The sequence below is a fragment of the Peromyscus leucopus genome, chromosome 10 (genome assembly GCF_004664715.2).
Source record: "Peromyscus leucopus breed LL Stock chromosome 10, UCI_PerLeu_2.1, whole genome shotgun sequence".
Taxonomy (NCBI): Eukaryota; Metazoa; Chordata; class Mammalia; order Rodentia; family Cricetidae; genus Peromyscus; species Peromyscus leucopus.
Window position 1 is genome coordinate 92,082,901 of NC_051071.1, and position 131,836 is coordinate 92,214,736.

The 131,836-nt window shown below is 42.5% G+C and overlaps 3 protein-coding genes and 1 non-coding gene across 4 annotated transcripts; 3 read left to right on the forward strand and 1 right to left on the reverse strand.

Annotated features, from left to right (window-relative positions):
• The first annotated feature begins 8,628 nt into the window (after positions 1–8,628).
• Positions 8,629–40,035, forward strand: Ephx4 (epoxide hydrolase 4). The gene is made up of 7 exons (XM_028867372.2): positions 8,629–8,968; positions 11,136–11,221; positions 20,230–20,387; positions 24,311–24,439; positions 28,115–28,218; positions 36,328–36,476; positions 38,909–40,035. The coding sequence occupies exons 1-7, from the start codon at positions 8,744–8,746 to the stop codon at positions 39,135–39,137; spliced, it is 1,080 nt and encodes a 359-aa protein (XP_028723205.1). The 5' UTR covers positions 8,629–8,743; the 3' UTR covers positions 39,138–40,035.
• A 119-nt stretch (positions 40,036–40,154) lies between these two features.
• LOC114691817 (lysophosphatidylcholine acyltransferase 2B) lies at positions 40,155–45,416 on the forward strand. The gene is made up of 2 exons (XM_028867373.2): positions 40,155–41,206; positions 43,650–45,416. The coding sequence occupies exon 2, from the start codon at positions 43,766–43,768 to the stop codon at positions 45,326–45,328; it is 1,563 nt and encodes a 520-aa protein (XP_028723206.1). The 5' UTR covers positions 40,155–41,206; positions 43,650–43,765; the 3' UTR covers positions 45,329–45,416.
• Positions 45,417–48,469: 3,053 nt separating this feature from the next.
• On the forward strand, positions 48,470–120,996 carry Btbd8 (BTB domain containing 8). The gene is made up of 18 exons (XM_028867375.2): positions 48,470–48,679; positions 54,894–55,088; positions 59,397–59,593; positions 65,171–65,288; positions 75,902–75,991; positions 89,833–89,913; positions 90,846–90,942; positions 95,185–95,273; positions 96,261–96,363; positions 104,856–105,038; positions 105,803–105,940; positions 106,771–106,900; positions 109,334–109,395; positions 112,905–113,577; positions 114,297–114,384; positions 114,754–114,893; positions 116,601–118,832; positions 120,127–120,996. Exons 1-18 carry the CDS (start codon positions 48,531–48,533, stop codon positions 120,594–120,596), a joined length of 5,235 nt encoding a protein of 1,744 aa, XP_028723208.1. The 5' UTR covers positions 48,470–48,530; the 3' UTR covers positions 120,597–120,996.
• LOC114691897 lies at positions 92,090–92,190 on the reverse strand. Its single transcript, XR_003734298.1, has one exon. It is a non-coding gene; the product is annotated as a small nucleolar RNA U13 (small nucleolar RNA).
• Positions 120,997–131,836: the final 10,840 nt, after the last annotated feature.

Consider the following 131,836-nt stretch of genomic DNA (forward strand, 5'->3'; position numbering starts at 1 on the left):
ATTAACATTTGACAAATTCAGGCAAAAACTCCATTATATATATATATTAATAATGTCCATTCCAGTAACATCTGAAAAACTCAGACCAAAAAATTTTCATTACTTATCTTATTTAAAACAAGTAGTTCCTTTTTAAAAGTAGATTCCATAATCTCCCTTTTTATCTTATCATATTCATATTCTCTTTTTTCTTTTCATAATACATTCAGTAGTCTACCTTTTGTCATTTTTATATCTTCCCCTTTTTCTTCAGTGTAGATTCAGTGATCTACCTATTTATCCTATTATTTCTTTATCTTTTTTCTCAGAGTAGATTCAATGTCCTATCTCGTATCTTATTTTCTTTTTCTTTTTGCTTTTTAAGGGTGAAGATATCTTTAGGGAATCTTGAAAAGAAAATTTTTGAGTTACTTGTCAAGTCCTGTATCATTTGTCCAGTCACTGTATAATAGGAAAGTTCAGGGCTTGTCACAAGTCCTTGTTCGAGTAGTCTGTCAGGCTGGATCATCTCAGCTAGTCATCTCGAAATTGTCCTGACCAGTTTGTAGTCCAAAGTCGATTTTTCCATGGTGTTAATTGGCTTAATGGCTTTATCATAGTACATGTGGAATCATCATTGTGGGTCCTATCATCCTTTTGAAGATTTCAAAGTTGCTGTTAGGCGTGGTCATGGTTCCCTTTAGAATTTTTTTTTTTTTTGTGCCTCCTCTGTGGTTTGGAGCAATCTCAGTCTGATAAATGTCTGTCTTTTGGAACCATGAACATTCTTCCCTAGAAGAGACAATCTTCACAGCAATTTCTTCCCACCATTTGTCTTGCCAAACTTTTCCAAACTGACCTTTGCTGATGCTTTCTTGTAACACGATGGTCCTGGCAATTCTTCTCTGTAACAGCAGCAGTAAACCCTTCGTCCCAGGTAGCAGCATCACCGCAGTCAACAACACCATGAGAAGGAGCTGGCAACGTGGAGCAGTAGCCACTGCTTCCATGGTCCCACCACTGTTTGTGGCTCAGTCCGGGCCGAAGCTTCTCCCAAGCCTCCTAGGCCGGCCTCAAACTCCGGGATCCTCCTACCGGCAAATGGGCGCCAGATGTAGATGCAACCAACCGTCTTATTAAATAAGAAACACAGAACCAATGTAAAAGAGAAAGCCAAGAGGTCAGAGCTCAGAGCTAAAACCTTACCCTTCCTCCTGCAGTGCTTCTACCTCCCTGAAAGAGAGCTACTTCCTGTGTGTATGTCTTTAAATAGTCTTTCTGTTCTGCCTTCTCATTGGTTGTAAACACAAACACATGACTGCCTCGTCACTGCCTGTAAGTACAGCCCTGCAGGTCTTACAGGTGCGATGGAAGGATTTAGCCACCCATACCTGGCAGTCTCCTGCCCCTATGTTGGCCAGGGTGAGGGGAGCTGTGTGTGTTTATCCTCCAGGTGCTGAAAAGCCCATTTGGCTCCCAGAAAGGTGTATACGCCCAGCAGAAGAGATTGATAAAAATGCATCTGTGGATACTGTGGCTGATGATGATGCCCATGATGATGCCTCAGGGAGAAGCTGAGCCGTTATGGAGTTTAGTAAGAAATCCACCTGTGTTACTGCCTGTGAGTATTGATAGCCCTGTTTTTCCTGCTATATTTTCTTCTAATTGGACAATTGGTACTGCTGCCAGCAATATAAAACTCTAAGACAGCTGGCAAGAGTGATACCAATGATATCTCCTTGAATCTGAAAGGCAGCTTTCATGATTGCCTCGTCCTGAGTAGCAATGGCATGGCTATTAATGGAACTGCTTTTTGGAATGCATCATCTAGTTTTGAAGAATCCATCGATGTTAATTCTACACATGCTTTCCCTATTATTTCCATGCCCTGTGTAAGTGCTCCTTCCCCTTTTTGTTGTTTGGAATGGTGATGTGGGAGGGGAGGGACTACTAAACTGTTCAGTTCTGAATTGTAGCTTGAATAATTGCTGGAGTGCAAATTGGTCCCATGCAGTGATTGTGAGAATACCTGCATTTGCAGTGATGCCTCTGGAGAGTCCTTCTGATCAGTTTCCGCTGCAGCTGAAAAGGACAAGAAGAGACTTTGGCATTGGTGCTGCAATTGTTGCGGCTGTGGCTGCATCTGCTGTTGCTGCTACAGCTGCTGGGCTTGCATTATCTCAGACTGTTCAACAGGCTACAGTTATCAACACATTATCTGAGAGGTTGGCTGGTGCCTTGGACATTCAGCAAACATTGAACAGACAATTACACTTTGGAATTCTGATGCTTAATCAGCAAGCAGCACTGTTACAAGAACAAATAGATATGTTGTGGATACGCCAACATATGTTATGTGCTTATGGAATGTCAGAAGTTTGTATAACCCCTCATGCAGCTTTTAATGCATCAGCCAAAGCTGCAGAATTGAATGGTTATTTGTGAGGGCCTTGGAATGGAACATTTTTGAACTATACAATTCAGTTAGCACATGCTATTGTAAGGATTAATGAAACTAGAGTTGTTCCTGTAAATGAGCAGACCTGATGGTCATTAATGTCTAAAGCTGCTGGGTGGATCACTGGATGGGCAGGGTCTGTTTCCCTCTTATTAATCTGTGCTGGTGGTATGGGAATTGGGTTATTTCTGCTATGCCGATGGCAACGCCAGTTCACTCCACACCGACAGGTAACCAAGCAAGCCCTTCTGGCCATGTCACCCTCTGAATCTGCACAAGTGTGGTTGCAAATGTTGACAGATAGTACCCAGAGATGGGCAACTCCTGTTGTCCTCATGCGACCTAAGGCAGGGGGCATAAGGGCAGCCCAAGTGACGGGTAAGTTTGGAGATTGCAACAGGTGACCTAAGACAGGGGCTATCTGATTTTCCACAGGCTGTTCTAGCCAATGTGTTCCTTTTGAAAGTAAAAAGGGAGGACATGTCGGCAGCAATAAGTTTGCTGCCTTAATTTTAAATGCCCTTTTTTGTCCTGTCCCAGTTAAGTTGTTTGTGTGAAATGTGCAGTTGGGTTCTGGAGGGTGCTGGGGATCAGTTCCCCTGTTGTTTTCCTGTTTGGAAAGCAGTGTCTGGCTTGCCTCTGGATACAGAGTAGCCGTTCCTTGACCCCTGCTGTTGGAGGGGTATATAAGCCCATGTTGGTACGAATAACTGGGTGTCTTGAATGCTGTTTAACCTCGGCATTAACCTCGGCGTCCCTCGCCAGATTTCGTACCCCAGCTGCGCGGGTCACAGCACTTACCATCTGACCTCTTACTGACAATGTGTTAGAAAATTTGCCAACCGTTGATCTGCTGGATATAATTAAAAGATCTAACACATATCTAATGAGAATCCCTGAAAACAACCAGGAATAACAAAAGTCATTTTTTGAGCAAACAACAATTTTGAGTTCCTTAAAATTGAGAAAAAATGAATTCTTGTAGATATCTAGCTGTGTGTGTGTGTGTGTGTGTGTGTGTGTGTGTGTGAAAGAGAGAGAGAGAGAGACAGAGACAGAGAGAGACAGAGAGAGACAGAGAGACAGAGATTTGGTTTTGCTTGTTTTGTACATGTATAGGTGTGTGTGTGTGTGTGTGTGTGTGTGTGTGTGTCTGCAGGACAGAGGTGGGTGTTGGGCATCCTCTATTGTCACTCTTGAGGAAAGGTCGCCCCAATGATTCCACTCCAGACTCATGCAGTGCTAGAATTGGAGGTATGAGCCACCACCATACCTGGCTTTTTGTCTTGGAAGTATAATATTCCAAGAACTGTGAAAAATAAAACCATACCTAAGATATTTTTCAGTGGCCATCATAATACCATAAACAAAATTTGTAAGCATCAAAGAGAATAGCTATTTTAGAGAGATTACTTTAATTTCACCAAATATAAATGAGTTATCAGCAACAAAAATACTAGGGCAGAGGAATTCAAACTTCAAAGCTTTGAAAGAAAAAGGCCTGTGAGCTTGAGATGTGGAGATTTTTGAATGTCTTTCTTTTCAGTACTAAAGTGTGTGCTAATCTTGTGCATTTTCTCATTGCATATCTGAATACAGCTTTTCTCTTTGGGCAGTGTCCTTAGGGGGCAGCTGGTTATCAGTAAGGTGTGTTAATCATGGCTGCTGCTGGTGCCATGTCACATAGTTTCTGTTAGTCCTGTTCTGAACTGTTTGCCACAGGAGGGTGTGCATGGATGGGAGTCTAGGTTGGTGAGATATTAGCTTTTGCATGAGGGAAGGCAAAGCTGTGTGCAGTTCATTGCTGACTGCAGGGTCCTTTCACATTGTAGATCATAGTTCTGTGTGTATAGAAAGGATGACAAGTCTTTGCTGAAAAACAAAACTAGCAGTGTATGTCAGCTTGCAATTCTGAATGCAGTAAAACTATGAATTGGCGCTGGAATGAGGCAGCATTTCCACAATGTCTACCCTCGATCTACACAGTGTGGCCTATTGTTTCTAGTTTCTCCACCTAGACCATGTGGTCTCTGCTGTGGATGGACCACAAGAAAATAGGATCAGATGATCAAATGGAAGGCTTTTGTTTCATTTTGTGTTTTCGCAGAGTTTACATAGTTTTTTTTTTTTTTAAGAGGGGAGAAAGAACTCTGAAGAGTGTGGGGGGATTCAAGGGAGGAATCCCTTGTCTTAGTTACCTTTCAGTTGCTGTAATAAGGCAATTTAGAAGAAAGAGTTTATTGGGGGCTTGCAGTTTCAGAGGCAGCGGGCACGGCACTGGAGCAGTAGCTGAGAGCTTACACCTTGATCCACAAGCAGGAGGCAGAGGGGCTGAGAGGGAATGGTGAGGGCTTTTGAAACCTCAAAGCCCAACCACAGTGATACACCTCCTCCAACAAGGCCACATCTCCTAACGCTTCACAAACAGTTCCACCAGCTGAGAACAAAATATTCAAACACGAACCTATTGGGGTCATTCTCACTCAAACCACATTGTTCATGGAAAGGTTTTTAATGGCCAGTGTGGTGGTATTGTGTTCCCCAAAATATTGTGCACCCTAATAAACTTATCTAGGGTCAGAGACAGAATAGCCACTAGATACAAAGGCTAGAAAATGGTGGCACACACGCCTTTAATCCTAGCATTCTAGAGGTAGAAATCCCTCTGGATCTCTGGAAATTCCAGGCCACATAGGATACAGCCAAGCATGGTGACTCACGCCTTTAATCCCAGGGAGTGATGGCAAAAACAGAAAGATATATAAGGCGTGAAGACCGGAAACTAGAAGCATTTGGCTGGTTAAGCTTTCAGGCTTCTAGCAGCACAGTTCAGCTGAGAGTCATTCAGATATGAGGACACAGAGGCTTCCAGTCTGAGGAAACAAGACCAGCTGAGAAGTTGGCCAGGTAAAGTTAGCTGTGGCTTGTTCTGTCTCTCTGATCTTCCAGCTTCACCCCAGCACTTGGCTCTGGGTTTGTTTTATTAATAAGACTCTCTAAGATTCCTGCTACAGGCCAGACTCGAAAGAGAAATCTTGAACTCACAACTCATTGACCACAATCCAATCTCTTGGTTACACCTGACTGGAAGCCTAGAGAATTGAGAACAACACACAGGCATTGCTAACTCTTGGCCTGATGAGAGTTTAGGAGATGTGTGTGGATACTGAACATTCAGCTTCTTAGTTATTGAGGGAAACAAAACTGAAGCCATATATGATAGTGATCTTAACGCATTATTAGCTAAAATGATATTTTTATCATCATATGTTGGGGAGGATTAATGGGAGCTCACACACCAGCAATCAGACTCAATGCACATAACCGATTTGTAAAATATGCTCTTTCCTAAGAGCCAATAGTTGTATATTCAACTCTCTCTGATAGTCACGTAGCAGTTCCCTCCAAGCATGTGCTGCAAAGGAACCGTTGCAGACTAGGAGATATCAACAAGAACATACAGAACACATACAACAAGGACCATGAAAAGAGAGAGAAAGAAAAGACACAACCCCGATACTTTCGGTCAATGGAATGGCATGGAGTGGAGACCTCAGACATAAAGAGCTGTGGTGAAGATGCAATCCAGTAGACGGGAGCTCACTAGAGACAGGGTAGCTTGCCAACAAGTGCCACTGGAGAATCTAATATACATGAATGTCAAGCAAAACCTCACATCTTATACAAAAACTGCATCATAAGCAACTTAAGACTATAATAAAACTTAAAAATCTTTAGGCTCAGGCTGGAGAGATGGCTCAGTAGTTAAGAGCACTGGCTGCTCTTCCAGAGGTGCTGAGTTCAATTCCCAGCAACCACATGGTGACTCACAACCATCTGTAATGAGATCTGGTGCCCTCTTCTGGCCTGCAAGCATACATGCAGGCAGAACACTGTGTACATAATAAAAATCTGTAAGGCTGTACTGGCTAGGCCAAGAGTTTTTAGACTTGACATTAAAAGGATGAGTAATAAATGGAAAAACTGACAAATTTGACTTCACCAAGATTAAAAAGCTTTTTTTCCTCTGAAAAGACAAATACAAATAAGGAGAAAGACAAACCACATTATGTTTAACAAAGGTTTGTAATAAACTATGAGGAACTCTCAAACTCCTCTGTAAGAAAGCCTAAAAAACAAGAATAAAGGTATTTGTGAGTAAAGCCCAGTACTGGTGCGTGCAGGCCTACCACCCCGATAGGCCCTGGCTCCATCCTGGGGATGGGGATCAACACCACGTAGAAGACTCTATAGCTGCTTTGTCAAAGAAGAGTGTATTTGAGGGACATGTGACCAAACCAGAGAGGATGTTGTAAGATATTTTGTTTGTGTTCTGACAGATAAAGCTTGCCTGGAGATCAGAGGTTGGAGCTAGCCACTAGTTAACCATAGAAGCCAGGCAGTGGCACACACCTTTAATCCCAGCACTTGGGAGGAGAAGCAGGAAGATCAGGAGTTCAAGGTCACCTTGAGATTGAACCAGTCTAAAATAGAAACACAGCCAGAGGTGGTGGTGCCCACCTTTAGTCCCAGCATTAGGGAGGCGGAGACAGGAATGTAAAGCGGGTGCAAACAGGATCTCAACTCCCCTTTTTGGTCAGAGGATTCGTAGGATGTCTCTAGTGGCTGCTGCTCTGTTTCTCTGATCTTTCAACACTACCCTTTATATCTGAGTTTTTATTGTTAAAGACTAATTAGGATCACACTTCAAGAGACCTAATACTATTCACCATTAGAGAAAGAAATTCACATTAAGTTTCACTCTTTTATTGATTATTTAAGTTAGTATACAAAGTAGTAAGTTTTATTATGGCATATTCAGACACATATTTTGTCCTAATTCATCGACCTTCCCAAGCTGCCCTCCTCCATGCTCTGCCCTCTGGCAACTTCCTCCCTTCCTGAAGACAGTTCCTCCTTCTATTTAGAATCCAGCGTTCACTGTGTACCTCTGGAGTGACTGAAATTAAGAAGAGTTCAGTACCTAGTGCTTTCAAGAATGGGACTCAACAATGACTCTCTCAGATTGTTGGTGAGTCCAGTATGGTCACCATTTTTTTGGAGTAGGAATTGAACCCAGGGCCTTTAGAATTCTGGTTTGCATTCTGGGAACCAGTTTGATTCTCTCTGGAAGCCAAAGTTCCATTTACCTGCCTGGCCCTTCAATCTCATTGCTAGGTGAAATGAAAAAATAAAAATGTTTACACACAAAACATTTTATGTAGATGTAATTATAACAGCCCCAAGTTACACAGATGTAAGGAACGGGGCAGAGATGGCTCGGCAATAAGAGCACTTCTTTTTCCATGGACCTGAACTCAGTTCCTAGCAAGAGGAGAGGAGGGCGCAGACTCACAAACACCTGTAACACCCCCTCCAGAGGATCCAACGCCCCCTTCTGGCCTCTGTAGGCACCTGCAGACCACACACACACACACACACACACACACTGCAGGGGAGGGGAGGGAAGCGGAGGGGAGGGGAGCGGAGGGGAGGGGAGGGGAGGTCCTGCTCCATCACTCACCTCTTTCCCTTGAGGCAGTCACACATACATACATACACACACACACACACACACACACACAAATACATACACACACACACACACACACACACACACACACACTGGCAGGGGAGGGGAGAAGGGAGGGGAGGGGAGGGGAGGGGAGGGGAGGGGAGGGGAGAGTGGGAAGAATGAAGAGAGAATGAATATTTCTTAACCGGAGACTTGATAAACTATTGCGGGATCTACACCAATGGGGATCGGAAGAGGGAAGGGGAGGGGAAGATTAAGGAGGAGGAGGGAGGGTGAGGGAGAACACCTTGCTAAAGCCGGGGAACAGACCGACTGGCTGCCTGCGCCTTGGTCTAAAGTGCCTTTTGCTCTGTTGCTGGCTGAGCTGGTAACTTTGAAGAAACGGTGAAGTTGAACAGTTAACATCTGCAAGAGCTTGCCAAGCGTACCTACCTGAAGAAATAATGGACGCAATTTAGTACAAAAGTCCCTCCCGCCCTCCGTGCTTCTCGCATCCAGAAGAAGGCCTGAGGCATTCCCGGTTATCCGGGAGCCAGGGCTTGAACCTGTTCCGAGCAGGACGCTTCGGCAGGACCCCGGAATGGCGCTCCGCGGCGCCTTCCTTTCGCCCGGCACTAGGGAAGTGGCCCGGGCGTAGGACAAGCACCCAGGCCTCGCTCTGCGCGGTCCCCGAGGCCTGGGCGCGCGGCGTGTGCGGGGCCGGGCAGGCGCGCGGGGAGGGCGGCAGGCGCGGGAGGGACGCCGCAGCTCGGCTCCCGCAAGGCCGCCCCATGGCCCCGCCGCGCCCGCCCCGCCTGGTGCCCGCGCTGCGCGCCCTGCTCTACTGGTCCCTGGTGTACGGCTACTGCGGGCTGTGCGCCTCCGTCCACCTGCTCAAACTTTTGTGGAGCATCGGCAGGGCACCCGCGCAGACCTTCCGCCGGGCCGCCCGGGCCAACCCTCCGGCGTGCCTGAACGACCCCTCCTTGGGGACCCACTGCTACGTGCGGATCAAGGTGAAGGCCGGCGCGCGCCTGGAGCGAGGGGAGGGAGCGTGACGCGGGTGGGGGCCGTGGGAGCGGCGGGCGCCGAGGGCGCCGGACGCACTGTGGGCTCCGGGAGGCAGGAGGGACAGGGCTGGGAGCTGGACGGGGGCTCAGTTTATGTCTGTCTGCTTTCTCCTTTTCTCGTCTGTGGGGTGGGGGGAGACTATTTCTATGTGGAATTTCTCTAACCGGATCCTCCTCCTGCCGGAACAACTCTAATAATTCTACCCCCTTTCCTACTGCAAGGAGAGGCCGTCTCCGGTCACCCTTTCTGCCTTTTAGGGCTCGGATCAGCTGCAGAACAATGCTCCTGCTGTCTTAGGCTTTTTGAGATGGAGCGAATGGACAGCTCTTTGGAAAGTCATTTCTGATTTCAGATGACCTAGGCAGCTCTAAACAGTTAAGAAATGGTGTGTGTTTGTGAGGAATGCCCATGTGAGCAGTCAGGGACCAGAGTAATGGAATAAAAAGTAGGTGTCCACTTCTCCCTGATAAAGCTTCCTTTGCTCTGCTTAGAAAAGGTGTCAACCATACAAACAGATGTCCATTGTCAATGCTTGTCCCAACTTCTGTCACAGCCCACAGACATTCTATTTCCTGACGCCAGGTGGTAGAGTGAAACAGTCTCTGTGATACGCCCGCCCTACAGTCTGACTCAGGAGCCTTTCAAAGGCAACATACGAGGAGATATTTATGTTACTGAGCCCTGACTTTCTATCAGCAGCTAAATTCCCCAGCAACTGGGGTTCAGAAAGGCAGGAGAAGTCTGAAAAAGATGTAAGAATTAAGTGCGTTCACGTTTGGAAAAAAAAACAAAACAAAACAAGAAAACAAAACAGAAAAATGAACCTAAGTTCAACAGACTTAGAACTTAGTATAATTCATTATTATAATTATTGACCTGGCATATACCCAGTAAAATAAAGTATTTATTAAATCCAGCCCAGCAGCCATAGCATTTCATTCTACAAGACCACTAAAACAGTTTTTAAAAGGTAACAGCAAGTTCACATTTGTTAGCTGTCTAACTTATGGACAAAATGCAGCCTATGGGTCATTGTGAGGTTCCTCAGAATGCCTTCCTTTTTCCCAGAAACAGAACTAAGATATAGACACAGTGGTGATTCTAGTCCCCTAGTTACTACATTCCTCTCTACTTCTATTGATTTAGTGATGTTGGGACCAGCCCAAGGCCTTGGTCATGCCAGGTAAATGCCACTCCGCCACTGAGCTATAGCCTCGGCCCTCCAGCCCTCCCAACAACCTTTGTGACTTATGTGACTTGTTTGGGCCTCATTTGGGGGAGGGGATTGCTGCACTGGGACCCTAAGCCAGGGTCTCGAAAAGCAAACACTGGGCCGCTGCACCACAGCCTCAGCCCCTGGGCCTCATTTTCTAAACCTGTAACTCGATAGAGTTGAATGAAATGACCTGCCAGACTCTTTCACGTCAAAGCCCAGGGTCCGTGCTCAGCTTTTGACCTCTACTATCGTTCATACTTTTGGGACTTTGCTTTTCTTCTATCCTCTGTTTTCCTGTCTCCTGTATTCTTCTCTTGTTCCCATTCCTTTTCTTTTCCTCGGTCTAGCTTATCTTCCACGTGCACAGTGATGTCTTGGATACTTGGTATATCCCCCTGTTAGAAGCACACACAGGAGGAACAGGAAGCCAGGGGACCATATATGAAACACTCAAGATAATAGTGTGGGAAGGAGATACCTAAAAATAAGAGAAGAGGGTGTGAGTTACATAACTGATGATTCGCTTCTGACGGCCAAGCTGAGCAGAGTACCCGAGACAGACTTAGCAAAACTGAGATTCAGATCAGAATTATTTACATATCCTGAAGGAGATGAAACGTGACCCCTCACAAAGATGAAGACCACGTTGTGATGTTGCTTCAGAAGTTCAAACGCATACATTGACCTGATAGTAGAACAAAGAGGGGTTTTCTAAAGGAAATGCCCCAAAAGGCGAATGGGCCCATTTATCCTATTGATAACTCACGCTGTTAAATTAATATTTATTTCTTAATGCTAAGATAATTTAAGTGAGAGTGTTTTTGGCTAAATGGAAATTCTAAGTGTCATAGTCTGATGGTGCTCATTATCAGGTTATCCGTTCTTCCCACTTTCAGGATTCGGGGCTAAGATTCCACTACGTCGCTGCTGGAGAAAGGGGCAGACCACTCATGCTGCTGCTTCACGGATTTCCAGAATTCTGGTAAACTTACCAACTAACTTTTATCTTTTGCATTAACACTTAACATCCCGGCTTAGTCCATTTGGTGCGGCTGTAAAAGAATATGTTATTTTTTTCTTGGGTCTGGAGGCTGGGAGGTCCAAAATCAAGGCACACGAGCCGGTGGGAGCTGCCGTATGCTGGGTCATCACATGACAGGGGTGGAAAGGGAAGAAAGCAATGGAGGGTAAATCTGTGCTTAACCCGTGAGGTCAGGACCGCTCAAAGTGTCCTAATCATGCCTAACGAGTCCTACTCTTGACGCAGTTAAATGTCCTCGTGAGTTTTGCAAGGGCAAACATTCTAACTGTAGAACCCACTGTAGAATCCCCTGTAAGGACACATCATCTCCCAGACTGATTATTCCTGAATGTTCCTGAAGTTGCAGCAATGGTTTCCCTCCTAATCTAAAAACATTCATACACATGACCATCCTAATTTTTTTGAGACAGTGTGTAGCCCAGGCTAGCCTTAAACTCAACCCCCTTCTCTTTCAGCCTCTCAGCTGCTACGCTTACAGGTGTTCACTGCCACCCCAACTCTGCCTCTCCCTCCAAAGATTAAACACATCTTTTAATGTTTCAAGTTATAAAACATTTTCTGCAGAGTAACTGCTGTGGATAAAATAACATACAACCAGGGCAAAGGAAGGAGATCTGAGCAAACCAGGGCCTCGAAGTACTTGGCAGGAAGCTTTTGGCTTGTTGAGAAGGCAGAGGGAAGATATGGCCACAGTGGCATATGAACGCAGACTCTATTAGAGACCTAAATGTTTTAAAGTAAAAAAAAAAAAAAAAAAAAGCCTATAGCTAAAAATTTATAGTGGTTAGTATTCTAGTCTATTTGTTGATTAAAATAAATATGTGTGTGGTTAGAATAAAATACCAGAACAGAAATTTACTTCCCACAGTTCTAGAGGCCAAGATGTTCAAGCTTAAGTCCTTGGGAGATTCAGTGTCTGGTAGGGGCCCCGTCCCTTTTCCCAAAATGCGGCCTGGTTGCTTTGTCCTAAAGGGACTGATGTCCTCTCCCCATGTGGTGGAAAGAGAGAAGAAAAGGGGAGGGGCCAGTTAATTCCCTCGAGCGCTTTACTGGGTTGAGTTGTTAATATCATATGTGAGGACTTAATCCCTCTCTAAGAGACTTTCTCTTAATACTGTTGTGGTGGTGTGAAAGAAAATGACCCTCAAAGGGAGTGACCTTGTGGGGGAAGTGTGTCCCTGTGGGGCGGGGTCTGAGGTTCCTTCCGCTCAAGCTTCCCTCAGCATGGCTGTCAGCGACTTCCTGTTGCCTGCAAGTCAAGATGTAGCACACTCTCAGCTCTGCACACCACCATGCTCCCCATCATGATGATAATGGATGGAACCTCTGAAACTGTAAGCCAGCCACCCCAATGAAGTGTTTTCTTTCTAAGAGTTGCTGTGGTCATGGTGTCTCTTCGCAGCAATGAAAGCCCAAACTATGACAACTGTCGTTTTGACAAATTGTTTCAGGGTATGAATTCAGTATTTGCATAGGCAATAGCAGTGGTGGAAAGATATTTCCTGTTCTCCAATGATCCCAAAGCACCCAAATAAAAATGCATGAAAATAACAGCCAATTGAAAAAAATTAGCATATTTAAAAGAAATAGAAGAGGCTAGGGTGAGAAGAAAGTCCTTTTTGCCGGCAGAGGGGTATGACCTTCAGATGGTTCATGAGCTAAATAGGTTAGGGAGTGGATAAAAAAGTTGTTCTCTGGGTTGACTCAAAAGTAGAATATTGGCTAACATTTATTTGAAAGGCCAAGATCTCTCTCTCTTAGTGTTTCATGGTTTCTGGAATTCTACCATTGCAAATTCTTCACATTCTTTAGAGCCTTAAAAATTTTGTGTCCTGATTTAAAAGCAGCTCTGAGAGCTTATGCAGAGGTTCTAGCAGGGATGCGCGGCTTCCCACATACTACCGATCAGAGAGAGGTCCTCCTCCATTAGGGAGGTTCAGGATGCTTCACACAGAGCGGTGAGGGAGGAAGCAGATGCCCCACCTAGCCCGACAGATCAGCCACACAGGTGATAATGGGGTGACACAGTATCACAGCCAGATTGCTCTTGAAACCTGACATGCATCTAGCTCTAGGAATATTGCCTTTAGACAATTTAGCCATTATTTTGTGAAAGAAAGGGAGTCTATGGACAAGTGCATTGAGAATGTTAGTGTCCTAGAAAATATTGGCATGGAAGAAAAGAATTCGGGATGGCAAAGTGCTGCCCATCACCTAATTTCTGTCGGTGTCTTCCCGAGGAGACTTTCGTGCTTGAAGATCTCCACTCTGGGTTTAGCTGCATGGATAAACATTGTCATCTGTTCTTCCATCTGGAGACAACCTAAAAAAGAAAGAGAAAAACTCCCAGTACAATTTGAGACATGTATAGGGACTCACCTCCTGGAGCGCATGACATGGCTATTTACTATTATGCATTATTCTGAATGGTTAATCAAATTTGCCCAGAGTAGCAAAGGCTGGGGAGTCCACTTGCGGTCACAGGAATGTCCAGGCTGGGTTTTGTTATCACTCAAAGAGGGAACCTCGAGTGAAGAGTTGTTCAGATCAGACTGGCCTGGGGCATGTCTACGAGAGATTTTCTTGACTGATCATTGAGATAGGAGGTCCCAGCCCACTATGGGCAGCGCCATGGCTAGGCAGATGGGCCTGGACTTGATAAGAAAGCTATCCTGAGTATAAGAGAAGGAGGAGTCTTCCTCCAAGGTTTCTGCTTCAGTTCCTGCCCTGACTTCCCTCAGTGACAGACTGTTACTGAGACTGTAAAGTAAAATAGACCTTTTCCTTCCCAAATTGCCTATAGTCGGAATGTTTTATCATGGTAACAGAAAAGCAAAATAGAACGGGGACCCTAGATATCACTCATAATATTCTTGCAGAGGTGTTGTGAGGATAGAATCAAAGCATGTGAAAACCCCTTCACGTGGCCCCAGCAAATACTCCAAATCTGTTCGTTTGGGGGCTGGGAAGATGGTTGAGTGGGTAAAGCATCTACCACCACGTGTGAGGACCAGGGGATCCAACGTCTGCTTCCGGTCTCTGCAGACACAGATGCACATACACAAAAGTAAAGAAAACACACAGTAGTTATTAAAGTCCATAGTGCCATACAGTCTAATGTACTATCCAGATTTATCGTTGTTTCCGGAGACTGTTGAGAAGGGGCAACCTTTAATGTGTACTATTACACGGGGCGCAACAACAGCCGGATCCCGAATCTGCTTTCTTAAATCCACAGGAAACTAAATAGAGAAGACAGATAGCACATCTGTGGGAGCTTGAGCTAAATCAGCCCAAAATATGGCTGCTTGTCAGAGGAGGATTTTTTTTCTCTTCCCTCTACCTCAATTTGCATCTCTTTTAAAAATATTTTGAGCTGACCCAGGCAGTTTCTGTGAGTCGCCTCCATCGGCAGCTGTCTGGAATGCTGCCATGGCTCACATGCAGAGGCAAGTGCACACGGTGAGGACAGAGAGGATGCGGCACACCTCAACGCGTCTGGCCGGGAAAACCAGGGTCCTGAAATATTATAACAGAAGTAACAGAGGACGAGGTCATCTTGTTGTTGGTTTTCTCTGCTTCTGTCAAACTGTCAGAAAAGTCAGGCATGGTGGCACAGGTCTGTGATCCCAGCGTGGAGAGGCCAAGACAAAGGAGCCTGAGGCCAGCTGGGTCTACACAGTGCTAGTACCAGGCCTGGGCTTCTAACAAGATCCCATTTCAGGAAGACAATCACAAATCCACTATCACACACAAAAAAATTTAAAACCAAGAGTATAAAAATAGTTTTCTTTCAGCATCATCAGGGTTATTGTTTATGCAATGTGTGACATGGGCTTATTTTTGTTTTATTTCTGTGAACAAAAATGCCATCCGTTTGTCACCACGGTGACTTGAGTTTTCATTTATAGCTGAAATGTGAGTCAAATATGTTACTATTTATGAATTCTAGAAAAAGTGTGTTTAAAATTATTCTTTAGGGGCTGGTGGGAGGCTCAGTAGGCCAGGCACTTGCTGTGTGAACGTGAGTCTGAGGTCAAGCCCTAGAATCCGTGTCAAAGAGCCTGGCACCACACTGGAAATCCCAGCGCTGTGGAGGCAGACACAGGAGGCCCCTGTTCACTGCCGTCCAGTCTAGCCTGATCTGCAAGTATCAAGCCAGTGAGAGATTGTCTCAAACAAACCGAGGAGGCTGTACAATGGCTCTCGCAGAGGACCTGAGTTCAGTTCCCAGCACTCATATCAAAGAGTTCATAACCACCTATAACTCCAGCTCTAAGGGGACCTGAAGCCCTCTTCTGGACTTGACAGACACCTGTGAACATATGCACTTACCCCTCTACACACACACACACACACACACACACACACACACACACACACACACACACACCACTTAAGTAAATCTTTAGAATTAAAAACAACAACAATAAAGACTGGCCGGGCAGTGGTGACACATGCCTTTAATCTTAGCACCCAGGAGGATCTCTGTGAGTTTTAGGCTAGCCTGGTTTATGCAGTGAGTTCCAGGACAGCCAGGGTCGCATAGGCATTATATATAGCTATCATTGTCCCTTCTGTCAGGAAGATTTTCTTTGGGGGAGTTTTCTTTGGCTCTAACATTCCAGCATTTTGTTGACAAGGGGTGGTGTACTCTCTTCTGTAACTGCTTCTCAGCTACAATTAGGATGTCATTGGCAGAGCCCAGGAAGTCTGGATTAGTCAAAGGCCAGGAAGGGAGTAGGGCAATGGGGTGTCAGAAGATATCACGCTGACCCAGATGAAGAGACAAGGAGCAAGCACATCAACTGGATTGGTTTACATCAATCTTCAGCAAAGCCAGGGCTTTCTGGTTTTGTAGGACTTACATGCAGCTGGTGTTGTGTAGATCACCTTTGGGGCCGTTTACAGTCCGCAGCTGATCTCTGGATGGTGTCCACCAGAAGTTAAAGGACTTCATGGAAACTATTACATTTGGAGTTCCCCCCTCAGGGAGAGGCAGTAGGCGGGGGAGCTTAGGCCACTGATTAACAGGAGTTCTTATCTGGAGTCCATTTGACCCGTGAGAGATGGATCCGAGTCTTATGACTTTCTTGACTCCCTAAAGCTTACATTATCAGTTTGTGATCTGTACTGAAATCCACATTGTAGAAAGAGCAGCGAACAGGTGTCTGTAAAACAGCTGGAGTAGACGCATGCCTTTGAGTCATAGCAAAAGCTACAGCTTTGGGTTAAAAGGCACGGACATTCTTTTTTTTTCTGCAGGGTTGAATATATTGGATAGAGATGTTTTTAGCATGATGAGAAGCATCTTTAATTCTATGCTTAGTAGATAACCAAAAGAAATTTAAAATCGTGAGCTTGTGACTGATAATAGTAGTCAGCACTTTCCCAGATTATCAGAATTCTATTGATCAGTGTTTAAACTCTGACCTTTTGAAATCTTAGAATAACAATAGCACAGAGGGGGGAAAGAAATCTGAAACATCTCTCTTTTTAAATCATTTTTATGCCAGGCGGTGGTGGCGCACGCCTTTAATCCCAGCACTCCGGAGGCAGAGGCAGGTGGATCTCTGTGAGTTCAAGGCCAGCCTGGTCTACAAAGTGAGTTCCAGGAAAGGCACAAAACTACACAGAGAAACCCTGTCTTGAAAATCCAAAAAAAAAAAAAAAATCATTTTTATATCTGTATAACTTGTACTTATATACCTCAAATTATTTTTTAGACCCTCATAACTAATTAAGGTTTTTATATACTCCAGTGTTTGCAACTTAAATTATTTTTAGACCTTTATAATTTATATAAGCCTTAAATTTTTTATCTAATCATTTACCATGAAACATATATAGGTAGTTGATTACTGAGAGCAGTCGTTGCAAAGCAAGTTCTTTAAATAAAAGAATAGTAAAAGTTAGAGCTAAAACCTGTTTATCCTTTAATAAGAAGCTTGTTAGTAAGACAAACCTTTGTTTTTAGTTACTTGTTTTAGGCTTTACCTTGTAAACACACACACACACACACACACACACACACATTTATAAACATATATCTACACATACACACATATATGACCAAATAAAACTTATTCTTGTACTTTGCACAGCTACAAGTATAGTTCTGAACACAGTAAAGAATTTGATCATTTATAAGGTGACTGACTATTAACTTGTATGTCTTAATTATTTTCAATGGTTTACAGGTTAATAGCTTTTTATACGATTAAGACTGGCACCAGGTGGTGGTGGCATATGCCTTTAATCCCAGGACTCAGGAGGCAGAGGCAGATGGATCTCTGAGTTCAAGGCCATCCTGGTCTACAGAGTGAGTTCCAGGACAGAGAAAAACCCTGTCTGAAATAACAAGAACAAAAAAGAAACAAAAACAAAGATTATGACTGGCAGCTTTCCTTTTCTGGTCCTTTCTTAGCATACCATTACAGAATATTGTGGTTTCTTGTATGAACCAGATTATCAAAATAGCTAAAGCATAATAAAATTAGTAAAGACAAGGAGGCTAGGCATACATTCTTAAGTCTCCTTAGTTAAGGAGAGACATTTTATAGGCCCTTTGCCAGACCGCTTAGGTCATTGTCATGCTGCATCATGAGACAGGAATATTCCAGTTTCTGGTGTTTATAGCTATGGCCCTAACTCTCGTTGGCTGGCAATGACGCTGGGTGTTCAGGATCTCAGTGTAGCCCCTAAGCCTTTCTCAGGGTGAGCTTGTCAACAAAAACCATGCCCAGGGTTGACATACTTCAGTTAACAAGAACCACGAGTCAAAAGCAGAGCCACAGAAGTCAAAGAGCCAAGTTGGTGTGTTTGGAGACTTTTCCAGAACTATGAACTTTGGTGGATTAGGTCTTTGCTTCAGTTTTGTTGGTCATGATATCTACATCTTGAGTTTTACAGCCTGAATGGTGAGATCACCTATGTATAAATTTCTGATTATTAACTTTGTATTATAAGTTTTAAGTCAACCCTTGTCACAGATTATACAGATTTTTAACCACATCCAATAAACTTATAAATCTTGAGGTACAGAAAGTGCACATGATAGACATATAAATCTTGAGATATAGTTTGTATCTTAGCAAAAGTTTTAGGCAGTTAAATTAAACCAATAGTCTAATTTTCAGCCACTCTGACTTATTTTTGTTGTTTTGTTCTGTTTTGTCTTGTCACAAGTCACGTAGCTGACTTGACACAGGACAGAAACTTTCCAATTCCAGAGCCAGCTTTTCAATAAAGCAGAACAGCATAAGACAATATTTCAACATTATCCACGCCAAAAAGACACTTTCAGTAACCAGAAAACTCAGACATCAGAGCAGTTAATTGCCAAATGTCGTGGTACTGGCCAGGTGTAATGATCACAGGGCTTCATCCAAGCCCAGGATGTCCCTGCTGGCCACTCATTCCCCTTTGCACTTCACAAGAGGACCACAGGAAAGGACATCGTAGCCCTTGGAGCTAGAGTTATAGACAGCTGTCAGCTGCCCAGGGTGGGTGCTGGGCACCAAACTGGTCCTCTGTAAAACCAGTTAACTCGCCGGGCGGTGGTGGCGCACGCCTTTAATCCCAGCACTCGGGAGGCAGAGGCAGGTGGATCTCTGTGAGTTCGAGGCCAGCCTGGTCTACCAAGTGAGTTCCAGGAAAGGCGCAAAGCTACACCGAGAAACCCTGTCTCGAAAAACCAAAAAAAAAAAAAAAAAAAACCAGTTAACTCCAAACACTGAGTACATTCTCTAGCCCCCAGACATCACTATTCAGTCATGTTCTTTCAATCTTTGTTCCGATCTTCAGACCCTTTCAACCATAATTCCAACTGCTGAAATTACTAAAAACAAAACACTGAGCCTTTTTCGACTGTGGAGTAAGGTAAGTCAAATCTGCTTTGGAGGGAAATAGATTTTCATACAGTAAGTTTTCAAAATGACGGGCTCCCCTGACTCTGCAGACAAAAGTATTCTGTTTATGTTAACCTGACAAAGCCAGGTTATTTTGACAAAATTCTTAAGGTTATCTTCCTTATTATTATTTTAAAGGGTTACAACATTTTATTCCATCTAGAAATTCAACCTGTAAGATAACTGTTCTCAGTAAGATTAGAAAAATACATATCAGTTTTCATATATAATACTTTGTAGTTTCTCTAAATTCTGACCCCTTGTTATGAATTTCTGGAGAGAGGATGGAGATGAGTGTTCCCAATGATGTTGGTTGGAGGCTCTTTCTCATGTGGCTCTTTTTTTCTGTCATAACATGCAACTATGTAACTTTTTTTAATAAGAGAGGTGGGTTTGTTCTTTTTTGGTAATTTTTGAGACAGAAACTCATGTAACCAGAGCTCACTATGTCGCTGAGAATGACCTTGAATTTCTTTAAAATTTTATTTATTTAATTTTATGTGTGTAGGTATATATTAGTGACACACAAGCTCTCAGTGCCCACAGAAGGCAGTAGAGGGTGTTAGATCCCCAGAACTGTAGTTATGGGTGGTTATGAGCCACCATGTGGGTACTGGGAATAACACTCAGTCTTCTGGAGGAGCAGCTAGTGCTTTTAACACTGAGCCACCTCTCCAGCCCCTACATAGCTTTTTAAAGAGTAATTTCTGACGGTTTTCTACTTAGGAAGGCTTTACTGTTCTGGTTGGTTGGTTGGTTTTGAACAGAGTGTCACTGTGCTGACCAATCGGAATCTCTGCATCAGAGCCTCTCTCCATGCTCATGTCACTCTTGATTTTAGTCAACATTATTTATTTTTGTATGTGTGCATATGGAGGACGTGGCCCATGCCTGGAAAGGAGAGGAAAAAACTATGGGAATGGGTTTCTCCTCCTACCATATACATTCTCGGGGTCAGGCTCAGGGAGTCAGTATTGCTGGGAACTTTACCCACTGTCTCCCCAGGCCAACATTATTACTGTTTCTTTTTCTCTTCAGGTATTCTTGGCGTCATCAGTTGAGAGAATTTAAAAGTGAATACAGAGTCGTCGCACTGGATTTGAGAGGCTATGGAGAGTCAGATGCACCGACTCATCAAGAGAGTTATAAACTGGACTGTCTAATTGCAGACATAAAGGATATTTTAGACTCCTTAGGTAGGTTAGCCCTTTAAAAATTATTTATGTGTGTGTATGTGTTTCTGTGTCTGTGTGGGTGGATGCACACATGTGTGTGCAGGTTCCCACAGAGTCCAGAAGAAAGCGTTGGGTTCTTTGGAAGTTACAGGTATTTGTGAGCCTGCTCTGGGCACTGGGATCCACATTCTAGCCTCCTAATAGAGCAATAAGCACCCTTAACACCTGAGTCAGCTCTCTAAAAAATCATTAATTCTTTTTTAAAGAATTAAATTAAATCTTTTTTAAATTTAAATTATTCCTATTTTTTGTGTTTATGAGTGTTTTGCCTACATATATGATTGTGCGCCATGTGCATGCCTGGTTCCCCAGAAGCCAGAAGAGGGCACTAGATCCTCTGGAACTGAGATCAGTATGGTTGTGAGCCGCTGTGGGTGCTGGGAACAGGAGCCAGGCCTTCTACAAGAACAGCAAGTGCTCTCCATTGCCTGAGCCAGTATCCTCATTAACTCTTCAAAGGAAGTAACATTTAATAAACTGTGAACTGATCACTTCTTTTCTCGGGAGGATGTTTTGTATCTAGCTAAACTGTTACCAAGATCCTGGCTACATAATTCTAAGTATACAGCTCAAACTGTTTGTGTGGGGAACTTAAAATTCTGCATCCTGAGCATCCAGCCAAGAATGGCTTTCAGAACCTGCATTTAAAAACAGAACTTTTGCTGGGTGGTGGTGGCACACACCTTTAATCCCAGCACTTGGGAGGCAGAAGCAGGTGGATCTCAGTGAGTTCCAGGACAGCCAGGACTATTACACAGAGAAACTCTGTCTCCAAAAAACAAACAAACAAAAAGAAAAAAAACCAAAACCAAAAAGCCAACCAAACAAATAAAAACCCCAAAACAAAACAAAATGAAACAGAAACAAAAAACCGAAACCAGAACTTTCTTAGGGCTCCAGCTGTTGTCAGTGATAGGCTGCTTGGCTAGCATGTCCAAGGTGCTGGGTTCCATTTCTGACATATCAAAAATAGTGAACCACAAATAAAGACAAACTTTTCCTCTCTTCTTTTGGTAGAATAAGAGAAGTGGGGGGGTCCCCATCTGACTGGGACAAAATAGACAAAAGGCATACTGTTTATCATTTTAAGAAAATTACACCCAGAAAATTTCTCTCTTCAGAGCCTATACCTAAATATTCATTTTAAAACCAGTTTAAGATACAGAGGCAGCCTGGTCTACCAAGTGAGTTCCAGGAAAGGCGCAAAGCTACACAGAGAAACCCTGTCTCGAAAAACCAAAAAAAAAAAAAAAAAAGATACAGAGGCACTTACATGGTCTCTCTTATGTCTGTCAACTACAACAATGCTGTGTGAGAAATCTCCCCAAACCCAGGGAAAGACAACCATGTTATCTATTCCTATGCTCAGGGTTCTATGGGCATCTACAGGCTGGGTGTAGGCCCACATGGGACCGATCGGCTTCTCTGTAAGAGTTGAGCGGCGGCCCACGCCAAGGAGATGGGTAGGAGCAGGGGGGTCTTCTTGTGACAGCAGAGGTGAGAGGCTGAGCCCAGCCGCACAGTGTATTTCAAGTTTTGGCCAACAGACCACAAGGCAAAGCCAGGCACATGGTCTCCAGAACCACAGGTCAAGTCGTGCAGCCACCAAGGGACCAAAGCCAAGTCTAACACCAAAGAGGCACTGAGCATATTTCTTGTGCGACAATCATCCAATCTACAAACCTCACTTTGACTAAAGAAACAAAACAAAATGACTGTGTCCTGCCGTTGGTGTGTTTATTTATATTTATTTTGGGAGGGGCACATGGCTGTGGAGGTCAGTTCTCCATTGTCTCCTTCCACCAGACGGATTCTGGGGACCAAGCTCAGGTCCTCACTCGTGACAGCAAGTGCCTTTCCTTGCTAAGCCATCCCCTTGGCCCAGCCATCGGTGTGTTAATAAAATAACTCCAGGGTAGGGGAAGAGGAACTTCCCTAAATCAAGACTGTAAGACTATCATAATATGATTAAAGTATAGACCCGGTGAGTAATTTTAGAGGAATAGAAGGTGGGTGGAGCCTGAGTACCATTGGTAGTGTATTTTTTTGTTTAGTTTAGTTTGTATTTTTTTTTCTGAATCTGACATAGTAACAGATTCTGGCATTGATTTCAATTATATATGCTTCATTCAGATTTGCCAATAATTCAGTTAGAATAGGCCTAAATTTGTCATCTCAAAATCTTATAGCCAAATCAATAATAGAAACAAGAAGACTCTGTGTGTGTGCAGTGGGGGAGTGTGTGCAAGTGTGTGTGTATACGTGTGTGTTACTTACGTAATGGTGAGACATGCTAGAAAGACACTGCAGGTGAGTCTTATCCATACGCACAAAGGAAATCCTGTAGGGATCTCTAATAATCGATTTCTTAAATCTAATCCAAAATATCATTATGATTACCCTGAATGAAACTTACACATTCATGTGTCCCTTAATGATAGGACATGTTCTGGGAAATGCATCAGTAAGCAAATCTGTCCTTATGCCAATATTTTCGCAAGGCCAGGCGGCATACATCAGTCACTGAATGCGGCCTCTGTACAATCAAGATAATTAGTAAACATGAGGTGTATGAGGTTCTTGCTGGTATACCACAACATACTGTTTTATAGTAAATGATTTTTATAATTTGAGGAAGGACACTCTAAAATGGCAATAAAAGAATAACATATTAATAATATAAACCATGCACTGTATAACATTCAAACTCTACCCCAAATAATCTTATTTATGACCTACTTATGTACAATTTCTACCACAGCTTCCAGATATAGGTCCATAAGGCAAAACCTGAACTATTTCAGATTTTTTTTAAAGTACTTTTTCTTTATTTCCCCTCCAATTCCCCCGGCCCCTCACATTTCCTCCTTTCATACCCCCTTCATGAATTCTATTTTTTTAAAGTACTAAGTCCAGTTAGTATTGACATTTGCACATGGTGTTGGGGCCCAGCACCTGGAGCATGCGCAATCTAACAGCAGCCGCAGCCCCCAAAGAAAAATGACCCCAGTCCCAGCAGCCAGCCCTGCCCCGGCAGCCAGCCCTGCCCCGGCAGCAGGACCTGCTTCAGCACCCTCGGTTGCCAATAGCTCCTCAGAGCCCCCTGAGCCACTCTGGGTTGCTTGTGAGCGCAGTGGTTGAGGCATCAGGTCTAGGACAGCGCATTCCACAGCGCTGGTCACTGGCCTCCAGCATTCCTGTTCTTACCCCCTCTTCCTTGACCTTTCCTGAGCTTTCGTGGGGATAGGTTGACATAAAAGTCCCATTTAGGACCGAGCCCTCAACAGCCACCTATTCTCAGAGCTTGGACCAGTATCTAATGTACAAACAAGTTTTAGAACTGCTGGACTCAGTAGCTACTTTTTTCTTGAGACAGTACGAAGCAGGCTGCCCTTGGACTCCTGCTTCTGCCATCCAAGTACACTGGGAATATAAGTGTGAGCACACGCGCGCGCACACACGCACACACACACACACACACACACACACACACACACGCACGTTTTTAAAGTGTATAATTTATAGTGGGTAAGACAGTGGTATAATAGTCTCACCTATGGTGGGACACCTCGCGCAGCCGTGGTGCAGGGGGAGGGGCTTGGACCTGCCTCCACTGAGTGTACCAGGCTGTGCCGACTCCCCATGGGGGACCTTGCCTTGGAGGAGGTGGGAAGGGGGGGTTGTGATAGGGGAAGGCTGGGGGCGGGATGAGGGAGGAGAGGCGGGTCTGTGATCTGTGGTTCATATGTTAAATGAATAGAAAATTTCTTAATAATAAAAATTAAAAGAAAGAATAGTTTCAGAAATGTAACTCTTTTGTGTGAGATAATGATGTCACCACCTGTTTCTTTCCAATGATGCCGACCTATTTTTCTTGGTCACAGGGTATAGCAAATGTGTCCTGATTGGCCATGACTGGGGAGGCATGATTGCCTGGTTGATTGCCATCTGCTACCCTGAGGTGATAATGAAGCTCATTGTTATTAACTTCCCACATCCAAGTGTATTTACAGGTGAGTTTAAATTCTTGTTAAACCACTCAGTTCCCTATCACCACTGACATCTTGGATTTAAAAAACAGCAAAATTTGGTTAGCATAATCTTTTAAAAGTCAAATTCGCCTGGGCATGGTGGTGAACAGCTGTAATCTCAGTCCTTGGGAGGCTGAGGCAGGAGGGTGGAGAGTTCAAGGCCAGCTTGAGCTACACAGTGAGATTCTGCCTCGAAGATAGATAGATAACAAATAAATAAGTTGGTAGATAAATAAATAAATAAAGTTAACCCACTAAGCTGAGATGATGCACGATGTCAGATACCTTAATTTGTTTGGTTGTTTTTTCATACAGAGCCTTACACTGTGGCCCAGGCTGACCTGAGCTGTCAATACTCCTGCTTCATCCTCCCAAGAGCTGGGAGTAGAGGTTTTTGCCATCCAGCCCTGCTCTCTCTCTCTCTCTCTCTCTCTCTCTCTCTCTCTCTCTCTCTCTCTCTCTCTCTCTGTGTGTGTGTGTGTGTGTGTGTGTGTGTGTGTGTGTGTGTACATGCGTGTGTGTTGGGGATCAAGCCCAGGACTCTGCAATCGATAGTGAGGTACTCTTCTACTGAGCTACAATGCCAGCCTAATACTTTGGTTTTAAACTTTCCTGAAAACAAATCTAGGAAAATTTAGCTTCTTATTTGATTGTATAATTTCATTCTTTTTTGGACAATATTTCACTAAACTTGGAGAGGGATAAGGGAAGGAATGTGGTAGCATACTTTGAAAGTCATGAATCCTGGCAAAAAGAAATTCTCCTCTTTTCTGAGTACTTTAGCTGTTGAATGCAAAAGTATTTCTAATCCTCAACTGTTTGACCTCAGGACTCTTTATTCTCTTAAAATTATTAAAGAGGAAGAGTCTGTTTATCTGGGTTATATCTAAAGTGGTAACTAATTAGTAAATCAAAACTGGGATGTTTAAAATATATTTATATATCCATTCATTTCAAAATTTTATTACAGGTTTACATAAACACTATATTGTGATAAAAACTAACTGGACTACACTGAACAACTTTTAGTGAAAATTTTACATTCACATTTGAAAGTTTCACATTTTACAAATCTCTTTAATTCTGGCATTAACAGAAGACAGCTGGGCTCTCCTCTCTGCTTCTGCCTCCAATCTGCTGCAATATGCTCGCAGAGCAGAAGTGTGAGAAGAAATCTGGCCTCACACAAATTTGTCATCGGAAAAGGCAGGAGTGTTTGCACATCTCAGTCTGCTCCTTCTTCCACCCGACCATGTCCACTCCCAAATTCATGGCCTCCTCTTCCTTAACCATTTTTTGTTACATATACATGAAAATGAATAAATACATAAAAACGACCACTGAGTCTCTCCAGTGTTGCCTGCATGCGTATGTTTCTAGGGCTGACCACTTGGTATTGGATAACCAACCACAGGGCTCATCCCCGGGGAAGACTAGTTCTCTCTCAGCAGTTATAGCTCTTCATCCAGGGGTGGGGTCCCGAGAGATTTCTCCCAGCTCTATTGGGATGTCAACTGGTGTTGGAATTGTTCAGGTCTTGTCCAGGCAGGTCCCGTGTTGAGATCTCAGGGGGTTCCTTCCCTGTCATCACACCCTCAGAGCAGACCTCCAGGTCCTCCCTCTGCCTCTTAACAACCTTTCTACCCCCTGCTCTCTCTTCCCTGATATCTCTTGAGCCTTTGGTGCAGGAGTTGTGTTGTGTATCTACCACTTGGGCCTGAGGATCCCAAGGTCAGTTGTTCTCTGCATTTTGAGTAGTTGTGGCCTTTTCCCATAGTCTCTGTCAGCTGCAAAAAGCAGCCACTTTGATGAGCAAGAATGTGACTAGTTACATTGAGATCTGTGGCTCACTATAGCACTCTTACCCTCCGAATTATTTGATCATTGTGCATTGCAACATCATTGCTTGTAAAGGCGTACAGATCTTCAACAAGTTGACATGTTTTAAAAATCACATTAACGGGCTGGAGAGATGGCTCAGCAGTTAAGAGCACTGGCTGCTCTTCCAGAGGTCCTGAGTTCAATTCCCAGCATCCACATGGTGGCTCACAACCATCTCTAATGGAATCTGATGCCCTCTTCTGGTATAAATGAAGACAAAGCATTCAAATACATAAAACAAACCAATAAAAATCCTTATTTTTCAATTGGAAACCTGAATTGTATCAATGACAACAGATACTGTGGATGGTTTTTCTTTTAAGTTGCCCATTGTGGTCATTTTCCAGAGAATATTGGGTGGGCCTTGGTGGTCTACACCTTTATTCCCAGCCTTTAGGAGGCAGAGTCAGGAAGAGCTCTGTGAGCTTAAGGCTAGCCTGGTCTACGTAGAGTTCCAGGGCTAACTAATGAGATCCTGTCTCAAGGGAGAGGGAGGACAGGAGGGAGGAAGGAAGAAGAGGGAGAGAGGGAGAGGGAGAGGGAGGGAGAGAGAGAGAGAGAGCAAACATCCATGCTGACTAAGGATAGTAGTACATCTTTCCAGTAAAAATGGTGTTCCATTAAAAAAAATGAAGCTCCCATTCATTAATTCAGCTGCACAGGTGTTTTCCTTTCCTTTTTGTTTTTGAGACACGGTCTCACTACGTAACCCCGACTGTCCTGGAACTCACTATGTAGACGAGGCTGGCCTCAAACTCACAGAGATCCACCTACCTCTGCCTGCCAAGTGTTGGGATCAAAGGCTTTTGCCACCACACCTGGTCACAGTGCTTTTCTTTTTTTTTTTTTCTTTCCTTTTCTTTCTTTTCTTTTCTTTCTTTTTTTCTTTTTTTTTTTTTTTTGAGACAGGGTTTCTCTGTGTAGCTTTGTGCCTTTCCTGGGACTCACTTGGTAGCCCAGGCTGGCCTCGAACTCACAGAGATCCGCCTGGCTCTGCCTCCCGAGTGCTGGGATTAAAGGTGTGCGCCACCACCGCCCGGCTCCACAGTGCTTTTCTTGAGACCAGCTTATATTCAGGCGAGTAGCAGAACCGCGTACTATGTTCTCTATATATGAGCACATGGGCTATTAAAAAGGTACATTCAAAGGTTGAAAATTAATAAGTTAAGATTTTGTTGTTTCACCGTTAAGCGAAACTGACTTTTGATTGGTTAGTGAGCTGTGCCACTGACCTTGGAGTGATCTTGAAAATGTTGCATGCTCTCTCTGCAGAGGACCATCTCTTGGGGCCTTTTCTGTTCATTCACTGATAAACCCCTTTTCAGTTGATTCAAAAACTGTCATTGAATGAATAATTTTCTAGATACATGAATAAATGTGTAGGAAATGGTTCAGTTCCTCTTGAGGGTCAGTGGTAAAGACTTCAATCTGAATCTGTCTATAAGAAAACTCTTTTAAACAATGGGATACTGCATCGCCATAAATTCCTAAGAAAATTGTTAGGTGTGGGATAATGGTCTTAGAGGACCAGCAGAGTAATCTGGGCTTCCTGCTGAGTGAAAGCTTCATAGAGAGGAACTTCCTTTTTGTTTAAAGTGCTATACATTTTCTAAACACTGAAATACCAATCAAAATAAAAGGACAAGGGTATACAAAAGCTTACTTATGGATTCTTCAATGGGATTGCCTAAAAAGTGAAATCAGTGTAAGAAGTTCCCTGAACAGTAACTAATTTACAGCTCTTGGATGATGTCTAACACAGCACTTTAATTTCAGACTACATACTGCGGCACCCTGCCCAGCTGTTCAGATCTAGCTTTTATTACTTCTTCCAAATACCATGGTTCCCAGAATTTATGTTCTCAATTAATGATTTCAAGGTAAGTGAAACAAATACTTTATTATAATTATTATTTATGATGAATATTTCTAATGAAAATCCATCTTTAAGAATGAAAATGTTAAAACTTAATCGTCAGATGTCTTAGTTACTGTTCTATTGCTATGAGGGATCACCATGACCAAGGCAACTTATAAAAGACAGCAATGAATTGGGGACTCTCTTACAGTTCCAGAGACTCAGTCCATGACCATCATGGCAGGGAGCATGGTGGCCGAAAGGCAGGCAGGCAGGTGCCGAGCAGTAGCTGAGAGCTCATATCCGATCCATAAATTGCAGAAAGAGAGAGTGGGCCTGGTGTGGACTTTGAGATCCTAAAACCCATGCCACAGTGATACCTCTTCCAGCAACAAGGCCTTACCTCCTTATTTATTTATTTATTTATTTATTTATTTATTTATTTATTTTATATACCAACCACAGTTCCCTTTCCCAAGGCCACACCTCCTAATCCTTCCAAAATCAGTTCCACCAGCTGAGGACCAAGCATTCAAATATACGAGCCTATGGGGCCTTTCTCATTCAAACCACACAGTAGGTTTAAAGACTTTCCCTCAGGCTTACTTATCTTTATATCTCTACTGATGTGTTTGAAAGCCTGGCTTTTAACTTTGTACAGGGGCTTGTATCTTATTGTTACTCTCTAGGAGTCTCTTAATTGGGTTGTTTCCTCTGCCAGTTAAAGAATTAAAAGGCGGGAAAAATCTTGAACAAGAGGGGTATCAGACACAGCAAAGGGGAGCGGAGAGAACCCGCAGTTGAGAGAGACATTTATTTATTGGGCGCGAGGAAGCACTTGCGATAGGCACACAGAGAAAAACAACAATTCGGGAAACCAAAACTCCAGTCTCTTCTTGAGTGCTGAGGTTTTTTAAGTCTCTGAAAGGCCTTCCTCCCCAGTTTAGGGTTGGCCAGTCTGAAGAAGAAAGACAGGATGGCTGATTGGCCCACAACAGTTGTATAAACTTGTGCAGATCTAGCCTTGAACTTATTGAGACGAGAAGCTGGCTGTCTTGGAAGGTCGCTACTTTTGTTACCTAGCATGGCCCCTCCCGCTATGCGCCTATTAGGGAATCTGCCCAAGTCCTAGCCCTTCATTGGAGGTGGGCATCTCTTTTTAGAACGCTTCTGATGGAGAGGTAGGCACTGTGAGTTCCAAGAGAGAAAGCTAGCCAGCAGCAGAAATGGAAGCCCCAGAAAGGAACCCGTAAACAAAATGGGCACTGAGTATTGCCCCCGGGGGTCAGTGTGCCATACATCCTCACCACGAGCATCTTAGGAGCTTGTGGAATGCTTCTTGGATGCCTCAGAGAGTATTAGCTGTTGGGGGAGGTTTAAAAAAAAGTAATAATAATATTACTGGAAATAATTCCATGTATATCTTTGACAAGTGAAGGCCCTTGGCTGAGGGTGGATGAGGTTCTGGAGAATGAACCCAATTAACTCAAAGCTTTGAAAATGCTAAATACACCCTAACTACTGAGATGCACCCCAGCCAATAAGGGCTTTTCAAGATACATAACTCTAATACCACTATCAACCTAACAAAATAAAGAGCAACTCCTTAATATGTGTTCACATTTCCTTAAAGATTTCAGTTGTCTTGATACACGTCATTTTTCTGAACCAAACAAGGGCCACAGGTATTGTATTTGGTTATTATGTTTATTTGTTTGCTTTTCTTCTCTCCTTTTCTCTCCCCCTGCCCCCTCCCCTTTTCCTTTCTTACAGAGACTCATTGTATTTCCCAGGCTGTTTTTAAAGTTTGGGGCTCAAGAAATCCTCCTGCCTCATCCTTCTGGGTAGCTTGAGACAACAGGATCAGACCAACATACCCAGCTGCTACAACTTTTGAAAATTGTTTCAAGTTCCTTGTTTCTCTTAGCAGGGCTTGGTGGCACATACCTGTCACACATGCTTGTAATCCCAGCACTCGGGAGGCAGAGGGCAGAGGCAGTAAGATCCCCACAAATCTGAGTCCAGCCTGGTCTACACAGGAAGTGCCAGGCCAGCCAGACCCTGGCTTAATAAGCATACTTGAAGTGGAAGCAGTTAGATTGCTTGCTCTGAGGGAGGATGCACAGTTGGGATTTACTAGCTGCCCTGAGGCAGTGCTGTTCAACGTGACCCAATAGCCATGGCTTAATTATACTGGGCTTTAATAATTGGACAAGGGTTTTCAAAAGGCAATACTATACGTTTCCTCTCAGTCCTCTCAGTGAAACCTGATACATTTGGCTGTCTCCATTTTAGTTACATTGTTAACCCAGCCACGCCACAATTTCCTGGCACTGTGCCAAATTTATGTCACTGCTAGTAATATAGTTTTATTATTTCAGTACAGTATGCAAAATGGCGATTTTTCTAATTCTGTCATTCTTTCTGCTTTTATCAAATGGAACTTTTCAAATCTTTTTGGTGGTTTTTAATACAAAATAACAGGATGAATGATCGCGTAATGAGTATGTATTTGATATGCCAGTAAATACTAGTCATTGTTTTTGAGGCCCACATTATTCCATATGAGCCAAGTGGAAGCCCCTGTAGCTGGGCTTCTGCGCCTTTGTTACATAGTCACTTAAAATGATGATAGTTAATATTTAACTCAGGAGCCTGTCACTTCTTGTCCCAGTGTGGAATCATCCATTTATCCAAGAAACTGTTATTCCGCCTAGTGGGAAATGGTATTTAGAGACCACAGTTTGGATGTCAAGGTGATCATTTTTATGGGGTTTCTAGACACTTTTATCAGACAAAACTTGTTTATAGTTTTTAGAAAGAAGAAATGAATCATGAAATCTTGCTTGTATCTCCAAAGCAAACTTACAACAGGATTTTAATTAACTTCTTTGATATATAAAATATTTGTATCATTCCATGTCAGGGCTTAGAGCATTCTTGCTTGTCTGTCTGTCCATCCACCCTGCTCTTGCCCTCTCTCATAGGAGACCATCTTATTTAACTTGTTTATCTGTTTTTGGAAAGTATAACCTAGCCTGAAATGCATACATGTGTTGCTGGAGGGCTTCTCTCCAGGTTCCACCAAGCCCCGCAGTCCCACAATCCACGTATAAAATAATCACTGAGACACTTATATCACTTATAAACTGTGTGGCCGTGGCAGGCTTCTTGCTAACTGTTCTTATATCTTAAATTAACCCATTTTTATAAATCTATACCTTGTCACATGGCTGGTGGCTTACCGGTGTCTTTACATATTGCTTCTCCTGGTGGTGGCTGCAGTGTCTCTCCCCCTTCTTCCTGTTTCCCCAATTCTTCTCTCTCCTTGTCCTGCCTATACTTCCTGTCTGGTCACTGGCCATCAGTGTTTTATTTATATAGAGCGATATTCACAGCATACATGTTTATGTGTAAACAACTGTGAGTGTGAGTGTTGTGTAACATTTAGAGAGGAGATCAAGAAAAGGTAAAGCCACGAGAAAGGATGGAATTCAGGGGAAAGAACGTACCACTTGCAAAGAGGATACAAGTTCATTGTTTTTCTAATTTCAACTAAGTTGTATTTTTCCCTTTTGGGATAACTTACAGTAATTCTCCCATCTTCACTCCAAACCGTCCCGTATGCCTCTCCTCACTCTCCTTGAAATTTATGGCCTCCTTTTCACTACCGTATATGTGCATACGTATATATTGCTAAATATAACCTATTTGTTCCAAATAATATTATTGTCTGTGTGTTTTCAGAGCTGGACATTTGGTACTGACCAACCAATCAGTGTGCTCTTTTCTGGGGAGGAACTGTTCTCTCACCCCAGCTTTCCTCAGTTGCCTGTAGTTCTTTGAGTAGGGTTGAGGCCTCGTGAGTTTTTCTCCGTCCACTTCAGCACGTCCATTGGTGTCGTCCTTGTTCAGCTCCTGTTTTGGCAGTCATGTTGGTAAGACCCATGGGTGTAGCTTCTGATGTCACTAGAAGACACAGTCTCACAGCAAACTCCCTGGTCCTCTGGCTCTTACAATCTTTCTGCCCCCTCTTTGACAATATTGCCTGAGCCTTGGATGTGGAAATATCTTGTAGATGTATCCACTGGGATTGAGCTCCACAACTCTGCATTTTGATTGGATGTGGTTTTTCTGTAGTGGCCACTGTTAGTTGCAAAGAGACGTTTCCTTGACGAAGAGTGAAGACTGTGTACTTATCCGTGGGTATAAGGATGAACACTGTATATCGTTGTTAGGGACTATGCTGGTTTAGTAAATTAGAGGTTGTAGACACTCCTTCAATAACTATTACTTCACTCGCTTAACTGAGTAGTTAACTAGGTTTCCAGGACCAGTCATTGCATCCCTCTGGTTGAACAGGTCTCAAGTCCAATTAGAGAGCTGTTGGTTACCACCAAGGTGTGTGTGCCCCTACTGTATACACCCTTAGTGTTATCTCGTCACACTGGTCCTTGATGTGGTTCGCAGGTGTCATAGCTGGGTAGGACTGTTGGTGGCTTCCCTCCTTTGGAAGCTTGCATGGTGCCTGCTGGTACCATGAAAGCTAGTCCTCAGGGAGGGGGCATTCAGGTCAGTTCCAGCTCAGGGGTCTCTGTGCCTGAGTCTGAAGTACATGGTGTCTTCTGCACTAAGAATTTACCTTCCACCTCTTGGAGGCAACCAAGGGCAACAGCCAAAGCCTGAATAATTTGGGAATCTCTTACACAGCCCTGGGTAATAACTCAAGTTTGGTGTTGGGATTTTTGTGAGGTGGTCTTTGACTCTTGGAGGGAGCACTGCCAATCCAAATCCAAATGTATGTATATATTTACATGTATATAATACATGGGATGACATGTATCATAGGTTTTTATTTTTTAGGTAAATAGTTAATAGTATGAGTCTTTGCAGCTTTTCAGACATCCTTATTGTTATTTTATCCACCTCCCACCGCTTGTGTGTTTACCTCCCTCCCCTCCCCTAAAGAACAACTCCTTCCCATTTTCCTATTAGATCACGTCTACCAGCTATTCCCCCTATTGCTGCCCAACTCCCCTGTCCTGACAGCAGTGCTGTTTACGTCCCTGGTTTCTATAGCTACTGCAGGCCATGTATTCACATCTAGTGATCTGGAGTTAGGAGCCTCCAATAAGAGAGAACATGGGACATTTGTCTTTTTGAGTCTGGGTTACCTCACTCGATGTGATTTTTTTTTCTAGTTCTATTGGTTCTTGTGTGTGTGTGTGTGTGTGTGTGTGTGTGTGTGTGTGTGTGTGTGTGTTTGAAAAGTACATAAAAATTCAGTTGATAGTGGAGGTGTAAAACCTTAGTTGAAGCTCCAGGGCTTCAGAATGTCCATTCTAACTATACAGAAGTTCACCGAAATATAGAATGTTGTTGGTTTGTTTTTGCTCTTTTGCTCTCCCGGGGGTCCTGTCACCCAGCTCCCACACATGGAGGTTTATTCTTATTTATCAATGCCAGGCCTTAGCTTGGCTTGTTTCTTACCAGCTTTTCTTAAATTATCCCATCTACCTTTTGCCTCTGGGCTTTTCCCATTCTCTTACTTCTGTAAATCTTACTCTTACTCGTGGCTTGCTGTGTAGCTGGGTGGCTGGCCCCTGGAGTCATCCTCCTTTTTTGATCTTCTTTCCCAGATTATTTTTTCTATATGTTCTCTGTGCCTGCTAGCTCCACCTGTTTCTCTCTCCTGCCTCGCCAATGGCCATTCAGCTCTTTATTAGACCACCAGGTGTTTTAGACAGGCACAGCAACACAGCTTCACAGAGTTAAACAAATGAAATAAACAAAAGTAACACACCTTAAAATAATATTCTACAACAATATAGACTGGGCAGGTGTTTATTTTTGCAATACCTTAATCTAGCCGAGTGATGCTTTTATTTGTGAGTTTATTACAATAAAGTGATCCTTTACCCTTCTTACACATTGAATAGTGGACAATAGACACTATTTTGTACCCCAGTGTCCTGTTTATTTTGTTCTTTTTTTTTTTTCACTTAGTAATGTAGCCTGGCCATTACTCCAGTGAAACATAGAGGTTCATCTTTACCTGTGGTGTTAAGGGCACTTTGTAAACTATTGTGTGACTGTAGGAGAATTTATTCAACAAGTCTTCAATTGATGGGTATTGACCTTTTTTCTGGTCATTTTCAATTACAAACAATGTAATTAATCACATCATGTATAATACTATCTCACATTTTTGCAAGTGTGTTTTTGTGTAGAAGGACTTACATTAAAAATTGTTCCATTTTTATTATTTGTGTGTGTGGTAGATGTGAAGGTGAGTGAACAGAGTGCATTAGTTAGTTCTTTTCCTACCATGTGGGGCCTGGGATTCAGACCCAGGTTATCAGGAGCCTCCAGGACTCACATTTTAAACAAGCATGACAGTGATTCTGGACAGGTGGTTTAGATCTGTGTGTAGAGAAATAATGGAATAGAGTGGTACTTTTTGAAATGTGGGTGAATCACTATAGCAATTTAATAGTTTGCAGTTAGGATTTTAAAAACCAAGCGTGACAAAACTGACTTGAAAATATCAACAAGTGTGGTAGTAAGACTAAAGGCTATTTCTTTAAACTTTCACTTCATTTATTAATGAAACTGGAGGGAATGAGGGTATAAACTAAGTTGTGATGTAAAGTGTGTTTGTTATTCTGGTTTGAATAACTTTGTAAGAAGGAGCTTCCTGGCCACTAAACAGTAGTTGAAATATTAAGGAAGGCATTTTGGTAGGGATACTACCTGGGAGGGTCTTATAGAATGTGAATAGGCACCAAGATGGAATGCTTTTCACGAGGGGGAAATACACAAAGGGATTGAAAAGGAAGAACAAAAAAAGCTAAGAAAGCAGAAATGTGAAATGAATCTATAAGCAATGAGACCTTGAGATAGAGAAACTACCATACCTCCCCCATCAACTCCTATCCCTCCCCCATCAACTCCCATACCTCCCCACATCAACTCCCATCCCTCCCCCCATCAACTCCCATCCCTCCCCACATCAACTACCATACCTCCCCCATCAACTCCCATACCTCCCCCCACATAAACTCCCATACCTCCCCCCACATCAACTCCTATACCTCCCCCCATCAACTCCTATACCTCCCCCCACATCAACTCCCATACCTCCCCACATAAACTCCCATACCTCCCCCCACATCAACTCCTATACCTCCCCCCATCAACTCCTATACCTCCCCCCACATCAACTCCCATACCTCCCCCCACATCAACTCCCATACCTCCCCATCAACTACCATCCCTCCCCCCATCAACTCCTATACCTCCCCCATCAACTCCCATACCTCCCCCATCAACTCCTATACCTCCCCCCATCAACTCCTATACCTCCCCCACATCAACTCCTATACCTCCCCTCATCAACTACCATCCTCCCCCATCAACTCCCATACCTCCCCCCACATCAACTCCCATCCCTCCCCCACATCAACTCCTATACCTCCCCCATCAACTACCATCCTCCCCCATCAACTCCCATACCTCCCCACATCAACTCCCATCCCTCCCCCCATCAACTCCTATACCTCCCCCCACATCAACTCCCATACCTCCCCCACATCAACTACCATCTCTCCTCCACATCAACTCCCATACCTCCCCCATCAACTCCCATACCTCCCCCATCAACTCCTCTACCTCCCCCATCAACTCCTATACCTCCCCCACATCAACTACCATACCTCCCCCACATCAACTACCATCTCTCCTCCACATCAACTACCATACCTCCCCCCATCAACTACCATACCTCCCCCCATCAACTACCATCTCTCTATATTAACTACTGTACTACCTCCCCCATTTTTTTGAGACTAGGCTTCATATAAGCCAGGGTGGCCTTGACTGACTTGTATGTAGAAAGATGATCTTGACTTCTGATCCCCTTGAATCTACTTCCAAAGGGCAGGGATGACAGACATGTGATACTGTGCTCAGTTTAAGCGGTACTAGGGACAAGCCACATTTTTGTGCACGATAGCCTAGGACTCTATCAACTGAGCTACATTGCCAGCCCCTCAATCCCTTTAAGGTGAGAGATTTAGTTTATTATTAGATAACTGAAATTTAAAAATTATTCTCTTTTTGCTTATATAAGGCTTTGAAACACCTGTTCACCAGCCAGAGCACTGGCATTGGACGGAGAGGGCGTCGGCTGACTACAGACGACCTAGAAGCTTACATTTATGTCTTCTCACAGCCTGGGGCACTAAGTGGTCCAATGAACCATTATCGGAACATTTTCAAGTCAGTATAATTTCTTTGGGGTTAAGTAAAAAATTTCAATCTAAAGAGAAAATATTTTTTTATTTTAATTTAAGTTTACCACTTATTCCCCAGACATACCACATTCTCTCTCTCTCTCTCTCTCTCTCTCTCTGAGTGTGTGTGTGTGTGTGTGTGTGTGCTCATACTATATAGTGCTCATGTGGCAGAGAGAAGACAATGTTGGGTGTCAGTCTTCATCTCTGTCACCTTGTTTGAAGCAGAGTCTCTTGTTTTTCTGCTACATACCCCCAGACTAACTCACCCATGAGCCTCCAGGGACTGTCCATCGGAACACTGAGATTTCAGGTGTTACGTTACTTGTAGATTTGAACCTAGGTTCTCATCCTTGTGTGGCCGGCACTGAGCCATCACCACAGCCCCAAACACAATATTCTGATTCTTTCATAGAAAGTTTAAAACATGGAAAAGTAGAGAATAATATGATAGGTTCTCCCCCGCAACACACACAATGTGGCCATTGCTTGTTTTATCCATAATTCTATCCACTTATTCTTTCCTTTTGAGTAGATTTGTTTTTATTATATTGCAATGACCATGTATTAATTCACTCAAAAAACATTTTAGAGAGCATTTTATGTCCTGGTCTGTCAAGGTACAATATTGAGTAAAATGAGACGAGGACCCTGATCTCAACCTTGTCCCATGTAGATAAATAACCACCATAATGAAGCCATGTAAGTTAAAAAGGCACAGAGAAACTTTGAAAGAAAGAGGTGAGAAGTGAGGAGACAAAGTCTAAACAAAGAAGTCAAGACTGGCCAAGGCGAGGGGACTAGAAAAGGGAACAGCAAGGTCTGAGGCTGTGTGGGAAGTGGAGATGTGGCTGCCGCAGCAGCGTAAGTGGGGCCAGGGGGCCGGAGTACAGGGCTGGAGGGCAGAGGAGCGTGGGAGGAGGGAGAGGGGCGTGGGAGGAGGCAGAGGGGCGTGGGAGGAGGGAGAGTGATAGCAGCCGACTATCTGCGGTGTTTTTAAGCCAGTATCCGTAGGGGTGGACTCCCAGTTCAGAAGAGTCAGGGAAAGAGGAAAAAGAAGAGAGAGAGAGCAATAAAATCAGATAGCCAAAACAATGGCAGCAAATGGGCATGGTGATGTATGGTGTGTGACCCCAGCACTGGAAAGGCTGAGGCAGGAGGATCACAAATTCAAGGCCAGCCTGAGCTACACAGTAAAATCATGTCTAAACAAACAAAAAATCAGTATGTCAGTGTCTTGGTTTCTTTTCTGCTTTGTGACAGAATACTCTGACAAAAGCCATTAAAAGGGAAAGGATTTGTTTCAGTTCACAGTCCCAAGTTATACAGATTATAATCCATCACGACCAAAAGACAAAGGATCAAGAACTCCCCGTAAGAGGAAAAGCATTCTTATCTTTCCGCCCTTTCTTAAGTTCTTTCTTTGTTTTTACTATAACTGCCCACCGGGAAGACCTGCAGGGCCAGGAGGAAGTACCGTTATCTCCAGGAGACAGGAAGCCTGTGGAAGGCAGAAGTCATGGTTTTGTTTGTTTGGGTTGTGTTGTCTCTTTTTCCACTTGTTTTCTTCTCTAGACAGAGTCTCACTGTGTAGCCCTGGTTGGCCTTGCACAAAATTCCGCTTTATAAAAGCTAAGACGATTGGTTCTGTGTGTGAGTGTATGTGTAGGTGTGCGCGTCCTTTGGTGTTGACAACAGCCTGGGTGTCCCCGCTCAGAGCCACACACCTTGTGTTTTGAGCTGGTTCTTACTGGGTAGCTGGGGATTGAGGATGAGACTAGGCTGGCAGGTCAGCAGCCCCCAGAGCACTTCCTGCCTTGGCCTCCGCAGATGATAAGTGCAGGCTGCCCCCTCTGCAGATGGTAAGTGCAGGCTGCCCCCTCTGCAGATGGTAAGTGCAGGCTGGCTGCCCCCTCACTTTACTGACAAGCTTTTATTAGATCTCCTTTTTTGCTTTCCTTGTTTATGTTTAATTTGTTTTGAGATAGAGTCTCAACTTTGGCCAATGTTGTCCTGGAATTCACTATGTAGCCCAGGTTAGCCTTGAACTTGAAGTGATGGGTGTCCTGCCTCTGCCTCTTGAGGACTGAGATAACATTCACCCACACACTCAGCATAATTAGCCAAACTATCAAATGTGGTGCTTTACATCCATTCCTCATTATCACTTCCCAAGGGGGCTTTTTAAAGACATTTCCCCCTCAAATCACCCTGCCCCATGAAAATTTAATATGTTTGTAATCTCTGCATATCTATGTTTTATGAATAAAATGTGAGGCTCTTCTACCGTCCCAAGAACCAATTTTCACCTCTTTAGCAAGAGGTATTTGAGGAATGCACAGTCTCCATGAATGTTATGGAAGAATATTACTCAAACTTTCCCAATGATTCTCAAGCCAAGGCGTTTTGATTTCACAGCTGCCTGCCTCTCAAACATCACATGGTGACGACGCCGACGCTACTCCTGTGGGGAGAGGAAGATGCATTTATGGAGGCTGAGATGGCCGAAGTCACAAAGGTTTATGTTAAAAACTATTTCAGACTCACCATTTTGTCAGAAGGTAGCCACTGGCTTCAGCAGGACCAACCTGACATAGTGAACAGGCTGATATGGGCATTCCTAAGAGAAGAGACAAGAAGAGAATGACTTTATCTCCGATGAGGAGTCTATAGTGGAATCTCGAAAACCTCTTAAAACTTGTTCATCAACTTACATTTTATTAGAAAAAAACCCTGTCTTAATATGCTTGATTATGAATAAATATAGTGAAACATGGTATTGAAAAAACCTATGTAATTTTTTTCACTGTCTATTTCTGCACAGAGAAACATCTGCCTTAAAATAATACTTGTACAAAAAGGTAATTGGGAAAAATGGCTCAGGTTTGGCTTCTTGCTTTATCATATTAACATATGGTGCCTTTTATAAATATACATGAATATGAGCTGTGCTGTAGTATAAAAGGCAGATCTGCAATGGCAAACATTTTAATTTCATTGTTAAAACATTATTTTTTACTTTTTTTTAGCCAATAAAATCCCGTCATCAACTCCTGTGGATTTATAATATATAAAGGAATTTGAATGTAAACTTAGCTAGATGAGTATTTCTGAAAATGGGTCTTAAGTTCTATTTATGATGAATGATTAAACTATTTGAAATTGGTACATACTATAACAACCAAGTAGGAAAACACATTTTTACCCCTTCAATGCAGTTAGAAATGAATACTGTAATTCCTTTGTACACTAGAATCCAAATTTTACAGGACAAGATTTTTAATTTTTTTCAAAGCTGATGTACATTGTCTAGAATCAAGGCCTGCTACATTGTAGACATTCAGATATCTTCTTAGTGAATAAATACAGTCTCAAGACCACAGCTGATGTCAAACTGTAGATGAGCAAACCCTATATGATCAATAACTTCTCCTCTTAATTAAGCCCTCACCATCTACTGTGTCCATAACTCTTTCAGTCTGAGGTGTGATAATCAAACAACATTAATCTCTTTTTCTCTCTCCCATGTTTACAGGGTGTTTTTTTGGTTTTTTTTTTTTTTTTTTGGTTTTTCGAGACAGGGTTTCTCTGTGTAGCTTTGCGCCTTTCCTGGAGCTCACTTGGTAGCCCAGGCTGGCCTCGAACTCACAGAGATCCGCCTCGCTCTGCCTCCCCGAGTGCTGGAATTAAAGGCGTGCACCACCAATACCCGGCTACAGTATTTTTTTTCATTTGTCATGGAAAACATCTCCCTTTTCAATTAGAAGTAGTATTTACATGGCTTCTCTTTGGCATTTTGGGGGCCATTAGTGAGTGAAATTAAGTAACATTGAGCAAAATGCAGATTTTATTTTATATAAGTGCTGCACATCAGAGCAGTTGATCTGAAAGTTGGCTGGATAGATCCACATTCAGCCTGACTATCCCAGACAGAGATAATTTACATCCCCAGAAGGGATGAAGCTGAACAGTAGAGATTTTATCACACCACTCAGACTATTATACAATTTAAAACATTTATGCGTTATTTCTGTGTTCTCACTTAATTTTTTTAAATTTCACTTGATATTTTTAAACCCTGGTGGACCACAGATAACTGAAACCACGAATGAGGGGCCAGGGACTAACTAATGCAATATGTTATAATCAAATATTACACCACACCACATCAGGCACATGGAATATAAAAGAAAGATGGCGTGATAACTTTTTCTAAGAACTATATACAGAATGCAATTAAGGAAAACTGAAAGAGGGGCTGGAGAGATGGCTTAGGGGTTAAGAGCGCTGGCTGCTCTTCCAGAGGACCCGGGTTCAATTCCCAGTGCCCACATGACAGTTCACTGTCTGTAACTCCAGTTCCAGGGCATCTGACACCCTCGCACTAATACACATAAGACAAAAAATTAGTAATTTTTTTTTTTTTAAAAAAGAAGAAAGCTGAAGGTAGAAATGAACATTGTAGTCACAGGAGAGGGGGCAGTGTGACTCAAGTCTGCTGCTGCCCACTGTCTTGGGATGTCTTCTTTGGCAAAGGAGACATTTATGAGCATTTGGCAAGTCACAGCACCCTAGTGACATTTCCTTCATTACAGACAGTCCTGATAGTGACAGGAGAGTGTGGAGTGTCCTCAGAATTCTTACTGTGCCATAGCAACAATAAAAGCTCAGTTTGTTTATGAACATTATGCTGGAGGCTCATAACAAAAGCATAAGGTAGGGAGTATCATCAGCAATGGAAAGATAGGAGAAGAAGTTTGACGTGTAACTTGTCCCCGTGTGTAAATGCTGGCACTGGGAAGTGGCCTTCCAGTGGCTGACACCTTGCTTATCAAGCTTTGGTATCCATAGCACTCTTCCTGTTGTATGGCTAACCTAATGTACATCAACAGATGGAAACTCAGGGGCTTAAATAATCATTTTAGTTCAGGGAAAAGGAATTCAAATTAGAAATTAGCAAACATAGCAGGAATCCTCAATACAGCATTGCCAAAGTCAAGAATGCTACCAGGTCTAGAAGAAAGCCTGGTTCGCACTGACTGGGCTTCCGAAGGAATATGTCCTGGAGACTGTGTTGACATAGTAAAGTAGATCTTATTTTATTCAAAGCCCACTTACTGACAAAGTTGATTTTATAGGTTTTTTTCTCATGTAATATCAGTTTAGAGTGTTGACTGGGTCATATAGGCTGATCTTAACATTATAAACTAGCACAGCCATAGCTGATGGGAATGGCAGACGTCACAAAGCCAGCACAGCTGCTTGACAAAGATCCAGCAATGTTGAGCCGCATGATGGCTGCCATGTCACCTTTGGTTTTCATCTCCACCTGTTGCATACTTGGGGGACTTTTGATATTTGTACAATTGGAGGATATTGGGTCAATGGAAATTTTCTTATGAATCATTTATGCCTTCTCCCAGGAGTATTGCTTCTAAGCCTCCCCAGGAAAGTCCTGAACATAGTACCACTTCCTCTTGTAGGGAGATATCCTTATCTACTTGAAGGTCTTCTTTACACCTTGGAGGTTATAATACACATAAAGAAGCCAGAGGTCTCTTTATGAGGCTATGAGACAGTCTTGAAACATTTGTCCATGTACTTACTCAGGAACAAGGTAATCAAAACAAAGTAAACTTGAAAAGGTCAACATGATTTGGTAGACTAGAGGAGTTGCCCACAGATCAGATTGTAAGTCTCTTCCTACTGTACACTCAGGCAATTATGTGGCATATACAGCAATAAAGTTAGACTAGCTGAAGTTACCTCCACCCTATACAGAAACTTATTAATAAACAAAGAATGATGTAAAAATGATATAAGAATGAGATGTCAGGACCTCCCTTTCTTAGAAAGTCAGCTCATGCAGAGCCACTGTGGTGTCATGTGACCGAGGAACAACAGAATGCCAGGGTTAGACATGTAAACATTTTATGAATATATAAAATGTAAACATTGTATTATGCCAGAATTTGAATAATAACTGCAGTAGCTTTGACTTGAGACTTTTCTTGGGCACTCTGACCACTAAGAGTTAATAATACACTGCTTAGGACATGGCAAAATGCCCAGGGTATCTTGAAGATTTTGTTTTGGTCTAGTGTCCTTGTAGCAACCAGAGCTACAAGACTGAGAACAGGCTGTCATATGCCTCTAGATTCTTAAAAACTGGATTACGGGTTAATGAGTAAAAATGATAACTCTGTTTATTAATGATGCCAAAACTTGAGGGAAAATGATTGGAAATGACAACTCTGTTCTGTCATAATTTATTAATCATGGCTAAAAGTTATGCAAAAGAAAGTGAAACACATGTCCAAAACCAAAAATGATAGGATCTGTGTTTTGGAACTACATGAATGTATCCCTGCTTACTAAATTCTGTATGTATAAAGAAGCACTTTGGCTGCTAGTCAGTCAGGCTGCAAGATTCTCACCACCACCCTGGCCTGGCTCACCTCCTTCCCTCGCCAACTCCTTACATCATCCTCTGGTGGGACCTGTCCACTGCCGGGGATGGCTCCTGGCAATAAATCCCACATGCCATGGTCAATTCTGGCCTATTAGAATTAATGTGCTCTAATTTTTCCTTTTTGAATTATTAATTTTCTAAGTGGTGGGTTTCATTATGGCATTTCACTCACATATGTCATGCTTTTTTCACATTCATCCTCCCCCATCCCCTTTGTCCTCCGCTTCCTACTGGTCCCCTTCCTTTCATACAAAGCCCTCCTACCCTCAGGTCACAGAGTCCATTACTCTCTCTCCCCACCTCTTCCTCTCTTCAAATCTATTCCTCCCTAAATTTCTATGTGTATGGAAAAGTGCTCATGACCCAAGTGTTTAAGGTGCCATTACTTAGCCTTCTTAGCCTAAAGAGATATGACCATCAGCAAAGAAATCATTCTGTAGGGACAATGGATGAATTTCATGAGTTTTCAAAGCAGTCCATAGCAAAACTTACTGGCATTATCACTTAAATTTGAAAGTTGTAATTAATATTTATTCATTCAAATTAGTATCTCCTTAGTAAGTATATATGAATAAGTACCAGACATTGTTAGTGAAAAATTTTAAACTGTACCTGTCAAAACAACACACTGTGGTGTTGTCTTGATGAGATCCTAATTCCCCTGTGATTTTTTTCTGATTTTTAAAGGTAATGCATCATTTCCTATTAACCAATAATTGGCTGTAAGAGTGCTAATTATGTGCAAATGGAAATGGTTCCTGAGTGTGGGGAAAGGGATACTCAAATGCTGAGAAGCAGGCGTCATGGCTCATCTGACCCAGCGCAGACTGACCACAGACACCACCGAGTTGGAGGTGTGGGACAGCGGGATTGCCCGGGAGGTGAACAGGTCCTTATACTCCCCTGCAGTGGCCAACCCCTTCATGCAGCACACTCACCTCAGTGCTTGGCGCTGGGCCTGCACCATCCTCCTGGGGACCGTGCTGGTACCTGTGCGTGTGTCCTGCATCGCCTTCCTCTTCATCTTCCTCTGGCCTATGGCCACACTCACCACCATTAACTTGCCTACTCAACCTACCAAACCCATGAAGAGTTGGCGGAAACATGTGATGAAGCCGGCGCTCCTGTTCCTGTTTCGTATGACGTTCTTTCTTGCTGGGTTCCTGATTAAAGTGAAAGGGAAAAGGGCCACCAGAGAGGAGGCCCCCATCTTTGTCACCGCGCCACACTCCACCTTCTTTGACGCCATCGCCGTCATTGTGGCAGGGCTCCCTTCTGTGGTCTCTGCAAGTCAGAATGTGCAGATTCCATTGGCTGGGAAATGCCTCCTGTCAACTCAGCCTGTGCTTGTGAAACGCGAAGACCCGAATTCTAGAAAGACTACCCGGAATGAAATCCTGACTCGAGTGATATCCAAAATGAAGTGGCCGCAGATTCTGATTTTCCCGGAAGGAGTATGCACCAATCGCTCCTGTCTGGTCACGTTTAAACTAGGAGCCTTCTCCCCAGGCGTCCCTGTGCAACCAGTGCTGCTGAGATACCCCAACACCCTGGACACCGTGACCTGGACCTGGCAGGGGTTCACAGGCTTCCAGGCATGTATGCTAACTCTGAGTCAGCCCTTCACTAGAGTGGAAGTTGAATTTATGCCTGTTTATATCCCGAGTGAAGAAGAAAAGAAAGACCCCGTCCTTTTTGCCAACACAGTCCGAATCAACATGGCAAATGCTTTGAGACTCCCTGTGACGGAACACACTTTCGAAGACTGCAGACTGATGATTTCTGCTGGTGCCCTTCAACTACCCATGGAAGCTGGTTTGGTGGAATTTACGAAAATCAGTCAGAAATTGAAATTAGATTGGGACAATATCCACAAGCACTTGGACAAATATGCTGCAATTGCAGTCTCCTCAAAAGGAGGCAAGATTGGAATTGAAGAGTTTTCAAATCATTTAAAACTCCCAATTTCAGAGCCCTTGAGACAGCTTTTTTCTCTCTTTGACAGGAATCACGATGGCACCATAGACTTCCGAGAGTATGTGATAGGTCTAACTGTCCTGTGCAACCCTTCCAACACGGAGAAGATTCTGCAAATGTCATTTAAACTTTTTGATCTTGATGAGGACGGCTATATAACAGAACAAGAGTTAACAACTATACTCCGTGCAGCTTTTGGAGTGCCAAACCTAGATGTTTCCACACTCTTTCAGCAGATAGCTGGCAAGGATTCAGCGCAAGTGTCATACATGACCTTTAGGAAGTTTGCCCTGAAGCATCCAGCCTATGCTAAATTATTTAATTCATACCTAGACCTCCAGGCAGCCTATGTATATTCATTACCACAAGAAGTAAAAGTGCATTTGTAGCATTAAAAAATGTTCAGGTCATTTTGGAAACAGGGGAAGAACTTTTAGTTGGAAACCATGAACTAAATAAAAAAAAGTATCAATTGTGGAAAAGCTCAGTGGTTTTTACTCTAAGTGGTACAGATACTGTCCTCAAAAAGCAACTTGGGGAAGAAAGTGTTTATTCCCATCACTGAGGGAAGCCAGGGCAAGCATTCAAGCGGGAGCAGAGATGAGAATCATGGAGGGAAGCTGCTTACTGGTTTGCTTCCCCATGGCTCACTCAGCTTCCTTTCTTATACAAGTCAGGACCACTGGCCCAGGGAAGGCACCATTCAGAGTGAGCTGTGACCTCCCACATCAATCAGTAATCCAGAAAATGCACCACAGACTTGTCCACAGACCGGCCTGATGCAGAGAACTCTTCAGTTGAGATTCTCTCTTCCCAAAGGACCCTGTTTGTGTCACGTTGGCAGAAACTAACCAACACAGATATTTAATCATATTTAAAATACACTTGAGGAATTTCAATTAGGTTTTTATAATACCTTTTGTCCCCCTTAAGATAATGTTTGTTGGGCACAATGGCACATGCCTGTAGTGCACAGAAAATAGAGGCAGGAGCACAGCTTTGCAACCTAACAAATAGATAGGTTTATAGCTTGCTTGCCCCCAGGGTTTTCCTTTAAACTGATAATAAATGGCCCTCAAGCTCCTGTTTGTTTTCATTCTTAAATTATTTTAATAAGATTAAGAACCCCAATGAGGGGACCCTGATTTGCCAGGTATCATATAATGTCTCCACTGGGACTCCCTATGATTTCTGGTAACATCTTTCTTGCCTTTTAATTCTTTAATTGACAGAGAAAACATCCCCAGAAGGCATTAAAAGAATTCTATATCCTACCATAGAGATATTTGCTCAACCATGTTTGGTGATGCTTTATTCATAATGTATAAGAAATGGAATCAGTCTACATATAGAATGGATAACAAAAATGTGTATATACACGTGAGGACGTGGGAAAGAAACCACTGAAATGGCCACTCCTTCATCAGGGGGAAGGTGTGTGTGTGTGTGTGTGTGTGTGTGTGTGTATGTGTGTGTGTGTGTGTAAGAGAGAGAGAGAGAACAGCCAGAGGCATCTGGAAGAGCCCAAAGCAGGGAGAAAAATAAAACAGACTGGACACAGCTAGGGTCATCTGCTAGAGAAGAGAGAATAGTGAGGGCAGGTGGAAGAAAACCTTGCTTTTACACAGAGAATGGATAGCTATTTGGGAGAAGCGAAGCCTGGGAGCCACAACAGCCTGGGAGCTAGCATTGTGGAGGAAGAGTGGGTATGTATGAGAAGAGCTGGGAGGCTAGTGTGGATACTGAAATGTATACTGGGTACTTGTAAGGAACTGCAGGGGGCTGGAGGCTAGCATGGGTTTTGAAATGCTGATGGGTGCCATAGGTGTATACCAACAGAGAACATACATTCCTTCTGCAAGAGGCAAGGGAAATGACTCCTTTTGGCACACAAGGAATCTGTTTCACAAATTCCTGAGAAATTCTGTCTTTAATTTAAGCAGCAGAAATCTTTCTACAGTTCATCTTAAGCTGATCCTAGACTCAATTTTGGACCAAGTCAGTGGGCCTGCCCTTTGGGAGTGCTTGGGATACCCTTTGGACCTGACAATACATAATGGAATTTTATTCAGCTGTAAAGAAAAGTGAAATTATGGAAGAGTCCAGAGCACAGATAGACAGTAGACTGAACATGGCCAGCAGACTAGACCTGGCCATGAGAAGCAGGAGCAGAGCAAGAGCGAGAGACAGAGGGAAAAGAAAGGAGTATGGCCAAAGAGCCGGGTTATAAAGAGAACGAGTAGCTGGGGGGAACAGAAGGCCATGAGCTGGAGACATTTAAGGTCTGGGAGGAGCTGAGAAGAGGACGCTAACATGGACTCTGAAATGTGTAACAGGTAATAATGGCACTGACAGAGTGGAGGCCAGCATGCTAACAGACACAAAACAGCCATTTGTCCCTTCCGCCAGCGACAAAGGAGAGGAGAGGAGAACTGGCTTCACAAGTTTCTAAGGAATGCTAACTTTTGTTTAACCACCGTAATTTGGGGGAATGGAGTTTCCTTTGTACCTACACACTGAAAGTTTGCACTAATAAAAGCGGATCCTAGCTTGGGATCTTTAGAGTTGTGTGTTCATCGTAGAATACCATAAAAGCCATACAACTTAAAAAGGACTACTGGTGTGGGGGAGCCTTTAAAGGGGGACAGATAATGTAACAGTGGTGATATGGAAACAAAAATAGGGTAAGGGAGTCAAGCAGGCATGAGCATAAAGAGCCATAAATGGTAGGAGGGTTAACTCTCAAGTTTATCTTAACCCAAAGCATTTATTACTCAAAGCTGAGCTTCAGGAAGGTGTAATGAACATAGTGAGAAATGCCTTTTAGACACGCAAAAGTGGCTTAGTCAGGATCCCCACTACACCCAAGGCTGCACCTGAACCAGAAGCCAGGGACATCACTCACTCAAGATGACCAGACACAGGCCTAGAACCTCAAGAAGCGGTCTGGACAGTATGTAAACAGAGACGGGGACCAAGAGCAATGCTCTGCTCCGCATATCTGCAGAGAACGTCACCGTGGTCTGCCCTGCGGCTGGAGAATCTCCCCCAGGATCCTGAGTCTCGAATCAGAGACTGTTAGAAACTGGACCCGACCTTCACACAGCTTTGGGAAGAGAGGCTGAGGACCGCGGTTAGGAATGTGAAGTTTCTGTGATGACCCTCCGCAAAATAAAACATACACCCAGGCGTATCTGTATCTCCCTTCTTGCTCGCGACCTAAGACTCTACCGGGAAAGTCTGGTGAGCCCGTCCTTCGCAGATAAAGAGGACAGAGGACGCAGCCCTCCATGGAGAACAGAATAGAGAACCTCCTTAAAGAACAGAATAAAGCTCTGGGGACTTCCTCTTCCCGGACACCAGGAGGGCGCCAGGCCGCCGCTGTCAACAGAGCGAGCGCGCCTGCGCGCGGAGCCCGGGTCACGTGACCGCGGACTCCTAGTACCCGGTCCGCCGCCTTTAGGGCCCGGGCTGCACACGCGGCGGGGCGGGCCCTTTGCTCCGGGGGGCGGGCTCGGCGGCGCGGCGGGGCGAGCGGAAACGCCCCCCTCCGGTCGCGCGGGGCCTGGCACGCCGGGCTCCGAGGTCGCCATGGCCCTCTGTGCAGCGGGCGGCGCGGCCCCCGCGGCGCTTGTGAGGTCCCCGGGCCCTGGCAGGAAGGGGCCGCCCAGGAAGGGGCCCGGGGAGCGGCGCCGGCTGAAGGCGGTGGTGTCGGAGCAGCTCAGCCGCGACGTGCTCAGGTAGGAGGCGGGAGCGGCGCGCCTCCCTCCCTCCCTCCCCGCCTCGCTCTGGTGCCCAGGCACCTGTGGGGCGCTCGCCCGGCGCCCCATCTCCCCGAGCGCCTCTGCCCGACCCAAGGGACCAGTCTCAGCGCCGCAGACCCCACACACCGCATTCAGGAGGACAAACATTCAAACTACAGGGATGCGCCGCCGCGCCGCCGGTTCGTGCCCGAAGATTTACACACGGGCAGCGGGCTGTTGTTGAGGTCGAACGGCGTCCAGGCCCTGGAACGTAAACCGTGTCCTTAAAAAGTTGTGAGAAAAGGATGCGATTAGGAAAACGAGTGTTCACTTGGAATGAAGGACAGGACAACATGCCTCTAACAGGGGCCCGCGCAGGGTCACAGCGACCATTAACTCCTAGACTGCCATTAAGGGTCCTCCTCCCCACCCCCATCCCCCCACCCCTCGCTTCCGTCAGGAAAACAATGCCAAGTGGGAAAAATAACCCTGGGTAACAGCTATACTAAAAGAACTCCACTGGTGTATTTAAAATAATTCTGGCAATATCTTTGCTTTGCAAACACCCAGTCTGCCCAAGTGGCCAAACTTGCAGTCTCTTGTCTCTGTTTAAATTGTTCAGAGTGCAACCCCGGGGATTTAAGGATGACAGCGATTGTGAAATGCCTTAGTCTGAGGTGTGTACCCATTAGTAAAATCTGTTCGAGGCCAGCTCTTCCTTGGGCATTAATTAGCCGTAGCCAGACACATGCTAAGGGTGGAGAGTGATTTCTCAGTGGGAAGGCTTATTTCTATAACGATGTGGGTGAAGGGAACCAAACGCAGATCCTCTGCAAAACCAGTATGTACTTCTAACCCCTGAACCATTATTTCTCTGGCCCCTGTTCTACAAATCTCTCTTTTGTTTTTTGGGATCTATATGTTACCAAGAAAACCAACCTTCTCTTCTTTGGATTTATAGTCTCGTTAATAAAATAATTTAAAAACAGACTCATAGGCAAGCTGTAAATCTTGTCAGGTGCCTGGGTCTGAGAAAGCTGTCGGGTTCCCCAGTGGAAGACAAGTACCAAGTGATGTGTGGGGTATTTCCAAAGAAGAGTGAGGAAGTCTGCAGTGTCTAGGCCAGTGTCTAAAAGAAAAAAGGGTAGAAAGGAGGAAAAGTTAATGAATTTGGACTCAGAAAAGCAGGAAAGCTGCTTTCTGCTGTTATGGGGAGCCTGCCCACCAGAGATGACCACTCAGAGTTTATAGCCAATGGAAACTATTACTGTGAACTGGGACTACACTTAGGTATTCAGGGATCTAAGTGTCGTCCTGAGCATTTATAGCAAGGGGCTCTTAAAGGCAAAAACCTGCAGCTGCAGGGGGAGTTCCCCCACAAGCAATCACTGTAACGGAGGTTCGCTGCAGGGGAGGTTTGCACAGTTTAACAGAGGCTATGTTAGCTGGGCTGCCTTGACTTCAGGTTCCTACACTGGAGCTGGGTAACTTTTCATGTGATTTTCTACCCAGGAGATCGAATTCTAGCTAACCCTGAAATGGCTTCAGCAAGGATACGAGATGGAGGAAGCTCTGCCATCATGCTGCCAGTAGCTGCACTGAGGGTGGACTCCTGGGGAGGACACGCGTGTGGTCTCACGACCACTCCTTCCCTGGAGCAGGGAAGGGTGTGCACTCTTGGAGGGCTACCACTTGGTCCCCAGATTATCATAGACTGTCTTGCAGAAGTTACCTTGCTTAAATAACGTATTAAGCTAACGCCTTAGTATGCAGTCCAGTTCAGATGAGATAAAGGTGTTGGGATATATGGCAAAAACCAGGGTCATATAAGTAGACTTGACTGTGTCCTGGCTAGTTTTATGTCAACTTGACACAAGCTAGAGTCATCTGAAAGAAACCTCAACTGAGAAGATGCCTCCATAGGATCCATGCTAGGCATTTTCTTAATTAGAGATTGATGGGGGAGGGCCCAGGCCGTGGTAAGCAGACTGAGCAACACAGAAAGCAGCACCCCTCCATGGCTTCCGCATCAGCTCCTGCCTTCAGGTTCCTGCCCTGTTTGAGTTCCTGTCCTCACTCCCTTCAGTGATGGACGAGGCTGTAGACGTGTAAGCCAAACAAACCCTTCCCTCCCCATGTTGCTTTGGTCATGGTGTTTCATCACAGCAACAGCAACTCTCGCTAAGACAGACTGTGTTATCTGGAAGATGTTTGTGGTCGTGGCAGACAAAACAGCAGCATGTGAGGATAAACAGATAGACTAAAACTGTAGATAATAGCTTTCTTTCTCTACTTAAATGTTTGGGGTGGACTCTGCAGGTAGTTTGTAGAGCTATTGGTGTTTCTAAAAAAAATTCAGAATTAACATCTAGATCTTGACTTTGAGAAAAAGAGAAGTCAGAAACAAGTCAGCTACGAGATTTTGTGGTAGTTGGGGATGCCATACTGACAGTGGGAATGGAGGGTTAACAGGGTTGGTGACTGAACACATGTGGGCCGGCTGAGAAAGAAGACAGTGGGCAGAGGCTCCAAATCTCAGGACAACTGACTATGTAATGAATATTCAGGAAGACAAGTAGAGATGCATCTGAAGAGATGAGTTGACAGAGAAACAGGGCTAGCAACTACAGATAAAGGTCGGCAGCGTCACCGGCATCCAGTTATCCAAACCAGAGATTTTCCACTGTCACTTCTATGTCCAGTCAACTCTGGTTTTATTACCTACGTTTTAAGTTCATCCTCTGCCACCACTGACCTCACCTGGCTTGGGCTCCCGGGGTCATGTTTGTACTGTAAAGGAGTTTTCGTCCTCACTTCAAGTCCCGCTCTGCCCAACTAATGACTGATCACTAAAAGGTGGATTTCAAGCAGTTGACTCTGCTCCAGTAGTGGGGTCTGTTAAGTTCCTCTCCTCTTCTTCTCCTTCATGTCTGCAGCTGCAGAGTGAGACTCCAGGGTGTGTTTGTGCCTTTAAACCCCCTTGCTGTGTACCTTCCCTAAGCACCCTGTGGATCATTTGTACTTACCTTGTAAAGAAGAAAGCCAGAAACGCCCTCCTGCTTTGCTTTCCTGACCAACTCTTACAAAGTCTTTAAAGATCACATTTAATAAAGTACCTCATATACAGTCTTGTGTGGTGTCTTGTCTGGGGTGGATGGGTTGGGGTCGGGGAGTTTGCTTGCTGTTGGATGTATCATGTTCTTTCAATTTCCAGACCTGGTTTTCTCTTCTATACTTAAAACTCCATGGGGTAAGCACTATGTTTTAGTCTTTTAGTTGTCTTCATGTTCTTGTTACACAGTTCATACTTACAAAATGTTTAGTAGTAACTAAACTTTAATAGGAGTCCAAAATGCTTTATATAGGTTATGCTCTGATTTGAATATTTGCCCTCTCCAAAATACAAGTTGAAATTTAACTATCATTGGAGCAGTAGGTCCTTAAATTGTGATTAGGCCTTGAAGGTTCCATTCTTGGGGGTGAAACTGGGTCCCTTACTGAAGAGTGAATTTGGGGCTAGGGAGGTGGCTCAACCACAAAGTGCTTGCGGTTCAAACATGAAGATGAGGAGTTCAGTATCCCAGAACCTACGTAAAAATGCTAGACATGGTGTCATACACTGTAATCTCAGAGTGAGCCAGCCTCTGGTTCAGTGGACCATCTGTCTCAAAGTGTAGAGAACCATCGAGGAAGAGACTTGACGTCAACCTTGACCCGTGTGGATGGGTGCGCCCACGTTGGCCCTCTTTGGTCTCCCTTGCCTTCTTGCCTTCCACCTTGTGATGATGAAGCGTGGAGGACCTCACCAGATATTAGTATCTTGAGATCAGAAGTTGCTAGCCTCTGGAACTATGAGCCAATAAACCTGTTTGTTGTAAATGTCTTGTCTGTGGTATACTGTCACAGCAATATAAAATAGACTGTGGCAGGTCCGATCAGTACATAGCAAAGAGAAAGGTGGAAATAAGCTGGGCATCTGTTCCAGTCTGCTTTTCCTCTAGCTTTTAGTTCTGGGTGAGCCAGTAAGCACTCAGTTTTACTGATGTTGCTTCCTTATTCACATTAGAGGGGGGCTAGGGTCATTAGGGAAGGTGGGAAGGAGAGAGGAACAAATTTAGTGTATAATTTGAGTTTTCACATAAAATTTGAAAAAAACACTTCTGTTGTTAAACTTTGAATAAGTTTGATTGTAATATATTATTGTATGCATTCTATTTTATCAGTAAGTAATATGCCTAATATATAAATCAAACCTTACAGCAGGTATGTATGTCTGGAGAAAATATCCAGGCTTGGTGCTGTGCATTATGGAGTGGGCTTTTAATATATTTGTGAGGATAAGAGGGTTCTTCTGTAAGTTACCTAAATGATCAGACTCTTGATCTCCTGGGAACTTGCCACATGAGAAGACTTGGCTCAGTGTGGGCCTCTAGAGTAGGAAGTCTGTGTATCCATGTGGCCAGCAGTGGGGCTCAGCACAACACACTCTGTATAACTTTAAGTTAGTTACCTTTGAAAATAATCTGTGGAAAAAAAAAAACTGACTAAGCTAAAACATGTTTGTGAAGTTTCCAAAGCGTCTGTGCTCTGAGGCATTTGTTTTCTTTAGTAAAATGGGATCTGTGGACAAGCAAATACTGAGCTCGTTCTGTGGACTAATGACGTGCAGTTCTTGCCCTTTGGGAATTCATTACCTAGTGGGGAGAGATGCATAAAAATAATGATGATGCAATGACAGAAGTGCTGTAATAGAGGCGTGGACCTGGTGTCATGGGATTGGGGAAGGAGCCATTAGCCTGGTCTTAGGGGACCTTGAGTGTCATTGGCTGCTTTCCAAGCTTTCACTGTAATGGATATCTTTACCTAGTCCATGATCCTCCTGTGGTGCGTGGGTGTGATTGCCAATTATATCCTGCAATACAGAAATCCTCTGAGAACCCATACCTTGATGATATCGGTGATTTGGCATAGTAAAACAAAGTATTTTACATAAGTAGAGAGCAGAAATACATAGTAAAAAAATAGGCAGATGAATAGATTATGACATTTTCTGCTATTTTCGGTTTCAGTTTACATATACATGAAATCAGTGGGCTTTGCCATAACTACATATGCACACTAGAGATTCAAGTGGGTTTATCTCCTGAGTAATGATTAGAGCATGATTAATTCTGTGGTGGGGATGGGAAAGGGCATAAATGTCACATTCTTGACATCCAAGGCTGCATTTCAGACTTGGTAATTAACAAAAGTGTAATAGTTTCTAACCTGAATTGTCTATTGTTATGTCTTGTTTCTTGGTACTGACTTTATACATTTTTGGTTCGGTTTAGTATGATTTTTGAACAATTGATTCATTAATAGTCAGAAGCTAAGTTAACTTTCTGCTCTGTGTTTCCATTATAAAACTCAAGAAGGTACATTTTAAAGGAAAGTCAATGTAAGTGTCTGTCTTAGGGTTTTATTACTGCATTGAAACACTATGAAACACAGCAACTTAGGGAGGAAAAGGTTTATTTGGCTTACATTTCCACATTGTAGTCTCACTGAAGGAAGTTAGAACAGGAACTCAAATAAGACAGGAACCTGGAGGCAGGAGCTGATGCAGAGGCCATGGAAGGGTGCTGCTTACTGGCTTGTTCTCCATGGCTTGCTCAGACTGCTTTCTGAAAGAACCCGGACCACCAGCACAGGAATGGATGGCGTCACCCACCATGTGCTGGGCTCTCCCCCATCAATCTCTAATTAAGAAAATGCCTCTCAGATGGATCTTCTCAATTGAGGTTTCTTCTTTTAGATGACTTTAGCTTGTGTCAAGTTGATATAAAACTAGCCAGGACAGTAGCAGGAAATAAGATTTATTAATAGAATTAAGAAAATATTTTTTATCTTTTAGTGAAATCCTCTTTGTTTTGACTATAGGTTTTTAGAAAATCAGAGTCAAAACCAATAATTAAGTGTAGTGTTCTTTAAAATGAACTCAAACAAACTCAGTTTTTCTATAAATTATTTCTGTAAAGTTGGTTTCTCCTACCTTTATGTGGGTTCCAGGAAGTTGAATCACCAGCCTCACATGATCTTTTCCCTCTGAGCCAGCTCGCTTGGCCTCTATTATTCCGTTATTTATGTATTTCTAAGTATGTAGGTTGTTTCAAAACCTGTTACCTATTGTAAGCATCACTAATCCAAGTATAACCCTTTTCCCCAACAGGCTCTTAAAGGAAGAAATCCACACAGACACTGTTCTTTCTGTTGGTGGTTCTTTGTTCAAAGTACACAGGGCAGTCTTGTTAGCCAGAGCTCCTGGCTTTCATTTCCACGTCATTGGACAGACGCCAAGGGGCCTAACAAATGAGCTTGTTCCTGTGGACAATGTTGAAGCTTCAGAACTTAGAGCCTTTTTACAGTAAGTGCCTCATCTACTTTCCTCTTACATCTGAATCTGATAAATAGTTGGCTTTTAAAAAATGTATGTGCATATTTTCCTTATTTCATAATCTAAGAAAAACCTATTCATTTAAATTATTGTATTGCTGGACAGTGGTGGCGCACACCTTTAATCCTAGCGCTTGGGAGGCAGAGCCAGGTGGATCTCTGTGAGTTCAAGGCCAGTCTGGTATACAAAGCGAGTTCCAGGACAGCTAAGACTCACACAGAAAAACCCTGTCTCAAAAAAAAAAAGTTAATATTAGAGACTTAGTATGGCAAAGGCAAACTCAAGACTGATCCACAGCCAGATGTTGTATATGTGCCTGTAATCTCAGCAATAGGGAAATGGAGACATTACATTATTTTTAACCTTTATTTGCCATCATTAAAAGTGATAGGTACGTGGGCTGGAGAGAGAGATGGTTTAGAGCACTTGTTGCTCTTGCAGAAGACCTGGGTTCCATTCCAAGCATCCACATGGCAGCTCACAGCCATCCTAACCCTGGTTCCAGGGTTAACAACACCCTCTTCTGACCTCTGTAGGCACCAGGCACACACATGGGGTTCAGACACACATGCAGGCAAAACATACGCATAAAATACTATAACTCAATATATATATTTGAAGTGATAGGGAAGAGGCAAGCCGTGGTGGCGCTCACTCCTAATCCCCACACTTTAGAAGCAGAGGCAGGTGGGTCTTGTGAGTTTGAGGCAAGCCTGGTCTACATAGGACAGCCAGGGCTACACAGAGAAACCCTGTGTCTAAATTAATAAATAAATAAGTAGTGAACGGCGAGGAAAGACTGGCTCCGTGGCAGCAGGGCAGAGTGAGGAGAGCTCCGCCCTCCGCTGCTGTGCGGTTCCTGTCAGCTTCAGTTTCCTCAGAAGGAGGAAGAGAGGAGCTGGCTTTGTGCTTTCTCCCTTTCATGGGCTCCGTGCTGGACGTTTAACCACACTCTGTTAACGTTGAGTGTCATGGTGTGTCGTGGTCATGTAAACTCCTTGGAGTAGGATTGTCTGACAAACGTCACTTCACAGGTGACCCCTCAGCCGGGGCTTCACATATGGAGAGTACTTACATGTCCCCCCCTCCCCAAATTTTTTTAGCAGATTACATTGAAGTTTGTCATTCATAAAGCATAAAGGGCATATTATAATAGAAACCATTGGCTTAGATTTTCTTTTCTTTCTCTCTCTCTCTTTCTTCTTTCTTTCAACAGGGTCTCACCTTGTAGTCCTGGCTGTCCTGGTGCTAGCTCTGTAGACCAGGCTGGACTTAAACTCACAGAGATCTGTCTGTCTCTGCCTCCTGCATGCTGATATTAAAGACATGTACTACCATGCCTTGTCTGATTTAGACTTTTTTTAAAATAAAACTTTTGATAAAATAGAATTTTGAATTTTTGCTATATGAAATTCAATCGTTTTATATCCTTTCTTCTAATCCATGAAGCCCCTGAAACTCTTTTATGTTGGTACTTACTCTACAGTAAGTAGAGTAGCATGCACTCGAGTTAAGAGTAGAAACAGTTGAAACCATGTGTGACTCAGGTGTCATTTGAAAGCAGTGCTTGTTTTATGACCTCAAGATTACAACTAAGATCATAAAATGCCTTTGATTTTCCAGGAGGTTTTAACCGTGTGTTTATTGTGAAAGTGCATATGCATGTGGAAGAGAAAGAAAGAGGACCTTGGTATTTCCAGTCTAACATCAGTAACAGAACCCGACACAGCACGGCGGTCCCTGCTTCCTCTCTGCTTCCAACAGTGGGAGGGCCAATTCTCCTTGCAGTGTTAGCTGTGCTGTCTGCATTGGGGGGGTGGGGGGGTGTTTAAGCAGGGCTTTGTTCATGGAGGCTCACATTCGCCCCTCAGGTGCGCGCTCCAGCTGTGTATGTATTTTAATTTATCATTTATTTACGTATTGAGAGGCGATCTCACATGCTGCCCAGTCTGTCCTTGAGTTCTTAGGCTCCGGTGATCATCCCTGTCTGAGGTTACAGCAGAGGCCTCTTAGCTATTGCCATGTATCCTTTAAAAACTGTTTCTGAGATTACAACATTTAGCCTGTAGTCTGATGCTCTGGTATCTGGAGTCTCACTGAGTTTCTCACTGCGTCAGAGGAGAGACTGCCCCTTCCAGGGTTAGTTAATTCCTAGAAGCAGCAAATGAGTTACCTGTGAACACACCTTTGCAGACCAGCCAACCACGAGTCCCTGCGCACACCAGCATACCTTCTGTTTCCATCTGGTTCTTACATTTTAACGTCCCCCTCTCCTGCACATCCCAGGCCAGGTAGCAGATGGCAAGAGACCAGCCCTCACTCCTGAGCCTGCCTACGTTATCCAAAGCACCACACCCCAGCCCTGTTCAATTACCACCTCATCTTCCTCCTTCCCTCCCACAGAAGCCACGAACGAGGCTTTTGTCTGCTTTCTCCTACCCGATCAGCTCTTGCTTCCCACACGGCCCTGTGCAGGTGCCTGCACCTGTGCCTTGCCTACTACACCTGTGCCTTGCCTACACCTGTGCCTTGCCTACACCTGTGCCTTGCCTGCACCTGTGCCTCGCCTGCACCTGTGCCTTGCCTACACCTGTGCCTTGCCTGCACCTGTGCCTTGCCTACACCTGTGCCTTGCCTGCACCTGTGCCTTGCCTACACCTGTGCCTTGCCTGCACCTGTGCCTTGCCTGCACCTGTGCCTTGCCTACACCTGTGCCTTGCCTACACCTGTGCCTTGCCTGCACCTGTGCCTTGCCTGCACCTGTGCCTTGCCTACTACACCTGTGCCTTGCCTACACCTGTGCCTTGCCTACACCTGTGCCTTGCCTGCACCTGTGCCTTGCCTGCACCTGTGCCTTGCCTACACCTGTGCCTTGCCTGCACCTGTGCCTTGCCTACTACACCTGTGCCTTGCCTACACCTGTGCCTTGCCTACACCTGTGCCTTGACTACACCTGTGCAGGTGCCTACACCTGTGCCTCGCCTGCACCTGTGCCTCGCCTGCACCTGTGCCTTGCCTACACCTGTGCCTTGCCTGCACCTGTGCCTCGCCTGCACCTGTGCCTTGCCTGCACCTGTGCCTCGCCTGCACCTGTGCCTTGCCTACACCTGTGCCTTGCCTGCACCTGTGCCTCGCCTGCACCTGTGCCTCGCCTGCACCTGTGCCTTGCCTACACCTGTGCCTTGCCCACAGGGCCCAGAGGAAGCAGTGTTTTCCTCTAGCACTCCACTTACTTGAGACAAAGTTTCTTATCAAATCAGAAACTCCCAGGATGCACCTGTCTCCACCCCCAAGGTTGGTTATAGGCGTGTGCAGCCATGCTCAGCTTTTTTAAGTGTGGCCTGAGACTCTGAACTCAGATCTTCATGCGGCAGGTACTCTACCCGCTGAGCTGGCTCCCAGCCCCTCAGGTCCTGTATCTTTTAATGCCTCCAGTCCTCATCATGCCAGCCAGACCTACTTTAAACTCACAACATCAACCTCAAGTAGGTACTTAGTGCCAAGTATCAGCCTTACTATGTGGATTTTGTCCTTTATTCTGTCTACGTAGTGTATAAGTCTGATTTTCTTTTAACTACTCCTGAGTCCCTGCAGTACATCATCCTTGGCTATGTTGTATAATCCTTTTATATGTTGCTACTATTTTGTTGAGGGTGTTTTCTTCTCCTTTCCCTTCTTCTTTTTGAGACAGGGTTTCTCTGTGTAGTCCCAGCTGTCTTGGAGGTTGCTCTGTAGACTAGACCGGCTTTGAACTGACAGAGATGCTCCTGCCTCTGCCTCCCAAGTGCCACCAGGCCCAGCTGAGGATGTTTTTCTTATACTAATAATGAACAGTAGCCTATTTCTTTTTTCCTACAATACTTTTGTCTTCTTTTATACCAGTCATTCTGGCTGTAGAGAATGAGTTGGGACATATTTCTCTTCTACTTTTTGGGGAAAAAATTGTGAAATATTAGTGTTAATCTTTAAGAATTTGGTAAAATTTACCAATGAAGCCATGTAGCCCTGGGTTTGTTTGTTTGTTTGTTTGTTTGTTTGTATGTAGGACCTCAAGCATGTTAGGCAAATGCTGTACTACATCTTCAACACCACATAATCTGGATGTGATGATACATGCCTATCACCCCAGCACATGAATGATCAGAAGTTCAAAGGTCATATGCTACATAGCAAGTTCAAAACCAGCCTGGGATACAAGAGACCCTGTCTCAAACAAAAAGACCAAAAAAAAAAAAAATCACTTTTATTTTGATTAATATTTTATATTTTGCCTTTTAGGATTGTATATTCGTCAAACAAAAGCATAAAAAACTATGAAGAGGAAATTCTTAAAAAAATGAAAGTGGAAAGTGTAATGCCAGAAACAAAGCCTGACGTTAGCTTTCAGGACTGTGGAGATTCGTCCACTTGTTCTTTTGGGAAGTGTGAAATTCCAGAAGATATTACTGGTGGAGGCGGCAGTTTTATTTCCAGTGGTGAGATATTTTGCTTGATTTTTAAAAACTTTATAGCCACAGATTTAATTATATTCTGATGTAGTAGAGAAAAGCATGCTTGTAAAGCTTCTCTCCCAAATTTGGTTGTTGTTTGTTTTAATGAGCATGGAGAAAGGGAAAACACTACTGTGGTCACTTTATCATTTCTCCAAGTCATTGGAGACAAATATATTTACATACAATTCCACATTTTCTTTCCAGCTACTTCAGCCTCAGTGTTAGCGCTTCTCATTCTAGTCTATTCCAATAAGAAGAGAAGTTTTAGCTGAGAGCTAGTTCTAACACAGCATATGTATTCCTTAAACTACCAGGAAACATAAAAGTTGCCATAGCATGAAAACTTTGTCATGAGGCATTTCAAAAAAGATTATGACCTAATAAAAATAGTAGCCTAGTTTTATGTGTTAAGTGGTTAAGAAACATATAAGTAAGTTGTGTGTAATGTTCATTGTACATAAATACTACAGTACATATGGTATTGCATCTTGAAAATGAGTAACTGTTCTTGTGGAAATAGATGTCAGAATTCTTGCAGATTGAGAGTTAACTATTAATTGATGGAGAAAAGAAATTAATTAGATAGGCAAACATTTCAATAGGAAACCTGAGGACTTTGGATCATAGAGTAGACTTTATATTGTTCATAGAGCACCTTAGTGCCAGTTAGCTGCCATCAAATTCATGGGACACTAGAGAGGCCTCATATCACCCTTCCTGTGCAGTGAAATTTCACTATAAAACAACAACAACAACAACAACAACAAATTAAGAAATGCTAAGAATTTAGTGTAAATGAAATGATCATGTAGTATCTTATTACTAGCATTTTGTGAGGAATAACAACTAAACTGATTGACTCTTGGTTAGAATTCTTGCTTATTACATTCACCATACCTAATTATGAATAAATGAATATTCTTGATTTTGAAGGAGGCCCATTTATACTAGACTCTCAGAACCCTAAGAAGTGCTTACAGACCGACTGATAGTGTTGTTTTATACCCAGAGATTGTAAGGGACAAAGGCCACTCAACAGTGGACAAGTTAATGTCTGGTAGCTAGTCATCCTGTTGATAGAGAACTCTGCCAAGGTTCATTCAACCCTCGACCCTTTCTCCATGACACCAGGGAAAATCCTATAGTCCCCTTCTACCTGAGTTAAGAGTCTTGTTGATTACTTGGTATTTTCCCCAAAGAAATGTGCCCTGCCACCTCTGCGTCTTTAGTCTGTCTCTTAATTCCTGAGTTGTCATTCTGGTCGTCTATCACATCTTTTAATTGCGTACCTGCTTTGTGTACTTAAACACACGGAAGTAAAACAGTGTTCCTGCCCTGAGCCGAGTAGGTAGCACCGGTGGAATGAGGTGCAGGTGCTCAGAGAGAACAAATAGAGCATGTGTAACCTGAACTCACACTTCAGAGAAAGGTGCACACTGGGGGGGACGTCTTTCAGTCTGTTTTGTGAGTTTGCACTGCTAGGCAAGTCTAACCCTGAGCTGTATCCCCAGCCTTGTTACGCTTTTTGAGACATGGCTCACTAAGTTGCTTAGGCTATCCTTGAACTCACCCCGAAGTCCATACAGGCCTTATACTTGCTGTCTTCCTGCCTTTAGCAGGAATTCTAGGCCTGTGTGGGCCTGTGCTGTCAGGCCCTGCAGGAGTACCTTTCAGTTGAATCCCAAAGAAGAACACAAACGAATGCAGCAAAGCTGCCTTAAGAGAATAGTCCATCAGAGTGACCATGACTGACTGTGCCTGGGGGCAGAGAAGAGGGACGCGCGTGTATTTGTCTGTAGTGGGAACGGGAAGGGTTAGGATGCAGGGAGAGATTGGAGTTAGGAGAGCTGTATGGAGAGAGAACTCTGTGATTGTCCAAAGTGGAATAGCTAAAGACAGTGAAAGGCTTGCTACTAATGTCTTGTTACTCACAGAGGATTGGTCCCAGGACCTTCTCTCACCCAGGATACCAAAATCTGTGGATGCTTACATGCCCTAAGATATAAAAGGGTGTAGATTTGTGTACAATCTATTTACATCCTCCTGTATGTTCACATTTCTAGATTACTGAGAATTCCTAATACAGTGTAAATTGTTGCCAGAGTTTTTCTGCTTTGCCCACAGTCAGGACAAATCCTTGTCACCCGCCAGTCCCACAGCCGCTCAGACCCAACCAAGCAAACACAGAGACTTATATTGCATACAAACTGTATGGCCGTGGCAGGCTTCTTGCTAACTTTTCTTATATCTTAAAGTAACCCATTTCTAGAAATCTATACCTTGCCACGTGGCTCGTGGCTTACCAGCATCTTCACATGCTTCTTGTGCTGGCGGCATCTGGCAGCCAGTCCTTCTGCCTTCCTGTCCTTTTATTTCTCCTCTCTGTTAGTCCCGCCTATCCTTCCTGCCTAGCCACAGCCAATCAGGTTTTATTTATTGATCAATCAGAACAACTTGACATACAGACCATCCCCCAGCACAGCCAAGTGCAGACCATCTCAGACACCTGCACTCAGGCCCATGGTCCTAATTATCCTCTATGCGGACCTGCTGGGTAACTCCACAAAGAACCCAAGAAGGGCTCCCACAGGACATACAGAACATCCCACAGCACTAAATGGTTATTAAACTGCGTTTTTTAGGGAATACTGACAAGAAAAAAGAGTCAGTCCATGTTTAGCTCACATGTAAATATGCTAGCCTTAACTAAACACTGATGGGAGGTGAAGTCAGCAGTGTGCAGATGAATGCTGGAGATACTGAGGATCCATCTGTGAAATGACTAGAGGCCCCTTCGTTTTGTGGATCCAGGTTGTTGCTTAGTACTTGACAAATCCCCTAACTCTGCCTAACGTTTGACTGTGGGTCTGCATCTGTTTCCATCAGTTGCTGGATGATGCCTCTCTGATGACCATTGGGCGAGGTACCAATCTGACCACAGGTGATGTCCAGTTCAGACTATGTATCTGCTATTGTTAGGAGTCTAAGCTAGGGTCTTCCTTGTAGATTCCTGGGATGCTATGGGATGGTCTGTATTTCAAATTGCTCTGATTGGTCAATAAATAAAACACTGATTGGCCAGTGGCCAGGCAGGAAGTATAGGCGGGACTAACAGGAGAATTGAGAGAACAGGAAAATAGAGAGAGTCACTGCCAGCCGCCGCCATGACAAGCAGCATGTGAAGATGCCAGTAAGCCACAAGCCATGTGGCAAGGTATAGATTTATGGAAATGAATTAATTTAAGCTATAAGAACAGTTAGCAAGAAGCCTACAATGGCCATACAGTTTGTAAACAATGTAAGTCTCTGTGTTTACTTGGTTGGGTCTGAGCGGCTATGGGACTGGCGGGTGACAGAGATTTTGTCCTGACTGTTGGCAAGGCAGGAAAACTCTAGTTACACTGGGAGATTCCCTTGCTCCAGTTTTTAACCTGACCCTGAAATGCACCCCCTTTCTGGTAGTCTCTTTCAGTACTCTCTGCCTTCATCCCCCCTGCCCAACCTGATTGCTCATGTTCCCATTCTGACCTGCCCTTAGTCCACTCATGAAATCTCTATTTTCCCTTCCCAGGGAGATCTGGGTGCCCCCGCCCCCATGAACCTTCTTTGTTACCTAGCCTCTCTAAGGCTGTGGATTGTAACATAGTTATCCTTTATTTTACAGCTAATATCCATTTATGAGTGAGTACATACCATGTTTGTTTTTCTCAGTCTGGGTTACCTCACTTAGGATGATTTTTTTTTCCAGTTCCATCAAATTTCCTGATGTCCTTGTTTTTAACAGCTGAGTAATACTCCATTGTGTAAGTGTACCATATTTTCTTTATCCATTCCTCAGCTGAGGGACATCTAGGTTGTTTCCAAGTTCTGGTGATTACAAATAAAGCTGCTATGGACATAGTTGAGCAAGGTCCCTTTGGTATGACTGAGCATCCTTTGGGTATATGCCCAAGAGCAGTAGAGCTGGGTCTTGTAGTAGGTTGATTCCTAATTTTCTGAGGAACCACCACACTGACTTCCAAAGTGGTTATGCAAGTTTGCACTGCCACCAACAATGGAGGAGTGTTCCCCCTGTTCCACATCTTCTCCAGCATAAGCTGTTGCTTGTGTTTTTTATTTTAGCCATTCTGAAGTGTAAGATGGTATCTCAGAGTCATTTTGGTTTGTATTTCCCTGATGACTAAGAATATTCAACATCTCCTTAAGTGTTTCTTGGCCATTGGAGATTCTTCTGTTGAGAATTCTCTATTTAGATTTGTACCCCATTTTTAAATTTGATTATTTGGTTTGTTGATATCTAGTTTCTTGAGTTCTTTATATAATTTGGAAATGAGCCCTCTGTTGGAGGTGGGGTTGGTGAAGAACTTTTCCTATTCCGTAGGCTGCTGTTTTGTCCTATTAATGGTGTCCTTTGCCTTACAGAAGCTTTTCAGTTTCATGAGGTCCCATTTATTAATTGTCGATCTTAGTGCCTGTGCTATTGGTGTTCTGTGCATTCAAGATTATTTCCCACTTTCTCTTCTATCAGGTTCAGTGTATCTAGATTTATATTGAGGTCTTTGATGCACTTGAACTTGAGTTTTGTGCAGGGTGATAGATATGGATCTATTTACATTCTTCTACGTGCTGACATCCAGTTAGACCAGCTCCATTTGTTGAAGATGCCTCTTTTTTCTATTGTATAATTTTGGTTTCTTTGTTAAAAATCAGGTGTCCATAGGTATGTGGATTTACATCCAGGTCTTCAATTTGATTCCATTGATCCATCTATCTGTTTTTATGCCAATACCAGAAGGTTTTTATTACTGTAGTTCTGTAGTAGAGCTTGAAATCAGGGATGGTGATACCTCTGAAGTTCTTTTATTGTACAGGATTGTTTTAGCTATCCTAGATTTTTTGTTTTTTCTTCTTTCAAGGTCTGTAAAGAATTGTGTTGGGATTTTGATGGGGATTTCATTGAATCTGTAGATTGCTTTTGATAAGATGGACATTTTTTAGTATGTTAATCCTATTGATCCATGATCTGGCCCAGGGCCAGACAGTTTTAACATAGAATTCTAACAACAACATGGGGAAGGGGAAGAGAAGCAAGGGTCTGACACTTGATTTCAGGTGACTTGAGAACCTCTCACTTGTTCCCACCCCGTCAGTGACCACAGTATCTCCATGAGAACCATCCTGTATGCCAGGCCTTTTACAGATGGACCTCTGGAGGCCCGTCTGTGTCCACTCCATAGCTTAGGAAGTCAGGAACTGAGTATGAAAAAATAATATCAGTACTGCAGAAATTGCTCTTGCTAATTCAATTATTCATGAAGTAAATTCGTTTTTGTCATATAGTAAATATATTTTAATCTAACTATATTTTAAGGCTTATATTTAAGGTATGTTTGTATTTAATTAATACATATTTCAAAGTAGGAAATAGAAATGATTTGAAATTTTTTACTTTATTTTGAATTGAGATAATTGTGAAGAAAGCTACTTGCAAGCATTAGAAAATGAAATTTAGTGATGTTTATAGTATTAAAGAAGCTATTTTTGTCTTCTCTTTTAAAGATAATTATGACCTGGAACCTGCATCTGAATTAGGAGAAGATTTATTGAAGCTTTACGTGAAACAGTGTTGTCCCGACATCGATATTTGTGTTGATGGGAAGAGTTTCAGAGCTCACAGGTAAAGACATCGATTGATTGGTGTTGTGGTGTTGGGTCAGAGAAAGTGGTGTCCTTTCCTGCCCAGTGCTTTTCAAGCCACAGTTCCTGCAGACCACAGGGCTCCACAGTAGCTGCTCAGGGTCAGAATCTAGCAGAGGAGAGGTCAGCCATCACACAGGCCTTATGCCTACAGGCTCACACATATGCAAGTTTCAGCCCAAGTAAATCTGCTCAAATCCACATGAAGCTAAGATTTAATCAGAAGAAAATATCCTGCCTAAAATAGGTTTAAAATCTACTGTCACAGAAAATGTATTTAAAAGCAGTTTTTATTTTGTTGGCTTTATAGTAATAGATATAATTTCTACATGAACAGCATATATGAATGCATTTTGGCTCAAGTTCTGTGATTCTAAATGGAGGATGTTCATGAATAGCATTGGGTAGGAGATCTGATGTTTTCTTGTACTTTTGAAAAACTTCGTGTTTTAGACTAGTTTGCTTAGATAGTCCAGGCTTTTTAGGTTTCAAATTAAACTCTGCTCTCTGTTTTGGCCAGGGTTTTTCATTGTTAAGTAGGTAAAATCTGCTAGAAAGAAGAAAAAAATTAACAAGAAAAACAGATTATCTGTTGAGACTGGAGGGAAAGAAACATTGCCAGGTCTCAACTGTGGGCTGGAATCAACCCGAAGCCTGAGAGGCCAGACAGTTCTTCCCTCCATTTCAAACAGGAAGATTGATAAGAAGTTCCTCTGTGTGTTCCTACTGAGGACAAAGCAGACTTTGTAGTGGTGTGTGTGTGTGTGTGTGTGTGTGTGTGTGTGTGTGTGCATGCGCACGCATATGTTTGCACATGTTAGGGTGCACGTGTATGTGTAGGTACTCCACACATGTACACATGCATGTGGAAGCCCACGTTGAGATCACTTTCTACTCTGAGTCGGAGTTTTCTGGCTGAACCTAAAACTTGTCAGGTATAGCTGGTGTCCCGGGACCGCTCTCTCTGCCTCGGAAGTGCTGGCTTTGGAGGCGGCAGCTACGGCTGCCTGGCCTTCCCTTAGTTCTGGGGTTCAGAAACTTTAGTCCTTATACTTGTATGGCAAACACTTTATCCAGTAAGCACCCTCAGCCCAAGAAGCAGTGTTCAAGGCTCAGTAGCCCGTGGCAGTAGTTTTAGAATACAGGAATATCTACCAAACTCAGAAATCCTGTTGACTTGCCAGTTAACTGGCAGCAATGCACTAACTCCAAATCGCCAGTTTGAATGGATTAGTCTACTCGGAATTTTATGTTTCCTGTGGTGATATTTTATTTGTGATCTAACAAATAAAGCTTGCCTGGGGATCAAAGGAAAAAGCCAGCCACTTTATTAAACATAGAGGTCAAGCAGTGATAGCACATGCCTTTAATCCTAGCACTTGGGAGACAGAAATTCATCTAGCTCTCTGTGAGTTCAAGGCCACACTGGGAACAGAGCCAGGTGTGGTGGCACACACTTTTAATCCCAACACTAGTTAACTGTAGAGGTCTGGAGGTCTATACAGACAGACAGGAAGTGATAGAGCTGGGCAGGAAGAGGAAGTGATGTAGCTGGGCGGAGAGAGGAAGTGATGTTCCTGGGCGGAGAGAGGAAGTGAGATGGCAGGACACAGGAAGGTAGATAAGGCGTGAGGAAACAGGAACTCTCTCTTGAGGCTGAGGATTTCAGTCAGAGGATTTGTTATTATGCCAAAATGCAGAACTTGATAGAGATTATTAGGCCATATGCTTTCCGTGTCATAGGTATGTGTTTCCTAAACCATGGTGTATGTGTGCACATGCATTCTTGTGTGTCTGTTGTCTGTCTGTCTTTTGCCAACACTTTTACATTTGACTTCACTTTGTACCCTGCGTTTTCTTGCGGCCTTGTGGATCCTGATGCTCTTCCCGACAGAGGGGAGGGGCGGAGCCCCTGGCCCTTTGCAGCTCGTCCTCAATGCTTGCAGGTGGTCCCCATGTGCACTGCCAAGTGGACCAAGGTCATCCAGGAGCTGAGCTAGAACATTAGGTCTGTGAGCCACCATGTGGGCACTAAGAACTGAACTCAGGTCCTCTGGAAGAGCAACAAGTGCTCTTAACCTCTGAGACATCTCTCCATACCCTAGAAAATAAACTTTATGACATGGCTTTCATTTATGGTGTGGTTTGTCCATGTAACAGAAGGAAATTTGAATTAATAGAAAAGCACTTGCTCAGGATATGTTTTAAAATCTGACTTGTTTCCTACTTTGTTTTGCATATCATGATAGGAATTCTGAATCATGTTATCTTCCCAGCTCAAATTTGAACATTTCTGTTTAGTTCATAGAAATATTTTTATATTCAAATATTTGAGACAAGTAGTTCAGAAATCACATATTTGTGTACTGGCCATATTTTTATCCGTCCTTATTTATACCCAATACTTCTGCCCCAATCAGACGTGAAGAGAGTTTTTTATTCAGGGGTAGGAAGTAATGTAAAATACAAGTCTGGTAGCCTCCTAGGGTCTCATGTGTTAGTTATGTTCTATCTTTCTGACACTATTCAGTGTTAAGTAACACACTGCTTCTTATTGTGGAACTCCGTAGCATCAGCTTCCTGTCTCAGTTTCACTGATTACCAGAAGAATCCCATCTCCATATTGAGCATTTCGATTTGCTCCTATTTCCTCCTGTCACCTGAAGCCACCTCCAAACTACAACCACTCTGTTCCTGACCTCCCATTTTAAAATGTCATTTATTTTATTTTAATGTTTAGTCAGATAAATTGATTGCTACATTTTTAAAGATTATTTCTTTTTTTTTTTTTTTTTTTTTTTTTTTGGTTTTTTTTTTTTTTTTTTTTCGAGACAGGGTTCCTCTGTGTAGCTTTGCGCCTTTCCTGGAGCTCACTTGGTAGCCCAGGCTGGCCTCGAACTCACAGAGATCCGCCTGGCTCTGCCTCCCGAGTGCTGGGATTAAAGGCGTGCGCCACCGCGCCCGGCTTAAAGATTATTTCTGAGTCACATAATTAAGATTCTGTTGCAAGGTAGTGATTCCTAATTTTAGTTTCATGACACTCGGGGTCTGATATTTTCTTCCTATCAGTGTTTAGTGTACAATACTAGAGATTCGTTGTTGGATCGTGATGTTGTCCAGTCTTACTTAAGGTTAATAAATTGCACAGCACCACAGGGTCAGCATACTACTCTGGACCAGGCCACTATCTGTGCATCTTTGGGTACATTAGCTGAAAGCTTTTTCAGAAGTGGTGAGCCTTAGTAAGTTGGTCTATCTGAATTTGTATTCTGATGTAATCATTTATTAATAGTGCAGAGATTGTTTAATCTCTTGTCTCAATTTCTTAATTTGTAAAAGTAATAATAATAGTATAGAATAAGAGGATGTGTGAATTGAATCAGGTAATCACACAAAGCATACCTGCGTGTGGCTGGCATATATAACACTTTGAAAGCAAATGTTAGTTGCTCTACACTTTAGATATCTGGAGAAGTTCGGTATTGTCTGGTACACCTCCCCCACTGCAGGAGTCAGCAAACTACAAGTATGAGACAAGACAAAGAAGATGTAAGGTGGACATGTAAGCCTAAGATATTTACTGTGTTACTGTGTGGCTTTTCACAGATTAAATTTGCTATCCCCATCTTTATAGGATTTATACTTAATGATACATATACTTAATGAAATAATTATAAGATTTCATATTACTGTACGAAAGGAGGTGATTAACATCTTAGTATTACTTTATTGGTAGATTGTCTTAAAATAATGATAACTTAGGGAAAGAGGTAAAATCCCTTGGTCCCACTAGCCTTGGAGGTTCTGATGGGGAAACTAAAGGCAAAAAGAGGCACCTGGTGCCTGAAACAAACAAGGTACGCAGACTAGAGGGTCTTAGTTGAGCCCTGCTCAAGCTCCCCAGGGGCCCTCTGGTAACCTTGCTGCCCAAAGTCAGCTGAATGCACATGCCCAGGAGATTGTTTTCCTACTACACCTTACTTCTGCCTTAAGTTTGTAACTTCCAAAAATCACTTGGGTTTATTCTCAGTACGCCCGTCCCATTTGGATTTATCAATTTGATGACATAAATTAATGAATACTGTATACTCCAACAATATGTAAAATACAAAAAAAGTTATCCTTTCCATTAACATCAGTGTGGATACTTTGAAAAGATACTTAGGGAAGGGGCACTTAAAGTTGCTCTTGAATTGAGTGAAAACAGTGTAAGGCTGGGAAGACAGGTTCTGAGATGTAACAAAGTAGTACACCCAGATGAACTCACCACAGTTTGGATCCCTTTCTTCACGTTAGAGAAATGGGAGCTAGAAATCATGATGTATACATGTTTTATTCTTGCAAGAAAAAAGAGGCGCTGGTTAGTGAATCCTCATTTTTAAGGAAAGATTGGCCTTGTTGTGAAAGGTAAGTGAAGGCACTTGAGGTGCTGTGGGCAGAGCCCAGAGCTCAGCCACTGAGCTGCGTTCTCCGTCCTGTGCATTCATTTCAGGTAAAGTGTCTGTGGTGTATGCAGCTTGTTTTAAAATCCTGATAGTGTTCATTGATCAGCTGTGAATTTGCCTTACTGTATCGGCAGTTGGACATTTGTTACACTTTACAATTTAACTTAAAATGGCTAGTCCCATGAAAGCCACAATCAAATGACATTCTCTAAAATATCTGTCAAGAATTAGAGAGCATAATGGTGACATCTTTAGAAAATGTTTCCACTGTTCTGCGTTTGGTCCTTAGTCGGTCATGTGTCCCTTCAAGCAAGAGCACTTAGAAGTTATCTCCTCTAGAGCCGTTTTCTGAGTAATCCAGGCCATTGTTCTGCCTGGAATAGTGAATCTAGTTCAGCCGACCCTGGGAAACACTGAGCATCGTGGCACAAAGCGGCAGCAGGGGAAACTGGGGCATCTGGACAGGGCCGGAAGCAGCACTGCCAGTTGAAATTAAATTTAGTCAGAAGAAGAAAATAGTTTTTGACATGTTGGAAAATAAAAAGGGTGCATCAAAGATTCTTAATATGCCATACCATCCATGGCATTACTTTTTAACCGGAGGCAGATGTCCTAATTAAAAAGGAATCTTTTCTAAGTTTCTATTTTAAGGTCAGAGCAATCACTTAATCCTTAGACGCTCTTAATGCTTTCTCTGGAAAGAGCTAGCATGCTGAGAGAGTTAAATCTTGTGATGCAGACACAGGATTAGATTAGATTGTAGGAAACATGTACAGTAAATATGAGAGAACATAGGGAGGAAGCCAGAGACCCCTGAGGGCTGCTGGGCTCCAGTGTTGATTTGACCTTGGAGGAAGGGAATGGACTGCGTGCACTTAGGCTGCTGTGTATGTCTGGGGAAGTCCTCACAAGGCTTTTGGGAATTGTCCAAGCAGAGTCACCCATCAGAAAAGCCCGGCTCACGGATTCAAAGGCACCTTTCTTATCTCTACTATGCTCAAGCACTGGCAAGAATGATTTATGAGAAGGTGGCCTCAGGATTAGTGTGGTTTAGATTCCAGAGTGCTGTTACCGGGGCTGTATGTGAGTTACAGTCAGTGGTCAAAGGCATGCACGTTCCGGGAATGTCCCCATGTTAGTTGAGACACATGCTGTGTATTTATGGTCTTTACGATTAGGCTTAGCCAGAGAAACTGTAGATGGACTGTCAGAATTCTAATGGTGTCGTTCATGTGGAGTTTTTCAGTGAATTGGGCATGGTGGTGCACATCTAATTCCAGCACTCAGGTGGCTGAGGCAGGAGGGTCACCAAGTGTTTGCAATCCCAACCAATCAGTTCAGATAAACCTGAGAAACTTAGTGAAGTCTCTCTCAAAAAATACCCTGCAACAGTTGTTGGATGAGCACTCACAGACTGTGGGTGTTGCTGAGGAAAAGGGATGCAGCACAGAACAGAACCGAGTGCACACATTTGAATTCAGTGAGATTAGAGTAGTCAGAGAGGCTCCTGAATGCACACGTTTGAATTCAGTGAGATTAGTGTAGTCAGAGAGGCTGCTGAGGCAGACTTGTCCTGGAAGACAAGTCAGTGCGCTGTTTGTTGCTGTTGTTTTGGTTTTTTGAGAAATAGAGTTTCTCTGTGTAGCTGCGACTGTCCTGGAAACCAGGTTAGCCTCCAATTCAGATCTGCCTGCCTCTGCTTCCCGAGGGCTGGGATTGAAGGTGTGTGCCACTACTGCCCGGCCACTATGGCTAACTAGTGGTTTAGCTCTGCACTCTGATCTTCAGGCAAGCTTTATTTGTTAGATCACGAACAAAATATTACCACGTTACTACAAACATCACATAAATTAAAGCTCTTGCCATTTGTCTTTCTGTCTTTAGGAAGGAATCATAAACTGTAATGCGTATAATCTGTTCAACAGACTCAGTCAGACTTTAAAGACTCTGCCTTTGTCGTACTTTATGCTTTTTGTTTTGTTCTATTTTTTTAAGATAGTCTTGGCTGGAATTGTCTGTGTAGACCAGACTGGCAGCCTTGCACTCTCTTCCTGTCTGCCTTCCCAGTGCTTGGATTAGAGGCATGTGCTCCATGCCTGGCTCCTGTATTTCTTAGACCATGGATAGGAACCTATGAGTCTTTTTTCTTCTTTCCGTGTGTGTGTGTGTGTGTGTGTGTGTGTGTGTGTGTGTGTGTGTGTGTGTGTGTGTGTATGTCATTTTGTTACAAGTGTGCTTCCTGTAGGTACGGTTTTGGAGGTCAACCTCAAGTATCTTCCTCTGTTGCTGCCTACCTTATATTCTTTTAGAAGTACATTTATTTTCCATGTGTACGTGCATGCATACATGCCATGGCATGTTGGTGAACAGTCTGTGGGAGGCAGTTCCCTCCTTCCACCATGTGAGTCCCAGAGTTGGAATTCAGGCCATCAGGTTTGGTAACAAGTGCCTTTACCCACGGAGCCATCTTGTAGGCCCGCCACCTTGTATTTTGAGACAAGGTCTCTCACTGAATCTGGAACTTTCAGGTAGACTGGCTGGCTAGTAACCCCTAAAATCTACCTGTCTCCATCTCCCTATGCCTCTAAGGCTGGGGTTACAGGTGTGCTCCATCATGTCTGGTGAGAAGAAGGTATCAGATCCTTTGGAACTGAAGTCTCAGATGTTTGTGAGCCACCGTGTGGGTGGTAAGAATCAAACCTGGGTCCTCTAGGACAGCAGCCAGTGCTCTTAACCACTGAGCCATTTCTCCAGACAGTGTGAGTGCTGGTGATTCAGACTCAGGCCCTTACATTTACACACTGAGCCATCCTTTTTCTGAGAAAGAATTTAAAAGCTAAAGGTTTTCTGAGCAATGCTTCAGCTGAGTGCCACAGACTTGTGGTGTGTTCCTGAGACAGGTTTCACTGTGTAGCCCTGGCTGGCCTAGAACTCACAGAGATCCCCACCTGCCTTTCTCTTGAGTGCTGGGACTAAAGGTGTGCGCCACTGGGTCCGGTGATGTATTTTTCTTTCTTTAAATTAAAGATGTATTTCCTAGCCGGGCGGTGGTGGCGCACGCCTTTAATCCCAGCACTTGGGAGGCAGAGCCAGGCGGATCTCTGTGAGTTCGAGGCCAGCCTGGGCTACCAAGTGAGTCCCAGGAGAGGCGCAAAGCTACACAGAGAAACCCGGTCTCGAAAAACCAAAAAAAAAAAAAAAAGATGTATTTCCTAATTTTTTGAAAGCTCTTTACCAATGTATTGTATAAAGTGTGTTTAACTGTCAAATACTAGGGAGTTTCTCACTGCATCTCCATTACTGAGTTCTAGTTCAACCCCTTGCAGTCCTAGCACATTCATTATTTCAGTTAAATATGGAGGTTGTTCTGACGGCACAGAATGTCTGTCTTGGTGAATATGCTAATGTACTTGGAAGAGTTCCGTATTGTGCCTTTTGTCCTCTGAGAAATCTCTGTCCACGGCTGCAGAGATGGCTCAGTGGTGGCCCACAGCCCTCTGGGACTTCAGTCCCAGGTGATCGATGCCCCCTCTCACATACATGTAAGCAAAGCACTTATACATGTAAAATAAAGATAAATAACATATTAAAAAAAACACTGTCTACTCCAAAGTTAAAAGATTTTCACCTGTGTTTTCCTTTCCTTGAAGATTTTATAATATTAACTTGTACGTTTAGTGGTGGTTCTATTTTTAGCTGTTTTCTGTAGTGGTGTGAGGTGTCTGGATGACTACTGGTTTCTAGTACGTGACATTGTGGTGTTTGAAGTTATGCCTTCCGTTTTTTCATTTTTTTCTTGGTGCATGTTTGAGGTATATGTTTCGTGTGTGTGTGTGTGTGTGTGTGTGTGTGTGTGTGTGTGTGTGTGTGTGTACACTGAAAACACTTGGCAAATCCAGAAATAAGATAAAAAGTCAAATCAGTGGGTGGACTTTTGCTCTCTATTAGGTCATTCTGAATTTGTCTGTAATGTTCTGTGTAAGTTTAGTATAGAAGCTTTATATGGGTCCTCCCCCCCACCCCCCCCCACCCCCCACCCCACCCCCCCGCTACATTTGCTCTATGTTTTGGAATCTTTTCCTTACTAGTATAAGTGGAATTTTTTTTTAACCTCCCCTCTTCACTAATATGCAGTTTGCGGTTTTATTTCTGCATTATTTCTTGACATTTTACCAAAAATTTATACTGTGACCTGTGTCCTAGTTAATGTTTCTATTTCTGTAATGAGACACCATGACCAAAGCAACTTGGGGAGGAAAGGGTTTCTTTGGCTTACACTTCCACATCACTGTCTGTCATTGAAGGGATCAGGACAGGAACCTGGAAGACAGGAGCTGACACAGAGGCCATGGAGGGGAGCCGCGTACTGACTTGCTCACCATGGCTCACCTACCCAGGGGTGGCACCACTCACATTTATGCTGGGCCCTAGCCCACTGATCACTAATTAAGAAAATGCCCTGCAGGCCTGCCTGCAGCCCAGTCTTACAGAGACCTTTTCTCAATCGAGGTTCTGTCTTGTCCAGTGACTCTAGCTTGTGTCACAGTGACATAAAACTATCCAGCACCGGCATGTGACTCTCGGGTGGTGCTATTTTAATATAGACAGGATTTCCCTTGCTTTTGGATGGCAAGTAGACCTGATCACTTTGTTGTGGTCAGGTATTAACTGATTCAAAGCTGTCATTACAAGGACATGTTTCTTTCCTGACCTCTTCATCCTAGAGTTTGAGGATTCAAACTTGAATCCTGGTTTTGTCTACCAAAACTCCTTTCTAATGTGCCAAGTTGTAATAGTGCCCATCAAGCCTGTGAAGACTGCCAGGACACCACCTGCCAACAGTGGTCCTACAGATGCCTTTAACACATGCTTATTTCCTAGTACGTTTACACACGCGTGCATATGCATGCATGTGTTCGAGTAAGCCATTGACAGCGTGCCCGCCCCTCCCTCTCTCCACTCCAGCCCATCCCCCACCAGAGTTAACACTGTTCTCTATGTCTTACTCAGTGCACATTCTCAGACCTGCAGTAAAACCCAGTACAGATAAAATCATTGGGTATTCGGAATTAAATAATTGATTAATATTTTATTTGAGAAGACCTCATAAAAACACAAAAAGAAATCTCTCTTCTGTCATTTTCTCAGGCCTAGAATACAGCTTTTACCAAACACAACTGTGGTGAATTCTAAGCCAGATCTCAGAACTTCTATTGAAAAGTTTCTCTTAAAAAAATCATTGACAATGATTTCCACATCTTTCCCTTTTTTGTAAAATTTATTTTTATTTTTATGTGTATGAGTGTTTGGCCTATATGTGTTTATGGGCACCATATGTGTGCCTAGTGCCCACAGTCCATAATAGGTTTTTGGATGCCCTGAAACTGAAGCTGTGGACGGTTGTCAGCTGCCTTGTAGGTTTGGGAACCTAATTTGGGGCTGCTACAAGAGCAGCCAGTGCTCTCAACCAATGAACCGTCTCTTCAGCTTGTCTTTTTCTTTTTCTTTTTTCTTTCTTTCTTTTTTTTTTTTTTTTTTGAGACAGGGTTTCTCTGTGTGGCTTTGGAACCTGTCCTAGAACTCACTGTGTAGACCAGGCTGGCCTTAAACTCACAGAGATCTGCCTGTGCCTGCCTCCTGAGTGCTGGGATTAAAGATGTGCATCGCCACCGCCTGACCCTTGTCTATTTCTTAATAATGTTCCTGAAAGTTAGTAAGTACATCTTTGTTCTTTATTTCTCCATTTGTAAATGGCTTATTTTTTCAGTCTTGTAAGTATAAAGAACTTTCAAGAGGAAGTGTGTAAGTGATAATAAAGGCACTGTAACTAGTGTTTTACTCAGTTTGTTTGTTGGTTTTGTATTTTGAGACAGGGTCTCATGAGATTGCTCAAGTAGATTTTGATCCCCCTGCCTCAGTTTTTCAAGTGTAGGATTACAGGCCTGTGCCCTCAAGTTGACTTTTGAGTTAGTGTTTTAAACAGACAAAATGTTTAGATATAACTGTTTATAATTTTGTTACGGGAATTCCATCAATGAATGCAAACAAGACAGACAGGTTGTGTTGAAACACGTTGGAATGAAGGGTTGATAAGAAGCCCGCTTGCACAGTATGTGAATGCTCACCTGCTTTCCTCCTCTTTCTTCAGGGCCATTTTAAGTGCCAGGTCTGGTTATTTTGCTGCCATGCTGAGCGGCTGCTGGGCTGAAAGCTCCCAAGAGTGTGTTACTCTCCAAGGGTAAGTGAGTGTGATGTTCTACGAGGTGGTGTGGCTGGACTCGATTACAGAGGACACAGAAAGCACTCACTCCTGTGTGCTCAGGAGAACTCAACAAGTGACATTTTCTGAAACAAAAGGCAGTAGAGAGCATTTAATGGTAGAGATCCTGTATGGATCTGCTCAGGCACTGTAACAGAATACCAGAATTGAGTGGCTTAAATAACACAAACCCGTGTTCTCACAGTTCTGTGGACTGAAGGTTCAAGATGTTAATAAAGCTGATGTCTGCCAGGGCTTGTGGACAACCGCTTTCTGCGTCTCACATGGCTTTTGCTATTTGTGTGTCTCTTAAGAGCACTAATCCTGTTCTACCTAGGCTCCATCCTCTGGCATAACTTTAGCTTATTTATTTCCTTAGTAGCTTCATTGCCACATGCTGAAGGTCGGAGCATCAACATTTGAATTTGTCCATGTTGACAGCTCTCAGATGTGTGTGGCTCCAGTTCCAGGAATCTGATGTCCTCTTCTGGACTCCGTGGGCACCAGCACACATAGACACATAAAAAAAAAAAAAATCTTAAAACAACTTGAAAGATCTGTATATCATACTGATGAGATCTCTTTCTTTGAGATGAATTTAAAATGCCCTCTGAGTGTAGGAAAGGTTGAGGTAGCAGAAGCCAGATCTTTTCAGTGTGATGGTCTTAGGGGTAGCTGCTTTTGTGTTAATTTTGGAAATTGGCTGGGTCTGTTTTATATAGTATAGACATCTGTCTTTTTTTAAAAAACTGTCAATATATTCTATGAAAACTGAATTCAGTGAGAATTCAGATTAAGGAATAATACTAGTTTGATTCAGAATTCAACTTTTTAAAGCCTTTTTTCTACATTTTGTGTGTGTGTGTGTGTGTGTGTGTACACATGTAATACCACAGCATATGTGTGAAGGTTAGAGAACAACTTTTAGGAGCCCATTCTTTCCTCCTGTGGTGAGTTCAGGGGTTCAAACTCAGGTCTTCACTTTGCATGGCAAGGGCTTTACCTACTGAACCAACTTTTTGACGTTCATTTAAAATGACATGGTTTATTGTTGCTCAGATTAAAAGAACTATATCGATTAAGGGATTCCTCAGCAAAAGAGAGTAATTTATAGAGTGTGTCTAATTGTTTTCCTGTAACAAATCTTAAAATTTTGTGTAAGTTGGTGACAGTTTTAACCAGCTGGCACATATCACGTATGTCTTTGTTCTTCTCTGTCCTCAGCCAATGTGTAATAATTCCATTCGTGCTTTCTGAGTTTCCTCTACATTCACCACGCCAGTCATCCTTTGAGGTAGAGTATTGTAGCCCGAGAGACCAGCTCCAAGGCTGCAAACAGGGCTCAAAGAGAAAGCTACAGCTTAGGGAAACTTAGGGCTTCTTATCTGAGGCTTTTTAAGGAATAGAATGAATTTGTACATGTTCTGATGGTTCTCTCTTTATTCCCTCATATTGGCTCCCCTTTATTCTCTCATGTTGGTTCCCCTTATTCTCTCACATTGGTTCTAGATCTCTTTGTCTTTCACAGCTATATATACCCAACTGACCCTCTCATGAGGAATATAGGAGTTACATTTTAAGGTCACATTCCATTTCTTAAATAAATGATAAGAAACAGAGTCATCCCAACAATACACATGTAATAAATCTCAGCTTCCTAATTGGTGGGGCTGTAATTTGCATTGTTATCTAACTGGAGAGATTGCCTTATAAAGGATTTGAAAGGAATTATAAAATTGAACTATTGAGGAGTCTAAGAAAAATAAGGAAATTGTGTACTACATCATGTATTTCTGAGTGTAATAACATTTTAAACTAACATTTTGTGATTAGTTGTAAAGGCTGGGCTCTGTCAGACTGGGAGTGTTTATAGAGAGAGCTGTGTCTTAAATGCTTTGGTTGGCACTCAGGTTTACCTTAATTCTCTTAATATCAGCTCACTTTGGCACTCTCTAAGGCACAGTGACACTAAAAGCATTTTAAATCTTGAAATATATTTGTCTGTCCTGTGTGTAACTTTAGACCATAAAAAAGGAAACTTACAACTCTTTCTCAGGGCTATGAAGTACTGAGATTAGGAATTTGTGCAGAGTTAATTACTGTCCTATGTTATCAGCCAGACCTAGCAACAAAAACTGGCATAGCAATTAGGTTACTTTGTACCTATAACCTTGGTTCAACAAATCAGACAGCTGGCTCTATGTTTTTGTGAACTGGACTGCTGGGAACAATTTATCTTAAAAATCATTAGCAAGGCACTTGGTCTAATCTAAAGTTACTTTGAAGCTTTGTATCAGCTAATAGTATACAGCTGTCTTGACAGCTGGGGAAATTCAACTGTTTTCCTACGTCAACCTGAGCTGTGATATAAAGCAGGCCCTAAGTATCTCACAGTCCTCGTGGAACAATAGGCCTATTTATGAAACATACCCTAGGATTATTTCTATTCATCAGAATTATACAGCTTAAGGATAAATCGTCATCCACGGATTTAAATGCCTAGTAGATGGAATATATCTATGAGATAAACACACTACAATACAGGCGGCGCAGGATTTCCCACTCCAGATACATCATATCAGATACCAAAGGTACAGCAGAAGCAAAAGATATTTCGGAGTCTGTAGTCTCGTGGCCTTGCCTAAAACAAGATTGATCCATCAGAGATTTTCCTCTTATTGGATTGACACCTGAATTTCAGTTGCCACCTGCTGCACTTCTGATATGTCCACCAGCAGTGAAGAAGGTGGATTCACTATTGAAATGAGTAGGCGTAAGACCAGAGAAGTTAGATGTCTTTCCAGGTTTACATGATTACATGGAATATGAATCACATTTATTGATTCTTATTATAAGTGTTTTTTAATGGAAAAAAGTTTTCTCCCAGATCCTCCCCACTTCCCTACCCACCCAACTTCATGCCTCCTTCTCCACCCCTTTAGAAAACAAACCAAAACCCAAAATAAAACAAAACAAAAAAACCCTCACACACAAGAAACAGACACACAAAAACAAGACCTGTAAAAACACAAAATCGGAAGCTATTTACAAGCAAAAGAGCAGTAAGACAAAAAAAATGCCCATACAAAGCAATATCAGACAAAATGTCTATAAAAAATACCATTGAGTTCATTTCTGCTGCTGGACATGGGACCTACCCTTCAGGTAGCTACACCCCGACTTCTCGGGGCCCTTTTCTGTCACTCTGTGGTGGTGTCCTCATGACACTTTCCACTTTCTGGAGTGTCCTCATATGTATTGTGTATTCAGTTTATTTCTTTCTATGTGTATGAATGCTTTGCCCGCCTGTATGTCTGTGTACCACATGCATGCAGTGTCCAAGGAGGTCAGAGAGAGTATTGGATGCCCTGGACTGGAGTTATAGAAGGTTGTGAGCTGTCATGTAGGTACTGAAAATTGAACCCTGGTCCTCTGGAAGAGCAGCCAGTGACCTTAACTGCTCTTAATGATCTTTCCAGCCCGTTTGTGTGTGTGTGTGTGTGTGTGTGTGTGTGTGTGTGTGTACATATATATGTAAGTATGTATATGTATATAACTATATGAATTTTTTTGTGTATTTATTATCCATGTCCTTCCCCTTAGACCATGGTTCTCAACATGTGGGTCACAAACCCAAAAGACTATTGGAAAATTCAGATATTTACATTACAGTTCATAACAGTAGCAAAATTAGAGTTATGAGGTAGCAATTTTATGGTTGGGGGAGTCACTACAAAGTGGGGGAGAAACTGTATTCAAGTGTCACAGCACTGGGAAGGTTGAGAACCACTGCCTTAGACTGTAAGCCTCAAAGTCTAGAATGCAGCCTGCTATTTAATAAATAATGTGCACAAAGAGTTGACAAGGAACAGACAGGTGGGAGAATAAAGCTCCTCTGTTATCCCATCTCTCACATGCAGGAACTTGAAACCTTAAAAAGCATAGAGTTCAGATGGTGATTAGTCTGACCTGAGACCTATGTTTTCATTGGTTCTTGTAACTGAGTACACTAATGTTCTTGTCTTCTACAGTATTTATCTGGTTACATTTAAGCTGGAAAGTGCTTTAAATCTGTTCACTTAAGCTGGGCTATTTGACTAATTTGTTGTTATTCTAGGTCAGTTGATCCTGTCTTTGTAAACACTTGATAATAAATACAAATAAGCTCCATCATAGGAACATGAGCACAGTAGCAAAGCGTCTGGGGACAGCAGGAAAGTCAACCAGCTGCTCTGTGGCTGCAGGCGCCAATGTGTAGATTTTACTGTTTGTTTTCAGTAAGGTTTCTTTGTTTGTATGTATTCACTGTCTTTTACTTAAGCATGCCACTGAACTGTATTTTAGTGTGAATCTTAACAAGTCTTATTAATGAAATCAAACCCGGAGCCAGGTATTGGGGTGAATGCTGGAAGATCAGAGAAGCAGAACAAGCCACAGCCACCTCACCTCGCCAGTTCCTCAGACTAGAAGCCTCTCAGTCCTCATCCAGAATGAATCTCAGCTGAACTGTACTAGAAGCCTAAAAGCTTAACTAGCCAAATGCTGGTAGTTTCTGGTCTTCACGCCTTAGATATCTTTCTGCTTTCTGCCATCACTCCCTGGGATTAAAGGCTCACTTCTTGGGATTAAAGGCGTGTGTCACCATGCCTGGCTGTTTCCAGTGTGGCCTTGAACTCACAGAGATCCAGATGGATTTCTGCCTCTGGAATGCTAGGATTAAAGGTGTGAGTGCCACCATTTTCTAGCCTCTGTATCTAGTGGCTATTCTCTTCTGTGACCCCAGATAAGTTTATTAGGGTGCACAATATTTTGGAGAACACAATACCACCATAAATCTCTATGAATGTTACTATGTCGGGCTCTTGAAAAGCCCGGATAAACACACAGCCAACTTCGGTTCTTGCAGTAAAGTATACTGTGGATTAGTTCAATGGAACACTTAAAAGATTTTTGTAAGATAAAAACACTGTCTTGTTTTCTCACTTCATGTGAAGATTCATTTATCTTATTATGAACTGGAAGGAAGTATGCTATTTACTTACCCATCCCTACCATTGAAACAAACTCTCACTGACTCTCATCTAGTCCTGTAGGGACTGTGCTAGAGTTTGAGGCTCACAAACTATAGATGATAATGACTGTCGTGTTCTAAGGCTGAAGTCTTATCACTCTGCAAGTGAGAAAATGTACATATTTCACATTTTTCTGAGTATCAAAGATGCAGAGCTTTGAATTATCACAAGCTAGTATGTAGGCAAAGCAGAGGCCAGCAAATATTTATTAAATAGTTACATATTTTTAACTCTCTTGCTGTGAAGGTTTTAGAGGAAGGTTTGGGTTCCTCTGTATGTGTCCTAATAAGCCATTTATCCACTGTTTGCCAAACATTTTATATACATACATACACACACACACACACACACACACACACACACACACACACACACACATAGTCTATAAAGACAGATGGTGATAAGACCTTGGAAAACTTGCTTATTTTGGTTTCTAAATCTATAAAACGAGACTAATAATAGTATTTATTTCAGAGTTACAGTGATTAAATGATGTAGTAACATTCAGTGCTTATTTCAGGGACTTGCTTATAATTCATGTTAATAACCATTACTTATTAACACTCAGGGATGGGTCTTTGTGTTTATATTTGTCTTGAGGAATTAAGGAAACAGATACAGAGCCACATGTCTTGTGTCTAAAAGATAGAATCAGTAGAGAAGGAGAAACACCACACAGTGTACACTAAAGCATTGATGTATAAGTGATTACAAGTGGCTCAAGTTTAGAAAACCCAGAAGTTCATTTATGTTGGAATAGCTACTGGATAGAGCTGGAGGTGTGTGGTAAATGGCTGTATAACAAACTGAGAAATTGAACTCCTTGGGCTTGTGGGACAGTTCAGGAGGACACTATAAAAGATTGGCATTTTTGCATAATCACTGTAATACTGATGTAGATGGAATCCAAGCAAATTTTAGGCAGGACCCCGTGATGATAACACACAGCTACACTACAGATAGGAGAAAGAGGAAGGGGATACATCATCAAAATTCAAGACAGTCTTCAAGTTGTAAATGACAGGATATGACGAAGAAAAGACTAAGATCACCCCCAGGGCCTGTCTTAGTTACTTAGTTACCAAGACAACGTATTAAATTAAGTATTTAATTGAGGGCTTGCTTACAATTGCGGAGGGTGAGTCCACGACCACTGTGTTAGGGAGCATGACAGCAGGCAGGCAGCGTGATGCTGGAGCAATAGTGAGAGCTACATTTGATCCCAAGCAGGAAGCAGAGAGAGAGGGGCCGTCAAAGCCCACTCACAGTGACATTCCTCCAACAAAGCCACACCTCCTAATCCTTCCTAAACAGTCCACTACTGGGAACCAAACATTCGAATATATGAGCCTAAGTGGCCATTTTCATTCAAACATCACAGGTCTCACCTTGGCATCTAGATGAGAGTCTGTGAGAGTTTGTTTCAATGGGAGGGATGGGTAAGTAAATAGCATACTTCCTTCCAGTTCATAATAAGATAAATGAATCTTCACATGAAGTGAGAAAACAAGACAGTGTTTATATCTTACAAAAATCTATTAAGTGTTCCATTGAACTAATCCACAATGTACTTTACTGCAAGAACCGAAGTTGGCTGAGTTACTGTTTGCCTCTAAGTCAGCCCACCCTGAAACGATTTCTGCATAATAGGTACATTGTCTCTCTCACCTGCTCCCACTGGATGATCCAAACAGAAAAGAGACTGCTCAGCAGTAAAGGTGTTTGCTCTATAAGCCTGAAAACCTGACTTCAGTCCCTGGAGCCCATGTAATGGTAGAAGGTGACAAGACCCCACAGAGTTGCCTTCTGGCTCCACCGGCACACCCGGCATGTGCACCCATGTTACGTGCATTATGATAAAGTTTTAAATGAAGGAGAAAGTCAGTTTATCTCTTATCTTAGGCTCTCTCTGATCAATTGTTATCTACCAACCAGATACATTGATTCCCTTTCAAACAGAGTGGTGTATATTGGAAAAGATAATCCTTAACAATGCCATCAACAAGATAGTATTAATGAAAATTTGAGATGAAAATGGAAGGAAGTTGTCTTTATTTTCTGTTGCTAATAACAATACCACAGACTGGTTAAATTAGAGTCAAACAGACAATCTGAGCCTGAAGCAGGAGGATGACCAGTTTGAAGCCAGCCTGGGCCATGTAGTAGCAGACCAGTCTGACTTGCTTAGTGAGATTGACTCCAAAATAAATGAGAATGGTATAGAAAAGGAGATGAAGAGAGGGAATGAAAGGGGAGAGGAAAGAAAAATTAAAGAAAGGAGGGAGTAAAGAAAAGGGGAAGCCTTATTAACACTCTGCTGGGTTGAACTGGGGTATTCTGGTCCAAGATTGATGACTGCTTTACTGCTAGCTGAGCCCCAAAGTGTCACAGACAAGGGCACCCCCAGAGACATAGTCCAACTGGTTTTTATAGTAGACCAACTTTAAAGATAATCCATTAATCCTCATGAATGCACAATCCTAAACACATGGCTCTGTCTTTAATGTCCTAGAGTGGAGATTAAATTTCAACATAGCAGAGGTCATCACCCAAGAGTCAGTAAATGTACAGTTACTACAAATGTCAATTCTTGAGTTGTGTCTTTATTCTTTTACCTAATTCAGGACACCAACCAAGCTAGAGCCTTTGATAAATTGTAATTAAGAAGTTTGAGCCTGGCAGTGGTGTTACACACCTTTAATCCTAGCACTCGGGAGGCAGAGGCAGGCGAATCTCTGTGAATTGGAGGCCAGCTTGTTCTACAGAATAAGATCCAGGACAGTTCCAAAACTACATAGGGAAACCCTGTCTCAAAAAAAAGTTTGTATGTATAGCAAGGAGCCTTATAGTGAATAAAAGTGTTCATTTTAAGTAAAGCCAGAGGCTACTTATCAAAGGTGCTGAGAAGAGATTCTCTCTCTCTCTCTCTCTCTCTCTCTCTCTCTCTCTCTCTCTCTCTGTGTGTGTGTGTGTGTGTGTGTGTGTGTGTGTGTGTGTGTGTGTGTAGTGCTGGAAATAGAATCCAGGGGCTTTGCATACTCTGTCACTGAGCTACATTCCCAGCAGTAGATAGGACTGAATGAATAAAAAATTTGGACAGCAACCTCTAAAATCCCTTATAACTCAGAAATTCTGGAAAAAGATGCAGAAAAAGTTTTTGCCAAAATCAAAGATCCTTTCGTGATAAAAAGTCCTGGAGAGATTAAGGATACAAGGATACAAGATACATAATAAAGGCGATCATTCAAAACAGAAAAAAACAACAAAAAGTTCAAAAGCATTTCCATTAAAATGAGGAACAAGACAAGGATGTTCTCTCTCACTTACCTGTTCACTATTGTGCTTGAAGTCTTAGCTAGAGCAATAAGTCGACTATAGGAGACCAAGGGAATACAAATAGAAAAGGAAGAAGTCATCCTTATGTGAAGACAGTACAATTTTTTACGTAAATGATCCTAAAGACTCCATCAGGAAACTTCTACAGCTGATAAATACTTTTAGCAAAGTACTAGGATACAAAGTTAACATACAAAAATTCTATATACACATGACAAATAGACTGAGAAAGAATTCATGGAAACAATAACTTTCACAATAGCCTCAAAAATATTATCCTATGGTAACTCTAACCAAGCAAGCAGAAGACTTGTATAATAAAAACCTTAAGGCATTGGAGAAAGAAATTAAAGCAGACACAAGAGAATGGATGCTTATGGATTGGTAGGGTTGGTATAGTGAGAATGGCCGTGCTACCAAAAGCAATCTGTGCATTCAAAGCAATTTCCATAAAAATTCCAACACAATTCTTTACAGAAAATGAAAAGATAATCTTTAACTTCATGTGGAAACATGCACACAAACAGGCTAGCTAAAATAATCCTGAAAAATGAAAGTACTGCTGGAGGTATCACCACCCCCAATTTCAAGTTGTCCTATAGAGATATAACAATAAAAAATAGCATGTATTGGTGTAAAAATGAACACACTGATCAATGTAATTAGAATAGTAGAATAGAAAGCCTGGACATAACGCCATACAAGCTACAGACACCTGATTTTAGACAGACAAGCTATGGTGGTTGTGGAACTACTAGAGAGAGTCACTATTAGGAAGTGTAGCCTTGTTGGAAGAAGTGTGTCACTGTAGAGGTGAGCCTTGAGGTCTCTTTTGCTCAAGCTTCCCTCAGTGTGACAGCCAGCTAGCTTCCTGTTGCCTGTAAGATGTAGCACTCCCAGTTCCAGCACCCTGTCTGCCTGCACACCACCATGCTCTCCATTGTGATGATAATGGACTGAACCTCTGTAGCAGGAATCTTAGAGAGTCTTATTAATAAAATCAAACCTGAGGCCAGTTATTGGGGTGAACACTGGAAGATCAGAGAGACAGAACAAGCCACAGCTAACTTCACCTGGCCAACGTCTCAACTGATCTTGTTTCCTCAGACTGGAAGCCTCTGTGTCCTCATATCCGAATGGCTCTCAACTGAACTGTGCTTCTAGAAGCCTGAAAGCTTAACCAGCCAAATGCTTCTAGTTTCTGGTTCTCACGCCTTATATGCCTTTCTGCTTTCTACCATCACTCCCTGGGATTAAAGGCTGGCTTTCTGGGATTAAAGGCGTGAGTCACCATGCCTGGCTGTTTCCAATGTGGCCTTGAACTCGCAGAGATCCAGAGGGATTTCTGCTCTGGAATGCTAGGATTAAAGGCATGTGCTACCACTGCCTATCCTCTATGTTTAATATTATGGCTGTTCTGTCTCTGACCCCAGGTAAGTTTATTAGGGTGCACAATATTTTGGGGAACACAATACCACCACAAACCTCTGAAACTGCAAGTGAGCTACTCCAATTAAATGTTTCCTTTCTAAGAGTTGCTGTGGTCATGGTGTCTCTTCACAGCAATGAAAACCCAAAGTAAGACAGAAGCCAAAACTACACACTGGAGAAAAGACAGCATCTTCAACAAATGGTGCTGGCCAAACTGGATAGTTGCATGTAGAAGAAAGACAATAGACCCATATTTATCATCCTGCACAAAACCAGCTCTAAATAGATCAAAACCCTGAACATAAGACCAGATATCCTGAATTCAATAGAAGATAAAATAGGGAATAGGCTTGAACTCAACAGCATAGGAAAAAGACTTTCTGAACAGGATCCTGATAGCACACTAAAACCAACAATAAATAGGGCCTCTGAGACTGAAAAGCTTCCATAAAGCAAAGGACACTATACTTTGAGGAGAGGCAGCCTGCAGAATGTGAGAAGATATTTACTAATTATCTGACAGAAAGCTAGTGTTTAGAACACAAAGAACTCAAAAGAATGGAACATCAAGAAAACAGCCTGATTTAAAAATGGGGTATAGAACTAAAGAGAGTCCTTAAAGGACAAACCACAAATGGCTTAGAAACCCTTTAAAAATGTTCAACATCCTTACCCACCCGGTAACAGGAGCTAAAACCACACTGAGATTTTATTTTACTCTACTCAGAACAGCCAAACCAGTGAAATGGATGACAGCTCGTGCTGATGAGGGTTTGGAGTAGGAGGAACACTCATCCATTGCTGGTGGGAGAGCTAACTTGTCAACCACTACGGAAATCAGTGTGGCAGTTCCTCAAAAAGTTAAACTACTGGCAGATACACAGTGTACTACTACATAGCTCTTGGGCATATACCCAAGGAAATCTGCATCTTACAACAGAGATACTTGCTCATCCATGCTCATTGCTGCTCTACTCATAATAGTCAGAAATTGAAACAGCCTCGAGGTCCAACTGATGAGTGGGTAATGAAAATGTGGTACATTTACACAATGGGATATAGATGGATGGAACTAGAAACGGTCATCCTGAGTGAAGTAACTCAGACCCAGAAAGGCAAACATGTATGTTTTATATGTTACCATTTATGCTTTTGAATATGTGTGCTTTATTTAGAGGACGCACAGAGGTTAGGAAGCTAGTAAGGGATCGGGGAAAGAAGGGACTTCAGGGGACATAGAATGTGGTGTTATAAAAGACAACAGGGAAATTAGAACAAGAGAATTAAAAGGGTGGGGAGGACAGGGTAGACTTGGAAATGTGAAGACGGATAGCTAACACTACAAGCCTTGTAAAAAGCCGAATTAAAACTGCTGTAGGAGCTTCCTAATATATATACATATATAAAAGGATTTTTAAAAGACTCATTCATATAATGAGGAAGACAGTGTCCCAACTAGATATCATATGATACCAAATAAAAACTCCAGTACTGTGAGTAGGTTGCATTTTTTTTTTTTTTTTTTTTTTTTTTTTAGTCTTTGGCCAAAAGGGCCCCTTAGGCCCTCCCCAGGCGCTCAAGGGTATTGCCAGTTTTACTGGTTACCCTCCACAACCTGATAGTAAGACCCTATTGCTGAAGACACTTGTAGCATAGAACATGGAAAATGTAGCTAGAACTGGAAGCTTCATCTCCATTGGCTAGCTGTCATAGTGTGAGAAGACACTAAACCTACAACTAGGAGAGAAAACTAAGCCTCAGCCTCACCCAGCTGTGAACCTTGGAGGCTATAGTAATGACCCGCCTGAAAGACAGTCTACCAGTGCAATAGTGGTACGGATATTACGGGAGTAACCAACCATATTTAAAAGTTAAGGCCCACTCCATGAGGTAGAACTCATACCTGATAGTGTTAATAAAACTGAGGCTAATTATTGTGCTAAATTAACACAGCAGTAAAATGACTCCTGTGACACACACTGTGACACACTGCTATACCTGTAGACAGTGCATTGCTCAGCCCTCATCAGTAGGTGGTAATTTACAGAGACCCACCACTGGACAGCATGCAGAGAGTGAGAGACTTAGGAATTCTCAGCCCTAAATGGCGTGTCTTTAGCACACCCCTCCCCTCAAGGTTCAGAGATCTATGCAGAAGAGGGGGCAGAAAGATGGTAAGGCCAGAAGTGATTCATGATTTTAAGGAAACAGCATTTTCTAGACACAGCAGAGCAGATCCACACACACACACTCACAGAGATTCTGGCACCATGAGCAAGATGCACACAAGCTCAAGCCAGACAAAACCCCAGCATGAAGGAGAGGCAGTGGGCACGAAGTCCCATCCCCTCAGGAAGCTGTTCACAAATGACAGCTGCCAGGACAAGGAGGTGGAGTGTGGGAGCCCGTTTTCAGGTTCCTTGTGGCTTTACCCAGCAGGTCCACATAGAGAGGATGATTAGACCACAGGCCTGAGTGCAGGTGTCTGAGATGGTCTGCACTTGGCTGTAGTGGGTAGCCATTCCAGCTTGGATCTGGAAGTTCCAACCCCCATTGAGACTCTGGCAACTGTCACGCCTACAAGGCGGGGCCAAGGGAGGCGTCTGGAGACCCGAGACCTGGATGGGCAAGCGCTCTCTCTGTTCCTGGACCCTAGACGGTGGAGGTTGACTGAGCAGAGCTCCAGAGAACACCGCTGGACTGCGATACACCTTCCCCAGGCCCCCCGCAATCTACCTATTCCTTAATTTGTAAGTTGGGCATGAGATATTGGTGAAATTATTAAGGCCACTCCACGTAGTTAAAAGGAAGATTTATTTAGTGGGTGTCTTACAAATGAAGGAATAGGTAGATCCAAGCTCGAATGGCTACCCACTACACTTGGCTGTGCTGGGGGAGGAAGTCTTTTGCTCCACCCCTTGGCATCTCTATAAAAACCCTGGGGCAGAGACAGTCAGGGCCCATTGGAAAAGGTTCCAGGCTCTCTGGAAGCTATCCTTTATTTTCTATCTGTTTATCTTCACAATCTAAGTCCTTCTATCTAATATTTCCTGCTGCTCCCACTCAAGAAAACTCTGGGGAACTGTAGGGTTGGTGGGTAAACACCCCACAGTGGAGTGACTGGACAGATCAGCCTTACTCCAGGGCACGCCCTGTGCTCAGAAGCACTTTCCACATAGATCACTCCATGTTTTTAGTTTTTCTTGTTTTTGTTGTTGTTTTAAGAGAAAAAAGAATATGAAATTGGGGAGGAGTTGGGGGATTCGACAGAATGTGGTAAAAATTAAAATATATGAAATCCTCAAAGACTAAGAAAAAGACTTGAAAATATGTAACATTTTAAACTTACATATAAATCCATTGCTGCTAGAGATGTTTTGTTTTAATTTTTTTAGATTTATTTTTATTGTATGTATATGAATGTTTTGCATATATACATGTTCATACATATATATATATAGTATATACATGTGTGTTTACGTGTGTGTGTGTGTTTACGTGTGTGTGTGTGTGTGTGTGTGTGTGTGTGTGTGTGTACCCTGGGTGTGCCTGGTGCCTGTGGAGATCAGGAGACGGTGTTGGATCCCCTAGAACTGGAGTTAAGGATGGCTGTGAGCTAACATGTAAATGCTGGGAACTGAGCCAGATCCTCTGCAAGAGCAACAGTATTTTAACAGCTCAGTGAGGTCTCCAGCCTTTGCTTTATTTTCTGATTCAGGGCTTCACGGTGTAGCTGTGGCTGATTTAAAACTTGCTACATAGACCAAGTTCTCGAACTCAGAGATCTCTCTGCCTTTTCCTCCCAAGTACTAAGTTTAAAGGTGTGTACTACCATGCCTATCAGAGCTGCTGATTTTAAATTAATGTTATTTGAAGAATAGAGGTTACTAGAACTTCAAGTTTATGGGAAAATAGGATGTATCATTGATATTAATTAAACCCTAACTGTTTCTAGATTTGAGTGTTATTTTCTTCTTGCAGTATCACCCATGTAGAAATGAATGTTGTGATGCATTTCATATATGGAGGGACTTTGGATTTTCCAGACAAAGCTAATGTTGGGTATGTATTGTTTTTAAAAGTAAGTTTAAACATAAAAGTTATATGGGTTCTGTTTTGTTGAACTGTTTTGCAAAGTGTCAGTGAAGTAGCAGATTAACTTTTATTGTCTATTTTGTTCTGTTTTGATTATATTGGGGGGGGTACCTAAAAACAGTAAGTGTGAGACTGGAAAGATTAAAAACTCACTCTGGCCAGGCGGTGGTGGCACACACCTTTAATCCCAGCACTCGGGAGGCAGAGCTAGGCAGATCTCTGTGAGTTCGAGGCCAGCCTGGGCTACCAAGTGAGCTCCAGGAAAGATGATGCAAAAGCTACGCAGAGAAACCCTGTCTCGAAGAAAAAAAACAAAACAAAAACAATCTCACTGTGTAGTTAAGAGTACTTGTTGGTTTTGAAGAGGTTCACAACCATCTGTGACCCCAGTTCCAGAAGATCCTGTGCCCTCTTCTGGCCTCCAAGGGCATCAGGCATGCATGTGGTATACAGACATACGTGCAGGCAAAATACTCACATACTTAAAATAAATTTTTTTAACAAAATTACAGCATTTAGCCAGGCGGTGGTGGCACACACCTTTAATCCCAGCACTTGGGAGGCAGAGCAGGTGGATCTCTATGAGTTCAAAGCCAGCCTGGTCTACAGAGCGAGATCCAGGACAGACACCAAAACTACACTGAGAAACCTTGTCTCAAAAAAAAAAAAAAAAATTATAGCCTTTAAAGCACTTTTATTCTGTATGTCACAACATCTCAGTTCTTCCTCCCTCCTTGCCACAACCAAATCCTGTGTCTGTGCTGACAACTTTGACCTATGTATGTAAAGCAAACAGAGTCAACAGATTTTTCTGGACATACTATATTATCAAGAAATTATTGTGTATTGTACTTTGATTTTATGTTTGAGAATTATCAGCTGACATGTGTTTTCTTTAGTCAGATACTGAACGTGGCTGACATGTACGGCCTGGAAGGATTGAGAGAAGTAGCAGTCTACATCTTAAGAAGAGACTACTGTAACTTCTTTCAGAAGGTACGTGTTACATCTGACACACCACCAGTTTTCACACACCCGACTGGGGACGGTGAACACAGTCACATTTGAAAATGCCACAGTCTAACTCATACATAACTCATACGCACCCTTGTTGAGAAATAACACGAGATAGGCTTGCAAATCCAGGAAGTGACTGTAATGGTTTTAAGAGGATGTCCCGTGATGGGGGTTACTGAGCGTGTAAAGAATCCTGTGTAAATCAGATAGCGCACAGCTGGGACTCCTGCTGATTTGACACAAGAAAGAAGAAAGATGTTTCCGTCTCCATTTCGCAGAGCACACAGAGGCTTTGTCGATTCTTTCCGTTCCCTCTGCCACATTGGAGCATTTCACCGGGTTGGAGAATAGTCGTTTTCTGAGGGGGTTTGAACATGTTTTGGTTTACACAAATTTACTGTCTAAAAAAAGATCCTGTACTGTGCATTTCAAACCCATCTTGTACTTTATGCTTCGACTGGTCATTTCTTTAATATACTTTGTGAATGTAAGTTAATTCATGTATTTATGCTTTTTCTTAATTTAAAATTTTCTGTAATTCATTGAGCATCTATTTATTTAATAATGAACAAAAAACAACTCTCTATTTTTTCCTATTAGGTACTTGATACACTATTACCCATTTGTCTGAGTTCTAATTTTGTTATTTTAATAACACTTACATCAGTGTCTGTGTTGAGTAAGGCTTTTTCTGTCTCCCTGAATTAAAGTCAAGGACAGTTCCCTGCTGTCTTAGTTTCTGCTTCCATAGGAACTGGATCCCGAGAATGGAAGAGTGAACTGTTCTCTACTCCATATTCTAGATCTCCCCAGACAGTTTTGTCTGAGAGGAGGGAAAGGTCGAGTCAGATGTCACAGAAGTATTAAAGCGACACTCGGGGACACCATGTCTGGCAGATACGGTTTAAAGTAGTAGCTGAAAAAACAAACACTTTGGGTTAGTGTCCATTCTGAGCCGAGACTGCTTGAGAAGCCGGTTCCTCTGTCTACATTGTAAGTCTCTTCCATAAGGAATCTTTGCACACAGTTGCCTCTTCTCCATATGTTCACGAGCATATGAATCAAATGCACCTTCTTGTGTTATACTTTCAATATAATATACAATAATCCACTTGGTACTTTTTTTAACTGGACAGTTCATTTGCTGACACTGAATGGGTTTGAGGGCAGCACACTTCACACAATAGTGTGAGAACCCAAGTATCACACCAAGAACCACAAAGGGATTAGCATTTAAGTATCTAAAAACAAAGCGGGTATTTGTTTTTATTGAGATCCTGGGGGAATTCTGTTTATGTGGCATGCCATTCTGTGGAACATCTTACTGTAGATTGGTGCTGTGGTTGATTATTTGAGATGATTCCTGCTTCTGCTGAGCTGGCTCTTAAACATTACTGCTTTTGTAGACCTTAACATCTATTTTTATAAATGAAGTTTTGAATGTTACCATTTTTAACTTCAGTCTTTATTGATGCATCACGGTAACTTAAACATCATAAACTTCTAATAACACATTTGGATATGTGTGATGGACAGCTGGTTCCAGATCTACTAAACCTGGTTTTAGTCATTTCATTAATTTTCTATCCAACATTTTATATAGTTAAACATATTTGGACTTTCTTAGTAGGGTTATGGTGGGCTTTGCATTCTGATTTTTTTCTTATAATTATGTCTTCCCAAATTCCATAAACAGGTTCTGAAAATGACTGGAGGCCAGTCATTTACTTATAAAAACACTTGGTAATCAGTACGTAGTTTTTATTTTAATCATTTTTATAGAAATTATTCTTGGCCAGGCAGTGATGGTGCACACCTTTAATTCCAGAACTCGGGAGGCAGAAGCAGATGGATCTCTGTGAGTTTGAGGCCAGCCTGGGCTACAGAGTGAGATTCAGGAAAGGCACCAAAGCTACACAGAGAAACTCTGTCTTGAAAAACCCAAAAAAGAAAAAAAAAAGAAATTATTCTTGTTATACATTAAATAGTAGATTTTGTATTACATAGGGCTGGTTCTTCCTAAATAAAACTTTTTAACTCTTGTGCACACTTTATGGTTTTTCAGACATCTGGGTGCTTTTAGGCTGTCAAGTATGTGTATGAAAGTCCTTTCCATCATATTGATCTGATGTTCCTTACAAGGTGGATCAAAAAGCCAAATCATATCATGGAATTACCACTATATAATGTATATAATGATGGTAACTTCTGATTTTAGGGAAACCTAGAGTATCAGTTATCTTAAAAGGATCTTGTTTAAGAAAAGCATTAAGGGGCTGGAGAGATGACTCAGTGATTAAAAGCACTGGCTGCTCTTCCAGAGAACCTAGATTCCCAGCACCCATGTGACAGTTCATAACCACCTGTAACTCCAGTTCCAGGGGATCTGACGCCCTCTTCTGGCCTCCACAGGGAAAACACCCACACACATAAAGATTAAAGAATAAATAAAATTTAAAAAGAAAAGCATCAATGAGCAAAGCAAACTATTTACATCCAGTTATTTATTTTTATTAGTTTTTGAGACAGGATCTCATGTAGCCTGGACTGGCCTCAAACTCACTGAGAAGCTAAGTGTAACCACCTGCCTTCCCTCCTCAGTGCTGGAGTTACAGGCTTACTCACATGCCTGCTGTATGCAGTGCTAGGCTTTGAACCCAAGGCTCATAAATTTCAGACAAGCTCTCCACCAGCGGAGCTACACCCCAAGCCCTGCGTTCAGTTCTTAAATGCTGATGTAATACTTTAACAGTTGAAAAATCAAGTTAATAGCAGGTTATAGTTCAAAAGCTTGAAATCACTGCCCTGATTAGAAGGAAATGTTTCCCAGAGCTCCACCTGGGGCTCGGCTGTGGATCTCTGCATCCGCTTCCATCAGACAATGGAGCTCCGGAGTCCAATCGGCGAGAGAGAGGAGGGATTGTATGAGCGAGAGATATTGAGACCGTGATTGGAAAAAGCACAGGGACAAATAGCCAAACTAGTGGAAACACATGAACTGTGAACCAATGGCTGAGGAGCCCCCATGGAACTGGACCAGGCCCTCTGGATAAGTGAGACAGTTGATTAGCTTGAACTGTTTAGGAGGCCCCCAGGCAGTGGAGCCGTGACCTGTCCTTGGTGCATGAGCTGGCTTTTTGGAACCTAGGGCCTATGCTGGGACACTTTGCACAGCCTTGGTGCAGGGAGGAGGGGACTGGACCTGCCTTGGCTGAGTCTACCAGGCTGGGCTGACTCCCCAGGGGAGACCTTGCCTTGGAGGAGGTAGGAATGGGGGATGGATTGGGGGAGAGGGCTGGGAGGTGGGAGGAGGGAGGACAGGGGAATCCATGGCTGATATGTGAAATCAAGTTAATTATAAAATAAAAATATTTTAGAAAAAGAAGGAAATGTTTTTAAAGAAGCTTTGTTCTACTTGTAGAGCAGAGAGTATTCCAAGTTTGCCGTAGAGATAGGTTGTTGATCGTCTTTAGTAGTCTATAAACTCCCAACTAACAAATGAGTGTTGGCTTTCCCAGATTGTTAGGCATAAATGAGAGCATAGTGAAACCACCTAACTGGACCTCTTATTGGGTGAAAAGAAAGGTTTCTGAGAAATAAGAAACTGCTACATGGCTGTCTCTCATTAGGGGAGTCCAAAGCTGCCATGGCTGCCTCCCCGGGACAGAGCGGGTGGCAAGGTAGCTCTGGTGAGGAGAAAGCTGTAAACCAGAACAGCCTGAGGTTTAGGGTAGCAGTGGAGGGTGGGTGTGTTTGCCGGCCAGGGGACCCTGGTGGCTTTGATGTGTGAACGTGTTAACAGGGACCAGTGGGGCCCAAGGAGCCTCGAGGCTAGTGCCTTTATGCCGTACACACCCCATCATGGTTACTTGTCCCTTGCTGCCCCTCCTTTAGACCTCTTCATCCTTTTCATGGTCCCTTTCTATTTTGATGTCCTACAGAAACACTCACACACACACACACACACACACACACACAGATGTATATGAATTTAAAGTTACATCTGCATGTGAGAAAGTATGTATAACTTATTGTTCTGAGTCTGGATTGTTTAATTTCACATAATGATCTCTAGGAAATGAAATGTCAAATTTGTCCAATTTTGAATTGTACGTATTTATTCATGGTTTAAGTATATAAATCTGAATTTCATTATGAACCAAATACTTTCAGCCTCTGTAAATTAAAAAGACTGAATGTAATATTTTCTGTCAATTTTAGCCTGTTCCCAGAACATTGGCATCGATTCTAGAATGCCTAATTATTGCTCATTCAGTTGGAGTGGAAAGTCTTTTTGCTGACTGCATGAAGTAAGTCACCTTATGCAGTGCTGTGGTTATTGTGTGTCCTTTGTATATATGTATACATAACATATACTCCTACTCTCTAACATTTGTGGGCAGTTTTAGTCTTGGTGTTTTTTTCAAACACAGTTCAAGTGCTTAACTACTTGTACCAGTTGAGAAGTTGGATTTAGATGTTACTTAAGACATGTGGGGTCAGTTTCATTGGAGATAAACCAGGGCTTTGTAAAAATGGGCACATAACCAACACGGGTTTAAGTATGTGTTTCTGTGCGGGAGTCCCTTCAAGCATCACGGCAGCCAGAGAAACAAGCCATGAAGAGGTGAGAGAGAAAACTCCATTCAGCCTGATTTAGTCTGACCTAACTTAGGGCATCTGCTGCCAGGCAGTTTATTATAAGCATATTTAAACACAGTACCATTTGGAAAAGAGTTTCCAGGCAGGACTCATTCCAGTTCCAGGTGCACAATAAAGCTTAAGGTGTGACTACTTAGAAATTCCCTTACAAAGTACGTGTGACCACCAGGGTGGGTGCTATAGGTAAAGGGCCTAGGATCTGGTGTGGTCTCTGACCAAGACAGCATAGAGGTCAGCAAGCTATAAAGTGCATACGACATCCCTCTGAGGATGGGTTGTTAACTGGGAGCTAAAGATAAAGGTCTTTGGAGAGAGAGTCTGGGGTAGACATTCTGGGAATTTTGTGAGGTCTGACTCTACAGATAGCACACATCCACTCCTAGCTTTCTGGGTGGAAACATATTTTACTTCTGCTGCTGAGGAGACAGCCCTGTGTGATAACATTCCTGGTTTCTCCAGTATTTACCCATGAGCATGATGACCTGAAAGCGAGTGTAGTTAAGTCCATCTTAGAGCGTATAAAATTAAGTGAGGGTCGGTCCCACTATGTCGTTTATACGTGCTTATATGATTGAAAAAAATACTGACTTTTAAGTCTTTTCATTACTCTAACCTGGATTATTTTACTTTAACAGCTGGATTATAAGCCATTTTGCAAGGTTTTGGTCAGAAAGAAGCTTTGCAAATGTACCTCCTGAAATTCAGAAAACTTGTCTCAGTATGCTGATTCAGTCCTTAGTAAGTATAATCTAAATGCTTTGTGTGCGCCATCAGGTAGCTTAGTCAATGACTGGAATGCAGAAATTGAATGTTAATGTTTCTGTAAAAGCAAGGTGAGAGTCACAGTTCAGATAACTCAGGACCAAAGTGGAGATTCAGCCCTGAAATCCTGTTCTTCTGCAGCTGCCCTCAAGTGCTTCCTTCACTAGTTTGGGGTAGAACCATTAACATAAGGGTTCCAGAAATGGAGATTGTGCATTGGTTCAGCAGTGCAGGGAAACTGACATCACCAGGGTGATTCAGAACATGACACCGGAGCTTCTCAGGAGCATCATCTTTCAAGAGATGTTCACCACCTGGTGACAGGCTGTTCACAGGAGGCAGTTTCCTCCTGGAAAAGACACATTTGTTTTTACTAGAATAGATGTTTACTCTAGACACATTTGTTTTTACTAGAATAGATGTTTACTCTGGGCGTGAATTTACCTTCCTAACTCTGTGTTTCTGCTAAAAATGCTGTCCATGAATGTATGGACTTCTTGTCTGTCATCTTTGACATTCACATCAGAAATGAAAATCAATGGATTCATGCTTTTGTAATTCATTGAGCTTGCAAATTTCCCTATTACCCTGAAACTCCTGGTCTGATAGAATAGAGGAGGGCCTTCAGAAGATGCGTTACAGTGCCAGCTAGGTGGCAGTGCTTTCCCAGACTGAGGTATTGTCTCCAAGATACAGTGTGCACTACGTCAGCTTTGCATTAAGGTGCTGTTTCTCTTGTAGTCAAAATTCCTGTACCCAGAAATCAAGATGGGGAGGTGGGATTGACCCCACACAGAATTGTTCCTATTGACCTACTAGCAAAATTTTGCCTCTCTATGCAACTTTGGGCGCTGCTGATTTAGAGACCTTAGCACCAATAAAAAATGCTTCCATCAGGAGTACATACAGGAGGGATTCCATTGAGCTGATAGTTGAATCAACCTTCCCCTGGCTAGTTTGCAAATCCATGTAGCCAAGAAGTAGCTTGGCTGTTAAGGAGAGATTGGGCTGCCACTCTCCAGTGTGGATAAGGGAGACTACATCTGAACACATCTGGAATGCAGTACACCCAGGTTCTGTGCATCAGATCAGCAGGAAGCAATAACAGTATATGAGCAGTGACAATAAGGACCCAGGATTTTTAACAATGACAGTCTAGCCTGTTCTGCCAGATTAGGAGCCACACACAGCAGAGGCAGCTGCTAAAATCAAAAGGAATGTGGACTCAGGAGTGGAGGAAGGTGATTATAAAAACAGAAAAAAAAATGACCTTGTCACTTCCAGAATGAGCCGCAGTTAGGACACATGTGCAGTATTCACACTCTTCTGTTGTCTGATTAGTAGTCAAATATCCTAATTTTAACTGTGACTTCATTGCTAAGGTCTAAGACATGCTGGTTCCAGTTGCTTTGCGCCTCCATATTTGTTGGTAGTCCCTGAGAACTTAGTCTGTTTGAAGAGTAATGCGTATCACACATAGCATATACACAGACTTTGATCTTTATCTTCTCCTTTAAGAAAGGGTTAGCATGTTGTATAGTGAGTAACAACTGTGTCATTTTAGGAGACAGCATGACTTATTCTCCACTAGGGAGCAAAGCACAGTCCGCAGAGTTACATTCAGGTGCCAGGTTGACAGGGTTGGTTATGTGGTGTTGTGACATTTGCCTGGCAGTGATAAAGTCTACATCCTGAGCTTCCTTCTGTGTCTATCCAGTTAGAGTGGCCACAAAATTGGGGTTTTTGTTAGTTTTCTATTGCTGTGATAAAACATCATAACCAAACCAATTTAGGGAGGACCTTTCTAGACAGCAGTCCATCACTGAGGACAGTCAGGGCAGGAACTCAAGGCAGGAGCTGATGCAGAGGCCATGGAGGAGTGCTGCTTCCTGGCTTGCTCTCCATAGCTTGCCGGCCTGCTTTCCTATAGCACCAGGACCACCGGCCCAAGGATGGCCCCTGCCACACAATTAGCAATCAAGAAAACGTACCACAGGCCTATCTGGTCTGGGAATTTTCTTAATTGAAGTTTCCTCTTGCAGAATGATGCTAGCCTGTGTCTGGTCAACATAAAACTAGCCTGCGTAAGCAGTATGGAGTGAGATTTAGAGAGAAGACGTGGTAAAGGCAGATGCCGCTGCTGCTGCTGGCTTCACAATTTGCTGCACATTTGCTGAATCATTTTGTTGACACTGAACAGCCTGCAACTGTCCCTCCTTAGCTTCACTTACCTTAGACAAGGAGTGTCCTCTCTATCTATCTATCTTTCTGTCTGTCTGTCTGTCTATCTATCTCTGTGTGTGTGTCTGTCTGTCTCTCTCTCTGTCTGTCTCTCTCTGTGTCTCTGTCTCTCTCTGTTTCTGTCTGTCTGTCTCTCTGTCTGTCTGTCATACACGTCTAAGCAGCCCTGCTCCTGTGATTTATCCGTGGTTAAATGATAACATGAGCTTTAGACACAGGTGACTAAATCTAACTGGGAAAACAAGTGCAGCTCATGAGGTGCCAGTCATGTCCTCTGCAGCCGAGCTGCAGCTAATCAAGGGCGTTGTCACTTGCCACTGTGCTGTGCTGGTTTTCTTCACATAGAGCAGTTGCCCCCCGTCATACAGGGAGTGACTCCAGCTGTAATTCGGTTCAACAGAAGCATCATTTACTGCAGACTCAAGCAGTGCCCTAAGTAGTAGGGTGTTTTTATCAGACACTTAGGGTTCATAGATTGTTACTTTTGTGAAATTTAGTATAAGACAGGTACTGTTTTATCTGTTTCATAGATGAGAAAGGAATGGTCTGGATGTTTTCTTTTATGTTTACATCAGTAAATGACAAAAAAAGGTTTAAAATATATTGCTACCATTCTAAAGATACTAGTGTTTAGGGTCATGTCAATTTTATTTAAAATTTAGACCCAGCCTTAAAATAGTACCCAGGATATATTAGATACTTGGTATATTGTCAAACAGATGAATGAATGAGTGTGTATGTGAGTCCACAGAGACTAAAATAAACGTGACTGGAGGAAGAGAGGTGGTTTGAGCCAGAGGATAGAGAACAGTTTCAAACTAGAGAAGCGGGTTGGGGGGTTGCTGATGGGACTCCACAGCGCTGCGTCTGGAAGAGAGGAGATGAGCCTGATGCAGGTCCATTAGCACCCACACTGGAGGAGGTGTTAGCTGAATCAAGTGTCTTGTAATGGGTTTCATTTGGATTTTTCATAAGTGGTAGCTGAGTGTAATTGAAGAGTAACCATCAAGCCATGCTGCTCCTTCTTCTCTACAATTGTATTGTTATTCTGTAGGCCCATCCATGACCTAACAATGGTATAAGTACCAAAATGAAATGAGGGTCACAGGTCTCTCACTTTAAGTCAGAAGATAGAAACGATTAGCCTGGGCTTCGAGGAAAGCATGTCAAAAGAAAGCCGACAGCCATGCTGCCTTGGTGTATGGGGCATGTCTGTAACCCCAGCACTTGTTCATTTGAGGCCAGCCTGAATTACATAGCAGCACGCCATCTCAGGAACAGAATTCAAGTAAACAACAGCAAAAGAGGAACTGAAACCTAGGCCTGTTGGGCCAGGTGGCCAAGTTATGGATGCAAAGGAAAAGTTAATAAGGAAATGTAAAATGCTGCTCTAGTAAGCACACAGGAGACACGAAAGCAAAACACCTTTGCTGCCAGTGCAGAGGCTGTTGGAATGTGTCAGAGGCTCATCAGGAAATTACCCAGAAGACCTAGCTACAGTCTTCTTGATTGGTGACCACATAAACAGTTTTCAGCACAGATTACACAGCTTTGTGCTGGAAGAAGATGTCATCTAGGATTTCACAAGCATCAAATGACTTTCTGATTCTCACATTAGGGACTCATGCCCTGATTACTATAAACTGATGCTTGTGTTGACCATTCTGAAAATTTGGGGGCCCTTGTTGCTGGAGAACTTCTCTCTAGGTCCTGCTGCCAAGTCCCACCAGTCCCAGATCCCACTTATAAAATAAACACACAGACACTTACATTATTTAAACTGCTTGACCATTAGCTCAGGCCTATCATTGTCTAGCTCTCACTCTTATATTTAGCCCATTTCTATTAATCTTTACTTTGCCACATGGCTCGTGGCTTGCCAGTACTTTACATCTGCTTGTCATGGTGGCGGCTGGCAGTGTCTCCTTCCGCCTTCCTGTTCTTTCTTTTCTCCTCTCTGTTAGTCCTGCCTATACTTCCTGCCTAGCCACTGGCCAATCAGTGTTTTATTTATTGACCAATCAGAGCAATTTGACATACAGGCCATCCCACAGCAGGCCCTTAAGAATTATACCAAACCCATGCAGCCTGCGCTCTGTAAGTGGAACAACAAAGTCTGAAGTAGTGTCTGTTCATGATGAAATTTGATGAATATTTTAAATTCACTGTAGAGACTTCTCAAAAAAGAAGGAAAAGACTCCTTCCAGAATACTGCTCATTGACTATGTACTTGGTACTTGTTCACCCAAAAGCCCTCATGGAGATGTGTGATGGATTAGTGTTTTTATACTTGCTAACCCAGAATCCATTCTGTGGTCCAGGGATCCAGGAGTAATTTCTATTTTCAAGTGTTATTATTTAAGAAGTATGGTTTATAACAACGTAATTGCCAAACATAGTGACTCCTCTGATGCATCTGGCTAGGCAAAGGGCATCGGAACATTCTTGGAAGGCATTTCTCAGTCTAGATGCCATTAAGGGTATTCAGAATCCCAGGGACACGGCTCAGCTAGTAAAATGTTTGCCACATAATCACGAAGACCTGGGTTTGAGTCCCAGGACCCACATTAACAAAGCTGTCATCTCAGTACACCACTGTGTTTAACATAAGCATTGCTGCTTATCTTTTTTGTTGTTTTTTTTTTAAATATTTATTGTGTATGTGTACCTGAATGTGTCTCCCTCTCTTTCTCTCTCACACACACAACTCGCACATACACACAGCTTTAGCAGACATTTGGAAGAAACATACTCTAATCCTCCTGGTTGAGCGATTTGGGAGATTTAAAACTCAGTGAAGGAAATAAATGAAGATGTGGTAAAATAGTAAGAGAAATGAAATTAAAAATCAAGTCTGGAAAAGTGACTGAATTGCTACCATCTCTTGATGCTACTTTCATGAATGAGTAGCTGCTGCTTATTTTTAAGATGAGCAAAGAAAGTCGGTTCTCTTTTTTTTTGGCGGGGTGGTGGTGGTGGTGGTGGTTTGAGCCAGGTTTTTTCTGTGTAACAGCCCTGGCTGTCCTGGAACTCTTTATGTAGACCAGGCTAGCCTCAAACTCAGAGATCTGCCTGTCTCTGCTTCATGAATGATTGGATTAAAGGTGTGTGCACCACCATGTCCAGCCCCGAAAGTCAGTTCTTAAGGTGGAGTCTACTAGAACAGATGCTGTGAACAGTGTTGGAATGATAGGGCATTCAAATGGTACAGAAATGTAGTTGGTAGAAAGGGACAGTGTTTTGTTTGTTAAAATTTTCTTAATTAAAATATAATTGCCTCACTTCCTTCTTCTCTGTCCTCCCTCAACCCCTCCCATATTCCCTGTCCCAGCCCTTCCCATGTTCCCTCTCCCCATCCCCTCCCTCTCCTCAGCCTCTCCAATGTTTCTTCCTTACTGCTCCAATGTCCCCTGTTCCTCACCCCTTCTCAAATTGATGGCCTCTTTGATTATTGTTACACACACATATATGGGGTGGTGGGGAGAGGGGTGTTAGAGATGCATAAGTGCATGTATACACAACCTCCTGAGTCCATTTAGTGTGGTTTGTATATATGATGTCAGGGCTGACCACTTTTTATTGGATAACCAGTTAGGGGACTCATCCCCATGAGATGCTAGTTCTTCCTCTCAGGGTTTGAGAGTATTGACCCAAAGGTTAAAAGTTCTGTGGTTAAATGTAAAGTATTTGTAGGCGAAACAGCATCACATTCTACAGAGAAATCTCTTGGAAGGAAAGGCTGTGTGGCAACCTCATTTTCGTCTTATTTTAAGAACGTAGCGTCTCCCCAGTCTTCATGAGACACTGTCTTGATGAGTCAGCAGCCATCAGCCTTGAGACAAGGTCCTCCCAGAAAAGATTCTGAATCTCAAAGTCGCAGTGCTCATTGGCTCCTCACTAGTACAGGTCTTTATGATATGTGCATTTCTTTAGATGTGATGCCATTGTGTACTAAACTGCACTGCAGTATAAGGTTTCCATGTTCTTCAGAACAGAAATTAGGCTCTTCTTCCTGTGAGGTAGGACAGTGCCTTTTGGGGTGACTGACTTGCTTTGCCATGGTGCTCACTCTTGTGTGGTCTGGAACTGACTTCAGCATCTCAACTGCCTGTTCTTCATTTAGCGTAGATTGGTTTCTGGAGACCCACCTTGCTTTTTGTTTAGAACTTACTTCGTTGATTATTTTTCATTTCCCTTAATTCTGTGTTAGTGTCTGCATATTACACCAGCTTGACTTTCTAATGTGTTAGAAAAACCAGCCACCTTTCCTGGTCTTCGTGGAGTGGCCTCCTGCTCGAGAGACTGATCAGCCCATCAAGTTGTGATCTTCTCAAGTCTTCTTGCGAGTCTCCTGTTTCTTTGTTCCGAGTGAGCCCAGGCATGCGGCCTGTGCTAACTCCCATTAGTGTTCTGAGTCAGTGAGACTGACATCACCCCAGAAAGTTGAATCACTGAACACTGTCCAACTTCTAAGAGAGTCCATGGTAACCAGATGTAAGCTAGCAGTGCTAACATAACTGTGGTCTGTGTTCTGATGGCCCTCAGTTGTCATTCAGGGAAAGGTTAGGTTAATAGTCAAGACCTTCATTGGAGTTAGGATTTCAGGTTCGCATTCCAGTTCTGTCGCTCTCCAGGAGATGCTGAGAACTTTTGTCTTCTTTGTTTTGTTGGCTTTCTGCTGAGCCCCAAGGTGAGAGATTCTTCAGAAAGTCCTGAACAGAGGTGCGCCCCAGTCATTACTACGGTAGACTACCAGTGCTTCTCAAACTTTAAATCCATAAAAAGCACTTACAGATTTTAAGTGTGTGGACTTTAGCCCACTAAGTCAAAGGAAGAGCCAGGGGTTCTGTATTTCTAATAAGCTCTGGCTAATACAGTGCCACAGGTCACACAATGAATAACAAGTAGCTAGTAAATGTGTCCAGCTTTCCTCATTGTAGTTCAAGTGACCTTGAGGTCACTTCCTGGTGATCTAGTTCTCAGTCTCAGTCTTGAGTAGAATCCAAGACAAGTAGTATTGACGTATCAACTCTATTTCTAGGAATGTATCCTATATCTATTTACATATGTATAAAATATTATTATATGCAAGGTAACTCATTACTACATAACAATAAAACATTGGAAATCATGTATATAAGTAGAGGATTGTCTGTGTATTTATTTTGTTAATTTATTTCTTGACAATTTCAAACAGGTATATAATGCATTCAGGTCATATTCATACCTACCCCCCACTGGTGGTCCTCCTCACCAAGTTCTCATCCCAGTTTCATGACCTTCTGTTTGTTTTTGTTTTTACCTGGCAACCCACTGGGTTTACCCAGGGTTAACTGTGTGGACATGGTCCTGAAGCATGAGTAACTCAATGAAGACAATGACTTCCTCTCTTCCAGCAGCCTTGGACTGCCAATTCCTCCCCGGGGCAGGTTGGGCCCCATGAGCCCCTCCCCTATCTATGACTGAATATTTGTGGGTCCGTCCAGCTTTGTGTTGGAGTTTTGCAGCAGCCATAGCTGATGTGAATTTGTTAGTACCATGGCCACGTCATGCAGCTCTTACATTCTTTCTGCCCCGTCTTGAGTGATGCACCGTGAGCCTTGGAGTAGGTGATTTGGGTATCCTGTTTAAGGCTGAGAATAGTAAAAACCTAATAAACATAGAGTTTCTGTATTGACCCATTCTGTAGTAGGCCCTACAGTATAGTAGTAAGCAAAACCAGATGTCGAACATGCAGTACAGATGTTATGTTCATATTTGAATAATCTTATCTGAATTAAGTACTTTAAAGAAAAGGGACAAGTTCTCTGATAGCATGTACAAAAAGCATGTGGTAAAGGTGTAAGGATCAGGGAAGCTGGTCCTCAGTAATTAAAGAATATCCAGCATCCATGCTAAGTACTCAGTCTTCCATTTCATTGCTGTGTAAGAAACCCATCCCGCAACTGAATGGCTAAAAAGTGTAATTTGTTATTTCTAAAATAATGGGGGTTGACTGGCTGACCCTTCGCTGATATTCTCTTAAGACAGCTCCTGTTGCTACAAGAGCTGTTGGCTGAGCTGCTGCTGGACCCACTCCACTTAGTCCTCTATAGATGTGGCAAAGAAAATACCTACCTGCAATTGTGTTTCTCATAGGAAACATCCCTGTGAGAATGACTTGCTTACAAAGTTATTTTATGAATAGTAATACTACCTGATTTTTCCAAATGTTTTTAAAATTCTAGAATCACAGGAATGCTGCTTTTCTTCTGATGGAGAGTGACAGGCTAATCATGGGTTTACCCAGAGTAAAGTGGACAGAAGCAGCATTGTCCATGGCGTCCCGGCTGCAAGAAGAGTGTGTGGCGTTTATTGTAGAAAACTTCTCCAAGATCATTGAGAGTGAGACCTTCACTCTGCTCTTACAGGTGCCGTGGCCAGGGGCTGTGTTCTACTCAGCCCCATCTTGGTGTTCTGGTTTTAATTACATAAGTGTTTTTAAAGTCAGGTTGCCTTTGATTAAAATATTCTGACAAGTAAATTCCACAGCAGATGGCATGTTTGCAACAGATTTGGAGCATGGTGGACAGGATTTTTGGCTCACAGATGAGAAAGCAGGAGGGACAGGTTTGAGTGCCCTGGCAAGGCACATTGTCACTTGGGCCAGCTCTGTTCCTCAGTCACCATGGACACATTTTAGAGACCCAAGTTGTAAAGATGGTGGTTCTCTAAAACTCTGTTTTCATAAGGAACTACTTTCTCTATTTCTAGGTTCAATCATTAGGCTACATTAGCTCCTGAAAACTCTTGTGTGTACACGTGTGCATGTGTGCATTTGTGTGTGTGTGTGTATGTGAGTGTGTACGTGTCTCTTGTGTGTGCCTGTGTGCATGTATGTGTGTGTGCGTGCATTCATGTGCCTGTGCATGTGCGCCTGTGTGCACGTGTGTGTCTGTGCATGTATCTCGTGTGTGTGTGTGTGTGTGTGTGTGTGTGTGTGTGTGTGTGCGCGAGCGCGCGGAGGAGGTGGTGCATGTTCATGGAGTCTTCGAACAGAAAAGGAAAAGCAGATGTGTTTTCAGGTGATGTTATGTACCCAGCCGTGACAGTTGTACTGCTGTTACACTAGACTTTAACATTTCTTGTATATTTTACATGTATTTCATTAAATGTCAAATTCTGTGTTTTGTAGTCACAAGCAATGAGCAGCACAGCTCATCTGTTGGACAAAATTTTTAAAGCAATTGAAGACAATATTACCACTGAAAATAGTTGCTCCCTCCTTATGGCTCTGGACACGTTACTGAATTCTGAAAGTACAAAGGAAATGGTACTGAATATAACGAAGCTCATTAAAATATGTAATATCATAAACAGTTTGAATGTTGCACAGGTCATTGTAGTCAGATACTGGACACCTTGGGACTTGATACAGTTTCTTGAATCTATTTGGAATATTTCCTAATAAAAAATTTTTTTTCAATTATGTTTGCTTTCAAATTAATTTTTTTATTAAAGTTTAGAATTAGGCAGTTTGGATCCTTAATTCTAAGCACAACTTGGGACTTAGCAATTATCTGGCACAATGTAACTTTGGTATTTTTCTCTGATAATTATAATAAACTTGTATGTATAAAATGTATATTTTAGTATTTTTCATCATTAGTGCCTTTTATGGTATTAGTAATTCCTTTTTTCTCAAAACAAACCTTATTTTTAAATTAGATTGAGGAGGAAAAATGAAAAATTTAAATATCAGTTCTTTTTAAATGCAATTAATCAGTGACAGTAGATAATTAGTAATTATTACATTTTTATTCTATAAGAATGATAAAATGTTTCATCAAATTTATTATTATTATTACATAAAGTATTTGACCTTGTCATGTCATAGTTGATGTGAAAGGTTGTGGAAGGTGTTCGTATAAAACCCATTGCTGTTTTAAAATCATGTTTCAAGAGTAGCATTTAGCTTCATGTTCACTATAAAATCCTGTTAATGAGTGAGCCTTCATAAATAGCATGTGCTCGATAATCTTAGAAATGTAACTGATGACATCATTGATCTAGCTTAGGAGTAAGTAGATTCAGAGAGGAATAATGACTGGTTGCTATGACAATGTGGCTCTCACCAGCTGCTGATTTGTTGCTGGAACACAGGGCTTTACGTGCAAGATCGGAGCTGTGCGTGATAAGCTGTGGGCCTTCCTGGTTCAGTCTTTCTATGCTGTCCGTCACACGGAAGGCTGGAAACTGATGCACATCGATGACCAGCAGAAAATCCAGGCAGGTATGTTAATCTTCGAAGTTTCTTATTCTCGTGTATCTTTGTGACAGCAGGTATTTTGAAGGCATTCTGAATTCTGGTTAATTAGCATTTGTGAGCTTCTGTTCAGTAATGGAGTGCCACCCAAAACTAGTGATGATGTGTTAGGCTGCTTGGAAAAACCAGGCTTTATCTGCTGTTCTTAGAAAATGCATGTCATTATCAATTTTTAATCCTCATATTTATTAGCTACAATATTCTAGCCAAATTTGCTAAAAAATAAAAAAAAATCCTTGTGAAGAGCTTAGATGTGTAAAAGGACATAATCTGTACAGTCAGATCACCAAGCATACTCTCTCCCTATGAAAACGTATTCACCATGAAGCTTCCCGTCTTTTCATAAGAACCTTTCTTGTGGTTTTGCTGAGATTAGATGGCTTTATTTCACGAGTGACTGGTTCAGGGATGCCGTGTGTGCTACTGCGGAGGGTCCCTCGGGTGCCGCACAGTGATCTCTGACAGTTACTGGGTACGGTTTGAAGCATTAGCGTTAACAAAAGATGTGTATCTGTCAAGAAGTGTGTGTGTTTAAAAAGTATTGAAATAGGATTTTGAGGGCGTGGAGCTAAAATGGCTTCATGACTATTTTTAGGTTAAAGCAGGTGCCTCAGGAATCACACTGGCATGTTAGCAGCTCTCCTTTTTATTTATTTATTTTTAACATTAAGCTAAAAGACTATATTTCATGGAACAGACATTTTAGTGTTCTAAAACATGGAAGCTGTGTATGATAAAATATATCTCAGCTACATTAAGTTCTTAAGTGATACATTTATGGTGAGATCTGCTTACTAAAGCAGCTAGATGTAATTTAAAGAGCAATTTTCAAAGATAATTTTTTTCACGTAATAAAAATCATCAAACCTTTAGAAATTGAACACTTTTTCCTTGTGACTTTTCTGTGCTGAATTTTAGACATTAGCTTTCAAAATCTGCAATGAGAAGATGCAAAGATAAGCGCCCTGTCAGTGGGTGTCCTGTGAGCTCGCTTCTGATTGGTAGTAAACTTTGTTTTTCTCTTTTTTAGAGGATTTCGCAACTAAGTTGAATTTCAGTGTTCTTTATAGTACTAATTAGAAATCTGAGTAAGTTTACACGTACTCACATACATGCGTAGACAAATTGTCCATGGTAATGCAGTTGATCACCATGTGAACCTCTCATTGTGTGTCCTTGCATCAGGGTAATCTTGAATTGTAAGTGGTTGGGGTGTAGTGAAGCCTGACCTGTGTGTGGTCACTGCTGTGGCTTGTCTTTGCTCTAGCCTTCTCCTCCTGAGTTACTGATGGCAGAATCCTTATTTTCTGTGTATTCTGTGCAGTGTGTGGTTACTGTTGTGGCTCGTCTTTGCTCTAGCCTTCTCCTCCTGAGTTACTGATGGCAGAATCCTTATTTTCTGTGTATTCTGTGCAGTGTGTGGTCACTGCTGTGGCTTGTCTTTGCTCTAGCCTTCTCCTTCTGAGTTACTGATGGCAGAATCCTTATTTTCTGTGTATTCTGTGCAGTGTGTGGTCACTGCTGTGGCTTGTCTTTGCTCTAGCCTTTTCCTTCTGCGTTACTGATGGCAGAATCCTTATTTTCTGTGTATTACTGTGCAGTTATTTGATTGCTGCAGACAGGTCTTTGCTGTGTCGTGTAGCGTGCATCCTGTGGGACAGACATTGTAGAAGATGCTCGATAGGTGTTTACTAGAAATAAATACATTTGAGAAGTTGTATGTGCCAATACATTCCTTCAAAGTAAAACCTCAAGCCCTGTAAACCCTGGAAATCCAAACTGGACGTTAGCCCTCGCCCTCAGATTCTTCCTCTGCCTTTTCCTGGTGCCGAGCCTGAGGCCGTCAGTAATTCCCGCATAAACTTACAAAGTGAATTTTTATTTAGCTCCAGTGAGGGTGGATGAGTTGCAGGACTGCCTCCTGCTGTGTTCTCAGAACTACATATGCTGCCCTTCTCTCTCCACCGTCATAATCAATCTGTAAAACCAGAAAATAGTTTTAATTTCAGCAGAATATTTTTATGGTATTGGATATTTTCTCATATTAAATTATGTGTAAAATATTATTTTTTTAATTTAGAAACTAAATGAAACCAGATATTTAAAATTTTATAGTTTGTGAAAATTCTAGATTTTTTAAATGAATGTATGTGATTTTACATTTTCATTTATTAACTTTAAAAACAAAATTTTCTGGATCAGAGAATAAGATTGAAGAATATAAATTGTTTTGATATATAAATGATATAAATTGTTTTGTGTACTGGTTTGCATTCAAGTTGGTTTTTTTTTAATATCTATTAAAATCTAACATTTTCTCCTGGCATTCTATTTTTCCTGGGCTTCTCTGGTAATAATAATGTTTCTGATAAAAATAAATTGCTTGGTTTTTTCCCACAGCTGCATTTGACAAAGGTGATGATCGAAGACTTGGTAGAAAGCCTGTGCTCACCAGTTCACAGGTAAACATCCAGCACTGTACAGGTCCCAGTGAGGAAGCTATTTAAATTTATTATTTTATATTTCAAAATAAATCTTTTATTAATTAAAGCTGTTTTTGAGAGGAAGTAATTTTGAGTCTAAAAAAATCAACTAAGCATTTAATATATACATTTTTAATTATGTAAATTTCTAATACTCATTTGGTATAGGAAATATGTGCCTTTTTCATTTCCTGGAAATTTTTTTTGGCAATTTAACATACTGGAGCTGTTCCAGTAGACCAGGAGTTGTTTAGACATCTATGATCCTGTTTGATTTCTGCTTTTAGACTGCCTTCCCGTTACTAGAACATGACAAGGTTCTAGAGACCCCCTGTGTAATCGTCTGAGTAACCTGACTGCATCCCATTCTTAAAATGTTAAAATGGCAATTTTGCTATTTTTCCTTTTTAAAAAAATTATTTGATTATTTATAACCTGAAATGTATTTTTCTTCCTTCCAAGTGGTATTATATTATATAGATATTCATGTAATCAATAAAATATGTAAGTACAAAATGAGACTGTGCATATTCCAGTGATAATATGGACTATTCATTTAGCATTCTAATTTAGAATGTAAAAAACATGTTTCTGTTGAAAATTAGGTAGGGACATAACCCCCCAAATATCACTGATTGGAAACTGGGACATGGGGGTTTGTCAGCAAACCTCCTGGGATTGCTTTCTGGAGTGTTTCATATTCTGCTGTGCATCACAACCTGAGCCCCCAGTATCTAATAAATTGAGAATGGCACCCCACATTCCCTAGCGTCTAATAAATTAAGAATTGCACACCGCAGCCCCCTCAGAGCCAAGAGTGCTGGTGCACTCCTCCAGTCCCAGCCCTGGGAAATGGATGTAGTTCGAAGCCAGCTTGGCTAATGAAAACCTGTCTTCAAACAAAAAAGACAAACAAAACACACTTTTGAACTCCTTCTCACCTAAAATTTCCGTTCTGTGAGCGTGGGAGCCCTGACTTCCCAGACTTGCTGAATGTGTTCTATGCTTCCTCACAACCTTGTTCCTTTTTCTGTGTACTTTCCCCGGCTTCTTTGACTGGGTTTTGTTTGTCTGGTGTGGTTTTTTTGCAGTGCTGGAAATCTACCCCATGGTGTGCTAGGCCTTGTCCTGCTGCAGAACCAGCAAAATAGAACAAATTCTAATTGTTGTTGCTTGTTTCAAAATAAAATGGGGGCGGGTACGAACAAAATATGAATTGGTAATTGGTAATTAGCCATGAATTGGTAATTATTACTGCTGGATATTAGATACATAGTGACTCATACTGCTCTGTCTTGTGAGTTTGTTTATAAGCTGGGCATTGTAGTCTAAGTTAGTAATCCCAACACTAGGGAGACTGAGGCAGGAGGATTGTGAGTTCATGGCCAACACAGAAAAAACCTTGTCTCAAAAGAAGTCTGAAGTAGCACTAGAGTAGGAAAGATGTCGAACAGAAGTAGGTTTCCTTTAGAACACTGGTCCTCTTGTTTCATTTTTGTCAGTAAACTGTGGTGACCACCCCCAGCTGGCTGTGCATTTATAAACAATGTATATAAACTTGGCAGGCACAAGTCTTAAGGCTGCCTAGAAATGTGTAGACACCAAAACCTTATCATGCTATATGATATTAATGTGAAATTTCTAAAGGATGTATTTATCTCATATAATACATAAGTTTACCCACAGTGTAACAGTTCAAAGTTCACAGAGATAATGGTACACTGAGCTAAGTGGGATCAGTTTTAAGCATGGGGAAGAGGCCTTATGGCAAAGCATGCTAAGTTGTCAGTGTTAAAAATAGAGAAACATGCCAGGCATGGTGGCGTGCGCCTTTAATCCCAGCACTCGGGAAGCAGAATCAGGTGGGTCTCTGTGCATTTGAGGCCAGCCTGGTCTACACAGTGAGTTCCTGGACAGCCAGAGCTACACAGTGAAACCCTGTCTTGAAAAACAAAGACGGGGAGGAATATTATGTTTCACGTTAAGACTTGGTCAAGAAAATAAAAAAAGAAGAAAAGTTTACAACAGTTAGAATTCTGGAATACTGTTCTGAAGAAAACCATTCTCCACTCTACAGATATACATAATCTAAATCAAAGTATGCTTAAAATTTCCAAAATATCCCAGGCCCAGTAAGCCTAAGCTGAGACAGTAACCTACTGATTCCGTTATCACTGTACCTTGCTTTTCCTAGATTTAGCCTTTATTTACTCTTTATACATGTACATGTATGCATATACATGTGTGTTGTCCAAGTATTTCCATTTTCTCATATACAGAACCTTTTTATATTTAGAAATTAAACCTTGAATGATGTATTACTACATGCTTATTTTAACAGCAGTTACAAACATTCTTGGACTCCGCCAGTATGTTGTGGAATGTAAAGGGGGTTTAATTATAAAAGATAAGCTCTGCCTACAGTCTCACTCAGCTTTGCCAAGGGGGGAAAATCAGCATTGTTTACATATGTTGATGTTTTCACAACATTTTATTCTAAAATTCCCACCATATTTGAGGTTGTTGCTGTTCCCTTCCTTATCGAGGTCAGGCCAGAGAATGGTTGAGTAGTCTTCTCTGTGCCTTGGGTTCTCCTCCTTTTCAGCTGTTTTCAGGATGTCTTTTCCTCCACAGACTATAGATGGCTAGTACTGTACGACCATCTAGGATTTTTTTTTAAAACCTACTCTCTTCCTGGTATTGAGTTGAAGAATTTTTGGTGAAAATTTTTATAATGTCCCTTGATTATATCATTTAGATGACTACATCCTAGTAACAATAAATCATGAGCTCAAGTCCCAATTCTGTCCTGTCCAGGCATGTGACCTTGGATAAGTCACATGTCTGCTTTAATACCTAATTTCTTATCTAACAAATGAAGATAGCCACAGGAGCTATTTCACAGGGTTGCTTTAAAGGATGAAAGTGAAATGATAGATAAAAATGTTAGCATAGACCCCGACAATGGGCTTCAGAAACTCTCAAGTGTTATTTACTCAGGATAGCCTGAATCTTCGGGGATTAATTTCTACTGTAACACCACAAAACATTTAGTACTGTATTTCAGATTTGATTGAGGTAATATAGTAAGAAACCTAAAGTTTTTATGAAAAATGATGTAAAAAATGTTTTGAGTGATCCTAAATCCTAATAGGAATTTAAGAGCTAGGGCTGTGCCGTTCCTTGGGAGAGCGCTTGCCTAGCTTAATGTGAGCTTTACTAAATTGTTCCTTATAAAAACTTCACTGAAGCCATGTATCATGGTGCACACCTTTAATCCCAGCACTGGAGGCAGAGTCAGATGGGTCTCTGTAAGTTCAAGGCCAGCCTGGTCTACAGAGCGAGTTCCAGGCCATCCAGAGCTGTATAGTTAGACACTGTCTCAATAAATAACAATGACAAAACCAAACCTTTATTGAAACATAAAGTATTCTGTATCAAAGACTTGTCAATTTATAAGATTTTTCTCTTTTTTCTTTTTCTTTTAGCAAAGGAGACAAGGCTCTGAAGTTGATGTTATAAAAAAAAGACCTTGGACAGAAAATAAAAAAACACCGTGTCGAACACGTCTCTCTACTAATCAGAAGATGAAATCTGATGGGTTAGGAGCATCTGGACATACATCCGGCACTAACAGAAATAGTGTAAATAATTCATTCAAGCATGATGATAATACAAAAATATCCAAAGTTACAAAAGAATTGAAAACTGAGGGGAAAAATGTTTCTTGCAAGTCTAAAACTATAATAAAGCCCCAGACAGAAAACAGTGATAACACCAAGTTGGAAGATCTGTCATCCAAAGTTGTGGGAAGACCAGCAAGAGTGGCAGCAAATGGACAGAAGGACGCAGTGCATGGGAAAGGAGTAAGGCGCCAAGGAGCGCAGACCACAGGGGCCAGGCCCAAGGTCCTCACCGCAGACCTGAGTGTGCAACCCAGAGCCAAGCCTTTGAAAACAGCCGCAAGGAAAGAGTCTTCATGCCGCACTACTGTGGGACCCGCTAGTAGATCTGCGAATTCGAGTATGGAGCTTCTGACGTCCACTGGATGTGTGGATGAGCCCGAAGAAAACGGATCGGTGGGAGACAGGTCATCTGACGAGAAGCCGCATTTGAGTGACTCTCCAGGACAGTTGAGTAATGGAGTCATGTCAACTGTAGGTGAGATAGCACTCTGTTTGTTAACATTCTGTGTGCGTGCGTGTGTGCTTGTGTGCATGCGTGCGTGCGTGCGTGCGTGCGTGCGTGCGTGTGTGTGTGTGTGTGTGTGTGTGTGTGCGTGCGTGTCTGTGTATGTTTGTGTGTGTGAGTGTGTGTGTGTGTGTGAGAGAGAGAGAGAGAGAGAGACAAAGACAGAGAGAGAGACAGACAGAGACAGAGACAGAGAGAACACCAACCCACGGCCCTATACATGCTGGACAATCTACATCACCAACTCCAAGTGCCAACAAGTTTTTTGAGCTAGGCTCTCTGGTAGCCCGTCTGAGGCCAGACTTACTGTGTCACTGATGACTCTGAACTCTGGTCCTCCGGTCTCTGCCTGTTAGGATGACAGTTGCGTCCCACCATGCTTGGCTCACGTGGTGAAGCCCAGCGCTTCCTGTGCACCAGGCAAGCACTCTGCTAAACAAGCTGTACCCCAGCCCTGAAGCCCTGATTGCTAGTAGATCCTAATACTTAAAATTTCCTAGAAAGACCGATCCTTGAATGCTGTAATCACTTTTAAGTGGTAAAATGTGTTTTATGCATGTGTGCAAAATGAGAGAACATGGTCTTTCCCCTCTCAGCACTTGATTTCTAGCGTCTAACCTGTATATTTACCCAATTTGTTACTATTTTTAGTGTTCTCTTTCTCATGGCTGGTATTTCTTAATTTATAGCTGTAAAATCTCGACCAGTTTCAAGAATTACCAATGGAATATCCAATAAAAAAAGCATTCATGAACCGGACTCTAACATAGGTAGCAGGTAAGACTCTTCACCTGTCTCTGCTGTTTATAAACTAACTTCTCACTGAGTATTCTTAAAGACTTTTCTTCATTTAAATGTATTAGTGAAAATATATTTTTAAACTTTATTTCATATTTATATAAAATGGTGCAATGTAGTAAAAGTTTCTTAGCTATACTAAATGGCATGTGAAGTTATGCATTCTTATCATATATGGTCTACTATTTCAAAGCTTAAAGGTTTATGAACATAGGTTTATTTTCAGAAGAGATATATTTTTATTTCTTGACAAGATATGTGGTCATATGTGACCGTGGTCGTCTACGGTGTTTATAAGTTCCTGTGTTGGAGTGTCACTGTAATGCTGAGTGCGATCCTTTTCCTCAGTGTAATGAAAAGGGTGAGTGGTAAAGGCCTTCACGACCCAGCACCGCGGGCAGCTGTGAAGAAGAGAGGGAGCAGCAATGGGCACACAGCAGCTCAGCCACGGACAAAGAGCGCCCCTCCCACCCTGGCTCAGACCCAAGGTAAAGCTGCAGTGGCCCTGAGGATTCTGGGTACGGTCCTGTGTCAGCTAGACGAGCGAGCGAAGCTCTGGCTGGACCTGCAGTTAGAGATGAGCCAAGTGGGGCGTGGTCTTCCTATAAATATTTTGTTGTTGGGGGATTGATTTTGGCTTTCCTGTCCTTCATGGGGAGAAATTTAAAGGAGTCATTGTGTCATCTGTATTTCTGGTCCTTTTGTGGAGACGCTTAGGTTTCTTGGAAGTTTCCCTGGTGACTGGAGGACTTCTGACTGTGAACTAGCACTGAAGGGTTCTTAAGGAGCCGCGGGAGCTGGGGCGTTCCTGCAGAACCTGTCACCATGCTGTTGTTTTCAGTGTCCTGCATAGAGCAACCATTTTTAAATCTCTCTTTCTTTCTTTCTTTCTTTCTGGGCATGTATAGGTACATGCCTATAGTTGTTCCACTGGGGAAATAAAGCTAAAGTCATCCTTGACCAATATAGTGAGTTCAAAACCAGCCTGGACTACATGAGATACCATCTCAGAATACATAGAAGGGAGGAAAGGTGGAAGGGGCTGAGGGAATGTCTCAGTACATAAAGGTTGGGGGGGGGAGCCAAGTGTAATGAAGCACATTAGAATCTCAGCCTGGGGAGGCAGGATGGATGGATGCATCTCTGAGGCTCGATAGCCAGCCAGACAACCTGGCCTCATCAGTGAGCCCAAGTGCCGGTTAGAGGCTCCTGGGGAGTAACAACTGAGATTGACGGTTGGCATGCACACACATGCACGTGCACACATAGTCACACACAAGCACACACACACAGATAGTTGCTTTTCATATATTAAGCACTTATGCATAAGAGCAGTTCTAAAATCAGAAAATGATCTTTATTTGCATAATGAATTAATACTGAAAGTCAGTTGGAAACTAAAATTACTCATATTCTAGTACTAGCTGGAAATTAGACATAAATGACTTCATAGGACTGGGTAGCTCAGCGGCAGAAGACTTGCTTACCTTTCACATGTCCCTGGCCAGTCTCTAGTCCCCCATACCACCCCACCCCAAACACACTCAGAAATAAAGCTGGTAATTGGGGCTGGCAGATTTGAGTGCCCCAAATTTTATTTCTGAGACTTTAACCAGAATGCATAAATGGGATTTTTAATGAAAAATTAATGGACTTTACTCTGCATTTCCTGTATCTGACAGTCCGGTTCTCATTGCAGATCTGGGTTGTTAGCCCTGATAAGCAACAATTGTCATCCTCTAGTCTATTCCAGTTTGAAGAAAAACTAACCATTTGCATAAATGTCCATTTTATTTTAGGTTGGTTCTTGTTTTCAGCTGTGTTGCTTTTTTATTCCCCTCTCTCCCAAAAAAACACTTCAAAAGAGAGGGCCTTTCTTGCTACTTTGATAAAAGAAAATCAGATTTTCTATGCTTACACATTTATGCAAATTCAATTTTTGAATAATGATAAAAATTCTTGATGAAAAGAGATTCTACTATAAGAGTTTTTACTAAGGTCTTGGAATAATCCCTCTATATTTTAAATACTAATAGAAAAGTTTTTTTACTTTATTATTGTTCATTATTCCTTGTCTGTCAGTATTAGATGTCTCCCTTTGGTTGCTTTTATTGATTTTATTTCCTCTAAAGTGATTTGAAAACATTGAATTTCACTCAGAATTTGAGAATACTTTGCATTTCCAACTTTCCTAGGACCCCATGGAGAGTCCCCACACTCTGTGAGGTCTTCAGTGTCTTCGCGGCGGTCTGATGAAAGTGTGACAACGGCGAGGCACGGTCCAGCCGCAGACAGACAAACACCTAAGAGGAAGATTGTCAGGCAAGGACACGGGGCTTTGCAGAAGGTCAGTCCAAAAGTGGTACCGACAGCTAAAAACCCAGGCCAGTCCAAGAAAGGTGGAACTCTGAGTAACAAAGACCCAAGACAGAGAGTGCTTCCTGGAGAAGGGATGCTGCAAACTCAGGCTTCTCAGCGACCTTCCACACAGAAATGCATACTTCCCAATGCCAGTGACAAGAACCATGTTCTTAAACAGAGGCCTCACAGGTCCCTGGTTAACCTGGCTTCTGAGACCAGTGGTGCAGAAGCACTCCAGTCACTGTGCAGACCACACCCACAGAAGCCATTAGACAGTCAAGAAAAAAGGAAACCCGAGCTAGAATGCCAAAATAGTTCAAAGCTGGAGGAATCAATAAAACATGAACTGAAGCCAAAACAAACTCGTGTAGATCAAAGTAACACATCCAGTTACAGAGACTCGAATCATTGCAATGCAAATTTGAATTGTCGTAGCATCACTGCTCTAAAATCTGTGATTTCAAGTCCAAATGAAAACTCCATAAACTCTAACCCAGTTTGTGATTCAGACTCAGCAGAGCAAATCTATATACTATCAGATAGGGAGAAACAAATCGGAAGAAAAAACACAGACACTAAACCAAGTATGAACTGTGTAAAAATGAAAGAAGGTTTACTGTGTGTTCCTGAAGGGACAAGTGGTACCCTAAACTCCATTCAAGACGAAAGAAAATCATCAGTTCAAAGCCAGCTACCCGATGACTCTGCTACCAAGGACAACAAATGTGCTACAGTCAACTCAGCTGTTTCTTCCAGATGTCTTTTGGGATACCCATCAGAAAAAAATTATAAAAATATGGAAACTTCAGAAACCCCAGAGAGCCATGAAACTCCAGAAGCTCCATTCATGGGTCCCTGGGATTTACGCACCAGTGCCACACATCAGAGAGAGAGCCCAGAATCGGACACTGGCAGTGCTACCACATCCTCGGATGACATAAAGCCCCGCTCTGAAGACTATGACGCTGGCGGGTCTCAGGATGACGAGGGCTCCAATGACAGAGGCATCTCCAAGTGTGGCACTGTGCTGTGCCATGACTTCCTCGGAAGAAGCAGCAGTGATACCAGCACCCCAGAAGAACTGAAAGTGTATGACACTAACCTAAGAATTGAAGTCAAAATGAAAAAGCAAAGTGGGAACGACCTTTTCCAAATTAACTCAACGAGTGAAGATGAGATGCCCAGGAAAAAACCAGAAATTTGGTCTCGAGCCACGATAATCCATCCCAGGGAAAAAGAAAGTATTCCACGAGGCATTATCCCATTTGCTCAGGAAATGGACCAGGTTTCTTCTTCAGCAGATGAAACAGAAGATGAAAGATCAGAAGCAGAAAATGCTGGGGAGAATTTCTCCCCGTCCAACTCAGGTACTCAGCACGTTCAGGGAATAATTAATTTAGCTTTTGAAGATGGGACTGAACATGAAAGTCGTGAGTTTTCTGCAACTAAAAGGTTTAGGAGGTCGGTGTTGCTCTCGGTAGATGAATGTGAAGAAGTGGGGTCTGATGAAGGGGAAGTTCACACCCCCTTCCAACCCTCTCTGGATTCTCTTTCACCTTCTGATGTTTTTGATGGTGTTTCTTATGAGCACCATGGAAGGACAGGCTACTCCAGATTTTCAAAAGAAAGTGAAGATACTACTGTACATTGTAAACACAACAATAAAGGCAGTAGTGTATATAAAAATGAAAGCATTCTCCTGGGTCCTAGTAGCAAAGACTCTTCAAGAAAAGATAAACAGAGTGTCTCAACAGACCAAAAGAACAGGTTAGATGCTCCATCCACAGGAAGCCAACAGCTTTCTCCAGAAGATGAAGAAGTAAATAATAGAAGTGAGGTGGCTAATGACTTCCAGCAGCACAGCATGCTCGTGGATGGTGACACGAAATCTCAAGAAAGACCGTGTCATCTGGAGCTTCATCAGAGAGAACTCAGCTCCAGCATACCAAAGATCAGCTCAGCAAAATCTCTAGACTCCTATCCGAGCCAGGTTCTGCCTCAGGAAGGTCAAGTGAAAGAGAGCCATTCCACAGCTCCCAAGAAAGCTAATAATGCTGTGTTTTCAGGTAATGTACAGAAATAGATATGCTAGACACATAGGAAAATAAGTTCATAGAAGCTTAGAGTGGTCTGTAGCCCTGGATGTTATATTTTAATTAGAATATTTAAGCTACAGTTCCAGCTTTTAAATGAGAATTTAAATTTATTAATAATATGAAAATGAGCTAGCTGTTCATTATTTATTGTTTGCTTACAATCTTAGTGAATAATTAGTATGTAGTGGAAAACCTTGTTTACTAGACACAGATAACATACTAGATCTTACCTGGAAAAAAAAAAGGAACTTAGTTTGGTGTCATTTCGATTATTATGTCTGATTTAATATAAGCATTCTTCGCTGTTGGAAGTTTTATTTTACATTGGATATGTTTGTGGATTTTCTAGTATATATCTAAGAGGGCTGTGCAATAACTATAGTAATATGTACTGAAAAGCACTAAACTATTTTAACTAGATTAATTGTTATAATTTATATGCATTTTACAGAAACTAAGACTTTCTTCAGGATCAATATAATTCTATTCTAAATTTTTCAAGCAAAAAGATGAGTTTCCTAAAAGAGATTATATTTAGAAGCAATGATAATATATGAAAAGGCCCAGTCTTCTTTCACATGCTAAGATAATTTCTTGTCTAATTGTTTTGTGTTTATGTCTCTCTTATTTCAATAATTCAGACTAATGAGTTAAAATATGCAATAGTAGCTGGTTGAGTAACTATTGTGTATCGTAATTAAGAAAAATATTGACCAGAAATCCCTATTCAGTAAAATGATAAGAATAGGAGATCTTCCAAAGCTGTATTTTTTGTTTGTTTGTCCTGGCTTGCATCCTCCTCTGCATGTGCAATATACAAATAAGCCTTTAGATACAGTGGATTTATCCCCCACCCCCTGAAACCGGGTTATTTTTAAGATATCTCCAAATGACTGTCTTTTTTTTTCCTCCTTGAGTTTCTATTGTAGTGAAGTAGATTTGTGTGTACTTTTATGTTTATGTTTAAATAATTTATGTTATTTTCTGTATTCTAAGTTTTCAAACTAAAATGTGGAAAATTATTGTTAGTTACCTATGTTGATTTTGCTGCTAAACATTACCCTTGAATTTTTTAACAGAAAAATAAATGCCTCAAAAATTTTGTCAATTTTGTAAAAATGTTATTTTTTTCCATGTTGTGTTTTTCTGAGAGGAGCTAATACTGTTACTGAAGGAGTTAATATGGTGTTAATATTGTTCTACAAGACTCTGAGGGGTATCGATGTGCAATTTTTACATTGTGTAGTATTGTGAATTATTTCAGGAGACATAGATGATGGTGGCACACTGGCACAAACCTGCATGTATGACCACCGGCCTTCACAAACCCTCTCTCCAATCTATGAGGTGGATATAACAGAAGCATTTGAGCAGGAAGTGGGATCAGAAATCCATGTCATAGACAGGGACTCTGAAGACGATCAGCACTTTGCAAAACAGGACTGGACACTACTGAAAGAGCTGCTCTCTGAACAGGATGCAAACTTAAATGTCACAAGTTCTCTTCCTGAAGACCTAAGCTTAGCACAGTATTTAATCAACCAGACACTCTTTCTAGCCAGAGATAGCTCAGACCCTCAGGGTTCAGCACGTGCTGACACTTGGAACAGATGGAGTGAAGTATCATCCCCACTGGATGGTTCCTCAGCAAGTGCCACCATGGCCAGTGTCCCCTCTGAAGATTGTTCACCTCTGGGGGAGTGGACAATCCTGGAACTGGAAACTCAGCATTAACAGTTCCAACCTTCGGGAAAATTTAAACTATGCCGCCCCTGTATTTTTTGATGCCTACATTATATTTATAATTTCATTAGCCAGATATAGACTGCCCTTAAAACTGATGAAGTCTTTTCAATTTATTGAGGTAAATATAGCTTATTTATTAATATGATGTCTAATGTTAAAAATGTTTTTCTAAATTTTTGAGCATGTTTTCCATAACTATTAGAGGGATTAGAAGACTTATAAGAAATCTTTTCTTTCCTAGCTGATAATATGTTCATTTATTCAAGAATTTCCTGTCAGTGCACAAGGAGATTAACCCTTTACTTCTTACAACCCCTTGATTCTGCATATGGTACCATAATAATTTAACAATAAACCTACTGTGTGAGTGTGCACTATATAAAATCAATCTGTGAGCAACATTCAAACTCAGGCTGAGTGCTGGGGTAGGGGAGACAGAGGCCCTCCTCAGCCTTCACAGCATTTCAGGAACAGGACCTTTGGATCCATCTAGGGATAGCCACTAGAAGCTGCCCTGTCTCTGTGGACCCTAACAACCACTCTACTTTGCGTACCATGGTAAGAACACTCTGGAACTGCCCTGCACTGAGCTAGCACCAGGGACTGATGGAAATGAGTGGGTGAGGCAGCGGAGTCCTGGTCTCATGTGGGCCCATGCTTCCTAGTGATCCTTCTTGGTCCGCCAGACTTCCCTCAGTCTGTGGTTTTGTAGGAAAGCAGATACACAAAGCTACTAGAGAGTAAACACTTGGATCTTAGATGCTGGTGAGTATGGCCCTTTAAGGTAATAGGATTTCTCTGTGTCTTGTAACTAACTCATATTTCTCTAGAATATATCAGAAGTAAGGGAATCTTTTAAGTTCAAATTTTTCTGAATTAGCAAAATTTTCAAAAATAACAATAGAATGTATAAATATATTGAACATAACAACCATGTTAGTATAAAATTACTTGTTCTAAAATAAGTTATATTTTCATTTAAGTACTAATCTGTTATACCATAAATTTACTTTTTTCCCTGTGCATTTGCCTGCATGTATGTCTGTGTGAGGATATCAGATCCCCTGGAACTGGAGGTCCAGAGAGTTGTGAGATGCCATGTGGGTGCTGGAAACTGAACCCAGGTCCTCTGGAAGAGCAGCCAGTGCTCTTAACCACAGAGCCATCTCTCCAGCTCAGTTCTTTCAGATTTTTTTACATTTATTTATTTTGTGTGTTTGTGTGGGTAGGCTGTGCACATGCGTCACAGCACATGTGGAGGTCAGAGGACAATTGTGAGAGTCAGTTCCCTCCTTCCACCACGACTAAAGTCAGGTCACTGGCCTTGGTGGCAGATGCCTTCACCCCCTGAGCCATCCCTCCATTTCTGGTTTTATGCCTTTTTAAGAAGCTAGACACTCTGTACAGGGGCACCTTGTCATTTAGACTTAGTTATTAACTTGGTTGTCTAAGGGAGAGAAATAGGCATTGAATGTAAGCGCTCAAGTGTGAATATGAATACAATAAACAGTTCAGTGTCTAGTGGAGGGCAGGAGAATGTAAGATAAACAATTCAGTACACTTTGTACTTTGAAGTGGGTGGGAATTTAAAGATCAGACTGATCTCTTTAAATAATAAAGGAAGGCTTTTGCGACCAGAAGACTTAGAGGGTTCTACAGCTAACTTGTGGACTAGAATCCACTATTTCTTAATTCCAATTTGCTGTTATTTCTACCACACAGAACACTTGATTTTCTCACAAAGCCGTAAACAAACATTTACAAGTAGTTTGTCGTATGAAAATGTTTTACATGGTAACAAAGCACACATTCATTCCCAAGACATTTGTGGGTTGTTTTTTGTTTTTCCCTCTGAATGTGAAGTTGTTTTACGTGTTCCTTTTAATAAACTTCTCCCAAAGTTTAGAAATTTATAATTGAAGTTGCATTTCTTTCCCATCCTCAGATCTTAAAACTTTCACCTTAAATTATTAAGACTTAAGCCATACTCAGTTACACATCACTTCTACAGACAGATGACTGGAAAAGAGGCATTTTGCCGAAGTGGTGACCACTCAGGGAATTTTGAGCACGTGTTGCATTTGTATAGCTGCTCTGTGAGCGTGCATTCACCACTGTCTGCTGCAGGACTCTGTAGCAGTACTGCTTCATGTATCAAAGCCAGACCCAGGCACAGAGATGCATGTACTGCTAACACCCATCTGCTGTTACTCACGTTAGAGACCATGTCAGATGCAATGTATACCAACATATGTTAATGTGCCAACAGGTTTGTAAAATGTGTATTCTTCATTTTACACATAGGAAATGAACTTTAAAATTTTTGCTAATATCCATTCATTGTTAGGGAGAGAGCGTCCTTGTCACAGGTGGAGGTCAGAGGAAAACTTGCAGGATTCAGTTCTCTTCTACCATGTGGGTTCTGGGGACTAAATTCAGGTTGCTATACTTGCTCACAAGCCCCTTCATCTTTTGAGTTGGCCCCAGAAACTTAAAAATTGTATATTCTGTATTTTCCCTTCTTCTGGATGATCTGATATAATGGAAGAAACCAAAGAAAAATAACAAACTATTATCATATGGTAAAATCACAGTTGGACATATCAGATCACATAACAAATCATATCATATCATAACAAATCACAGTTAGGAGAGCCAGGAGAAGCCACCAACAGCTCATTGGGAAGAGGTCAGAGAGGTCAGACCTTGTCAGTGATGCGCCAGCTAAGCTGAGGCTGGAGTGCCATAGGTGCCGACCTGGTGCTGCACATAACCGGTAGGTTGTCGTTTTTATTTAGTTTGCTGCAAACCATTAGGGTATAAACTTTTTAAAGATGTTTTTGTTCATAGTTTACATGAGATTGTAAAATTATAATCCCAAGAAAATTCTTTTTTAAAAAAAAAAATCCAAGTATTTTTATTTTGACTTGGGTTGTTTGGAAGGATGAGAAAATGTTTGGAGAAAATTTACAGCTCTTTGATCCCCCTTTCTTGGAGTAGCCAGATAACATCTGATGCAACTTTTAAGGATGAACCAGAATTCACTTGGTGGCTGGATGATCTTTTTTTGTTTGTTTGTTTTTTGGTTTTCCGAGACAGGGTTTCTCTGTGCAGCTTTGCGCCTTTCCTGGACCTCGCTCTGTAGCCCAGGCTGGCCTTGACTAAATGGTCTTAACACAGCAGCACTTTGAGGAAAGGTGTCCAGGGCAGGCATCTAGGGGAGGTGGTACAGACAGAGGAAGAGATCGGCTGGAACTGTATTGTGAAGGGTACTGAATAGAGTCTGCAAACTTACAATTTCTAAGTTTCCGTTATACATTCATTTATTTGGATTTAACTCTACGTAGATGGCCACAGTCTATGTGGGGAACTAAGTACCTGCAACTCACAATGGGTAAGCTATCAACATTTTTTTTTAAATAAAATCTTTATTGGTAAAAAAATTTACATAACATACAATTTGCCCATTTGTACAGCTCAGTGATTTTTAGTGTAGTGTATTCTGAAGCCGTCACCACTTCCAAGTTTAGAATGTTCTGACAACTTGGTAGACATATGTAATATACTATGATCATGTCTGCCTCACGCCACACTCTTCACAACACTGCTGCTGACCCCCTTCATGCCGGCCAGTCCCCCTCCATTTTCCCCAGTGTGTATGTGTCTGCATGCGTGTGCATATGTGTTTACAAGGTTGTGGCCAGCCTATGCTATGTAACCTCTCAAATTAAAAAACCTTGATGACAGTGTGTAAGGTTACGAGTTGAGTGAGAAAGGCAGGCCAGCGGAGAGAAACTTAGGGCCGACAGTCGCTGGAGGGAGAGACGGGAGAGGACACACTGAGTGATCTAAGAACTGAACAAACTAACCAGATACAGAAATGAGAAGTCAACTTAGAAGACTGAGGTTTCTGACTGAGTTGGCCTAGGTGGTTGATCAACCCAAAATTGAAATGAGTGTAAGAGAGAAGATGAGTTTAATTGAGGACATACTGAGTTTGAGATGCCTGGGGGACATTCAAGGAGCTGGGGACAAAAATATTGTTGAACATTCAAGAAAAAAATCCTGAGGAGACTGAGAAAAGGGATGCTCAGAAAGAGAAGTAGGAAGTTGTCCTGAAGAAAAGGGGTGCTGTATAATCTTGCTGCTAATAAGAGGAGGGTGTGCCAGAGTACAGGCTCCTGCCTCAACCTCTCAAACCCACAACGAGGATTTTTAAGCAGCCTTTTTCTCTTGTAAAGGTATTGTTGGTATTGAGGTCCTTGTGTTGTTTTAGGGGTGCAGCTTACCTTTCCAGTAAATGATGAGGTAAGCCCACGTCAACAGCGTTCATTTTATCATTTCAGATCCAACCTCCTTTTCCCCTGTTGGGATCTGCATAAAGAGTACAGAGTTTGAAAGCCTCTGTGGTGGTGCCCTGTGATCCCAACACTTAGAAAAGGCAGGAAGACCATAGTGCAGAGTCCACCTGAGCTACACAGCAAGACCCTGTCTAAAATTAATTAAAGTAAAATCATCTCAAAAAGGTGTCTAGAAAATGTTTATCATTGAGCTAGACAGTAAAAAAGTTTTCAGTAGCTAAGTAGGATTGAAGGGGTGACTGAGCAGGTAAAAAAGCTTGCTGCCAAGCCAGATGACCTGAATTCAAGCCCCAGTACCTGCCTGGTAGAAAGAACCAACTCCCACAAGTTGTCCTGAACCTCCACATGCATACCTTGACATGACCATACCCCAAAACACAAATGTTTTAAAGAAAAGTCACTAAATAATGTATGGTGTATATATAACTCATGCAATGGTCAAAATTGCTTACAAAAATATTTTTAATAAGAAAAGATGACTATGGGAGAAAACAGGTTGTGTTTATGTGTATACCCACATATTGTCCCAATTATCTGTATCTTGTGTGTATAAAAATATTTAAGACCAATTCCCTTACAGAAATTCAACTATGTATCGACTATTATAACCATGCTGTGCGTACTCACAATAACTGAAATTTGTACCCTTTTACCAGTATTTTCCCTTTTTCTGCTACTTTTGGAAACTACCATTCCATTTTGCTTTCATAAGTTTCACACTTTTAGATTCCACACTTAACTGGAACCATGTAGTGTTGTCTTTCTGTACCTGATTTATTTCACTTAATGAGATAACACATTAATACCACAAATCATAGGATTTCCTTCTTTTCAGAAGCTGTTTAATGTGTGTTCCTGTCCATTTTCAGGATGTTGCATGGCTTTTTTTCTGGGTAGGCATAAACAAATGCTTGTTCACCCTAACTAGGGCACATACCAAAGAAACAGTTCTACCCAAGTCTCCCTTAGTGGATCAGTGAGTTTAGTGGCGTTACATAGAGGAGCGTGGGTATACAATTCCATCACAGAAAAGCCCGTCATAGCATGAGTGAAGACTCATGGGAACTGTATCCCTGGAGCCCTTCCAGAACTGCAGGCAGCTCACCCTGCTGGAGACATTAACCGCTCGTGTGGGGAGCAGCCTTGCAATCTCTTACCAGCTTCATGAGCCTGGGAAGCAGCAGAGAAGAGTTCAGTGGGGGAGGAAACGCCCACACAACTGTCCACTCATCCCTCTGGTCCTAAATTCTTCGCCCTCTCTCTCACAACGTCGCCTGAGCTTAGAAGGGTGCTGTAGGTGTGTGATGACTTTTTTCTTTCCACTCGCAGCTGCTCGTTGCCCTTGGCACCGCGGCAGCGTCACTTACTCTGCAGGAATCGCAGGCCGAGCTGGAAGCGCCCATCTCCTGGCTAGCTTGATTTATCCCTCTCTGGCAACCAAAGGATGTCCTGTCTTTGGTATGCCGTCAACAACTGTGGCAATAGCCTTTGTGGTTTGTGAAGCCTCCCCCACCAACACCTCAAGGGGAGACCAGCCATCCTCGACACTGGGATTTTCCATTCAATAACCTTATGGCTCCTGGGAGTGCCTTATCGTCTCCTTAACTGCCATTTTTACAGTCCTTACAGTTGCTCTTTTTAAATCTTTTAAGTTAAATACTCAAAGGCTAATATGTAATGAAGCCTCTTTACAGAAGGTGGCGGGATCTTCATCTGAAGGCCTGCCTGCCGTTACCCATTACAAATGAGAGTGTCTTAGATGGCTAACGGGTTATTTAAAAGTCAGTCCACCCGTGTGTGAATCTGTCCCGTCACTGGTATCAGTTGTCTTGACAAAGGAGCAGTGCAGGGTGCACGGATGGGGTCTTTATCCATCTGGTCCTCCTGCCGTTGCTGTGAGCCCTCTGGCTTCCTCATCCTGCGGTATTCCCGTCACCATGGAGACACCGCACACCTCCCACCCCTGCTGGTTTCATTGCTGGTTTTGTTTTGGTTTTTTTTGGCAGGGGTGGGGGGTGGTTTTGGTTTTGGTTTTTTTGTTTGTTTGATTGGTTGGTTTTTGGTTATTTGAGACAGGTTTTCTCTGTGTAGCTTTGGAGCCTGTCCTGGAACTCACTCTGTAGCCCAGGCTGCCCTCGAACTCAGAGATCCACCTGCCTCTGCCTCTTGAGTGTTGGGATTAAAGGCGTGTGCCACCACTGCTAAGGGTCACCCAGCTAAGGGTCAAGGACAGGCAAAGCTGGGCTTCAGCCTGACATGCCGGCCACTGGCGCCAGCTCCCTGGTTCTGATAGGCTCTAGGACAACACCCGACCTTTGCCTTTCCATCAGCCGTACCCAGCTGCTGAAGGGGCCCCAAGCTGGGTGCAATCTTACTCTACTTTCTTGCACAGGAGGAACGTATACTGCATTCTCTGGAGCATGACTGCCCACCCCTGTGGTAAGCTTAACTTTTCCACCTTCACCATCTTATCACTTACGCTGTGTGTACATTATCTAGGCTTTCCAGCATTCAGAAGCTCACTAGCACTACATTTGGTAATTCTGTTAATTTTTTCATAGGAACTCCAGCTCAGTATTTAAAACATCACATTTGCCTTCAAGTGACCTGGACAGACTTCTTTGCCCTTCTCTCATATCCCGAGAGCTTTGGTGCTGTACAAAACAAACTTCTGTGCCAGTCTAAATCATTAGATCCACCAAGGGCTCTCCTCCCTCCTGAAGACTGTGTCCTACCATAAAAAGAGCTCCAGAAAAGCAGCTTCCATCCTCACCCATGCTGCCATGGGCTTCTCCGTGATGGAGTTGTATGCCCATAGGTTCAGAGTCCCAAGTTTTCTGCTGACCCAGGCTCCTCTGGCTGTGCTGAGAATATCTGCGGCATCCAAACATCTCTTACGCCCAGTTTCCTTTCTATATTGTGTCTTCCGTTTCCTTATAATTATGGAGAGCTCGGCCAGTGACAACTTGGTGTCCCTAAGGGCTCATCTGAGCCTTTTCTCTCATATTGCTTCAGGCTATGTAGTATATTACAGACCAACCCCATCTGTCCCCATATGGCTCAGCCTCATAAGTCATCTTGTGCAAGGCTTTTCATTCTTTAAGCACCCCTGCCCCAGTTAAAGGAGTTTCAATGCAGAGTGTTTCCTGATGATCGTGGATTCTTACATTGAACCATATTCAAGCCCCTGCCTGCGTGCTTGAATCACGGATTTTCCTATCTGTTAAAGGTTGGAGTTGAGGGCATCTCCTACCTCACTGCCTCCTCTTCACTGTCGGATTCTTTCCTGGGCTCCAAGTTTCTGGATCAGGAAGCACTCTTTAGATCTAGCTTGTCCTGGTTCCCTTGCACCCTGCCAGCTGTACCAAATGGCAAGCTAGCACTTCCTCCCCATATTCCCTTTTCCCACCTTCCCTGCCAAATCAGAGGCCAGTGCAGAAAGGAAAGCATCTGCGTGCTTCTCCTGCTGTGATTCCGCCCTTACATGGGCAAGCTCGTTCTGCAAACAGCTTCGCCTCAACTGCACATGTCTTGTTGGCCACTGCAAAGGCCACACAACAGCCATCACAGCTCGCTTAGAATCTTGTCCCGTATGTTCAACCCTGGGCAATTACAGTGTATTCTCTAATCCCTCAGCTGTTTGGGAGATAGCTGTGAAATGGACCCCATTCAACAAGGATGCATACTAGCACATACCATGTAGGGAAGACAGTCACTTCAACATTACCCCCAAGGAAGATTCACTTTCAGACAGCTCGGCTTTGGCAGCATGTTCTATCAGGGAGCGCGTAACTACTTCAACATAAAGAGATATACCATGCTGTACCACAGGGGGTAAGGACTGTATCAGGATTACTCCATAGACGCTGCCCTCAGCTCAGCCTCAATCACTGGTTACAGGAGGCAAGCAAACACCACCCCACCCCACCCCCCAGCTCATCTTTGGTTCTGTCGGTCCCTGCCCAGGTACCGGTGGTATTGCATGACTTTTCCCGGGGAGACCTGAACAAATACCTCTTCATCAGGATGGCACCAATGGCAAACCAAAGAAACTATTCCACCCTAGTCTAGCTACATCACCAGCAGACTTCCTCTGTGCCACACACACACACACACACACACACACACACACGCACGCACGCACGCACGCACGCGCGCGCGCGCACGCACGCACACGCACACGCACACACACACACGCCAGTGATGACTCACAAAGGCTGCATCCTGGAGCTTCCTCCACATCTTGTTGCAACAAACCTTGCCTGTCTACAGTCTCCCCAACATGTAAATGTGGGGAGGGGCTTTGTAAGTCATAACTTTCTGAGCTTCTCCTTCCAGGAGAGAGTATTTCCCCAGAGGAGTAGACACTTAGGGTGGCTCGTATCTCGGCTATTGTGAATTATAATGCAGCAAACATGGGATATAGGTAACCCTCAGAGACAGATTTCATTACCTTTAGATACACAAAAGATTCAGCAGGATTGCTGGATCCTGTGGTAGTTACAGTTTTGTTTTGTTTTTTTCATTACTGGGATTGAATTAGGACTGTAGTTGTTTTGTTTTTGTTTTTGTTTTTTTAACTCTTACTCTTTTGGGGCCCACCACCCAGCTCCCAAATAAACACATGGAGATTTATTCTTATTTATGAATGCCTGGCCTTAGCTTGGCTTGTTTCTAGCCAGCTTTTCTTAAGTTATCCAGTCTACCTTTTGCCTCTGGGCTTTTACCTTTCTCTATCTATATTCCTTTCTTTCCTTCTTACTCTGTGGTTGGTTGTATGGCTGGGTGGCTGGGTGGCTGTGGCTGGGTGGCTGTGGCTGGGTGGCTGGGTGGCTGGGTGGCTGGCCCCTGATGTCCTTCCCTCCTCCTCTTCTCACTCCCCCCACTCCATAGGTTGTTTCTCAGTGATCCATGTCAGTCAGCTCTGCTGATTGCTTTGTTATGCAGAAACCTCCAGTTAGAAGCAATCCCATGTCTCTCGTTTTTTTGCTTTGATTCCTGAGGGATCACATATGGAAAAAAAAAAAAAAAACCCTATTACCTATGATCAAGAAAGATGGTAAAGAGGATGGGATCAGTTCTCAGCACCCACACTGGACAGCTCACAACTGCTTACACACACACACACACACACACACACACACACACACTTGAGATCTCATGCCTTTGCTTGGGAAGCACACATGCCTTTAATCCCAGGAAGTGATGTCTGGGCAGAGAAAGGTATATAAGGCGTGAAGAAACAGGAACTTACTCTCTATAGGCTGAGGATTTCGTAGAGGTAAGAACTAATGGCTGGCTGTTCTGCTTCTCTGATTTTTCAGCTTTCACCCTGATATCTGGCTCTGGGTTTTTTATTAAAAGACCGTCTAGATTTGAACAACATTAAAAGAGCTTTTAAACAGGCGAACACATCACATGTCAGATTGTTTATTAAGATACCTCAGCTTCTAGCAGGAAGATGGGAAATTGGTTATTACTGGCTGAAAACATTCTTTTTTCAGTTTGAACATGGCAACGTGTTTGAGATGTGATTAAACCTGCCTTAGTTGCATCTGTAATCCTAGTACTTGAAAGCCTGGGACAAGAGGATTGCTATGAGTTCAAGATCAGCCTGGACTACAGAGGAGGACCCTATCTGAAAAAGAAATAATTCTGGAACCCAACAAACCATGGTCTTCCTTGTGTACCTGTTCTGCACTAGTTTGGGCTGCAGGGGTTAGCTGAGGACTCTGTCCTTGAAGGAGCTCTTTTGAAGCTGAGATTATATACATCTTTCCTGATGATATTTATATTGGTTTATATTGCAGAATCTGATAACAAGACTACTTTGACTCTGGCATAGCTCCATGAGACTTGTATGTCTATCATTGTGTAAACTATTTCTAGTGGCCACAAGTTGCCTTTCCTCTATATGAAATATAATGAGGTTTGCCTGTTTTCTTTCAGTATCAAGCTCTCCCACCTCTGCCCCAGCAAGAGAGCTTAATTGAAAATAATTGCAATTAAAATACACCCTCATTTAAATATCACATGCTGCCTTATAAAAGTGTCTTCTAGAGTGAGTGATGCAGCTCCTTAAACTACACAAATAATCTACCTTGTAAAATGCATAGTCAGGAGGCTGGAACCATGCTCTGAGGTAAGGAGCTGCAACCTAACAACTCAAATGTAACTTTGGAGTCCAACAACAGCCCAGTCTCGGCCAACCATAAGCAGCCAGGCTTCAGCCAATCTAGAGCTTCCGACTGATCAGACCATGTCCCGACAAGGCAGAGGGTGGAGCTGGAGCCAATCATGCTAATTCTGTGCATCCTTTCACCTCTATAAATAACGCCTGCTGTTCCGGAGTGGGGTAACTGGGCCTTTTGTGCTTCTGAGTTCTTTCCAATACATGATTCGTTCTTAACTCAAATTTCTCTGATAAGTTTCAAATGGCAAAAACATCTCCTTTAACAAATCTTAAGTTGAAATAAAGTCTCTTTTTGCAGTGTCTTATTTGGAGTAAGTTATATAAGAGACACAGTCAAGAAAATAGCATTAAATTAAACCAAAATAAATTGGAAGGAATTAATGCAGACAGAGGTGGTGCCCAGTCAGTGAGGATTGGTGAGAAGACTCAGCAGGAAAAGGTGCTCATGATCTGAGTCTATCCCAGGACCCACATGGTGAGAGGAGAGAACCAACTCCCTCAAGTTGTCCTCTGACCTCCACAATATGTTGTGGCATTCACATCCACAGACATAAGCATACACACATTAAGTGTAAGTTTAAAAAAAAAAACACTTTAAATCAGTTTTTAAAGAAAAACAGAACTGGAAAAAATATCTAAAAAGCTGATTCCTAAGACCAAAACAATCTACCCAC

Excerpts from the sequence above, each read along its gene's own strand:
- LOC114691817 (XM_028867373.2), top strand. The coding sequence starts at position 43,766 with ATGGCTCATCTGACCCAGCGCAGACTGACCACAGACACCACCGAGTTG.
- Btbd8 (XM_028867375.2), top strand. The coding sequence starts at position 48,531 with ATGGCCCTCTGTGCAGCGGGCGGCGCGGCCCCCGCGGCGCTTGTGAGG. Across the intron at positions 65,289-75,901 it reads AAGAGTTTCAGAGCTCACAG|GGCCATTTTAAGTGCCAGGT; the intron begins GTAAAGACATCG and ends CTCTTTCTTCAG. Across the intron at positions 114,385-114,753 it reads GACTCTAACATAGGTAGCAG|TGTAATGAAAAGGGTGAGTG; the intron begins GTAAGACTCTTC and ends CCTTTTCCTCAG.
- Ephx4 (XM_028867372.2), top strand. The coding sequence starts at position 8,744 with ATGGCCCCGCCGCGCCCGCCCCGCCTGGTGCCCGCGCTGCGCGCCCTG. Across the intron at positions 8,969-11,135 it reads ACTGCTACGTGCGGATCAAG|GATTCGGGGCTAAGATTCCA; the intron begins GTGAAGGCCGGC and ends TCCCACTTTCAG. Across the intron at positions 11,222-20,229 it reads CACGGATTTCCAGAATTCTG|GTATTCTTGGCGTCATCAGT; the intron begins GTAAACTTACCA and ends TTTTCTCTTCAG.